This window comes from Carettochelys insculpta, chromosome 29, assembly GCF_033958435.1.
Source record: "Carettochelys insculpta isolate YL-2023 chromosome 29, ASM3395843v1, whole genome shotgun sequence".
NCBI lineage: Eukaryota > Metazoa > Chordata > Testudines > Carettochelyidae > Carettochelys > Carettochelys insculpta.
In genome coordinates this window covers 4123850-4233465 of record NC_134165.1, presented here as the reverse complement: position 1 = coordinate 4233465, position 109616 = coordinate 4123850, and the positions used below count along the sequence as shown (strand labels likewise).

The 109616-nt window shown below is 55.3% G+C and overlaps 2 protein-coding genes across 5 annotated transcripts; one reads left to right on the top strand and one right to left on the bottom strand.

Annotated features, from left to right (window-relative positions):
* Positions 1–1486: 1486 nt before the first annotated feature.
* On the top strand, positions 1487–82788 carry TRIP10 (thyroid hormone receptor interactor 10). The gene is made up of 15 exons (XM_074979502.1): positions 1487–1680; positions 44230–44345; positions 53333–53389; positions 57681–57828; positions 59620–59682; positions 60989–61093; positions 61695–61823; positions 63332–63478; positions 64154–64357; positions 72007–72180; positions 74820–74929; positions 75974–76106; positions 79870–79991; positions 80259–80389; positions 81321–82788. Exons 1-15 carry the CDS (start codon positions 1657–1659, stop codon positions 81467–81469), a joined length of 1812 nt encoding a protein of 603 aa, XP_074835603.1. The 5' UTR covers positions 1487–1656; the 3' UTR covers positions 81470–82788.
* A 3237-nt stretch (positions 82789–86025) lies between these two features.
* Positions 86026–106426, bottom strand: SH2D3A (SH2 domain containing 3A). 4 transcript variants are annotated; one of them, XM_074980448.1, is made up of 12 exons: positions 106292–106426; positions 104211–104366; positions 95360–95582; positions 95008–95135; positions 94098–94534; positions 93337–93434; positions 92137–92729; positions 91200–91315; positions 89696–89867; positions 89075–89186; positions 87766–87951; positions 86026–86849 (listed from the first exon to the last, which is right to left on the bottom strand). In XM_074980448.1, the coding sequence occupies exons 3-12, from the start codon at positions 95400–95402 to the stop codon at positions 86677–86679; spliced, it is 2058 nt and encodes a 685-aa protein (XP_074836549.1). In that variant the 5' UTR covers positions 95403–95582; positions 104211–104366; positions 106292–106426; the 3' UTR covers positions 86026–86676. The 4 variants fall into 4 exon arrangements, with proteins under 4 accessions (XP_074836549.1, XP_074836551.1, XP_074836550.1 ...); XM_074980450.1 differs by lacking the exon at positions 95360–95582; XM_074980449.1 differs by lacking the exons at positions 104211–104366; positions 106292–106426 and adding an exon at positions 96217–99787.
* Between the last annotated feature and the right edge of the window lie 3190 nt (positions 106427–109616).

Below are 109616 nucleotides of genomic sequence, written 5' to 3'. Positions count from 1 at the left end.
TTCTTGTATCCCTCTTTGGGGTACTTGAAAACCACTATCATGTCCACTCTAAGCCTTCTCTTTTCTAAACTAAACCCGCTCACTTCTTTCAGTCATCCCTCTTCGCCCATGTTCTCTAGCCCTTTAATCGTTCTTGTTGCTCTTCTCTGGATCTTCTCCAATTTCTCCGCCTCTTTCTTGAAATGTGGTGCCCAGAACTGGCTGCAGTACTCCAAGTGAGGCGTCTATCTGTGCGCCCTCAGCCAAGAGCAGAACCTGGACCCAGCACCTTTACTGAAAACAGGTGATCCCAGAGCAATGGAACTGAACACCAGAGCAGACTCACACCAGCTGGCCACAGGAGGGCGCCATAGACCCACACTGCAGGTAACATTATGCAGCCCATATCATGCTGGTCATTATAGTGTAGTTGGATCACAATGCAAATTCTTGTCTAATTGGCCACCTGTAGGTCGTTTTACCCTTTGGCAGTAGTGGAACCAGCAGGCATGGGCTGAAGATCTAGTCACCGGTCAGAATACCTGTCCCAAGGAGGCGCCATAACAGATGAACCCCTGGTCTGCCTGTTACACATTGGCTGTTATTTTCATAGTGACTAGCAGCCCTACTAATGAACCAGGGCCCTGCAGTGCTGGGTTCTGTAGGGACAGAGGCTAAAAAGACAGCCCCCGGCCTAATGGGCTCTTGGGCCAAAGCCCCACGCTCGCTCTAATGGAGTGGAGACACAGAGTGCAGCAAGGGAAGGCGTTTTCCTGCTGGGACCCCGCACCCCTGGGCGACCATTACAAGGGCGACGGACGCATCCTTCCATCAGCCCTCCGCGTCTGCCCAGCCGCGGTGCGCAGGGCTGAGGATTTTATAGCCCCCTTAGTGCTGGAGCTGGGCAGGGCAGAGCAGGCCCCAGTCCCAGCAGCGATAACAGCTGGAGGCCAACTCACAGGGCAAGGAAGGGCTGAGGCAAACCTGGGCAGCAGGATGGTGTCCTATGGCCAGAACCAGGGGTGTCAGAGGAAGTTGCTTGTCTCTATAGGGGGCAGTGTGGGGGGGGTCTCTTTCCCTCTATAGGGAACAGTGAGAGAATGCCCTTCCCTACAGGGGGGAAATGTGGAGGGTTCCCATCTCTCTGCAGGAGATAATGGGGGGACACCCTTCTCTATAAGGGGCAGGGGGCGTGTGGAATCCCATATCTCTTTAGGGACCAAGAGAGGATATTCCCTTCCTTAGGGCACAGGGTGTAGAGTTTCCGGCTCTCTATAGGGGCAGGGGCCCCTTCCCTAGGGAGCGGGGTTCCCTGTTCTCTATAGTGGCGGGGAGGGCCCTTCCCTAGGTGCAGGGGGCGGGGCTCCCGTCTCTCTATAGGGGCGGGGGGCCCTTCCCTAGGGGGCGGGGGGTGGGGTTCCCGGCTCCCTATAGGGGCGGGGGGGCTTTTCCCGCACCGGCAGCGGGGGTGCCCCAGGCGCGGGCTGGGCGGGCCTGTCCCTTTAAGGAGCAGGGCGGGGGCGGGGGCTGCCCGGCCCGCCGCTGGGGCAGCGCCGCGCTGGGATGTTGTGAGCCCGGAGCGGGCGGCGGCGCAGGCGGATCCGGAGTCGGAGTCGGAGTCGGGGTCGGGCCCGGCCGCGCTCTAAGCGCTGGGGGTGGGGAGCGGCCGCCGCCAGCATGGACTGGGGCACCGAGCTGTGGGTGAGTGGGGCCGGTTCCCCCTCCCCCCCTCCCCCCGCTTCCGTAGGGCTGGGCCCCCCGCCCCCCACATCTCCCCACCCCGGCCCCCTTCCTCTGCCCGAGCCCCCGCCTCTACCCCTGGGCTGGGCTGGGCTGGGCTCGGCTCCCTTCCCCCCGTACTGGGCTAGCGCCCCCCATCTCTCTCCCGCCTGTTCTGCCCCCCCCACAGCCCCCACCCCCCGGTTTCTGCCCCCCCCATCTAATCCTCATTTCCTTTAACTCGTGATCACCCCACCCCAAATACCCCTGGCTTTTCCCTGCCCCTCTTCGTACCCCCCTTCCCCGCCATCCCTGGGGTGCGTCTCCTCCCCTTGGGCAGCCCCCGGGGCTGGAGGTATGGGGGAGGAGGAAGGGGCCCTTCTGTCCATTCGGCACGCAGGGTGGGGTGTCCCCCCCACGTGGACACACTTCCTGGGTAGGGAATTCCCCAGCCTTGTCAATGGGGTGTACAGGTTGGAGGGTTGAAGTCATGTGACTATCCCCCTCCAGGTCCTCTGCTGGAGAGCCATGGGGGTCTGATGGGGTGCACTTCACTGCCCCATGCGTCCTTTGTGACCCCTCTGTGCTCCCCACAGCTCAGACATGGACACTCATCCCGACTTCAAAGCAACACACTCTAGGTCTGTCAAAACAAAAAGCAGTCAAGTAGCACTTTAAAGACTAGCACAATAGTTTATTAGGTGAGCTTTCGTGGGACGCTCTAGGTCTGGAGTGTGCTCGCTGATTCATGGTTGCAAGCATTGTACTGGTGGGGCAGGGCCTGTGGCTTCAGGACTCTGGGGTTGGCATCCGTTTTTGCATGGGGTGAAGTGGGCGGGCTGGGTTCGTAATGGGACTTTTGGGGAGAAGTGGCTTTGAAGCAAATCTAAGGCAGAGTCCTCCGCCCCCCCCCGCACCAATTTCTTCTGTGTGGCCCTTTGGGTTAAGAGTTTGCCTGTGTAACCAACCTGTGCAGCTTTCTCCCAGGGCTTGTTTGTTAAGCTCCAGAAGCTTCTCTGCTGTTTTGGCATCATGACTTTCCTGGGGAGGGGCAAGGGTGCTGGAACTAGGAGCCCCGGGGGTGCAGTAGCATCCTCAATGGCTTTCAGGGCTTTCTACTCCTGGGACTATGGTTCCAACACCCACCCCCCGGGGCTGGCTGGGTAGGAGGCACTTGAAAAAACTGCCCTTGGTCTCTGAGAGGAGTGAGTCCTCTGCCTCTAGTCTGGTTATATTTTTCTCTTCTCAGCAGCTCTAGTTTGTGAAGGGTCACTTCAGTAATCCGCCGTGTTGCTTTTTTTGCAGGGGTGGCGGGAGCAGCGTTCTCGGGGTCCACCCCGCCTGGGCCAGGGAAGAGGGATGTGGTCATTCTCAGATATTTATTCCTCTACTAGTAAAGTTCCAAAAAGAACTAGATAAATTTATGGGGGTAGGTCTATCAATGGCTATTAGCCAGGATGGGCATGGACGGTGTCCCTAGCCTCTGTTGGCAAGAGCCTGGAAAAGGGCGACAGGGAATTGATCGCTAGCCGGTTACCTGTTCTGTTAATTCCTTCTGGGATGCCTGGCATTGGCCACCGTCGGAAGACTGGATACTGGGCTTGATGGGCCTTTGGTCTGACCCAGTATGGCTGTTCTTATGTTCTTATTTCTTATGTTCTTACTCTGCCACACAGATCTCCCCACGCTCTTGCTTATGTGAAATGGGGACTCCTTTTATAATGCACGCCTGAGCAGTGCAGGAGTGCTTCGAGCAGGACTCCTGGGTTCTATTCCTCAGCTCTGGGATGTGACCTGCTTAGTGGTGATCGCATGGGAGGGTGTAGCTATGACTTCTGCTGGAAGCTCTAGGAGGAATTGTGGCTAGTGCAGGGGACTGGCTGCCAGGACTCCTCCTGGCTTTGCTCCCCAGCATGGGAGGGTGTGGACCTCTAGTGGCTAGCCTGCTAGGGCTGGTCGCCAGGACTTTCCTGACACTGCCATGTGATTCGGGGAAGGCAAATCCTTTAACTTTTTCGTGCCTCAATTTCCTTGTCTGTAATGTGGGGGTAATGCCCGGGGGAGGAGGCGGGGGATTGTGAGGCTGAACTCCTAAAACTACTTTGATCTCTTTTTGAAAGCCGTGACGGAGTCTAGTTATAATTGCTTTGTATCTGCAAAGCACTATTAAGTCATTGCTTAAGTCTATCAAGCGTTTATGTAGGTCCTACTGTATTTTTGTTTGGCGGTCTTAGCTGTGGCTCTGTGTGCTGTGGGTCAGGGAGGAGGGGAAGGGAAGCCATTGATTGCAACTGAGGCACTGGGCTGGGATCAAGTGTGTTCCATGTTTACAGCCTGGCCAGAGCTTCTTGTGGAAGAATGTGAAATAAGCGAAGCTCTGCTGCCCCTTGCCTCCTACACACAAATGTGTTCAAGGCTCTTGTCTTGTCCCATAGGAAGCAGTGTGGGATGCTTTCCCGCCTGAGATGCTGCTTGCAAACAATGCATCTGCAGCATTGCCAAGTCCGAGCGTTAACCGAAAAAAGAGACTCTCTCAACAATATCTACTTGGATTGTGTTGTTTGTCTGCCAGTTTAGGGTGCGCATGCTTCACATTTCCCAGCTTTTAGCTGCACTTGGGGAACAAGAACCCTTTTTTATTTTAATGGGAACAAATGCTTCTCGGGCAGTTTCTGGATCCCAGAAATCGGTATGTGAGGAGAAGCCCCAGAGAGCGTGACAGTCTTGAGAACACTCTGCAAGTTGGCAGTGCTGCATCTGGGTTCACACGCGTGTTACGTTTCTCTCCTTGTACAGCTGGGCCCGAAGTGTTCTCATGTGTCTGTCCATTTTAGTGTTATGGGATCTTTGGTCCAAGTTCGCACCCTGGAAGCATAAGATGGAGGAGTTCACAAAAGTATTATCATCCCAGATCTGTGTAGGGATCCGTTCTGATGGTGGTTAGCACCAAATCCTTCAGAAAAAGCTTGAAGACGCTCCATTCATCAGCTCTGCATGGAACAGGTGACTTCATCCTCAGAGTTAGCGTGTTTCAAGCAGGTGTGGTTACCTTGACTCACACACCTCCTGGAAATGCTGCAGATACTGTGGCATCATATCCCTCCACCTCCAGTTCTCTGCTGACGGAATCCCCCCTTTGCTTTTCTTATTTGTGGCTTTTGTGACTTCATTTGGGAGGTGTGGGGGAAATTCCATGCCCAAGTGGGTAAGTGGGACCTTTTTGAGGAAGGTTTGTGGGGGTGGGAGATGGAATGACCCTGAGCCATCAACTTCGTAGAGTTTATGGAGTTTGATTAAAAATGGCATAACCTCAAGAGACCTGCTGCTGGATGCAGGGGTGGTTGCTAGGGTGGAGGGCGGGCACCTCTGCCCAGTGCAGCTGTAACGAAACTAACAAGACTGGTAAATTTCGCAGCTGCAGCTGGGGAGTCCCCATCTCTGAAAGGCAGCAGGGTGAAGTAGGGTTCTAAGATGCTGCAGCAGGAATTGGGACTCCTGGAGGAGTCTCGCCCCATCCCAAACGGAGTGGAAAGGAGAGGAATAGCCTAATGCCTTGTAATCGCTGTGTGTGAGGGTCATGAAAGAGCTCCCCAGTTTCCAGCAGGTGGGGAAGGGTCGGTGTCATGGAGTGTGGGACTCACCAGGCTCTGCACCCATCCCATGTCAGATGTGACTGTCATTCACCAGGGAGAACAGAAGGTTTTATTCTTCGATAGGGACGCAGCGTCAAACAGATTTGTCAGCACAGAAACCAGAATCTCTCAGTGCAATCCATTTTGAGGAGGGGGGTCCTCCAGCCAGGGCCATGACCCTCCTTCCTCCACTCCTTGAACCATCCTGGCCCCTCTTCCCGCCTTTGTCCTGTTTCAGGGGGAAGAAAGATGTCATCTGGTGGCCTAGGTTGCAAAGCGCAGGGAGGGCCTGGCCTGCCACACCGAAACTCCCCTCACCCCATGCACTGGTGCTGTGCCTGTGGAAACTGAGGCACCACAAGGGTATAAAATCCTTGCACTCCCCACTTGGTCAGAGGTCATCTGGGTGGCTTCCTGTTAAGGAGGTGCATCTGCAGAGCTGCTTTTCAAAGCTGACCTGAGATGCTGGGCCCAGTTTAAAAGAACTCCAGAGGAATCCCAGAAGTGTGTGTGTGTGTGTGTGTGTGTGTGTGTGTGTGTGTCTTTGCAAGAGGCTGGACTGAGACCTTCCATGGCAGCGCTGGGGCTTGTCTTCTGCTTGCTGGTTTGGCGTAGCTGGGAAATTTTTGGCAAGTCACATGGTTACCTGGTGTGTCTGCAATAGCCTCGGAGTTGATCTGCCCTCCTCCCCTGCTCCCTTCCCCATTGAATCTGGCCTGTGCCGGGAGAGGCTGTTACCATGGAGACTGACTCATACTGTGTGTGCTCAACAGAGGGTGGGGATCAGCCGCTGTGACTGGGGGCAGGAAAGCAACGTAGGCAGAGAGGAGGTGTGTGAGGAGTGAAGGGTTTCGAGGCTGCCCTGGCGTAGTCATTTGCGAAGAGGATGCGGGGAAAGCTACAGTTGTGGTTGGTAACCAGAGCATGTCCGTACTGCCGTGGAGCAGATCTGTGGCTCAGTCTGTGGTTTCACTTTGCAGAGAATCCCGCTAGCCCTGCAGGAGGCCATAAAGGGGTGGGTCTCCCCTAGCTGGGCTACAGCCTTTTCCATCAGCTAGCCTCTGAGCAGCCTACAGGACTAGTGTTGTCTGGGTGGGGGAAACTGAGGCACGGGGTGGAGGCTCACCCAGTGGGCCTGTCTGAGGGCTGACTGGAGTACCTAGGTTTTCTGAAACCTTTTCCAGTGCTCTGCCCATTAGGCATCATTGCTGTGTGGGGATTCTACAAATTGCGTTCTGGGGGGCACCCAGCTGAATGATTGCAAGTGTCCGCTTCATGCGGTCCTTACCACCGTTGTCGTATTGAACCCCACCTCTCATTGCCTGTCTCGGGAGAGAGGCCATGGGCGGAATGGGCCTCGGAGGACTGACCCCATGCTTATGAAGCTGGCGTATGGGCTGTATCTGGTATTCCTGCTGCTGTGTCTGTTCTGACAAGCGCTGGGCTGCTGCATCCTGACTTCCTTTGTTTATTGTGCAACATCACCGATGGATAACATTGCTGGCTTCCTGTTCTCTGACTAAGCCTCTGCTGTTGGGTGGCCTATTGGTTGCTTTGAACGCAACCTAGTAACCAGCCCTGCTGAGTGAGATTAGTGTCAGAAGAGGGTTGAGATGAAGGTTGGCCTGGTGGTTGTCATTGGGCTGGGCTGAGACCAGGGTTCAGTTCCTGCCTCTCCCATCTCCTGTGTGACCTTGGGAAAGTCACTTAATTGTTCTGTGCCTCAGTTTCCCATCTGTAAAATGAGTGTTCTGCCTTTGTGTCCTTTGAGCAGCTGTTTGGGGCAAGACTTTCTCACTAAGTGCGTGTGTCCGGAAGAGCCTGGCTACTGTAGTGTACTGCCAAAGGCTTGTCTATGTGATGAAATTATCCAGATTCGCCAGTCTGGTCAGACTTCCCAGGTGGACACTCTTAAGGGCTTGTCTACACTTACCAGTAGATCAATGCTCTCGAGAGCTATTTCCCAGGTCTAGTAGGGGCAAACTAAATCAATCGCTGATCGCACTCCTAGCGTCCCCCCACAGTGAGAATGCTGTGGAAAGTCGAGCTAAGCCACGTCGACTCCAGCTACGTTGCTGTGTAACTGGGTTTGATGTTGCCCCCTGTGTTGACCAGCTAGAAGGCTGAAAAGCCACCCCTACCTCTGTCTGGACTTCCCTTCCTGTGTAGCCAAGTGCTACTAGCAGCATGTGGGTTTGTCCTAGAGGCTGTGGCTGTCCAGTGGAGTGTGTTGGTGCCAGCCAGGTCAGGTTACAAAGCGTGAGTGGGGCTAGGCCTCCACCTCTCTCCCACAGTATTCCACAAAGTCAGCCAGACAGGCCACTTGTGAAGCTGCTGCTGACCACCAGAAGCCACCAATGCAGCTGCGGCCAGTGCAGAGCCTCAGGACAGGCTTGTGCTATGCTTGGTATCAAGCTTTTGCCCGGACGCCACAGGAAGAGCTGGCGTTGGAGTTAAATGCCTGATGTGGTCAAAGCCTGGATCTGAAAGCAGAAGAGCGATACGGATGTGATTCTTACTCCGAGTTCTTTCAAGGGCTTCTTTAGACAGCCTCGGGGCATAAGACGGGCATTAGTATGAATGAGGCTCTTGCTTTTCAGTTCTATCCAAGCCCATGGGAACAGGGGAATTAGGTGGGTTTCTTTCCCCAAATGAAGAGGGCATGAGAGGAGACAGTCAGGTCACTTCAGGTTGTTGCCGTCTGAACAACCAATGAGAGCAACTAGTGCAGGTTTTACGCTTCCAGTTTCTAGCCAAGCAGGGTCGGTTTTCAGGCAACATTTTATTTTTAGTTTTATGCCGTGTTGCTTTTGCCTGGGCTTCTCCAAATCTCGGTGGACCCATTTGTGCCTAGCATTTCAAACCTCTCTCTGAACATTAGCACCACGATCCCCTGGGAAACTTTTTTTGAAGTTAGAAATGTGTTGCAATGCGGCTCTTTCTTCTTCCCCTTGCCCCTTGGCCTCTTGCTTTGGGTTCTTAAATCTTCTGTACACAAGATCAGTGGAGTTCTGAAGTCTGGTTGTCTTATCTCTGATCCAAAATCTTGAAAGTAATTTGGAGGGAGTGGTCAAGGAACCTTCTGAAATAGATAAAGCTGAAGGCAAGCAGAAAGCTGTAACCATCGGAGGAGGGGAGAGCCTGGGAGTGGGGGCTATGAATGTGGTTCTGTGTTCCAAGTCAGACTCCTTGGTTCTGTCCTAAGCTGTGCCATAGTGTTGGTGCATGACCTTGGGCAAGTCGTTTAATCTTTCTATTGCCTGTAAAGTGAAGCGTGCTTAGAGACGCCGTAGGTAACTAAACCTGAATCTCTTCATTAAAATCTAGTTTCCTAACAGCTCTAGTTTACATTCACTCAGCCTGGAAATTGAAGCTGGATCAGTCAATTTCGCTGCTGTTACTAGTGTGTTTTACTTCCTGGTTAACAGGGCCTGTTGGAATAGGTTGATTGCAGAGAGTGCATGGGAAGAGTTCTCTTTTTATCCTTGAAAATACTCATAAACGATCACAAACAATGTTTCTGCTAATCTTTTCCTTCCACACGTAGATTTTGTCCATTCATGTGCAGAATAATTTTTTCATGCACCAAGGCATGTGCAAATGTGCACCACAAGTAGAAATAAACAGCCTAGCTGTGGGCGCTCTGCTAGTCGGTTGGGCAGCATTAGAATCTCTCCTGAGTGGCTGCACAAGCTTACAGGGAACACTGGTCACAAAACCTTTTTTTTTTTTTTTTCTGCTAAATTTCTGTGAAACTTTTAAGAGGTACTTATAAATATTGGATCTCAATTACTCTAGAACAGTGGTTTCCAACTTCTTCCACTAGTGTACACCCCCAAACTGTTTGTGGACCCCCAACCCCCCCCCCAATCTTTCGCAGTATCCCCATCAAAACCAATTTTAGCTGCTGTGTGCACTTCATTAAATGAAAAAGGAAACCACAGCGTAGATTTGGGGACAGCAATTCAAAACATTATTGGAAAATGCTTAATTTTATAAATAATGATGGATTGTAACTTTTCAATTTGTTTAAAAGTTATTTTCTATGATCATTTTATTTCTCTCTTATTTTTTCATGGACCCCCTGCAATACCCTTGTGGACCTGTTCTTGAAGTGTCCCTTTCCGAGGGATGCCTTGAAAGGTGCCAGATTTCAAGCCAATAAAAGGAAGGGTGCCATCCCACATGATACCCAGTTGACATGTGGAACTCATTGCCACAAGAGACTGCTAGCTAGTACCTGAACAGGAGTTTTGAAAAAGTTATTTATGGGGATGAAAGCAGCCTGGCTAATAATAGTAATTAAAAAAAAAAAAAAGACCTTTTCCCCCCCCCACTCCCCAAATGTGCAAGTAGTGTCGTGAATACTCCTGCCCTTGGATGGCTGATCTCTCTTCAGAGAACAGGGCAGTTGGGGTTTTACTTGGGTATTACTCGCCACCCACTTCTTATCTGCACACATTCTCTCACTCTAGTGTGTGGGTGCTTTCTCCCTATGCTTGCTGGATGATGTCCTGTTTCACTGGGGCTGGAACCTGTGGAGTGGGACACAGGCTAAAAATCACACCTGTGCTGCTGGTCTTGTGGTGCCCTCTAGTGTTCTCTCTAAGCTGGGCGCATGGGTGGCCACCCAGGTGAGAGTCAGCAGCTGCCCAGCTGATTAGCACCATGTGTTTCTATGAGTGGTGCACATAAACAAAATTTATTCTGCCCCGGATGGAAAAAATAGTGGGAACACAGGTGCCGTCCACCATTTCCTTTCTGTGCCCAGGAGGGCAGATCTGTTCTCCCTCCACTGGGAGAGGGAAGAATCGTGGAGTGTGCTGCTGCACAGGGAGAGTGGGACATTCCCCCAGGTCAAGGTAGCAGTGGTGATGCAGTCGCTGCTCTAAGGTCTTTTGCAGTGTGGCTGCCTACCCCAGCTGAACACACCTGCATTGAATACACACCCTCACCCCAGGGCCAGGCTCTTCCTGACCTGTTAATAGGCTCCCTAGTCACTATGGGGTTTCTTGTGCTTTTTTGTAAAGCCAGGATGCACAAAGTGGGGAACAGGCCCCCTTGGGTGTCTGAAATTTCAATCAGCTGCTGGGTCACAGGCTCATCCATCTCATTAAAATGTTGAACTATGTGACTGTTTTTATGTCTGTGCATTCACGTTTCTATACTGATTAATAGTTTTTACATCTGACGCTTATTTTTTACACATGCTGAAAGGTTTTGTTTTTTTTTTATGAGCATAACTGAATTTTCCATCTGCTTGGATGCTATTAGACAGGTTTTTTGCTAATTTCAGGGACAAAGTGAGGCCCAACATAAAAAATGTGCTCACTTCTGGCACTGCTGGAGGGGCAGGGTACTGGGCAAGGAGGATTGTTCCTTTTATGCAGCCGGGCGATTGCAAGCTTCAGTTCCAAATAGCACGCATTAGCCGTAGTTTAACCCCTGCCAGGTGCTTGCAAGCTCCTCCCTCTACTTTGCTGCTGTTTTGCAATCAGGTGGCTGGGTTTTTTAAAATCAATCTCTTCTCCTCATTGCTCTGTAAAAGACACCTGCAGGCAAAAGCTGGTGAAACTAACCAGATTCAGGTGCTTCAAGTAGATTGGGCGGGAGATGGTTTTCTCCTTTTAAAATGTAATAACCTTTGGGTGTTGCTTGAGGGTGGAATTCTGGTGGGAATGACTCTGCTTTTGGATGGGTGGCAACCCTTTAACCAAACATCTTGTCACCTGGTTTGCATCTGAGAACCTGATTTTATTACCATTGATTTGTGTTGCGATAGCTCTTGGGGATCAGAGCCCCGAGTGAGGGTTTGCCTAACTACAGGCTTCTCTCGGCAAAACTGCAACGGCGAGGGTTGGGAAGAGGTGTGATCCATGACCAACCACTAGGCTGGCAGCAACCCACAGGGTGGACGCAGCTGTGTTGGGAAAGCTGGCGTAGCTGGTTTCACTCGGTGTCATTGGTCGAGTGGTACCAGGTGCAGCTTTGTGGCTGTTGTTGCGTCAGTGTTAGCAGGGCTTTGCTAAGGATAGAATCAGAGAATCCCAGGGCTGGAAGGGAGCTCAGGAGGTCATCGAGTCCAGCCCCTGCATAAAGCAGGACCAACCCCAACTAAATCATCCCAGCCAGGACTTTGTCAAGCCGGGACCTAAAAACCTCCAGGGATGGCAATTCCGCCACCCCTCTAGGCAACGCATTCCAGTGCTTCACCACCCTCCTGAGGAAATAGTTTTTCCTAATATCCAACCTACACCTCCCCCTCTATAACAGACCATTGCTCCTTGTTCTGTCATCCCTCACTGCTGAGAACAGCCTCTCTCCATCCTCTTTAGAGCCCCACTTCAGGAAGTTGAAGGCTGCTATCAAATCGTCTCTCACTCTTCTCTTCTGCAAACTAAATAAGCCCAAATCTCTCAGCCTCTCATTCCAGTGCTTCACCCCCTCCTCCTGGTGGTAGTAGTGTGCTGATTTCCTAGTGTAGACACAGCCTAAGATACAGACTTGCAATCTAACTAGTTGAGTCAAAAGGGCGACCGAGGCAGGTGATGGGATGCTTCTTGCCCAAGGTCTGTGGAACCCAGGAGTCCTGACTCCTGTCAGATCTTATCTACTTGATCATGTCGCCTTGGAACCAAACAGCTCATTCAGCTGTCCTCCTCACAGGGCAGAACCACGCTCTTCTCCTTCCCTTCCCCTCCCGCAGTCCAAGGTAGTGTCGTGAATACCCCTGCCGTTGCATGGGTGATCCCTCTTCAGAGAATGGGGTAATTGGGGGTTTTACTTGGGTGTTACTTCCCACCTGCTTCTTATCTGCACATATCCTCTCACTCTAGTGTGCGGGTGCTTTCTTCCTGTGCCGGCTGGCCTGTTTTGATGATGTCCCATTTCACTGGGGCTAGAACCTGTGGAGTGGGACGCAGGCTAAAAATCCACACCATCCATCCGTCAACCTTGGAACCTTACTCCATCTTCCGCGTGGGCTTTTCACTGCCGTGAGTGGCACATGCTGTGCCAGGGAGGGGCGCAGGTTCCTGCATCAGAGTGGAGGGTTTTAATAAAACAGTTTGAACCTCACTAATCCAGAACTCTTGTGTGGCAACATCTGTAATCCAGCATGATTTGAGTTAGCTGGATGACCACTTATCATGGGTGTGGCCAACTGTCCTCTGGTTTTGTTTCCAGCCACCAGTCCTGACTCTGTGTTCTGCGCTGTTGTTTAGCTGTAATTTTCCCCTAAATGTCGTCTTAGAGCCCAGTCACCAGTGGCAGTGTTGGTGATGCTGCTATCCCCTGGTCCATCAAATTCTCTTGCTAGGCACCACTCGGGTCTGGAGAGAGCTGGACAAGAGAGGCTCAACCTATAGCAGAAGGGTTTCACTGGCTGTAACAGCTCTGGAGCACTGAAATCAGTGGGAAATGAATTGTCACCAGTCCAAGCCACCAAAACGCTGGAGGCGTGAGAAGCAGATCTATTCCCCTTCCTTTGCTAGGGTGTTCAAATACCTTTCCACCCGATGACTGGAGCCTCTGATGGAACCTCCCATGGGCTTCTGCTATGGTAAGTCACATCTGTTGTTGTGAGGAAGGGGCAATGGGGAAATTCCCCCTCTAAGAGCAGAGCCCTGGAGGCCTTATCTGTAATGGGGATTTCCTCCACTTTCACAGCCCTCAGTGTCCAAGTCCCTTACGTAGCTGCACTAAGCAAAGGGTTGGGATTTAGAGCCCCAACTCTTTGGGGAAAGGTCTGTCTCTCTCTGTGTTCGTGCGGTGCCCGGCACCTGGGGACCCTGGTCTCAGCTGGGGCAGGGACTGGCTCTCGCTGTCTGTGCCTGCATATCAGTTGCAAGAACATGATTAGTAATAGAATTATAATCACTCAGCTCCCAGTTGAAATCCGGGTCCCATCCTACTAGATGATGCAGATATATTCCCTGCTTCCAAGGAGCCCACAATCACATAGAGGGCAGGAGGGAAGACTGAGGCACAGGGAAGGGAAGTAAATTGCTCATGGGCACAACAGCAAGAGCAGTTGTGGAGTTCGAACAGAATCTGTCTCCTGACTCCCAGTCCAGGGACATAACCACTAGGCCCTGCTGCTGGTAGACAGGGAAAGCTGTTCTACCCCAGGCCTAGCAGCACTGCCTCTGCCTCAGTTGCCAGCAGGTCAGGAATCTGCTTTGCCTGTTGCACAAGTGAGGTGTGTGTCTGTCTCACAGTGGGAGGGGGGAAAGACCTTTGGGGGTAAAACTCCTAAAAGCTTTAGCGCCTGCTGTAGGGCCTGTAGCTCTCTGCACAGCCGCACGCTGGAAATGAGACCGCCTGTTTAATTTGAGATGGGGAAAAAAAATTTTGGCTTGGCGCTGCCTTGCACTGGCAAAGGCAGCCCTGTCCCTTTAAATGGCACTTTTGGTACAGTAATAGGATGTGTGTTTTCAATGTCCCTAATCTCATTATTGGTGGTTTAATCCTTTTTTAACCTTGGGATGTGGGATTTTTTAATGGCAGCCTTAAGGTGCTGCTTGGCCGTCCGCCTTCTTGGTAATGGCCATTAAAAGGGCTGTGGAAGACTGTGATTTGGGGAGATGATGGGAGCTGTCTGAAGCCGCATCCGCCTCAGTTTCTCTGCATCATTCTCAAGTGACTCCCCCTCAGTCCCTGTTCTTGATGACAGTGGGGACAGAAAACGGTAGCGAAAACAGTCAGGAGGAAGAATCCCCTGTCCAGATAATTGAAACTCTGAGTCTGTGTTCCTGTTGCTGCAGAGATGCTGGGGGAGTTCCCTGGTTGCTTTAAAATCCCCTGTGTGATGTGTTTGTGCTGTTTGTGTGATTACTGTTAGCCCTTTCCTGGGAGACTGGGACATCCAGATGCAGGGCTGCAACCGCCCCTTTAAATCTCACCCTGATGGATTTGGTCTAGGGCTCCATAGGGAGGTATGTAGCTCAGTGTTCCTGCTACTATTTTCCATCTATGGGTGGAATAAATTTTATGTGTACCAAGGCCTGTGTGGATGCGCACCACCCACAGAAACACACCCCACCCCATCTGGGTGGCTGTGGGGGCTCTGCTAATCAGCTGTGTGGCACCTGAATCTCTCCTGGGTGGCCACCCAAGAGCTCCGCTCTAGTGTAGGACTGGCGGTATGTTGATCCATTCTGCGTGGGGGCAAAAGGAAGCCATAATTCCACCGCCACACGAACAGTTGTAAAACCAACCCTTTCAAATGAGCGGGTCTCACAGGTCACTTAACGTGTAATGATCCAGCTTGTCACAGTTAAACTGGTGCTAATTTATACACAACCCTCCCCCTGCCAGTCTTCTCTTTTTCCCTGCTCTAGCTTTCCCTTGGTTCCCTTATTGCCCTGGGAGAGGAAACCGCTTTCTTCCCCGTCCGACTGGCCTGTGGAACTCATGGCCACATGATTTCACTGAAGCCAGATGCATGAGAAATAGGAGAGAGCTTTAGAAGGCCCAGGAAGCTTGTTGCAGAGCGTAGCTCTGTTGGGTTGATGGGTAAACTCTCTGTAGGGGCATGTTGTCTCCTCGCTCGGGGGCGGAGAGGGGGTGTTGGGCTGCGTTGCTGTCAGAGGTCTGGTTGCAGTGTGTGTGGAGGCATCGGAGCGAGCTTTAATCCAGGATCCGGTGCAAACTCTGACAGCACGTACTTAGCTGCTTAACTGAAAACTTGTTAGGGATGTGTGTCAAATAATAGGCCCTGAGCAAGCTTTGAGGCTCGGATCCTTCCCAAAAGTCCATATTCAGTGAGGGGAGTTGGTCATAATGTTCCTGCTTTGGGCTTAGAGTCATCTAGTGGGACCTCCCGGAGAATGCAGGCTATTTTCCTTCCCCGGAATCCTTCCTCAAGCAGATCAGTTAGCAAAATACCCAACGTTATTCAAAAACGGCCAGTTATGGAGACTTCCCCAAGGCCCTCGGTAAATTGTTCCAAGGGGTAATCAGCCACACTGTTCAAAACTGTACGCCTGAATTCCAGTCCGAACGTGTCAAGCTTATGTTTACAGCAATTGGGTTGTGTCACGTCTTTCTCTGCTAAATCGTAGAGCCCCTTACTAAATATTTGTGCCCTGTGCACATCCGTATAGATCAGGGCTGTCCAACCTTTTTTTGTCAGGGCCACATGGCAATTTTTTTTTTTTTTTACATGGTCTGGGGGCCGAATGCAAAATAGCCCCAAACCACCACCTGTACGGGAGCCAGAGGAGGGAGTGGTGGTGGGAGCCACAAGGGGCTCTTTAAAGAGCCACATACGGCTCGGAGCAGCCCAGACGCCTTTTAAAAATGGCGTCACTGCCAGCTCAGCAGGCCGGATGAAAAATCTGGATTCTGGCCCACGGGCCAAGTGTTGGGCCCCCCGGTATAGACTGTGTCAAGTCATCCCTTAGATGTCTTTGTTAAGCTAAATGTTACAGGGAGGAGAATTGTTCTTCTTAACCTCTGAGGACAGAACAAGGAGCAGTGGGCTTAAACTGCAGCCCGGGAGGTTTAGGGTGGACGTAAGGAAAATGTTCCTAACTGTCAGGGTGGTCAAACAGTGGAGTAAATTGCTTAGAGTGGGGTGGGATGACTTAGTTGGGGTTGATCCTGGTTGGGGCAGGGGGCTGGACTCGATGACCTCTTGAGGTCCCTCCCAATTGTGTGATTCTAGAGAGGTTATAGAAGATACGAGATTTTGAAGAGCACGTGGGATAGGCACCTGTCAGGGATGGTCTAGATGGTTCTTGGCCCTGCCATGAGGGCAGAGGACTGAACTAGATGACCTCTTGAGGTCCCTTCCAGCTCTGTCGAGTCTGTCCCTGGAGGGTGTGTTTTCCAGTCCTTTAAACCTTCTCCTGGCCTTTTTCTAAACCCTCTCCAATTTGTCAACAACCTTCTTGAACTTCTGTGAGATGGTTCCTTTGATCTGCAGGTTTACGCCGTAGGAGCTGAAAAAGCCAGACCAAAGCTCCAACCTTGATTTACGAAAGTCCCCTCAGGGAGAATTCCCCAGGTGACTTTGATTGTAGTGGTGTCTATCCCGGGAGAGGCGCAAGAGGCAATCGATCTGTTACTGGAGTGCATTCTGCTGGCGGAAGTGGGACTCAGACCTCACAGAGCTCTTCTTCCAGTCTTGTGAAACACAACTTTGCGAAGGGGTTTACACCGGTGTCAGTTGTTAGTATCTAAAATCCCAGTCTGGGCAGTTGTTAATCTCAGGGTTTTAGTTTAATCTGGCCGGTCCTTGTCGTTGTGATTCTTTTTGATAACTAATTCCCTGTTGATAACTAACTCCCAACACAATGGTCCCTGATCTTTGGTGTGTAAGAGGCTTTGTCTGGGAAGATAAAAACGCCTGTTAAGAATCTCTGGTCTGGCCTGGTGCAGAAGTCATTGGTCTGTGGTGTTTGTGAGGGTATTCGGCAGGGGAGCGGCTCAAGAAGAGTGCAAGTCACTTATTCAGCTGGACAGGGTCCCCAGTTTGCCGGTCATGAGCCTCAGACCCAGCGAGGAGTGGGGAGATTTATTATGTGTTGCTCCGAGGGCTCCACTGGAGAAGCTGAGGCACAAAACAGGGAGTCAAGTATCGGAGGGGTAGCTGTGTTAGTCTGGATCTGTAACAGCAACGAAGGGTCCTGTGGCACCTTATAGACTAACAGAAAAGTTTGAAACAAAAAGCAGTCAAGTAGCACTTTAAAGACTAGCAAAATAGTTTATTAGGTGAGCTTTCGTGGAACAGACCCACTTCTTCAGACCAAAGCCAGACCAGAACAGACTCAATATTTAAGGCACAGAGAACCAAAAACAGGAAGCAAGGAGGACAAATCAGAAAAGGATAATCAAGGTGAGCAAATCAGAGAGTGGAGGGGTGGGGGGGCAGGTCAAGAATTAGATTGAGCCAGGTATGCATACGAGCCCCTATAGTGACTCAGAAAGTTTCCATCCCGATTTAAACCATGTGTTAATGTGCTGAATTTGAATATAAAAGCCAGCTCGGCCGTTTCCCTTTCCAGAACGGTGCGATAATTCCTTTTCAGTAACACACATACCTTTAGGTCATTGACAGAATGTCCCATTCCATTAAAATGTTGACTAAGTGGTTTGTGGATCTGGAGTGTTTTGATGTCTGTTTTGTGCCCATTGACCCTTTGTCTAAGGGAGTTAGTCTGTCCAATGTACAAAGCATCTGGGCATTGTTGGCACATGATGGCATATATGATGTTAGTAGAGGAACATGAGAAAGTGCCCGTGATTCTGTGAGTAACCTGGTTAGGTCCAGTGATGGTATTTCCAGAGAAGATATGTGGACAAAGCTGGCAGCGGGCTTTGTTGCAGGGAAAGGTTCCAGGACTGGTATTCCTGGGGTGTAGACTGTGTCTGTTAGTGAGGGTCCTCATGAGGTTGGGACGTTGTCTGTAGGAGAGAACAGGCATGTCACCCAGGGCCTTCTGGAGTGTGGCTTCCTGATTAAGGATAGGTTGTAGGTCTTTAATAATTCGTTGCAGTGGTCTGAGTTGGGGGCTGTAGGTGATGACTAGTGGTGTTCTGTTCTTGGCTTTTTTGGGCCAATCTTGGAGTAGCTGGTCTCTGGGTATTCGTCTGGCCCTGTCGATTTGTTTTTTTACTTCTCCTGGTGGGTAATTCAGGTTTATGAATGTTTGGTAAAGTTCTTGTAGTTTTTGGTCTCTGTCAGTTGGATCAGAGCAAATGCGATTGTACCTAAGAGCTTGACTGTAAACAATGGATCTAGTCACGTGTGCAGGATGGAAACTAGAAGGGTGTAGATAAGTATAGCGATCAATAGGTTTTCGGTACAGTGTGCTACTGATCAGGCCATCCTTGATTAGTACTGTAGTGTCCAGGAAATGTATCTCTTGCATGTTGTAATCGAGGCATAGCTGAGGAATCGTTGTTCCAGGTCAGCTATAAATATATTAGCATATTGTGGGGCCATGCGGGTGCCCATAGCAGTTCCACTAATCTGGAGGTATAAATTGTCCCCAAAACAGAAATGATTGTGTGTGAGAACAAAGTAACAGAGGTCAGACACCAGATTGGCTGTAATGGCATCAGGGATGGTATTCCTGATTGCTTGTAATCCGTCTTTATGTGGAATATTAGTGTACAGAGCCTCTACGTACATTGTGGCAAGGAAGGCGTTATCAGGAACTTTTCCAACGTTTTGTAATTTCTTCAGGAAGTTGGTGGTATCTTAGATATAGCTGGGAGTGTTGGTGGCACAGGGTTTGAGGAGGGAGTCCACGTACCTGGATAGTCCGGTGGTAAGTGTGCCAATACCTGCAATGATAGGGCGTCCAGGGTTTCCAGGTTTGTGGATTTTGGGAAGTAAATAGAATAATCCAGGCTGCGGCTCAGATGGTGTGTCTGAGTGAATGAGGTCCCGAGTAGCAGCAGGGAGTTCCTTCAGTAGTTGTTGTAATTTCCTTTGGAATTCCAAAGTGGGATCAGCGGAGAGAGGTCTGTAAAATGTGGTGTTGGAGAGTTGTCTGGCTGCCTCCTGTTCATAGTCTGACTTATTCAGGATGACAACAGCACCCCCTTTGTCAGCTGGTTTGATTATGGTGTCTGGGTTATTTCTGAGACTCTGGACAGCCTGGCGTTCAGCGTAGTTGAGATTGTGTCTCCTTTGGCATTGTTTGTGTATAATGTCAGCCTGAGCACGGTTGCGGAAGCACTGTACGTAGAAGTCCAGACTTTCACTACAACCCTCAGGGGGAGTCCACAGAGAGTTCTTCTTCTGTTGTTGGTGGGGCGGGGGTCAAGAGAGTCAGACTGTTGTTCATAGGTGTACTGGAAAAATTCCTTTAGACGGAGGAGACCAGCATCTGATGAAGTGAGTCTGTGCTCACGAAAGCTCATGCTCAAAACTTTTCTGTTAGTCCGTAAGGTGCCACAGGACTCTTCATTGCTAAAACAGGGAGGTGACTTATCTAATGTTCCCAGACTTACCTGTGTAATATAGAACCCAGATGCTTGCTGCCTAGTGGTTAGAGCATCACAGCAGGGAGTCAGGACTCCTCGGTTCTGTTTCCATCTTTGTGGTGCAGTTGACTTACCTTGCTGCCAGATCTGCTCGTGTCCCTGACCTGGGAATAGGACCCAGGAGTTCTGACTCCCAGCCTCCTGCTCTGACGGCTAGACCCCTGGTGCTAAGAGCACAAGTCAGGAGTTCTGTCTGGTCCTTCCACACACATGGTTTCTAACCCTCCAGACTACAGTTTCCTGAACTGGGGGGCATGAAGAAGTTCCGGGGGGTTGTGAGGCGACCCAGCCCACCCCATCACTCCCCCAATCTGAAGAAAGAGCCATCCTTAGCTTCCGGCTCTCAGCCCCTGCCATTTTATGTGGGTGACCTGGTGTCACTGCTATAAAAAGCTGGCAGCCATCAAAGACCCACGTGGAGCTAGCTGCCTTCTGCAAATGAGAATGAGTGTGGGTTGTGGGGGAGGAGGAGGATGGAGTTAGATGGAGGCTGGGGGTGCCTGGCTTTGTAGGAGGGCAGGGGAGGGCTCAGGAGGGCGGCTTGCAGGGCTCGAGCGGCCGGCCAGCTTGTGGGACTCGTGGGGCTCAGGTGGCTGGCCCCAGCAGAACAGGGCTTGGGCAGCTGGCCCCAGCAGTGTGGGGCTCAGGCGGCTCGGGATGGCGGGTGCACGGCTGATCCTGGCAGCATGGGGCTTGGGTGTACGGCTCGGGCCGCTGGCCAACGACTGGGATGGGTGGCTGGTCCCATCAGCGCGGGGCTCAGGTGGACGGCTGGCCCTGGTGGCTGGTGGGCGAGCAGGTGGCTGGCCCCAGCAGTATGAGGCGTGGGCGGGCAGCTCTGGCAGTTCAGGTCTCAGGCAGGTCGATGGCTGGCAGGGGCAGCTCTGGCGCCTGGCATGGGGCTCAGGAAGCTGGCCAGCTGGGGCTGCACCAGGCAACTACAAGGGGCCTAGAAAAATAATTTGTGTGTATTTTTAGTTTTAATTAACATTTTTATATCAAGTTTTTGTGTTTTATTTTAAATTACAAATTGAATTTTTTGTGAAAGGGGGGTTGGGTGATGGTGAAGAGGAGGTGGGAGGGGCACGAGGGTTTCTCAGAAATCAAAAGGGGCCTGATGCCACAAAATTTGGGAACCCCTGCTCTAGACTACCTACAATTTTCCCTGCCCTGCTCCACAACAAAACAGCTGGGATGAGAACCCAGGAGTCCTGCCTTCTGGGCCGAAGCGTAAATCACAAAGCTGTCCTTATTAACTCCAAGGGAGTCTGATCTTGCCGGAATCTGCTGTGCGTGCGGAGGAGTGGGCGGACGGAACTGGGCCCCAACCATGGGAATAAATTGTCCTGAATCGTTTGTGCCTCTGCTAGCGAGTGACTCTGCACTGGGGTTGTGGTTTGCAGCTGGGGCAGGTGGGAGGAGGTGTTAGGAAATCGGAGGAGTGGGATCAGAGACCTACATTTCCTTTTCCTGTGAAGAGCCCTGAAGCCGCGTTTCTGTCCTTGAAAGATTGTCAGGGAAGACCGAAGCATTTTCTGCCCTCCTTGTTCCACCCGCCTCCCCGTGTGCGCTAACAGGGGGCTGTTTGTTAGTGCCCTCTGAACCAGGTGGTTGGTCGGCAGAGCCCTGGAGATGCCGCCTCTGTCATCAGTTATTTTTTAGCACTCAAACAGGGCCGGCCACTGAGAGGAATTTGCCAAGAGACCTTTCTGCTGCAAGAGCAGAGTTGTTATGGAAGGCAAGAACTTTCCTGCATGTGCCTCCCCCTTGGTGTTGCATTACCCAACACTCCTGGAAGGTAGGAGTGCTGAAGGGGAAACTGTGGCACCAAGTGAGTGGTCTGCCTTAGTGGGAGAGCTAGGAATTGAACCTACATCTCCCAGGGCCCAGCCTGATGCCATAGGCACAGCTCCACAGACCCCAGTTGACACAAATAGATTTTTGGGTTACAAGCAACCATTACAATCATCTACTCACACTCCTGGATAATTTCACCCCAGTGTGCTCAGCGCTGTACAGTAGACTGCACCCCCCGCCCCCCAAGTCATGCGAAGGTTGTGTTCCTGGGCACCCTCCTGTAAATCAAACTTTGCACAGGTCAGGAGGAGCTGGGACCCAGGCTGCTGCCCGGCTCACAGCTGCCCACCACTCCTTGGGACCAGGAAACTGACCAGCAGGGCTGGGTCTAGAGCCCTGGGTCTAGAGCTGGGTCTAGAGCCCTGACCAGCAGGGCTGGGTCTAGAGCCCTGGGTCTAGAGCCAGCCTAGAGCCTGGCTCTGGGCTATCAGCTGCTCACAGGAGAGGGGAAACTGACCAGCCCAGCAGCACTGGTCAGTTTCCCTTCTCCTGTCAGTGGTGCCAGCCAAGAGTCAGGCTGCCACCCCCACAGGAGCCCAGAAACTGACAAGTGTGGCAGCTGGTCAGTTTCCCCACTCCTCTGCTGGCATGGAGTAGGCGGTTACCTGGCAACCTGGAGATACGCGCAAATCAAGAGCGCATGTCTCGGGGGTTTACTGTGCATACATTTAGCAAGGGACAGCCCCTGTTCCAGAGAGCAGGAAGGATTACCACCCTTAATAGTGGAAGAAACTGAGGCACAGAGTGAGCCAGTGGCTTGCCCGTGGCTCGGAGCCAAGAGCTGAACCCAGCTCTCCTGTGGCTTAGCCCACTGCTGTAACCACTGGGCCGCCCTTCCTGGCCTCTGCTCAGAGGGAGACTGTTTGTTTGTATTTTGGTTTTGTTTGGAGACTGAGCATGTGCCTGTCCTCATCCCCTTCAGACCAGGACTTCCCTGGACAAATTGTGATTAGCAAGTGCCCTAATCTCCCTGGAGAGGAAGATCGTCATCTCATCCTACAGCAGGGGGAGGGGTGGGAAACCGAGGCATGGAGCGGTGCGGGACTTGTACAAAGTCCAGCTGACTGGGGGGTGCAAGACCTAATGCTCCTAGCCCCTCCAATACTGCCCCTCCCACCACTTCAGCCCCCACACCTGGCCCCTCCTCATCTGAACCAACCAGGATCTGTTTCAGGGGCATGTCCTCAGTACCAGCTGACTTCCCCTCTCTCTCTCCTTGTCCATCCGCCCACGCAGAACTATAAATCCTGTGTCTAACCAGCATGGCCCTGGGGTAAATATCCTCTCCAGGCATCATGGCCGATCTGTCACCTCTCTCTGTCACCCCTCCTGCTGAGGTGCTAACCCCAACGTGCCTCTGTGCCCTTCGGGTGGGGGTTCTTAAAGAGACCAGCCCTGTGCTGCAGCTGGCATTTCTGGGGGTCCCACATCTGGACTCTCGTTCCACTGCTGGCCTGTGTTAATTCCTGCCCTGCTAGGGCAGAGGCTGCAGGAAGTTGAGACTGGCCCCTGGGCCCCACCCTGTCGTGTGGGCGGGGGGGGGAGCGTGGGAGGGGGCTCTTTTAACCAAGCAGAGTGAGGGGGAGAGGGGAAGCCCAACATCTGGCACAGAACCTGCTGTTTAGGCTCAGAAGCTGGGCGGAGATAGCAGAAGGGTGCTACAAGCAGCCGAATTGGAGGTCGTCCTGTGTTTGGGAGTTCGGGTGCCTGCCTTCTGCCCCCACCTCTGGAAGGGAAGTGAGGTCTAGTGGTTGGAGTCGGGGGTAGTGGTTGTCAGGATGCCTGGGTCCTATACCTTACACTGGGAAGGTAGGGAGCAGTGTTCCTGCTAATCCATGGGCGGAATAAATTTTGTGCCGGCTGTGGGTCTCTGCTCATCAGCTGGGCGGCGCCTGAATCTCTCCTGGGCAGCCACCCAAGCGCTTTGCTTACAGGGTAGTGAGGTTTAGTGAGTGAGGCTGGGGCCAGGGCTGGACTTAAGGACTCCTGGGTTCTGTTTGTGGTTCTGCAGCTGACCTGCTGTCAGGCAAGTCGTTTTGCTTCTGTGTCGTCCCCCCGCCCCCTATTCTGCACCGTTCACCCTCCCGGCTCTGAATTGGTTTGTGTCGTTGGATGGAAGGAGCTTAACCTGAACACCTACAGGGCTGTGTCCCTGTTGTGAGCTCTGAAATGCACCAGCAGCAGAGGGCAACCACTCATCCCTTCACTTTACCCTCTCACAGATGAGGATCTGTGCAAGTCACGCCACCTGGGAATAGACATGGGGCTTCCATCTCTCTGCCTCCTTCCTCCCCGCTGCCCCACCCCACACCTCCTTGCTCAACATCACTAGCCTCCCAGCACTGGGAATGGAACTCGGGAGTCCTGACTGCCGGGAGAGCTAGGGGTTCAGCCAACAGGCCCTGCTCTGCTGGGCTGATCCTCCAATTCCCAGCTCTGCTCGATTTGTCTCCCCACCCTGTGCGGACGCTGTTTGCCACAATGCGAGCTTGTGGCTGTGGGGTCGGAGGCGGGAGGGAGGGAGTTGTGGCTCTGGGCTGGGGCAGCCGGGCCAGAAACCGGTCCTGGGGTTTCTGAGCTGATTAGCACAAACAATGCCGAGCTCTGGCTCTGAACCCGAGTGACTCAGTCCTTGTGGCCTGGTTCGAATTCCAGCTGTTTATCCTGCCTGGAGCTCCCCCAGGCTCTCGGCAGCAAGAGGGGAGATGGCTGGGGCGATTCAGCCCCTCGCTGGGCTCTTTGGCAGGTGTGCTTTAAGGTGCACATGGCCCTCCGTGGCTCCAGGGCTTGGGTCTGGCTACTGGTTTCTGCTGGGGAGGAGGTGTCGGGGCTCTTCAGAAAGCTGGCTGCCACTGGATGGCTTGCATAAGCCCTGGGAGCGACTCTTGGGATGGGAAGAGCTGCAGAGGGGAGGGTCTGGCTGGTTTGGAAACTGGCAGTGGGACAGAGCCGGTGACGGGAACTTGGCTGTGATTCTAGGGAGGCTGGAGCTCGCTGGTTTGGGGGCGGAGGGTTGGCATGAGCCAGGAAGCCCATTGGTTTTTTACTCCTAGCTTGGATCCAGCTGGGCTGATTGTCCGAGACTTGCTGGGCGTTAGCAAGTGTGCTGAGAGTAAACAACTTATCCCATGTGTAGGGTGCCCCCAATCCCAGATCTCAACCAGTCAGAATTCCCCTTCCACTACACCGCTGGGAGGAGACTCGCTGGAGGGAGGAGGGGCCGTTCCTGGTCAGTTAACAGGGCAACTCCAGACTCCATGTGGTACAGGCCAGCAATAAATCAGCTTGAAGAGAGTCCACAGCCTCTTCCTGAAGGTCATGGGGAAAAGGTGATCAGCTGCTGTGAACGTTGTTGGGGTTGCTAGAAGTGATTTTTTGCAGAGCTTCTGGTCAGCAGGCCAGTGGTGTAACCTCATCCAGGGAGGGGAAAAAAGGGAGCCTTGTGGTTCATGCACAGGGCTTAGGAGTGTGTGTGGTTCCTAACTCTGCCACTGACTCCTGGGTGGCCTTGGTCCTGTCACATCGTCGCTGGGAGCCAACTTTCTCCAGGGTGATGGAGCCGGGTGCTGGGTGTGTGGCAGCACCTCCTGGCTCCAACTGGCTTTTATTGTATCTAGCGTTTACAATTTGGGTCAGTGGCTCTGAGCTGCCCCTGTATACAGATTGTTCTACTGCTCCCATCCAGGGGACACACCTTGGGGTTTGTCTGTATGAGAAAGTTGCACCAGGTTGAGGCAGGTTGGGTCTGTCTGGGCTGGCTATGGTCTGAAGAAGTGGGTCTGTCCCATGAAAGCTCACCTAATAAATATTTTGCTAGTCTGTAAAGGGCTGCTTGACTGCTTTTTGTTTTGACAGGTTAAGGAAGGAGAGACTCTGAACCAGGTTAGTTAGAACTGTTGCCAGCTCCTGTGTTGGAGGTGTTTTGATATCTGTTTAATTTACTCCTGTTGCCAGACAGGCCTGTTGATTGGGGGAGACAAAGGAGGTCTGCTTAAGAACTGAATTAAGTTGAACTTGTGCCACTTCCCCATGTAGACAAGGCCTCAGCTGGTGGCTTTTAGGTGCTGCTGTAATGTACCTAATCACTTGCAGCCTGCTGAGGTGGGACCTTCTGAGCCATGGTGCACGGGCCCATGAGGAATTGGCGGTGAAGCCCACATATTTGCTGATGAGCGAGGTATTTGAAAGCCGCAAGGGATCCCTATGGCCTGACATCTGCATAGGGTAGGGATTGTCTCTCCTTGATGTACAAGCTTCAGTGGTGGAGAATCCACTCTGGCCCGAGGCAGGCGGTTTTGATAGCTCGTTGCCTTGCTAGCAAAACAGCTTGGCTCTTGTTGCTAAAACCTTGGCTTGTGCTTTCTGGTCCCTGGGATTGAGCGGAGGAGACTGCAGCACCTTTGTCTCGGATCGCTGCTGACCCCTCGTGAATTGCTAGCTGATTTGGGGATTGTGGGTCCAAACAGCCGAGTATCACCGTGGGGATCCCTGCACGGGGGTTGGTGGGGGAGGCTAGGCTGGCTCTGAGCAGGAATCTTGGCTGGCAGGCAGCATTCCCTGTAAGCTGAGTGCTTGGGCAGCTGCTCAGGAGAGATTCAAGTGCTCCCAAGCTGATTAGCAAAGCACCCACCATGTCTCCACCAGTGGTGCACATCCTCAATGTCTTGGTGCCCATAAGAAAATTTATTCTGCCCTTGGATGTCAAAAAATATAGCGGGAGCACTGGTGGCAGGCTGTGCCCTGGCTGGAGCTGGGTAGGAACTGGATCGCTGGGTAATAATGCCTGCCTCTTGCCTTTGAGTGCACTAGCCTGACTGGCATGTGCCAGCTAAAAACAGACGCCTGCTCAGGAGACTCTTGTTGTACCTAGGGGAAGGCGTCAGGCGGCAGAATGAATCACCTGAGATGGAATGTCTGACATTTCTGTTTCTCTGAAATAGCCACTCCATCTGCAGGAGCTGCCAAAAGAGCAGACGGAATGCTAGGAATCATTAGAGGAGGGTTAGAGAATATCTTTTATAAATCCATGGTACGCCCACATCTAGAATGCTGGTTACAGAGGTGGTCGCCTCCTCTCAAAAGAGATCTCTTGGCACTGGAGTTCAGAAAAGGGCAAGAAAAATGATGAGGGGTTTGGACCGGCTGTTGTATGAGGAGAGATTTAAAAGACTGGGACTTTCCAGCTTAGAAGAAAGGAGCCAAAGTGGGGATGTGGTAGAGGTCTATGAAATCGTGCCTGGGTTGGAGAAAGTAAACAAGGAAAAGTTATTGACTTGTTCCCATAACACGAGAACTAGGCATCAAATGAAATCAACAGGCAGCAGGATGAAAAGGAAGAAAAGAAAGTATTCCTTCACACAGGGCACAGTCAACCTGTGGAACTTCCTGCCAGAGGAGGCTGGAAAGACCAGGACTTTTTAACAGGGGGTTCAACAAAGAGCTGGATAAATTCATGAAGGATGGAGGTCCATCAATGGCTGTTAGCCAGCATGGACAGGCCTTGGGCTCCTTGCCTCTGTTTGGTGGGAGCTGGGGATGGGTGACAGGGGATGGATCACTTGATGATTGTTCTGTTCATTCCCCCTGGGGCAGCTGGTGTTGGCTGCCGTCGGCAGACAGGATCATGGCCTAGATGGACCTTTGGTCTGACCCACTGTGGCTGTTTTTATGTCATTTGGCCTGAATTATCTGTCCCCCAGTACTGTTTAAACACCCCTGGGGCTGCAGTGAGCACAGTAAACGCCTGCTGTACGCGAGTTCGACATACGCACTAATTGTATGAACGCAGATGTCAAAATCCTGGGCTCCAGACGCTCACTTTGCCCAGCGGGGGGATGCTGTTGCTGACAGAAGGGGCGGGGGAGCCCCAGGGAGCAGGAGCCAGGTCAGTTTCCTGGCTCAGGCAAGCTGGGAAAGCTGGGAAACTGACCAAGTGCTACTGCGCCTGGCTCCCTGCTCCCCAGGGCTGAGGGGCTCCTGCCTCCTCCTCTGAGCCCCTGGGAGCCTGCAGCAAGGTGCAGCAGCGCCTGGCTCCTGGGGGCTTGGAGGAGGAGGGAGGGGCTGGAAACCCCTCAGCCCCAGGGAACTGCGAGCCTGGAAAGTGACCAGGCACAGTTGCACTGGCTCCAAGCTCCCAGGGGCTCAGAGGCGGAGGAAGGGGTACCCCTGCCCAGACTTTAAGCAGAATTTGAGGAGCAGAGCCCCTGCGTAACTCGGGGTTTGACTGTACCACTCATCGCCTTCCAGGCATCAGGAGTCCATCCAAGCCTGGACCTGCCTGGCTGTCTTCAGCTTTTGCGATCAGCTGGTGGCTGCAGCTTGCAGGCTGCCTGCCTCCTCTAGTCAGCTCCCCTGCTGCCTGCTGTGCGGTGTGGCCTGAGCATGGTCCCCACTGGCACCCTTCACAGGCTACCAGCAGCACTCGTGTGATGTGTTTCCGGCACTGTATACAAAATTTGCATCTTGTACACCTGGTCAGACGAGTCAGGGAATTGTTCCCTCTAAGGGAAGAGCCTCTCTGCAGTGCTCCGGCCTGGCTAGAGGGCTGTGCCGCCTAGTAGCTAGACCCTGGTGGACCTAGAGTCAACCCTTTAAGTTAGGGAGGAGAATGGGGGGGAGGACTCCTGGGCTCTGCTCTTGGGGAGGGGAAGGGAACGTGAACAAGGGGCTCCCTGGTGACTCCTCTGCCTTTTGGGGCAAAGAACGACAGAAGGAGCGGGAGGGGAGAAGTGCTGAGTGAGAGTGGCTTTCGTTCTGCAGGAGCCTGTGAAAACTGGGAGCTCGGGAGCTCATCTGGTCAGTTTCCCCAGGGGATCAGTCTGAGATGGGCAGAGAGAACCCTGAGAGGCAGCCCCTCTATTTGTCTTGTTTAGGACAGAGTGTGAAGGGTGTGGCTGTCACCCCCAGAGGCCTAGCTGTGGCTCAGTGTTCCATGGAGCAGCACCTGGACCACTGACACAGAAAGAATGAGTCACTGAGAGCCAGCAGGCTTTTAGCTCAAACTGTAGAAGCTTCTTGCACTGAGCTCCAGAGGTCCCACGTTCGAGTTCTCCTGTGGGCGGTTGCGTGTAGGTGGTGGGGGGGTGGGAGCGTAGCCAGATGCCGATCTACGCATTGTTCGAGGACTCTGGTCTCGTTCTGCTCATGAAGAGCAGACCTTGGGGCGGAAAGTTTAAGTCCTGCCGGTGGCAGATCCAAATCAACACCGAACAAGCTCCCGTGGCTGGATGGCGAAGCTAGACAGACAGGGGCTAAAGTGTACCTGTTTGACAGCCACAGGCATTTACCAGTGAAAAATCAAGACTGGCTTGTTTTGTGAGATCTGCTCTCGTTCAAACAGGGATTGTTTGGGGGCAGGTCTCCAGCCAGTTTTCCAAGCATCTGTTCCCTCTCTGTGGCCCTGTAACTATTTCTCGCTCAACACACACAACCGTTGCCCTTTTAACAGCGTGTGCGCGGCAGGGCTGGCCGGACCAGTCTTTCCGCCTGAGCTCCTGCTTCATGCCAAAGGAATTGCCCAGGAATGGCGTGGCAGCCGCCTTTGAATAGGCAAAGGCTGATGTGGGGTCGGCTAGTTTGAACAGTCAAATGATCGTCATGTGGCGGGCGGACGGGCTGTGCTGGGTTGCCTGGGGGTTTGGGTTATTGCGGGCGGGTGAGCAGTTATTAAAACTTTGTCACGCTAATGAGCGTCTTGGCCAATGCGTTTGCCTGCTCTGCTGTGTCTCATGGGAAGATCTCAAAGCACTAACCCTGCCCCCACCCCGGGTGAGGTGTTGTCCCCAGGGTGCTGGAATAATTTTTATAGTGCGGGCACAGAAAGCAAGTGATGGGTTATTGCTGCTTCAAGCCAGGGTGGGCTGGTGCAGCCCTATTCCAGGGCCCCTGGTTACCCCGCTTTAGAGAGGGACACTGAGCTAGTTCCCTGTGCCCGCCACCCAGATCCCACAGAGTCCGCAGGAGAAGAACCAGAGTTCTAACAAGCAGCCCCGACTTTAACCACTAGACTCCACTGCTCTCCCAGAGTTGGGGGTCCTGCCACACACACCTCCCCCCATCCCCCTGCCACTCTAACTCACTTGACCCCTCTCCTTTCCCAGGGCTGGGAGTGAAACCCAGGAGGCCCCCTGCTCTAACCACTAGACCCCAGGAAAAGAACCCACAAGTTCCAGCCTCACCGCTCTAACCACAAGGCAACATCCTGGCTTCAGTGCTCAGTGATGGGCAGGAGAAGAGCCTGGAGCTGGGTGTGGACAGATCAAATTCTCTTCCTAGCTGTGGAGAGTGCAGTCCAGTGTGTAGAGCTGCAACGTTGTGTTCGGGGGTGGTGGGGTCTGTTATAGGCCCTCTGCTCTAACCGCTAGACTAAACTGCTTCACTCTCTTTGCTCTTGCCTGGGCAGATGGGAAGGGAAATCTCCTTTCCACACCTCCCTTGCTGATAACCCTCAACCCCAAATCTCCCAACAGGCTCCTGCAGAATGCAGCAGGGAGACGTTTGCTGGCCGCAGCGTTCTGCCCTAATGTGAACTCTGTCTTGCTCGCTGTGGGCTTCGGAGGCATTAACTCTCCGTGAGCCGGCAGTCACGATCCTGGGTGCAGCCACTCAGAGACTTGCTTCTGCCCCATCCTGCTGTAGGGAGCTGATAGCTAGGTGATCCCCAGAGCATCTGTTGGAATACCCCCTTCACCTGTTCCATCTGCTGGAAAATGGCTGCAGAGGTCTGGATCTGTGTGGAGAACTTTGCCCCATCCAGTTAGCAAAAGGGGAGTTCCCATCTAAGGGTGCTGCCTCCTCGAGGGTGGTCAGTGGGGTGCCGCTAGCTACCTGTCTTTGAATGGTGCTGGTGTTGCTCTGCAGCTGTGCCACACCCCAGAGTCAGCTGCATCTCTGCACCAATTGTTACGGATCTGCTTAAGAGGCAAGTAAAAAGGGAATCCCAGAGGCAGGAGTTGCTCTGTGCCTGCATGCGGCAGGTTGTTGGCAGGAACAAACATTTGTGTCAGATGTAACATGGTCCAGGGGCTGGGAGTTTAAGGCAGAGAACGTCAGACTGGAAAAAGGGCGTGTGGTTGTAACGGTGAAAGTAATTAACCCCTGGAACAATTGACCAGGGCGATGATGGATTCTCCGCTGCTGGTCATCTTTAAATCAAGCTGGGATGTTTCTGTAAAAGATCTGCCGTAGGAGTATTTTCGGGGACCAGTGCAAAACTGGAAGTCAGATTAGATAATCCCACCAGGCTCTTCTAATCTGGGGATCCTGCAGGGTAGCAGAGTACTTCAGTCTAACGGACGCCGCCTCTGAGATGCAGCCACCTCTAGGGTGGGCGCTGGGGACTGTGTATACACAGGTACCTTGCCTGGCACCAAAGTGCAGCAAGTTCTGAGGTGGTGCACAGGCTATTCTATATCTAATACACTCATCTTCTGTGCCAGTCTCCATTTTCTGTCCCAAATGGTGCTGGTGTTAAAACAGCTGCTGTGCCCCACTCTGGAGCCAGCTACACCTCTGTGCTGTGTGAACCATCCTGCTACAAACAGCTGCCACGCTCCACCCCAGAAACAGCTGCATCCCAGTGCTAGGAACAAGAAGATGGTCCTGCAGGTCAGGCGTTAATCTGCAACTCGGGAGCTCTGTCACAGATTTCTTGAGTGATCTTGGGTGCACATTGGGGTTAGCCTGAACTGGGAGAGGAAAGCTCCCCTAGGGAGCCCCACCCTGCTCTCTCCCCTGAGGTCAGCACTGAGGAACGGGGAGCGCCCCCTACTGTGCCCTCGCGCTTCTCCCTGCCACACAGCACCCCCTAGCGCTGCCTTGAGGGAAGACCTGATGTGAGAGCGCCCCCGACTGAGCCCCTCCCACCCTGCTCCCTGCTGCACAGCGCCCCCTAGTGCTGCGCCGAGGTAAGCACTGACGGGGGAGTGCTCCCTGCTGCACAGCGCCCCCTAGTGCTGCGCCGAGGTAAGCACTGACGGGGGAGTGCTGCCTGCTGCACAGCGCCCCCTAGTGCTGCGCCGAGGTAAGCACTGACGGGGGAGTGCTGCCTGCTGCACAGCGCCCCCTAGTGCTGCCCCGAGGGAAGCACTGAGGGACAGCAGGGCACCTTCACTGAGCCCTCCCACCCCTCTCCCTGCCCAGCAGCACTGCTTTAACCCAAGGAATCCCTGCCAGGAGCATCTTCAGTGGTTCTCTGGATCTTAACCTCTGTATGTCCACTGCAAGGCAAGTGGACCTTGCGTGGGGTCCGTCTCTCTCGACCTGCTGCCCTTCTCCGCCCAGCTCCAACGCTGTTCTCTTTCTTGGAGCTTTTCGTTCAGACCCCGGAAGCTCCTGCAATGAGCCTCCTCCCCTCCAGTCCCTGCCCCGACTCCCTCAAGGACATCAAAGGCAACCGGTGGATCGGCATTCCCTCCCATGACAGCCCTCCAGGGGCCTGGCTCCGGGAAGTTTGCGGCCGGAGAGGGAGTCTCAGTGTGCGAGGATCAGAGGAGGAGCCGAGTTAGTCTGGGTCTTCAAAACAACAAGCAGTCCTGGGGCACCTTATAGACTGACACGTTTTGGAGCATAAGCTCTCGTGGGCAAAGACGCGCTTCGTCAGATGCGTTGGGGGGGGGGTGGATTCAGTGGAGGGTTTTAAGAGGGAATCTGTCAAGGGGAGGGCCGCAGTTGACAAGGTCTTTTCAGTCAGGGAGGTGACCCATTAGCACCCGCATCCTCCCTGACTGAACTGACTTGATTTCTCCTCTCTTGATGTTCACATCTCCCCATGAACTGCCGATAATGGGCCACATCCTCCGTGACTGAACAGACCTCATCAACTCCGGCCCTCCTCATGCCTGGGGCTCCCTCGTTTTAAACCCTCCTCTGAAACCCCCCACTCATGTCTGACGAAGCAGGTCTTTGCCCAGGAGAGCTTATGCTCTGAGTTATCTGTTAGTCTATAAGATGCCCCAGGACTTCTTGTGGTCAGTGTACTATGGGCCAGCTTCTGCTTCCCTGTCCCAGCTCCCCGCCTAGAGCCTACCTTGTCCTCAAAGGCCTTTCTCGCCTTGGAGCCTCTTTCAGGCCTGATGGGGGCTGGTTTGTAGTGTCTCACTCTAGCAGCTGATTACTGATCTCCTTGGGGCTGGAAGGGCAGGAGCAGTGTTCCTTCTAATTTTTTTCCATCCATGGGTGGAATAAATTTTCCATGCACCTAGCCATGTGGGGATGTGCACCACCAATAGAAGCACACACTGCTGGCTGTGGGTGCCTGTGGGCACTCTGCTTGTTAGCCGGGTGGCTCCTGAATCGCTCCTCGTCGGCTGCCCGAGTGCTCAGTGTAGAGGGAACACTGGCCAGGACTCTCCTGTGGACTTTCCTGCAGAGCAGTCGGATCGGAGTAGGTGACAGGGACCACGTAAGACTCAGCCACTTGGTTTCTCTGTAGTCCGCAGTGGTGAGTGTCTCTTGGGCAGCCTTTCGCATTGTGTACATCCCCTTCCGAAACCTGACTCCGACCCACACCACCAGGCGGGAGAAGGTTGCAAAACCCATCCTGGCCCAGTACCTACTGGGGCTGGGCCTCGGTAGCTATCGGCGCACCACAGATGGGAGCATTTGAGCTCCCAGCTCCACCCTTTGAGAGGGTGTCTTGGCCATCGTTCAGGGAGTTCCCAGGAAATGGGAATCTGTTCTTCCTGTCCTACAGGTTTGGTACTTAATGCTAAACACCTGTTTCCTCTGCCCCCATCGAAGAGCTGCAGAGCAGGGCTGCTCTGCCTGCCCCCCAGCACTGCCCTGACTGCAGGCCCAGCATTGTTCTGTTGGCAGTGGGAGATCAGAGGGTGAAGGGACTCGCCAGCCTGGCTAAGCAAGCAGCAGTAGGTCACCACCTGCAGGTACCTGGAGGCAGTGTGACCTAGTGGATAGAGCACGAATCTGGGACTTGGGAGATGTGGGGTTCTATTCCTGTTCTTCCACTTGGTGCTGGGTGCCACTGGGCAACTCAGCCCTGAATCGGTGCCACAGTTTCCCTGTCATAAAATGGCAATGATCCTGGCCCCACCTGCTTTGAGAAGTACAGATGAACAGTGCTGTATGTAAGAGCTGCGCACTATTAACACACCCACTCCTGTCCCCCTTTAGTGGCAGGATAACAGCCTACTGCTGCTGCCTGCAAATGGAGCTACTCCTTTAGCTCAGCATCTGTGTAGAGTTATTTTCCTTCCACAGTGCTTAGGGTAGCGTAGGAGTAGGGCATTGCACTGGTGAACAGGAGACCTCCGGCTGCCCTCTGGTGTGGCCTGGAGCAAGTTATCCACCTCCTAGGACTTGTCTCCCTGTTCCGGGGCGGATGCTGTTGATACAGCACAGTGGCATCCCAGTCTCTCTCTGTGGCTGTTGATAGTACTGGCCTGCCCTTAGCTTGTATTCTGGAGGTGACTCTGGTTACATACCAAGGCCATGAGGCCTGTGAGATCACCCAGTCACTTGGGAAACGCATGATAGAAATGTCCTTTACTCTGCCCCTCAGTGTGAGGTGGAAGCTCGTTTTCGGTGCTCAGGTGTCACGTGTTGGGTGGGGATTCTGGCTTCAGGGAGCTCGTGCTCTTTTGCCACACGTTGCCACCTCGCTCACGATTTCCTGGCTCCTTTTTGCTTAAAGCCCGAGGCTCTGGGAGTCAGGTGAATGTGGCAATCTCCGCTGAGTTTTTACCCTTCAGGGCTGCTGGGGAAGCCTTCAGAAAGTGACTGCAAAGGCTTGGAAGTAGAGGAGAAGGATTTCCAAACGTCCAAAGCTGGCTCAGGAGTTTTATTGGAAAGCCTCGTGAATACGCTGTAGGGGCCGGCTGTCTTAACAGTAGCAAGACAGTTCTCATCTACTAGTGTCTGTCATCTCAGCTCCCAGCAGGGCTGCTCTGTTACGCACCCAGGCCCCTGTCTGAGCTGGATTTCCCGATATACTTTCTGCTGCTCTCTTTTTGGGGCACTTTTGGCTGAAAGCTCCCACCCAATCTGCTGTCTGCTGCTTCTCCTCAGCTAATGGGGAGCAGGAACCTCAGTGATCTCCGGGAATGCACAATGGGTGTGCCTGGGTCGGTTACGGTGGCTGCGGCTCTGGAACTCAAGGAGTTAACTCTGCCTGGGGGTGGTTGTTGCCTGGGGGCGGGGCGCAGACTTCGCTAGAGTGGGCACCCCTAGGAGAAACACTTGGCAGCTTAGCTCCTTATCCTCCTGGCTGGGGAAAAGCTCCCCATGCACCATAGGGCCAGGCATCCGTGTGCCATAGGGTCAGGTGTCCGGAACAGCTGCAGCAGGTCACCGGAGCTCCCCTGCGCTGGAAGGAGGCTCCAGTCCAGGACCTAGGTGCAGGCGGCACTGTGATCTCTGCTGCGTAGTACAGGTCTGGAGTGGCTCCTCTGCACTGCAGTCATGTTTTAACACGGCGCAAGTCCAAGCAGAATCTATCACATGGTTCACGCTGCAGCATCTGTCCCAGGCGGTGCTGATCTTAGGGCATATCGGGGCTGCTATTAAAAACCTGTGCTGGCTCGCGCCGCCTGTCGGGCTCAGACTAAGGGGCTGTTTAATTACAGGGTAGACGTCTGAGCTCAAGCCACCGTGCTGGGATCTATCCTGCTTGCAGGGTCCTGCAGCACGTGCTGCAGCTGGAGAAGATGGCCCAGTGAAAACTCTGACCTCCCCTGTCTCGTCTCTCTGTCGCTGAAGGGTTTCTCGAAGGGCGGGGGTAGGGAGTCCTGGGGCTGGAACACTTTTCTCCCCTCTGCCAGCCCCAGTGCTGCTCCCCAGAACTGGATGCAGCGATGGGCTTGCAGGTGCAGTAGTATAGTTGGTACAGGTTGAACTTTTCTAATCCAGAACGCTCTTATCTTGCAACCTCTGTAATCTGGCGTGATTTGAGTTAGCCGGATGACCACTTATCATGGGAGAGGCCCAGTTTCCCACGGTCCCATGAAGTTTGTTTCCAGCCACCAGTCCTGGCTCTCTGTGTTCTGTGCTGCTGTTAGCTGTAATTTACCCCAAATGTCATCCAAGAGCCCACTAAGCAGTGGAAGTGTTGGTAATGCTGCTAGACAATACTGACCTCCTGTGGTCCAGCAAATTCTCCTGCCTGGGACCAGTCAGGTCCTGAGGGTGCCAGATGAGAGAGGTTCACCCGGTAGGAGTATGCCAGCAGAGCTGGTATTGGGCCATGAGTTACGTGGAATGCTGTGTCTTTTCTTCAGATCTGACACCAGCCTGAGAGGCAAGGGACCTGGGCTCTCTTTCCAGCTCTGCTCTCTGAGCAGCTCTTTGGGCTTGTGTCTCTGGGCTCCCTGTCTGTGAAATGGGAGTGGGGGACAGAGGATGACATGCCACCTATTACAGAATACTAGAACTAGAAGGGACCTCGAGTCCCCTGACCTCGTAGATCATCCCCAACAGATGTCTAACCTGCTCTTAAATATCTTCAGTGATTGGAGATTCCACAACCTCCCTCAGCAGTTTATCCCAGTGTTTAACTTCCCAGATAGGAAATTTTTTTTAATGTCCAATCAATACCTCCCTTGTTGCAGTTTAATTTGATAAAGTGCTGGGAGGTTATGCATGGAAGGTGCCATGGAACAGCTCCAGGTACAGTAGCGCTAGGTGCTCCAGGTATAGACCAGATCCTTAATGCACTAGATGCAATGTAAAAAAGTCAAGCTTCCTTGAGTATTTTTTGCACCCAAGAATTATAAAAGAGCTGGCGTAGGATCTCTGGACTTTCTTTTTTTTTTTTTTGAACATTGCGCAAGATCAACAAGACTGGAAGAAAGGATTTATTGTAAGACAAGCTTACCCTTTTTAAAAAAGGATGGCCTAGATAAAACATGTCTGTCAGCCTTAAGTTGCTCCCAGTCAAAAAATGGAATAGCTGATATGAGACTGTTAGCATCAGTTACTCTTAATACTTTATTAATCAACGTGAATTTGTGGAAAGACTAATGTGATGTGAAAGTACCTAGGAACAAAGGCTGTACAAATAGGGTGGGGGGGGCCTCTTCTGCCAGTGATTGAAAAAGATTTGGCAGGTAGGGTGGATAAATCAGCTGAGTCTGAGCTATCTGTGTGGTGCTGTGACCAAAGGGGCTAATGGGATCCTGAGAAGTGTGAACGGGGGATCTGGAGCAGAGCGGAGAGGTTAAACTACCTCTGAATTTGACACTGGTGCAATCACTGCTGAAATCCCATGTCCAGTTCTGGTGCCCACAGTTCAAATCGAATGTCTGGAAATTGGAATGGGACCAGTGGAGAGGTTTGCTGCAAGCCACATCTGCCAGAGCGCGGAGGAGCTCGGTGTGCTTAGATTAGCAAGAGGGATGCTGACGGGTGGCTTGGTCCATCTATAAAGTTCCTACATGAGGAACAGAAACTTGATGACAGGGGTCTCCTCCATCGAGCAGTGAAAGGTCTCATGTGATTGGCTTTCGTTCAAGGCAGAAGGAATCCAGGGACATAGTGTGGCCTGTTCTGTATTGGGAGTTAAGGGGAGGAGCGTGGCCTTTGCATTTGGGATGTTTGGACTCCTCCATGACCCTGTGGAACACGGGAGTTGCGTCCGAGCTGGTCTGCTAGCCCCAGCCTGGTGTGCGATTGCCGGTGTGGATGTCGGGAGACGAGCCGAAGCTGGGGGGAAAAAGCAGGTTGGAGTGTGGGAGGGGGCAGAATTCCTGTAGGCTGAGCGCTTGGCCGGCCACTCAGGAGAGATTCAGGTGCCGCCCAGCTGTTGGCAGAGTGCCCCTCGCTCCCCACAACCGGCAGCCTGGTTTTCTGTCGGTGGTGCACATCTGTGCCTTTCGGTGCACGTAAAATTTCTTCCACCCGGGGATGGAAAACGTTGGAACGTTAGTGGGAGGTGACAGGCACCTATGTAAGACAGTGCCCTGAGAATTGGGCTTGCGCCTATACAGTTGGGACATCTGACCCCGATGTGGTTGAGGCCCTGGCCAGCGGAGCAGCAGAGAACGGGCAATGTGTGTGGTCGTCAGTGCGCTGTCTGAAGCTCCCAGAGGCCAGCTCCGTGCTGCTGACAAAGCCACCTTCACCAAGGTTCATCGAGGTCAATGTAACTGAGCACTGAGCGTGCCGGGTGACACAGCAGCAGTCGGGTAATGCAACCCCCAGCGGATCTAACCTGGCACGTAGCTCTTTGGCGTCTAATTACAATCCACGGCGCAGCCCGGCAGGAATGCGGGGGGGGGGGCCGAGTCACGCTCGGCCCCGGCTGGGGGAGCTTGTGAGCAGTGCAGGGAGTTTTCCAGGGCCCTGGCAGGAGGGAGGGGACAGGGTGGTGGTGGGGGGGGGGTGTCTGTCATGGAAGCCCCGGAATCCTGCCCCCCCCTTTGTTAAGCAAAGGCCCCAGTTCGATGGCAAACAGGCCAATGCGCGTCAAAGTGGGTTTGCTGCCATAACTGGGAAAGGGTCGCAGTGCCTGGCTGATATGCTTTGTTACCTTCTTGAGGACAGCCTAACCATGGGGGTGGGCTGAGGGTCTGGGGGTCTGGGCTCCTGTTCACAGCTTTGGGAGGTCAAAAGGTGCTCTGATGGGTAGCGCCAGGAAGGGTGAGTGGAGGGGGGGATGGGGGGTGTTTTGATACCTGGACTGTATTCAGGAAGTGGAGAGTGAGATTCAGTGGCTCTGAGCAAGGAGAGGCTGGGAGCCAGGACTCCTGGGTTCTTCACCTGGATCTGGGAGAGGGGGTAAGTCTAGTGGTTACAGCAGGGGAGGGGGCCAGGAGCCAGGACTCCTGGGTTCTATAAAGCAACGAAGGGTCCTGTGGCACCTTATAGACTAACAGAAAAGTTTAGAGCATGAGCTTTCGTGAGTTAAGAAGTGAGTTAACTCACGAAAGCTCATGCTCTAAACTTTTCTGTTAGTCTATAAGGTGCCACAGGACCCTTCGTTGCTCTACAGATCCAGACTAACACGGCTACCCCTCTGATACTGGGTTCTATAACTGACTCTTGGAGGGGAGCAGTGTCAAGTGCAGGGGTTCCCAAACTTTTCAGCATCACGCCCCCCACTTTGATTTTTGAGAAACCCTCACGCCCCGCCCCACCTCTTTACCACCACCCAACCCCCCCCAACAAAAATTCAGTTTGTAATTTGAAATAAACACAAAAGCTTGATATAAAAGTGTTATTTAAAATTAAAAATAAGCACAAATCATTTTTCTTGGCCCTTTGTGGTTGCCTGGTGCAGCCCCAGCTGGCCGGCTGCCTGAGCCCCATGCCAGCCTCCAGAGCTGCACACGCCAGCCGCCCGCCCACCTGAGATCTGCACTGTCAGAGCTGCCACCGGGGTCATCCAGCTGCTCGCCTGCCAGCCGCTGGGGCCAACTGTCCACCTGCCTGTCAGCCATCCAAGCCCCGCGCTGCTGGGATCAGCCACCCACCCTGTTGTGAGCCAGGCCTGAGCCGCCCCGCAAAGCCCCACGTTGCCAGGCCTGCCCGCCAGCCCAAGCCCTGCTCTGCTGGGGCCAGCCACCTGAGCCCCACGAGTCCTGTAAGCTGGTTGGCCACCCGAGCCCTGCAAGACCTGCGAGCAACCTCCTGAGCCCCTCTCTTGCCCTCCCACAAAGCCAGACACCCCCAGTACCTCATTTAATCCCATCCTCCTCCTCCTCCCCCGCAACCCACACTCATGCTCATTTGCAGAAGGCAGCTAGCTCCATGTCGGTCTTTGCCAGCTGCCTGCTTTTTATAACAGCTGCAGCGGGTCAGCCACGTAAAATGGCAGGGGCTGAGAGATGGAGGCAAAGGCCGGCTCTTTCTTCAGGTGCGGGGGGGGAGTGATGGGGAGGGGCTGGGTTGCCTCGTGGCCCCCCCCACTGGAATTTCTTCACGCCATCTGCAGTGGGGGCACACCCCCAGTTTGGGAAACCATGATCTAGTCGTTACAGAGGGGAGGGGCCAGGACTCATGAGTTCTATACCTAGGTCTGGGAGAGGGGTAGTGTCTAGAGCAGGGGAGGGGTCAGGAGCCAGGACTCCTGGGTTCTGTAACTGACTCTTGGAGGGGAGCTGTGTCTAGTGGTTAGAGCAGGGGAGGGGCTGGGAACCAGGACTCCTGGGTTCTGACGGTCCCATGCCAAATGCTGTTCAAAATGTGCTCACTGCAGAAGCAACTCAGAGTGACTTTATCTTGGGTGAATCTACCTCCACTTCCTCCAAACTGTGATTGTGAACCCTTTCTCTTAGCTACCCATAACAGAGCATGTCCCTTCAGGTTGCTGCAGTGCGCTTTCCACCAGAGGTGGCGTGAGATTGCAGGGTTAATGCACAGCGGTCTGGAAGCTCTGGGGTGCAGGAGGGGAGTGGTGCCTAGGCGTTAGAGCAGGAAGCCGGGGCAGAGAGTTTCTGAACATAGTTCTTTCCCCCCTCTGGGATGGGATTGGGCTTAATGGTTAGAACCAGATCTTGGGTGCCTGGACTCCTGGATTTGGTCCTCAGCTCTAGTCCTGATTGGAACATGGAGCAGAGCCTAAGAAAACCAGTAACTCATGATACGATCATGTGGTGGCCCTTCCGTGCCTCAGTTTCCCCACTTCTAAAAATCAATTTTGCATGCCTCCCAGGCAGGCTGCTGAGTGTTTCTCAGGTGATCGGCATTGGAGAGGCTGGGTTGGCTCTCTGAATGCCCGAGATCCTAGCTGAACGGCCCCTCTCCCCAGCTGCTCTGAGCTGTACAAGACAAGATCCATAAATCCACACCCGCGTCTGCCCCAGACGATCTTCCCTTCCCACTCTGTTCTCCAAATGCAAGAAGCAGCAGGGTGTGGGGTGGAGGTGGTGAGATCCTGCAGTTGCTGTATTCTGGGGCCTCATGTTGTTTAAGCATAGGAATGGCCACACTGGGTCAGACCAAAACCCATTCAGCCCAGTGTCCTGTCTTCCGACAGAGGCCGATGACAGATACCCCAGAGGGAGTGAACAGAACAGGGAACTGCCAAAGCGATCCCTCTCCTGACATCCATTTCCAACCTCTGACAAACAGGCTAAGGACTCCGTTCCTACCTATCCTGGCTAGTAGCCATTGATGGGCTGAACTGCCATGGATTTATCTAGCTCTTTTTTGAACCCTGTTAAAGTCCTGGTCTTCAAAGCGTCCTCTGGTGAGGAGTTCCGCAGGCCGACCCTGCACTGTGTGAAGAAAAACTTCCTTTCCTTCGTTTTAAGCCACCACCTCTTCCTCATCAACAACCATGTGCCCTGCGCTTAGTTTCATTTGGTGACCCCCCCCAGTTTTTCAGTTATGGGAATGAGTTAGTAGCTTTTCTTTGATTCATTTTTTTCCACACCAGTCATGATTTTATAGACCCCTATCACATCCCCCCACCCCACTTACTCAGCTCTTTTCTGAGCTGAAAAGACCCAGTCTTCTAAATCTTTCACGTGTCGGTCCTTCCAAACCCGTTGTCATTTTTGTCACCCTTTCCTCAACCTTTTCCAATGCCAAGAGATCTTTTTTGAGATGAGACAACCACACTTCTGGACGCGGTATTCAGGATGTGGGCGTACAGAGGCAATAAGAGTCTCTGTCTCTTTTGTGATGGTTGCTAGCATTCTGTTTTCCTTTTTGACTCCTGCTTCACATTGAGTGGATGTTTTCAGAGAACTACCCACAGTGACTTCTCTTGCGTGGTTGTAGCTAGATTCGTCCCCATCATTTTTTATGTGTAGTTGGGATTATTTTTTCCGCTGTGCATTACTGAACATCTATCAGCATTAAAATTCATTTGCTGTTTTGTTGCCCAATCATTTAGCAGCGTGAGTCACCTTTCCCCTTGCTCTGAATGGTGGTGATGCGCCCTGGGCTCACCAGGCTGTACTGGAAGGAACTTCATGCAAGCTTTCCCCTTGGCAACTGAGCTGGGGAGAGTGGTCCATTACTGAAGCTTCAGAAGAGACAGGCACAAAAGCTTGTCTCCCCTCATTTGATGGTGGGGGGGGAGTAGAAGATTTCGGGGTGAATGTGCAGGACTCCTGGGTTCTTTTTCTCCTCAGTTTTGGCCCTATGGGCCCTCACCAGCCGTAGATTCATAGACCCGCAAGGTCAGAAGAGACCACTGTGGTGGTGTAGCCTGATCTCCCATATCACAGCAACGGAACCCCAGAGCTTCCTCCTCAGGCAAAGTTACTTCCTTCCTCTGGGTCGCCCACCTCCCCTCAGGCTCACAAACGGGCACCCCCCGCTCTCCAGAGCGCTGCATCGCTTACTGCAGTTTCCGGGGGGGCTCAAGAGCCCTTAATGGGCTTCCTTCTAAGCGCCTGGCAAAGTATTTCACCTACCTCTCTGTGTTGCCCTTCCTTCCCCCTTCATGCGAGGGGGGTTGGATTCTGTCTGCCAGAGACGGCAGCCAGATGGAGGATGTGGCTTTAAGATGTGGCTTTGCTCTTTCCCTAAATACCCACCCCCTTAGCACCTATTGATCTAGCTGCACCAGAGCAAAATGTTCTTGAAGGACAGCTGGGCCTATCCTGAGTCACTTTCGCTTTATTGTCAGTCAGTGTCATGACTTTCCCCTCCCTGGTGCTGGGCACTCTTTGCTGGGCCGGGTTTTAAACCTCTCTCTCTTCTGCCTTTATTGTCACTTGGAAATGGACCTCTAATAACTGGAACAAATCTTTGTGTGTTATTTGATAGTCACACCAAGAGATCTGGGCGCTGCACAGACAGAGAGAGAGCCTGAATGTGGCCACTCAGACTGATCTGCAGTACCTGTTTCCTTGTGCTAGGGAAATACAAGTCTGTCTGTCTGTCTGTCTATTCAGCTGTCACTTCTTCCTTCTCTGTGGACTGTAAGCTGCTTGAGGCAGGAGCCCCCTTTTTATTGTTTGTGCAGTGCCTTGTGTGGGAGCTGGGGGAGGGGGGCCTGGTGTGTGACACGGAGCCCTGAGCCACGAGGGTAATGCAAATAGACAGGTTCTGGGGCTCTCCTGGAGTGTGAGAAGGAGCTGGGATTGAGCTAAGGTTTGCTGATTCCTGGTCCGGTCTCTTTATTTGTATTATAGTGGCAGCAGGGAGAGAGACCCTGCAGCCACAGTCCCTGGCAGGACCTGTATGTTGTTCCCCGAGGCACGGTGTAGGGCCTCTGCTTTTCTCTTTGGAGGAGAAAAATGAATGCCTGTGCCCTGCCAAACTCCCAGTGCTGGCTCCTCTGTGGGTTGAGCCTTGTGGGGTGGCTTTGGCGGCTCAAAAGCGCAATGCATTGTGAGCTCTGCCTCCGAGGCTGGTGTTCTGCCAAGGATCCAATGGTGAATCTTTGCTGTGAAAATATCTGACACTGAATAAAGGATTACCAGGCAGAAAGGACTGAGAAATGCTGGCTGAATGTGACTTCCTTTAGAACCCAGAAAAATCCTGCCTCCAGCCCATATCTGGTAGTTGAGCTGGAGCACCCCTTAAAATCAAGCCCAGATTTCTCCTGCTGATATGTTTGCAGAAGTCACCACATGTCATTTGGGTGCGTGCCTTAAAGGAACATGGGTGAAAATTCTGAGGGACTGCCCTCTGATGATCGGCTCTCTTGCACCCCAGCCCATGCGGGCTTAAGGGGGACCTGTAATCTCTAATTGGGTCTATAAATTGTGCCCCAGACTGTGAAACAAGAAAGACAGGGTTATCGGCAGAATGCTCCCGATGTGGCAGACTTCTGCTGAGGGCCTGCAGTCTCCCTGCAGAAGCCTGCAGTTTAAACATAGCCTGAGAGACAGTCTTGGAGAGAGAAATGAAGGCCAGAGGAGGTCTGTGCATGAATTACCGCATGGGATCAGAGCAGGTTCCCGGTTAACTTGTCTGGCGGGGGCTGGTGTCCAAGGCCTTTGTGGGAGGCAGTGAGGGGCAGGTTCCCATGTGGAGACATTTTCCTCCTGACCCCTGTCAGATGCTGGCCCTGGAGCATGAAGGTTTGTCCACTCCGTACAACGGGGTGTCTGGGTTGTGTTCACGGCAACACCTAATGGATCTCTGGGGGTTTCCTTCTCAGGACAAAACCAGGTCCTTGCCTGAGCCAGGCTGTGAAACCAGGGCTAAGGGCAGTGCAGCCGGTGGTCCCAGGCTGGCGTTCAGTGGAGGGGGATGCACCCGTACACACTGGGGCACCGCGGGCTCAGATCCCTGAGGGGCTGTGCCAACGGGCAGGAGCTGCAGGGGGTGAGGGCTAGTGCCGCAATGGCCTGGCCGTGGGGCTGGGTGACTGGGGCCTGGCATCAGGACCAGGTCTGGGAGGCAGGAGTGGGGGGCGGCTACACTTTGATTGGGCTGTGGCACAGGTTCAGGTCCGTGAATTCCCCCTTGCCTGGAAAAACCTTTGGCCAGGGGAATCTGGACTCCGTGTGAAACCTACTGGGGCCCTGGCACACGCCGCTTTCGCAGACAAGGCCCCATTGTGCTGCTGTGTTTATAAACACCCCCCCCGGCCCCCACACCCCCAACCCCCGTGTCTCCTCCGAGCTCTGAAGGAGGCGCCGGTGGAGGGCCTGGCTGGGCCTCGCTACTGGTCACACGAGCCCCTGGGGGTGGCAGGAGAGCCCAGGAGCTGCCTGCAGACGGCGAGCTGCTGCTCTGGGGCTCTGGGTGAGGGGTGGGTGCTGGGGATGGGAGGCTCTGGAAGGGGAGGTATGGGAAGCAGCAGGGGGCTGAAGTTGGGGGCGGCAAAGTGGGGAGCGGTGGGATGTGGTGGTGGGGGGCGCAGTCTTACCCTTGTGCTTTCCTGGTGCCTCACCAGCAGGGGGATTGGCTGGGGGATGGAGATGCCTGGGGGGAGGCGAGTGACTGGCCGGGGGGGTGGAATGATGTTCGTGGATGTGGTGCTGGGGGGGCAGAGCATTTGTGTGATAACAGGAGGCTGACCCATATGGAGGTTGGGGGTGGCGAGAACACAGGTTGGGACAGCCGGGGTTAAATCCTGGGTTGGGGGGTAATGGCAGGCCAGGGGGCGGGGGCGTCAGCAGAGTGGGTGGCGGCATTGTTCCCAGCTGCGCCAGTGACACCTCCCATCCCCCCCTCCCAGGACCAGTTTGACATCATAGAGCGTCACACCCAGTGGGGGCTGGACCTGATGGAGAAGTACGTCAAGTTCGTGAAGGAGCGGACGGAGATCGAGCAGGCCTATGCCAAGCAGCTCAGGTAGGTGGGCCGGGGGTGAAGGCACGAGGGCCTAGTGGTCAGGGCGCTCCCCCCGCACCGCCCAGAGCTAGGGCCAGGCAGGATCCCTGGCTCTTATTCCCCACCTTTGGCAGGCCTGTGGTCTAGTGGTGGGAGCTGGGTGCCGGGGCTCCTGGGTTCTCTTCCCAGCCGTGGAAGAGGAGTGGAGCCTACTGGTTAGAGGCGGGAGCCGATTTCCAGGACTCCTGGGTTCTTTCTCTTCCGTTTCACCCTCGGTACCTTTTGGAGCAAACCGTTCCTCTCTCCAGGTACCGTGCGCGCTGACCCTGCCTGGAAACACAAGGTGCTTTCTTAACGTGGCTGCCTGGCAACGTTTCCTTCGGCAGCGCCCATCCCTCCCCACATCCCAAAATGCAGCTGCTTCTGGGGTCGAAGAGAGCAAATTACAGCCACACCGCACAGTGCACAGCAGGGACTCTAAGCAGGCGGGGTGAGCTGTTGGCGTTAGTGGCTCTGCGCTGCGGTGGGGTGTCTGCTGACTCGAGCAGCAGGCTGAGGATTTCCAGCAACAATGCTCAGCTGCAGCCTGAGTCCAGAGTCCAGCCCGAGCCTGAACGTACGGGGAGCTTTGATGCTGGCCCTGAGTTGGGGAGGGAGGCAGGGCTGCAGTGACGCTAGTCCCAGCCTCGTAAGGGGGCCAGGCAGGACTTGTGCAAGCAGTGGCACCAGCCCCGTGGGGGATTGGAAGCCCTCGGGCGAGGAGCTTGGACCAAGCCTGTGCCGTTGGGTGTGGAGGTGGGGGTGACTTGGGCTAGCCCCGTGCCGTGTTCCATTGTCAGCCTAGACTGGTCTGAAGTCGTGCAGGGCACTGGCTGGCAGGAAGGCCGAACCACGCGCTCCCGCAGCTCTGTCTTTCCCCTGTCCGCGCCTTCTGAACACTGCGCCTCCCTGCCACTAGCGGGGACAGACTGAGAGCCTCTGGCTTAGTCAGCATTACTGAGCATGCTCCGTCCACGTGAGCGTGTGTAGGGCAAGCTAAGGAGCCAGTCTGGTCTTGGCTCGGCCCGGCCCCGCCCTCCCATGTTTCCTCTAATTTTTCCATCCATGTGCGGAATAAATGTGGTGCACCAAGTCAGGTGCGGATGTGCACCACAATAGAAACATGCTGCCGGCTCTGGGCGCTCTGCTGAATGGAGGGTCGGCGTTTGAATTTCTCCTGGGTGGCCACCCCAGTGCTCGCCGGACGAGACCCAGCTTGCCCGTCACCCCCACCATGTGCCACCTCTGCCTTATGCTCCAAGGTCTGTACGTGGGATGGCCTAGCGGGAAGCCCAGGGCGAACTAGGTGTCCCCCACTGTTTCCTGGTTCCAGCCCGGCCCCTGCGTAGGGTGCTTCTGGGCAGGTCTCCCAGCCAGGCAGCCGGTTCCTCCACGCTTCCAGCTGGAAATAAATGAGCTAAGGGCCGGAGGGGGCGGGGGCAGTTTTGGGAGTTGCCAGCTGAGTGTTTTTGACTCTTCTAGCTTGGCTGGATTTTCCCAGTGACGCCTCTGCCTGGGCTGCCGGGAGTGGTTTGTGAATCGGCTCTGGCCTGCTCTGGAAGCAGATGTCTGCCTGGCTGCAGATTGTAAGATGGATAGAAAACTGGCTTGACAGACAGGCCCACCGGATAGTGGTCAATGCCTTAATGTCTGGTTAATGACCTGGATGAGGGGATGGGTTGCACCCTCAGCAAATTTGCAGAGAACACTAAGCTAGGGGGTCAGGTAGATACATTGGAGGGTAGGGAAAGGGTCCAGAGTGACCTAGACAAATTGGGAGACTGGGTCAGAAGAAATTTGATGAGGTTCAACAAGGACAAGTAGAGTCCTGCACTTGGGACGGAAGAATCCCAAGCACTGTTACGGGCTGGGGACCAACTGGCTAAGGAGCAGTGCAGCGGAAAAGGACCTGGGGGTTACAGTGGGATGAGAGGCTGGATATGAATCAACTGTGTACTGGTAGCCAAAAAGGCTACCGGCAAGTTGGGGTGCATGAGGAGGAGCATTTGCAGCAGATATAGAGAAGTTCTTTTTCCCCTCTGCTTGGCTCTGGTGAGGCCACATCTGGAGTGCTGCATCCAATTCTGGTCGACCAGTATGGAAAGGGTGTGGACGCATTGGAGCAAGTTCAGCGGAGGGCAACTAAGATGATGAGGGGCTGGAGCACGTGACCTATCAGGAGAGGCTGAGGGCTTTGGGCTTATTTAGTTTGCAGAAGAGAAGAGTTGGGGGGGGCGTGATTTGATAGCAGCCTTCAACTTCCTGAAGTGGGGCTCTGAAGAGGATGGAGAGAGGCTGCTCTCAGCAGTGAGGGATGGCAGAACAAGGAGCAATGGTCTGACATTACAGAGGGGGAGGTGTAGGTTGGATATTAGGAAAAACTATTTCCCCAGGAGGGTGGTGAAGCACTGGGATGTGTTACCGACAGAGGTGGTAGAATCTCCATCCCTAGAGGTTTTTAAGTCCCTTCTTGACAAAGTCCTGGCTGGGATGATTTAGTTGGGGTTGGTCCTGCTTTAGGCAGGGGGCTGGACTTGCTGACAACCTGAGTTCCCTTCCAGCCTTAGGTTCTATGATGGGAACAGCTAAGCCAGGAGTCACAGGCTGGGAGGGGAATGCTCCCAAGCTGTCGAGCGAGTGTGGATGCTCCCTTTCCATGAGAATTTATGGCCAACGGGGTGTTCCAATCCTGGGAGAGCAGGGCTGGCGAGATCAGTCGGGGAACCTAGCAACCTCCAAGGGAGGGAACTGAAAGCTGAGTGAGGATCCCATCCGCAGCGGGACAGACCTTTGCTGGAAAGCACCTAACTCTCCCCTGCAGGGACCTGGCCAGCAGGTGAGTGGCGAAACTCAGAACAGACTTCAGATCTCTGAGACCCGGTCTGCCCCGGTCCTCTCTCCCCTGCTCGAGGATTTCTCCCCATGCCTCTGAGCTGCCCTGGCGTGCAGACGCAAGGTGTCTTCTTGGCTGCAGGGTAACATGCTTCTCTTTAGCATGTGGGGAGGGTTGGGCGCTGGGTAAATGCAGCTGTTTCTAGGGTGGAAGAGAGCAATGCACAGTGGCGTGGGGGCAGGATGGGGGACCCCTAAGCATACAGCGTAAGTCTCTTGCCATTAGGGGCTCATGAGAACAGCCATTGCTGGGTGAGACCAAAGGTCCAACTACCCCAGTGTCCTGTCTCCTAACCGTGGCCAGTGCCAGGTGCCTGAGAGGAAATGAACAGAACAGGGCATCGTCACGTGATCCCACCCATCACCATTCCCATCTTCTGACAGAGGCCAGGGACACCTCTCTGCCCATCCTGGGGAATAGCTGCCAATGGACCAATCCTCCTTGTACATCTGCGTGTTCTTCGATAGCCACATACGTGGCCTGACTGCCCTTGGGTTGCACCACCCAGCTTCCGGGCCCTTCGCCCAAGGGAGCAGGACGGTGCGGTGGCTGGGACTCTGCTCCCCTGTGGGTCGGTGGGCAGGGGGCAACTGGCTGTTCAGGATTAAGCGATGTGGGCTCTGCCCCAGCCCCTTGAGGGTGCCCAGATAACTTAGGGTCAGGTTTTTCACGATCGTTAGGATGTCGAACACCTGTTGGAGTGAATGGAAATTAGGTGCCTGAATACCTTGACCCACCTGCACGGGGTAGCTCATAGTGCGGTGAAGGAGCAGGAGCTGCAACTAAGTTCCTTCATAAGAAGCTCGCAGCCACCAGCCTGGACCTCAGGTATCCCTGAACACCCAGCTCCTTTTGTCCCTCTGGAAGAATCGCTGTCAGCAGTACAGGGTCTATGACACAGAACGAGTCCTTCTGGTTCCAGCTACGAGCGAGTGGCAGACAGGGACAAAGTCCCCCTCCCCCATCCTTCCAACCCACATCACCTCCTCTTGCTGCAGGGATACTGCAAGACAATACGTTCCTATAGCGTTAAAAATAATAGTGCCACCCGTCCTTCCCGTCTCCTTCATAGCTCTGCTGCAGGAAGATGCCTCGTGATCCAAACCGCAAGGGCTGCTCCCTGGCCTGTTTCCTGTGTGGGCTTCCTGCCCCAGAGAGCCTTAGCCAGGTCACTTTCCCTCTGATGGGTCATGTTGACCTTTGGGGCCTGCCGCCCGGCGCTTGTTCTAGGGGGCTGGTAGGGGCTCCCTCCCCCCAGGCCGGGGGAGCAGTGCTTTGAAGTGGTCACTGGCCCTTTAAAGGTTTCCTCATCCCACAGGTTATCACAAAGGCCCTCCAAAAGATCTAGGAGGAGGAGTGTAACAGCAAGTGTCTTACACCAGCACAGGTGGAGGCAGGCCTCTCCTCTCCTGCCCTGGAGGGGTCTGTCTCGGTCAGCGGTTCCTAGCCTTTCCACTAGAGCAGCCCCCCAGTCGCCCCCCAAACCATTCACAGACCCTCACTCACCCCCCAAACCGTTCTCGATCTCCATCAAAGCCAATTCGAGCTGATTTGTACACTTCGTTAAATGAAAAAGGAAACCACAACTTTAGATTTTCAGACCACGGTTCATAACATTACTGGAAGATACTTAATTTAATAATAACAATAATAATATGCTTGCAGAGCCCCAGGGACCCCAGGTTGGGAATCCCTGGTCCAGATGTCTTTCTCCAGCCTGGCTTGGTCCTTGATTTCTTCCTAACAAGAGAGCTAACCTTTTGCAGGCAAAACCCATCTAGGCACTGAGCCTGTCTAAATGGGACCAAGCGGCAACAGCTGGAATAAAAAGTGCCCTAGTGCAGTGGTTCTCAGCCAGGGGTACACGTACCCCCGAGGGTACACAGAAATCTTCCACGGGGTACACCATCTCATCTAAATCTTTGCAGCCTGTTGTAAAGCTAGGCATATAAAAAGCACTAGCCACAAGTCTAGAGTAAATGCATGCATCTTAAAGAGCAGCCTGCTTTGTCTCTCTCTGGTTTGGCTTACCTGTGTTATTGTTCTGAAATTCCATACCAACCCTGACTTGTGTGTACTGCTCTATTTAAACAGATGTGTTGCAACGATGGGGGAAAAAATTGTCTGAAAATTGTAGGTAAGGGGCTACGTATAACTTAAGCTTTTTTGGAAAAGGCTACTTTATTTAAAAAAAAAGAAGTTGAAAAAACTGATCTGTTGGATGAAGTGTTTGTGTGGGTGGCGAGTGGGATAAGTAAAAGGGCTTTAACGTACATCCATGCAGGGCTTGGTGGTGCTAAACCATTCTGCCACCAGGGTGTAGGGTTGTGCGTGTGTGGACACAGGCACAAGGGGTAATTCAGGTAGAGGGTAGTCAGCTGGTGGGACCCCACCCCAGTAGTGTTCCTTCTGATTTTTTTGACCATCTGTGGGTGGAATAAATTTTATTATGTACACTGAGGAACGTGTGGCTGTGCACCACCAATAGAAACACACGCTGACGGCCGTGGATGGCACCTGACTCTCTCCTGGGCAGCCACCCAAGTGCTTAGCTTACAGGGAATGCTGCTCGTGTCGCTTGTTTGTGGCGCTTGCACCTTGCAGGGTGTTTTCTGAAGTGTTCAGCTCCTAGCAGCCGGTGCGCGCACAGCTGGTTTTAAAACATTCGATTCTAGCCCTCAAGGCTGCCGGTAAAAACTCGATGCGGAGCCGAGACGCGCGCTTCAGCTGGTGAATTTTAAAAGACCCCAACCCTTATGGGAAAGGTTTCTCTTTAAATGCCGTGATCAGAAACCCCAGGCTTGTCTCTGGGCGAGGGGTTGACATTTTGCAGTCTGCCTCCAGATCATGACTAATTAGTGGCAGCTGAACCCAGGAGAGGCAGTGTCTGGCTGTATCGTGGGAACCTGGCCAAGCCTGCGGGGTTTTGTCTGTTGGTGAATGGAGCGAATAGCACCCCGGATCGTGCCAGCTGAGTGGCAGGGAATTTGCTGGCAAGGTGCTTTCCGGATGTCAAGTGATTTTTGTTGTTTCATCTCACAGGCTCTGTCTCTTTCCTAGCCGGGAAAGAAACTCCCAACTCTCGGGAGGCACTGCCTGAACTTGCAGGTGAAACCATGGGCTGCCTGGCTCTCCCTATGGCTGTGTGTTGCTCGGGTTTCCAGGAGGGCCCCATCATGTGAGGGAGGCAGGGGATTCCCTGCCAGGGCTGGAAAATTCTCCTTTCGAGGCAGTGCCATTTAAGTCTAGCCCGAACCAACCAGCTGGCACAACCGATATTGCCTAGTGGTTAGAGCACCGGATTCTGTACTGAGCTCTGCCACTCCCCCATTCTCTGACCTTCGTCTCTGCTTCCTGCCTCAGTTTAGCCCTCTGACACACGGGCTTGTCTAGCCTCTTTGAGGCAGGGCAGCACAAGGTAGGGCCTTGTAGCTGGAATTCATTATAGCTGGTTCCACGGTAGCAAGGTGGGGTGGGTGTTCCCGGGAATGAGTGTGCCGGGACTTGGACCACAGTTTCTCTCTGCAGCCACAGCCGGGTGTCCTTGGTCAAATCCATTTGGCCTTGTGTGCCTCAGTTTCCCCACCTCTAAAAGGAGGGCAGTCATGGTTTTGTCACGTGCTTTGAAGGCTTGTCGGTGAGCGAGCCGCACGGAGCCCACGGGTGAGGGGGCAGGGTTCCCTCTAATTTTTTCCACCCATGGACGGAATAAATTTTATGAGCACTGAGGCATGTGGGGATGTGCACCACCAACTGAAACACACGCTGCCAGCTGTGGGCGCTTTGCTAATCAGCTGGGCAGCCCCTGAGTCTCTCCCGGGCGGCCACCCCAGTGCTCGGCTCACCGGGAACGCTGGTGAGTGGGACAGGTACCCTGTTGCTTTAAACCCACCCCCACTCCCCACCTCCAGCCAGAGTGCCCTGCGGCTGCGAATGTCGCTGTCCGGCCAACAGCACAGGTAGGTGCTGCCGTTTGGCTGTACCCACAGGCTCCAGCTGAGATCCCAATCCTGTCAGACTGGGTGCTGCAGTGTCGTTGCCCGGAAGAGCTCCCCAGACTGAGAATCAAAGGGAAACTGAGGCACAGAGCCGGGGGCTCGGACCAAGGTCACAGAACACCGGGGTTCTAGTCCCAGCTGTGCTGTCTCCCAGCTCCATGCTTCACCTCCTTAGGCTGTGCCACCCTCTCCGTGCCCGCTCAGGGAGGCCCTTCCCAAGGCGCCAGGCATCGCGGCGCTCCTCTGGCAGGAGCGTGGCAGGTGGGGAAGGAAACAGGCCTTCTGAGCTGAACCCCCCCGCGGGGCGTCGAGCAGTTCTCCCTGCTCCATGACTCCAGCTAGCGCCAGCGCCGCTGTGGGGGCTGGATCAGTGGACCCTGGCCACTGTCTCGGCTGCGTGTGGCTCTCGGGGCGGAGCACGCAACTGGCCCTTGAGTCCTTTGGCTTTGCTGGGGGTGGGGCGAATCTTGGCCGTGGCACACTCGTAGCAGCTGGCCCCTGGCCTTGCCACCCTGATGTGGGGACGATGAGGCTTTCCAAGGCCGCGGTGGCAGCCATACATCCCAGCATCCCCTCTGCCGTGCTCCAGCCTTGGGAACTCCCTTTTCCTGTGGGGCAGGATGGGGCATCCTCCACAGCAGAGCAGAAGCTAGCGTGGGGGTCAAGGTAGCTGGTGCAGCCTGTCCCCTTTAAGGAGCAGCCGTCTCTGGCCACGCTGCCCGCCAGTGCCAAGGCCCGCCTGGCCTTTCTGCAAAGCAGATCTCTGCCACGAGCCAATCAGAAGTCCCTGGCCTATATATAGTGGGAGGAAGGAAGAGCCCCCTCCAGGCTGGCAATGCAGCTGTAGCCCGAGACGGCTGACAGGAAAAGCAGGCCTGCGGCAGCAGAGTCTGAGCCCAGCATTTTTCTTGCAAACCACGGGGCAGGAGTTTCCCTCTCTAGATCCAGGCTTGCCTGCCTGGCCCTCCGGCCCCGGGGCTCTCCAAGGAAGTGGTGTTGGGTTTCTCTTCTCTTTTCTGCCCAGCTGTTTCACAGGGCCGGCTCGCAGCGTTGTGCTGCAAAATTCCACCAAAAAGCACTGTCCCGTCAGGGTTGCGTGCAGTAAGGGGTTGGTTATTTTGGTCCTTTGATGGCCCCTTTCTCCCACTGTCCGTGGGGAGACGTAGCTTTTCTCTGGCTCTGGGGAGTGGGGTCTGATCAGGCTGCAGCAGTGAGAAATTGGGTGTTAAGACACTCTGGTTTTCACCCTGGTTTCATGGCTGCAGCAGGGGCAGAATTGGAAGTCCCAGAATCTTCCAAGCTGGGAGTAGTACCCAGGTGTCGTGCCTCCCTGTCCCACCTGTTGAAACCACTAGCCGCCACTCCTTCCAGAGCTGAGAATGGAACGCAGGAGTCCTGGCTCTGTGTGCCCTGTTATTGCTAGTCCTACACTCCCGGGCTCTGTCCCAAGCTATGGGAGTGAGGTACAGTTAGGCAGAGAGAACCTGGGAATCAGGACTCCTGGATTCTTCCAAGCTTTGCTATGGGTTCACTATACGGTAATGATCCTGGCTTTGTTTTCTGGCTCGTTGCCTCGGTTTTTCCATCTTTGAAATGGGGATAATATCGCTATCGGGCAGGCTGTGTGAAGTAGATTGCGGGGCACTCGGCCATTAAGGAATCAGATAAGTACAGCAGACAGCCATGGATTCCAAGGACTTTCTGCAGAATCCAGTGGGTCAGTCCGTGGACTGGGGCTTGGCAGAGCTGACTCTGTTCCCAGCTTTGCTGATGACCCTGGGCAAGTCAGGTTCTCTTTCCCTGCCTCACTTGTCCCTCGCGCTGCTGGCCTGGATAGCTGATGAATGCTTGGGGGCAGGAGCTCGCTTTTCTAAGCGTGCACCTTTTGCCATCCTCCTCAGGAGGCAGCTGGTAGATTTTGGGTGCGGGAACTAGGATTTGCTGACTTTTGGCAATGGTGTTGATCTACACAGGGAAGCAGAGGGAGGGCCCTTTCTGTGGCTGGTAACCTCTTGCTGCCTTCTCTGCCAGGAAACCTTCTTCACTCTCCCGTGTGTTTTGTTTCCTTCTCATTGCAGGAATTTGGTGAAGAAGTATCTTCCGAAACGAAACACAAGAGACGATCCAGAATCCAAGTAAGTGGCTCAACTTTCACACTAGTGCAGAAAGACAGAATAAGAAACAAAGACTGGTGGGTTAGCAGGACATGCTAGACCAGGGCAGAGGTGGGGAGAAGTACGTGGGAGAGCGGGGTGTCCTGAAGTACAAGTAAGTACACACATCACACATCTTGCTTGTACTCAGGTATCCAGAAATGAAAACTGCTGCACTTGGGTAACTTTAGGGTGTGTTCCCCACCTCTGGCCCAGGAATCGGCAACCCCTGGCACAGGTGTCAAAAGTGGCACGCAAGATCGGAGCTCAGCCCCACCCCTTCTCCCCCATGCAGCCGGGAGCTTGCAAAAGACCAGCTAATGCTACCCACCACCACCTAAACCGGAAAGTGCTGCATCTGAATTTATTCATTAATGAAACTATTATAAATAGGACTAGTAGTGACTTTAAAAAGTATCATCATCACCCTGTACATAGAGGTCAAAGTGTCAAATTCCAGCGCTTTGTCTAACGCGGGGTCAGCGACCGTTCCAAGGCAAACACACGTACAGCAGAACAATGGAGCAGTCATGTAGCACTTTAAAGGGTAACAAAATAATTTATTGGGTGATGAGCTTTCGTGGGAGAGACCCACTTCTTCAGATCATAGCCTTACCAGAACAGACTCAGAAGTGGGGCTGTCCCATGAGAGCTCATCACCTACTAAATGATTTTGTTAGTCTTTAAAGTGCTACAGGACTGCTTTTTGTTCTGCTAGAATACAGACTAACGTGGCTATCTCTGTCACGTGTAGCAGTAAATTGTGCGGCAAACGATGGATGTTAGGAGGTCTCTGTCAGGCCTCCAGATCTCTGATTCTACATTAAAGCCAGACAGCTTCAAGTTAAGAACCAAGGCTTGGCCCTTTCGTGATAGGATGAGAAACCCCTTGACCAAACTCCATAAGGAAGTGGTGGGTTCTCCATCCCTTGATCCCCAAATCCAGGCTGGCTGCCTTTCTGCAAGGTGTGTGAGTTAAACACAAATACAGGCTATGAGGCTCAGCTCAGGAGTAATTTACACGAAATTCCCTGGCCTCGGCTCTCCGGGAGTTAACAGAATAGCCCCACCTGGCCTTAAACTCTGTGAATTGCAATAGGCTGAGTTTTCTTTACTAGCTTTAAAGCCAGAAGAGGGTGTTGTACCCCTGGCTGACCTACCTAAAAGGCCAGGGAATGTCACTCTGGGGAACTCCTCGCCACAGGGAGTGCTAGAAATTAAGAGCCTAGTACATTTCAAAAGGGGATTGGACCAGCATTCCCTGTAAGTGGAGTGCTTCGGCAGCTACCCAGGAGAGGTTAAGGTGCCACTCAGCTGATTAGCAGAGCACCTACAGCAGGTGCATCACGGGGCACAGAGCAAAATTTATTCTGCCCATGGATATTAAAAATTAGAGGGAGCCCTGAAAGGGACACTTTTATGGGGGGGTGGGGTGGCGCAGGGTCTCCAGAGCGATTGTCGTTACAGCACAGAGGGGGGAGCTGTGTGAATCTGCAGCTTTAAAAACAAGCAGCTGTTCTGTGACACCTTAGAGGCACATCTGGCTTAATTTGTTTCCCTCACTGGTCTTATTAATGACAGGTAACTTTTGTATTTTGCTGCTATAGGTACCTGGGTTCTGGAACTTCCACTCCAACCCAGCTGGGGAAGTGGATTTTACCCACAAAAGCTAATAAAATAATTTTGTAATAATAATACAGAATAAATAATAAAATAAACTGATGTGTGTGAGCCTCTGAGGTGGCACAGAACTGCTTGTGTTTAATTACCACTGATGCCTATTTTGGAAGAGCCATTAAATTGCAGGTGCTGGGATTTAAATCACTTGCTTTTCGAGGCTAGGAGGGGATTTAATGAGGGGGGGGCATCCACTTTGCATATGGCAGGGTTCTTACACCTGCCGCTGAACCTAGTGCTGGTCCCCTGGGGTCGCGGACTAGACTCCCCATCTGATGCCATCTGGCCAATTCTTGCACCAGCCCCATGACTTCAGACGGGAGTGGAGCACTGGAAAGGGACCCTTGTGGGACAGGGACAGGCTGGACCCGAAATGGCCGCAGAGTTGGGCCATTGGATTTGATCTCACACTCCCAACCCCCCACCCTTTTGTGATTCTGATCCGAGTTATCAGGAAGCCCCTGGTGGGGCAGGGGGCGGTTGCCTCCGTTTTGGGGTTGAGCTCGACCCTAGCACCATGGGGGAAATCCCCTGAGAACAGCTGATCTGCCAGGAGGGGCTTAGCTTCCGGTCAGCGTCTGACTCCAGCCCATCAGAAAACACCCACCTCTAACCCTCTTCTCCGCTGTCCGCACCAGAGCCAGCCGCTGCCTGCAGAGTGGGCCCAGAGACGGTAGGTACAGAACCTAAAGGGGCTGGCTGTTCCCTGTTTTGTCTGGGGCTTTTCCTCTGTGTCCTTGCCCTCACCATATAGCGTTCCCGCAACCCTGCTGGGGTGGACCCGGCTCTGTCCTGCAGGTGCCCCCAGTTGGAGCACTAGCTCGCAGCCAGCTGGGTCAGAGCTGAACCTCCCTGGAAACCTGTACGCTATGTTGCAAGGCTGGGTGAATGCAGGTGGGGTGGGGAGGGGAGGGGGATTGCTTCCCAGACCACACCCCAGTCTTGTCTCTGCATTGAGGTCCTGGGTGCCCAGTGGGTGCGAACAGAGCTGCCAGCTGATCTGTCAATGGTAGGGTGCCCCCTTCTGGCCAGTTAGAGAACTGCATGGGAGCGCTGAAAAAGCGGGTCATCAGAAGTGGGTCTTTGCCCACAAAAACTTGTGCTCCAAAATATCTGTTAGTCTGTAAGGTGCCCCAGGGCTTCTTGTTGTTCTCGAAGATACAGACTAACTCGGCTACCTCTGTGATACGACTCTTGAGGATGAAATAAGCCCCGGTTTTGGTGGCTGGGGGTCAAGGTTCTATTTCATCCAGCTGCGGAGTGGTCAAAATCCAGAGAAACACGGTAACGGGGACGGTAGAACGTCAACATGCTGATTTTTGTGATCCGTTCAAAAGCGCCTGGCAATTTGGACTTGGCGCATTACCCCGATCTAACCCCGGCCCAAAGCTTGGATAAGGCTGTGGGCAGGGTGAAGGGGATTTCTTTTCCCCTGGCCTTGTGACCCAGGAACAAGGGGGTGTTTGTTCAACGAAACCTCGAGGCAGCGCATTTAAAAACGTGCAGCAGAAAAACTTGTTTGTTTATGCTGCGGGACTCATTGCCACCAGCTTACACGGGACCAGGGAATTCAGTGGGCTTAAAAGGAGAAGTGGGAACTTCAGGAGAAATCCAGAATTAGAATTAAGTATTTAAAAAAATAAAACAAAAAAAAAAAAACCACCCAAATGTTTAGAAGGGAGAAACCTGCCTGCCCCAAGGCGTAAGCCCCAGCCGCTAGCTGCTGGGGGTCAGGACTCCACCTCCCCTGGCAGCGGGTTATCCTGTCATGTGCTCATTGAGTTCCTCACACGATCCAGCTCAGCCTGATTCTCAGATTAAAGGCAGAAGGAACCATGAGGACGATTTCATAGCCCTGAGGCCAGGAGGTAGCCAGGTCCCTTCAGTCGAACCAAGAAAGTCCGAGGTCTGGTGGCTGAAGCTAGGGAGACTCTGCTGAAGGTTAACGGTGGGATGTGGCAGATCCTGCATCGTTTGCGTCCGACCTTGAATCAGAGACCTACGTTCTGCAGGCTGGGGGATTCCCCCCCGGAGGTGGTTGCGCTGAGCCGGGCCTGCGAGGGAGCTGCCCTGTGGCAGACCCACCAACAGTGGGGGGTAAAGGGGGTGGTTGCCCCAGAGCCTGGCATTTCAAAGGGGCCCGGAGCTCTATCCGTCACTGCTGCCATAAGTGGGGTCAGAGCCCAGTGCTGCAGGCTCCTTTGTGGAGACAGGCAGGACCTGAAATGGCAGCAAAGCTGGGCCATTGGATTTAATTTCATGCTCCCGACGGGGCTCCGCATGCAGCTGATGGAGTGTGCCCCCCGGCCAAGGCTGACCCCACAAGCCCCGCCCCTTCTGTCGTTGGCCTCGCCCCTTCTTGGTGGGGTGGAACCAGCCCTTTGGCTGTCTGCCCTGCTGCTGTCAGAGACTGTCCTGGATTAGAGGGACGTCTGTTCTGCTCCTGCATGCTCAGTGCAGCTTTGACGGCTCATGCGTGGGCAGGCTGAGTTCGGAGGTGCCTGGGGCTAAGGGCCACAGAGGTATATGCACTGAGTCTCCGCGGCCATAACGTGACCTTGTCACTTCCCTCCCCTTAACTCTGCCCCTGCTGCAGGTTCTGCCAGTACCAGGCCTTCCTGCAGGTGGTGAAGGAGCTCAATGACTTTGCTGGCCAGAGGGAGGTGGTGGCCGAGAACCTGATGATGCAGATCTGCGTGGAGCTCTCCAAGCAGGCCCAGGAGCTCAAGCAGGAGAGGAAATTGGTAACAATTCCCCCTTCCTTCTCTTCCAGTACAGCTGTCCAGGGCTCGGTCAGGTCTGGGGTGGGGGCGAGTTGTGCATCCAGCTGAGCCCCGACCATCCTTTGTGCTTGGGTGAGGTCCCCACTGGGCCTTCTTGGGAATGCACCAGCCGAGCATGTCCCTTCGCAGGGCCAAGCCACTCCAGGGAGACAGCTGGCTACTGCCTCGAGGGGAACGCGCCAGGGCCCTTAGCTGGGGACTGACTGGCTAAGCAGCAGTGTAGCAGAAAGGGATCTAGGGATTATAGTGGATGAAACACTGGATATGAGTCGACACTGTGCCCTGGTAGCCAAGAAGGGTGACGGCATACTAGATAGGGTGCATTAGGAGGAGCATCTCAAGCAGATCTAGACAAGTGGTTGTTTCCCTCTCTTCAGCACTGGTGAGGCCACATCTAGAATATTGTGTCAAGTTTTGGGGCGCCCTGTATAAAAAGGAGGTGGATGTGCTGGAGCAGGTTCAGCGGAGGGCAACAAAAATGATGAAGGGGCTGGAGCACATGACCTGTCAGGAGAGGCTGAGGGACTTGGGCTTAGTCAGTTTGCAGAAGAGAAGACTGAGGGGTGATTTAGTAGCAGCCTTCAGCTCCCTGAAGGGAAGCTCTAAAGAGGGTGGAGAGAGGCTGTTCTCAGTGGTGTCAGATGGCGGAACGAGGAGCAATGGTTTGAAGTTACAGAGGGAGAGGAATAGGTTGGATATTAGGAAAAACGATTTCCCCAGGCGGGTGGTGAAGCACTGGAATGCGTTGCCTAGAGGGGTGGTGGATTCTCCATCCCTAGGGGTTTTTAAGGCCCAGCTTGACAAGGTCCTGGCTGGGATGACTTAGTGGGGATTGATCCTGCTCGAAGCAGGGGGCTGGACTAGATGACCACCTGAGGTCCCTTCCAGCTCTGGGATTCTGTGACTGATTCTGTGATTAGTTCGAGTGGGAGAGGAAGGCGTTTTGGGATGCTGGTGAGAATCAGGGCCAGGTCTCAGGACTGACAGACCCTCGTTCCCTCTGGGGGTTGGGACCATGGCTTCCTGCTTAGTGAATCACCAGGCTGCTGTCCCCGGGGCGGGGCTGATTTGGCCCTGCGTCAGCTGAAGCCTCTGCAGCCGGTCAGTGGATACCGAAGCATTGGAGGCTTCGTGTCTGGCCGGATGTGGGAATCCGTGGGAGCTGCTGCAGTGTCGCACGGCAATGGCCATGCTGCCTCGGGGGAGCTTCTTTAGGACACGGGGAAGTAACCGAAACTGCAGCTCACTGGAGGGAAGAGACGAGCTCCTGCTCGGAGGTGGTGGTGCTGCTCTGCTACAGCTTGTTAGGGTTCAAGGGTATCCCCGGAGCGGGGCTGCCTCAGCGTTACCGTAATGCACCTAATAAGTAGCCAGCAGCAGAATGTTCTTCCTTACAGCCTGAATTTTCAGAAGGGCTCCAAGCTGCTAGGCGTTTGGGACTTCTTAAAGGGGCCTCAACATTTTCACAGGGGCCGGGCACTGGGTGCAGCCTGAAAACGAGGGTCACTTTAAGGAGTCTTGTGCATCCCAAATCGCTCAACCCGGTGAAAAATTCAGGCTGTAGCGAAGAACGTTCTCCTGTGGGCTGATTTATTCGTGAGGCGCTTTACGGCAGCGGCCATGGTGCTAGCGGCCGTATGTTACTCATTGGCTCTGTTGTGGTGATGCCTCTCTGCGCTAGGTGCCTGCAAGCGCTGAACGGCTAGGCGGCTGACAGTCGGGAGGTTCTGCTGACGTTTCTCCTCTTTGCAGCACTTCCAGGAGGGCCGGCGAGCTCAGCAGCAGCTGGAAAACTCCTTCAAGCAACTTGAAAATGTGAGTCCCAGGGACCGGTGCCAGCTGTTTACGTCCCGGTCCTGCTGGGCCTGATCCAAGCTCTTTGGAGCCACCGGGAACCTTTTCCATTGAGCCCGAGGGAGCTTTGGACGGCCTCGCCAAGGCCCAGCTGCTTGGGTCAGCGTGCACGCTGCAGAGGGTTTCCCGAGCAGATGGTGGAAGGAAATGGCTTCAGGAGAAAGGAAGAGGTTTTATTCCACCCGACTCCAGACCATGCAGCAAACATCTTGTGTGGTTCTAGTGGTTAGGGTTGGGGGCTGGGAGTTAGGACTCCTGGGTTCTGTTGCTAGCCCTGAGGAGGGTTGGGGTGCAGGGGAGGTTTTGCACTCCAGTGGGTGTGTGTATGTGGACTTGTCTACACTTTTGTGTGGTTGATTGGTTTGTTGGTTTTTTGTGGAAAAACCTTTTTTCAAGGGGAAGAAAAACCCAAACCTTTGCATCCACGTGGCAATGCTGGTTATTCTGGAATAACAGGGCGTTTAACCCGAAACAGAGACTCCACCAAAATGAGCGACTTTCGTCAATTTCTCACGCCCCCGCCTTTCCAATTTTGATATTGACCGAGGGCGTACAGAGCAAATTACGACTGACATGACCTCCACGGAGGCCTCCCATTATCGCTCTGCTACCGAAACTGGGCTCTGTAATGGGAAGGCTCAATTTCGAAGTGCTCCTGCCGTGTGAAGGCTCTTTTCAGAAATGACTTATTTCGACATTAGACCAGGGGTCAGCAACTCCAGCACAGGTGTCAAGAGCAGCACATGAGCCGATGTTCATGAGCACGGCCCTGCTTCTCCTCCGCCACGCAGCCAGGAGCTTGCTCAAAACCATGGCACCTGTGGGTTAACAAAAGACGAGCTAATGCTGCCAACCACCACCTCAACGGGAAAGCCCTGCATCTGAACGCATTTATGAATGGAGCTGCTGTAAGTAGGCTTATGAGTGACTTTAAAAAGTATCACTGGCGCTCAAAGGTCAAATTTTGGCCCTTGGCCTTGGAAAGGTTGCTGACCCCTGCATTCAAACTTTGAAATAAGTTATTTCTGAAGAACCCTGCAGTGTGGACGTAGCCTTTGGAGCTGGAAGCCAGGACTCCTGGCTTCTGTTTCCTGTCACCTGCCCATTCTATGCAATAGAACAGGTCACTTAACCTCTCACCTTAGCTTCCTTCTCTGTAGAGTGGGAGAGAACCCTTGAACCCCCTCCCTTGGGGGTCCCCAAAATGCTGTAGGTGGGAAGAGGCTGCAACAAAGTAACTCTGGCTTCCCCCTCTCCCCCGCCCCAGAGCAAGCGCAAGTTCGAGCGGGACTGCAGGGAGGCGGAGAAAGCGATGCTGACTGCTGAGAGACTTGACCAAGACCTCAATGCCACCAAGGCCGATGTGGAGAAGGTCAGAACACCACTGTCGCCTGGGCCTGACCCCTCTTGCGTGGGCCCACTGGGGAGGGAGACCCATTGGGTGGCATGGGAGGGGGTCCAGCAGGATGGAAGGGGGTGAGGCGGTGGAGGGTGGGGGGGGTGTCCCACTGGGTGAGGTGGAGTTGCTGGCAGCTTGCAAGACTGGGGCTCTGCCTCCGAAGAGATAACTATCCATAACATACCATATTTGGAGAGGCTGCAGTAGAGGAAGGTGCTGGGGCTGAGGCTTTGAACCAGGATTAGGGTGGTCTGTTTTCAGCTCCTGGCTCTGTCATGGACCCCACCCATGTGCCTCAGTTTCCCTGTCTTTGCAGTTTAGATGAGCCTTCCCCAAGGCTGTTCAGAGTGAGCTCTCCGGGGCAGGGAGTGCCTCTTGCTGGGTGTCTGCAGCCCTGACACAATGCAGAAGGGGTTGGTTGTGTGGTGCCAGGGAGAAGAGCAGGCAGGGGGGCAAGACCTTCCTGGAAACTTGCTATTGCATATGAGGAGCTGGCTTCCAATGCGGGGCTTTGAATAGATGGAATTTCCCAGGGCTGGGGCTCCTGGTGTGATGATGCCTCTCACCCCTGCAGGCAAAGCAGCAGGCCAATCTGCGCAGTCACATGGCAGAGGAGAGCAAGAACGAGTATGCCTCCTTCCTGCAGAAATTCAACCGTGACCAGAGCCAGTTCTACTTCCTGGAGATGCCACAGATTTTCAACGTAAGCTCCGCCCCTCAAACTAAGCTCTTCCCATTTAATTTTAGCCCCACTCGTCCTTTCCTTTTCTTACCCTCTCCACGTCCCTTGGACTCCAGTAATTCCTTGATGAAAGAATTCCTTGTCAAAGGACTGACTAGTCGGTATCGCATGGCTGTTTCCTTCTCTCTCGCCTCCTGCGCCCTTTCTGTGGGGCTCCTTCTGGTGTCTAACAGTTAAGAAACTGGCTCCAGCCTGGGAGCAGGAGGTTAAATTGCAAATTTCCAAACATTTGTTCATACTGTGGATATTATTGTATCCTGACTTTTCTATGTACATGGTATTTTTTTTAATTGAAGTCATTACACCAGTGTAACCTTTACTAGTTGTACAGCCCATAACACAAGTGTCATTGTGTGACTGTAATAATAGTACCTAAAGCCTATCTGATTTTCATCCGTGGAGTTTAAAGCCCTTTTCCCCTTACAGATGGGGAAAGTGAGTCACAAGGAGGGGAGGAAGTGATTTTCCCACGGTCACCCAGCAAGCCAGTGGCAGAGCAAAGAACAGAACTCGGGTCTCCAAGGAGCTATGCTGAGTTCTAACTACTAGGCTGTATTGGCATGGTGGAACCTAAACCCTGGGCCAGGGCCAGAGGAGGAAGTAGTACCCTAAAAGTGCAGCTGCTTTTACTCAAGCAGTTTTGCAGAGGGACAATGGAGTTTAGTATGTAAGCGTCAACCCCTCCAGCCACTGCACTTTTACTCAAGTAACTTTCTGGGTACTTCTTCCCACCTCTGGCCAGGACCTTGTTGTGCTTGATGCTGTCTAAATGCAGAACCACTGTCGCTGGCCCCAAATGTTTGCAGCCTCAGTAAGGGATTAGCTCGATGGGAGCTTAACAGCACACACGCTAGGGGGAGTTCTGCGGCTTTCTCTACACAGCTTTGGCGTGTGGATTTTGGGGAGGAGCTGGTCTTGTAGCCTGTGGAACTTGCTGCTGCAGGATGGCACATGCCTGAGGAAAAGCATTGCCTCCTCCTCGGTTTTTGGGAAGTGTCGCCTTTCAGTTCTAGTAAACAACCCCTTGTTTTTGTGTGGTGGGAACGGACGTGCCTGATCTCCCTGCTCAGTCCCATCCATTGCTCTGCAGGTTTGTGTGGGGTCTTGTCCACCAAGTCAACGCACCCACCTGTTTCCGTCAAGCTCACGTGGCCAGGCCAGAAGGAAGGCCACCCCGGGTTCAACACCAGTTGTCCTGTTCAGGGTCCCTGCTCTGTGCCTCAGTTTTCCCCTATGTAAAATGGGAGTAGTGCTACTGACTTTCTTTGTAAAGCACCATGAGATTTATGGCTAAAGCACCATGTAAGAGCTGGCAATCACTAATGATGATATTCCTAGTATTTTCCAGGCCTTCAGACATTCTCACCGCCTGTCTCTGACCCCTTTCTGCAGCAGCATTAGGGGTGATCTACCTCCCTGAGCTGCCCCCCCTGCAATAGCTAACGTTCTTTCTGCTCTCCGCCCTCCAGAAACTGCAGGAGATGGATGAAAGGCGGACGGTGCGGCTCAAGGAAGGCTACGGCGTCTTCTCTGAAACCGAGCGGCAGGTCATGCCCATCATCAGCAAGTGCCTGGACGGCATGAAGGCGGCGGCCGACTCGGTGAACGAGAAGAACGTGGGTGTTGCTGTCTCTTTAAGCAGAGGGCCTCCGCGAAGAGGGATGCCCATTGGCGTTGCCGTGGTGCTGCCCTGAAAAAGTGGGAGGAGCTAACTGGGGAGGGACCCATCTCTTAGAACCTCCCACCTCCAATAGGGAGCCAGGAGGTTACTCCGCCCTCAAAACTAGGTGGGGCTAAACGGGGAGGGATCCAGCTGTCATAGCATCCCCCCTCCACTAGGGGGGCCAGATCAACATGGAAAGGTTTTGCTTTTGCTTCACCTGGGGCAGTCAGTCGGGTCCCAGATTCCAAACCCAGGCACAGGTGTGGGTATTTTGGTGCCCTGCTGTGTGGGAGTAAGACCCAGGATCCTGACTCCGGCTCTAAGCTCTGCACCCACCTCTGAGGACCCCCAGCATCAGGACCCTGGGAGGGGAGTGGGTTCTTGTGCGGGGGAAGAGAGCCAGGACACCGGGGTTCTAGTTGGACTTGGCCCCTGGGCAGAGCAGGAATTGGTTTCCTGTCCGCTGAGACTGGCCGGGGGTGCCCATTTCAAGGAGCTTGGAGCCTGGCCCTGCTGCTGACCCGTGGCTTGTGCATGCCTGTGTCTCTGGGGGGATGAGTAGGAGCTGGGGGAGGCAGGAGCAGCTCTGGTTCACCTGGCGTTGATGGCCTCGCCCCACCGCCGGCAGGACTCCCAGGTGCTGATCGAGTTGCACAAGTCCGGCTTCGAGCGGCCGGGAGATGTGGACTTTGAGGATTTCAGCCAGCCTATCAACCGCACCTCTTCGGACAGCAGCCTGGGGACGCCCCGGGGCACCCTGGACAGCCGCCTGGACCCCCGCCTGCTGGGCAAGAACAAAGGGAAGCGTTGGCCCTTCGGCAAGAAGAATAAGGTGAGAACCATCAGAAGGACCCGAGCCCCTGGCAGTTCTGCATGGCTGGGGCTTGGAGTGGGACCTTGCATACAGAATTGAGCGTCAGGACTCCTGGGTTCTATTCCCATCTCAGTGGGGGATGGTGGTTAGGACTCCTGCGTCCAGCGGGGTGGGGGCAGGGGGTGAGGGGGCTAGAGAAGGGGAGCCCAGTGTCAGGACTTCTTGGTTCTCTTCACAGCCCCAGGGAGTCCTGACTCAGCCCCCTGCTCTGAGTACAAGGTCCCACTCCCCTCCCAGCGCTGGGAATAGCACCCTTAAGTCCTGACTCCTGCTCTAACCACTAGACTCCACTGCAGTGGTACCATACCCTTTTCTCTCCTTTGCCTAACCAGCTGGCTGGCTTCCCTCTGCGGTGCGGCCTGTTGCTCCACTGCCATCTGACCTGGCCTGCCATCATCTCCCCACCAGTGCTCCCTCTAATGTTTTACATCCATGGGTGGAATAAATTTTGTTGTGCAGAGGTGCATCACCCATAGAAATCCCGTGGATCAGCCAGGTGGCCGCCCAAGCGCTCAGCTTACAGGGAACGCTGCTTCCCACCTGTGCATGATGCCATCAAAGAGCATTGAGCCCCCCCTATGTCTCAAACGCTGGACTGACAAGAGCCTAAGCCCCCCGGCCTGCAACCGGCAGAGGCGCTAATAATTAACCCCTTCTGGAGCGTGCACAGCCTATCAGTCAGCATGAGTCTCTCTCTCTCTCTCTGCTGCTGGCCCTGCCGGTTCCTCTCCTCCTCCTCCTCCTCCTCCTCCTCCTCCATGAGTCACATCTGGTGCCCCTCCCTCCCACTCCTCGGCCCCGGAGAGCTGCCTTGGGAACAAGCTGTTCCGACAAGGAATCTTGACCCAGCTTCCGCGCCAGGTTAGAGCTCTGGGGGCAGGACCAGGCTGGGCGTGTTATGCATCTGAGTTCTGGGATCCTTGAGTGACTCTGAGGCTGTTTGTCAGCGTGTGCAGGGCAGGGTTAAGGGGGGGAGCTCCGCTCAGATTTCTCTCCTTTGTGGGAGCTCGAGTTGTATTTTGAAGACGATCCCAACACCTGCCAGTTAGCAAGAGCCTGTTTGGCGAAAGCAGCTCTCCGCCCTCTGAAACCTCCCCCGGGTCCCAGCTGAGCTGTAGGATTTCTTTCACCCTCCGCCCCCCTGTGTTACCTGTGTCCTGCCCTCCGTGTCCTGTCTGTACTGCTCAGAGCAGAGCTTGCAGTGGTCTGAGTGGCAGTGGCCTTGGTGTGGCTTTTGTCGCTTTTTCCCTTCGCGGCATAGGGCGCATGGGCAGATGAGAGCATTTAACCTCTTAATTTCTTGCTCATGCAGGGCTCCAGGCCTGGGTCCCTCCTTTTTTCTGCCTGTGGCACATGTCCAGTTGTTGATGGGCTGTAATAGATGCGTTGATTTGGGCTGTCGAGTTCGCTCTGAGGGTGACTGGGGCTACCCTGGAGGGCAGATGAGGATCGGGGATCTCTTACCACCGACACAGCAGCACTCTAGCTCTGCTTGCTTTCCCGTCTCCCCCCGCGTAACATCGGTCTGCTGCCTGCTCCATCCTTTGCCAGCATTCGCGTTCTAGCTGCATTCCCCTATTACCTTCGTATGTCCCTGCCCACCTGTGAGGTGTGACCCGGGGTGCAGCCCTCGCTGGGGACACCAGTGGCAGGGCAGAGTGCAGGAGAGACAGCAGGTGCTCCCCAGGCTTGGGACTAACACGGACGCTAAACTCCCTGACTAGTCGCAAACTGTGCTTCTGACCCTCCACGCGGGTTATCACAAAGCTGAGAAAGAAATCACACAGGCCCCTTACTGCATGTCAGTTCTCTGGTTCCCAGTCTGCACCCAGGGCCAGTACCGTGAGAAGTGACTTCAAACCTCTGCTCACATGTACAAGATAGTCTGTATCTTTGCAGAAAAAACAAGCAGTCCTGTAGCACCTTAGAGACTAACCATTTTATTTATTAGGCAATGAGCGTTTGTGGGTAAGACCCACCTGTATGAAATGTTCTGATTCCCCAAGGGTCAGCCACGTTACCAGGGCAATACTAGGTTGGATCTTACCAATGTTCGCTTTCATCTTTTCCATCCCGGTGTGGATTAATTTTATGTGCACCACCAATGGTAGCTGTGGGCCCTCTTCTAATCAGCTGGGTGCCATTGGAATTTTTCCTGAGCGGCCGTACAAGGGCACAGCTTACGGGGAAGGTTGGATCTTACAGGACAGAAACTGTGTGTCTGGCCAATTACAAAAGCAGTTTCTCCGCTCTTGATGTTCACACTTCCACATTAGCTACTGATAATGGGCCACATTCTCCCTGACTGAACTCACCTGGTCAGCTCTGGCCCTCCTCTTGACTGGGACTCCCTCCTTTTCATGAGCCCATATATTTAAACCCTCCTCTGGAACCCCCAACTCGTGTATCTGATGAAGCGGGTCTTTGCCCACGAAAGTTTATGTTCCAAAATATCAGAGGGGTAGCTGTGTTAGTCTGGATCTGTAACAGCAACGAAGGGTCCTGTGGCACCTTATAGACTAACAGAAAAGTTTTGAGCATGAGCTTTCGTGAGCACAGACTCGCTTCATCAGATGCTGGTTGGATTTCCAAGACCAGCATCTGATGAAGCGAGTCTGTGCTCACGAAAGCTCATGCTCAAAACTTTTCTGTTAGTCTATAAGGTGCCACAGGCCCCTTAGTTGCTGTTCCAAAATATGTTAGTCTATGAGGTGCCCCAGAACTTCTTGTTGGTTTTGAATCTTACCCAAAATCCCACGCTGCCAGCCAGTCCTTACATCTAAAACTAAGGGTTTATTACAAAACCGGAACAAGAAGAGTTGTTCTGTAGACTTCGAAGTGCTTTGTTATGAGATATTTAAGAACAGGTTAGATAAATGTCTGTCAGGGATGGTCTAGACAGTATTTGGTCCTGTCATGAGGGCAGGCGGCTGGCTGTAGTCTCTGGTCTTTCAATGGATTTATGATATAGTTGTTATCCCTTGATGGGCCAGGCAATGCTGATGTATGCTGAGTTCCCCCGATGCCCAGCACAGTTTGAAATACAGGTTGAACCCCTCTAATCCAGAACCCTTTTGTTTGGCAGCATCTGTAACCCAGCATGACTGTAGTTAGCTGGATGACCACTTATCATTTACAGCCACCAGTCCTGGCTCTCAGTGTTCTGTGTTGTTATTTAGCTGTAATTTACCATTAAATGTCTTCGAAGAGCCCAATAAGCAGTGGAAATGTTGGTAATGTGCTAGACCAGGGGCCTGCAACCAAAATAGCAAAAGACCCATTTTTTTTCAGATAGTTACAAAATCTGTATTTCAGGAGCTGCGGTGAATGCGAGTACGAGATCATCCTTTGTAAATAACGTCAAACCATGCTTTTTGTCACCCCATTTTAAGAACCGCGCTCACGCAACGATTTGTACCAGTTAGAAAATTTTTGTTACTTTCACCCCTGGATTGGAGAGCAAATGAGGACATGAAAAACACTGTGCCTGGGGACAGGCTCTTAAGCAGGAAGGAGCAATGTTCCCATCAACTTTCCATGCTCTACCCCCCCCTTGGCCCCCAAACCTGCCATCCCCAGAATTAACCCGCCTCAGCCCCAAACCCTGCCCCAGAACTAACCCCTCCGTGGCGCTGGCTGGGGAGCCTACGCCGGGCAGCCACATGCACCCAGCGGAAGGAAGGCTGGAGCGCGGGTGTTCCGCTGGCGGGGTGAGTTGAGCCCTGCCCACTGGAGGGGTGTGGCCTCTCAGGTAGTCAGGGTGAGGGAGGGGCTCTCTGCGGCTCCCTGCCCTGCTGCCAATGAAATAATGGAATTTAATTTCAGTTGGTTTAATGGCTGGATCCCTCCCTGTGTCTTTGCCGCTGTTTAAACCAATTCAGTGAGGTTCTACTGTTTCAGTGGCGGCACACCTGGAGCCACAAATGACTCCTGAGAGCCGCATGCAGCTCTGGAGCTGCAGGTTGCCGACCCCTGTGCTAGACAATATTGACCTTCTGTGGCGTGGCAAATTCTCTCATCCGGCACCCGTCCAGTCCCAAGGATGCTGGACGAGAGAGGTTCAACCTGTTTGCCCAGCCCCTCTCAAACTCCCAATGCAAAGGTGACCTGTATCAGAGAGGTAGCCATGTTAGTCTGTATCGTGGAGAACAACAAGGTGAAGCGGGTCTTTGGCCACGAAAGCTTATGCCCCAAAATATCTGTTCGTCTATAAGGTGCCACAGGACTTCTTGTTCCCAATGCAACGGGGAAACTGACATAGAAACTGTAACAGATTTAAAAGTCCTAAAACAAAGAAATTTAAAAAATCAAATGGAGGGAGAAATCTCTGAGCTGCAATTTATTTGCAAATTTGACTCCATCAACCAAGGATTAAACAGAGACTGGGAGTGGCTGGCCCCTTACAAAAGCAGCTTCTCTGCCCTGGGTGTTTAGTATCTGCCCATTAGACTCTGACAATGGGCTACATCCCCCATCTGATCTGGCTTGTTTTTTCCTCTTTTGGTACATACTACAGACAATGGGCCATTTCCACCTTGCTGAATAGACCTTGTCAGCTCTGGCCCTCCGTCTTACTGGGATCCCACTCTTTAAATACCCCTTTGAAACCTCCCTCTCCCTCACTCATGCATCTGATGAAGTGGGTCTTTGCCCACGAAAGCTCATGCTCCAAAATATCTGTTAGTCTATAAGGTGCCACAGGACTTCTTGTTGTTCTCAAAGATACAGACTAACCCAGCTCCCTCTCTGATACTTGACATAGAAACTGTCCTCAGACCCAGCAAATTATAACTTTCACACACACACCTCCCCAGGCGTCTCTGCTCAGATTGTTTGCAACATTTTATGATATCTGTCTGGATAATGTTGTGTCTCCCACCTTCTGTACAGTGTTGCGGGAGGCTGCCCTGGGTGGGGACATACCTCCTCGAGGAAAAATCCTGGTGGTGGGACAATGGGGTGGTCAGCTCCCTTCAGCTTTTCTGGGTCGCCTTTAGCTCCCACCGAGGCTGCTCCCGAGATTGGGTGGCTCAGCTCTCGGCTCCTGGCTTTTGACTTTGCAGCCAGCCCTGCATCTCTCAACCCCATTGGGTAATAGGTCCAGTCCTCCCACCTGCCCCGCCACCTCCCACCCTGGCAGACCATTCAGTGCAGTGAGGCTGTAGAAAAGATGGGCTCTAGCATGTGGCCCAGGTCCACCAGGTCTTCATCCCACGGCTGCCAGCACAGCTGGGGGGACTCGGTGCTCTCCGCTGGGGATGCTGTGTCCATTTCACAGGCACTTCTGGATGGAGCAGGTGTCCCATCCCTCACCCACCCCGTGGCAATTTCTTACATGAATTGTCTTGCACCGGTTTGAAATCCATGCTGCTTGTCGCTTCGCTTTGTGCATGTGCTACAACTCCCGCCACACGTGGGCACCGGCGCCCCACGTCCTGCCTTTGCCCAGCAGCGGGGTGAGCTGGGGAGAACCCCAGGGACCTCCCCTGGAGCGGGTGGCCTAGCAGTGGCATTCAGGCGTAAGTGGGTTGTGGGTCTGGGACCTCTGAGTTGAGGCCTTATTTCTTCTGTCAGCCAAGCATAAAAATAGCCTCACTCCTCTTCTCCTCCCACCCCGGGAACTGGAGCAGCCTCAAGAGGGTGCCGCTGTCATGCGGGGATGGGTAAGGAGGGTGATGGGGTCGCATCCTTTGTTTAAAGGCCTGGGGAACATCTGTCCATGGCAGGGGCTTTTAGGGCATCACCCGCATCCGATTAGCCTTGTGTTCCCAAAGAATGCTGCCTGCAGACCCTCACCCTGTATCCTGCCTTCAGATTCCCTCCCCCCTGCCCCCCCCAGCTGAGGTGGGTGACCTGTTTACATCCCCCCTGCCGAGAGTTGTTGGGTGTGTCATGGGAGTGGGGCACTCAAGAAGAGAGGGAAGTGATTGGATGGAAGGAGCCCTATGGAGAGGCTGACAGCTCACTGTAAACCCAGCCCTTGTTGCAGTGGTTTGCTAAAGAGGATGAGGCAAACAGGTAGGAATTTGGGCCCTGATCCAGCAAAACACTTCAAGCACCCGCTTTACTTCTAAGCCTGGAAGCCGAGCCCGGGCTATCGGGGGCCGTCTCTTCGCCCTGGGGCTGTACGACATCTAGAACACTAGGGTCCTGACCCTGGACTGGGGCTGTCATAACACACCTGATACTGAAGCCGGTGGCCTTTACTCTCCGGCCTGAAGTGCTTTGCTAGATTGGGGCAGTGGCTGGGCCAGGGAAGGGGTAGAGGGGAAAGCTGGCAACCAGTGGAAACCGGCATGCACAGGAGCTCAGAATGAGGCCCAGCGATGGGATGGGCTTGTCCAGGGGATCGTTCAAGATGGGAAAGGGAAGTGGAGGAAGTGTCTAAAAATCACAATATTATGGCCAGGAGGTGAAATGTTTAAATTGGAGATGCCTCCCGCGGTGCCTTATGGGAGTTGTAGTTCAGGGCCCACGTGAGCCTGTTGTTATGTATGGACTAGTCTTCCTGGTTGGACTACCTCTCCCATGAAGCACTGCGACCTTGGTGAAGGGAGGCTGTGCATCATGGGCAATGTAGTCTGCTAGGGAGCCAGCCTCCTAGGAGTAGTTGACGCTTCCGACGCAGCGAAATGACAACTCCCATGATGCACCGTGATGGCGCTTCAGAATGGAAACATTTTGGTTTTCAACGAAAAAGCAAAACTTTCCTCAAGAAGCACCAAAAAGCAATTACAAAAAATACAGATTTAATCCAAATTCCAGTTTCCCACCTGCCCTCGCCGGGCAAGGCTGGTTTTGGGGGGCAGGGTGAGATAGTGAAAGAGAGGTTGGGGGCTATGCATAGGCCTGTGGGGAACAAGGGAGCCCCTTGTCCAGCAGTCGAGGGGTGTTCATGTTGCTCCCTTTCTGCTGTAACACCTCCTGCCCACTCCCTGGCTCCTTACCACCTCCCATGATGCATTATGGTCTCCCCTCTGGGAGGGCAGCTGGGGCACCACCTGTGCATCCCCTTTTAAAGGGCCCATTAACCCTTTCCCCACCAGAGTGGCCCACTTCTCTGCGTCAGGCTCTCCAGTCACACAGGTGCTGGGAAGGGCCAGTGGTCCCTTGCGGGGTCCAGTCTGACCAGCCAGGGGCACATTCCATGGCACCACTCACACCTGTGTTGCAGAGTGGGACCATATTTCCAAGGGCCTGAAGTGAATTAGGTGCCCAAATCCCCTTGACTACTTATGGGACTGGAGTGTCTTTAGGATCATGGGATCAGTCTTGGCCTTTGAAGGGTTTTCAGCCCCTCTCCTTGGCTGCTGGCCTTTCCTGTGCTTTGGAGGGGGAGAAAATGGGTGGTGGCCTTTCCCCTGCTGGCTGCTGGCTGCTGGCTGCTGGCTGCAGGCTGCTGGCTGCTGGCTGCTGGCAGATTGTGATGGTGCAGTTTGTCCTGACTCTTCTCCCCTGTATTCCCTGTGCTGTGTTGTGGGGTTTGTTTTGTGCTGTTTGGCTTGTGGGTTTTTTTTCTTTTTTTGTGCGTGTGCCGTTTATTTTCTTACAGAGTTCTCTCCGTTTGTGTGTGCCCGTGTGTTCTGTTCCCCTTTGTCTGTCCCTAGCTCCCACCCCCTCCCCTCTCCCCAGCGATCTCTGCCCCTCCGCCTTCCTCCTCGTCTGCCACCAATGGACCTCCGTCCCCCAAATTCACCCGGGACCCTCTGTCTTACTGTCTGAATGAAATCAATAAGACAGTCAAACCCCGCATCACCTCCTTCCGCAGCCTCAGACGGGGGGTAAGTTCACGTCGTCGTCTTTGTGATTTGTCTTGTACTCCGCCAGGGCAAGGTGCGGCTGTTTTCAGGGACCCCTTCAGCGAGAGCAACGCATCGGGGCTGTGCGGGAAGGAGGCGTAGAGGACATGTATTTTCAAGGCTTTTTTTTACCATGGACTTGGAATTTTGGCAGCCTCCCCTCCCTGTCGAGCTACTCAGATATACTGGCACAAGGCCTCCTGGGAGTTGTAGTTCAGGGCCCTGTTGAGCCTGTCGCACTCTATGGACCAGGCTCCCTGGTTGGACTGCATCTCCCATGATGCACCATGGGAGCTGTAGTCCCATAAGGAGCCTGGCCCACAGCAGAGAGCAGGGACGTGTATGTCAGTTACTTCATGTCCCCATTGTGCATTGTGGAGCCTGGTCGATAAAGGACAACGAGGATTTGAAGTAACAGAACTACGTATCTCCGTTCTCTTTGGGCTAGCCTCGTGATGGGACCACATCTCCCCTGGTGCATTATGGGAGAGGTAGTCCAGCCACCCCATAGTGGGCAATGGGTTCATGAGGCACCTGAACTACGTCTTCCATGATGCCCCACGGTGCGCCCTCTTAGTGAGGGAACATGGTACGTCATAGAAAACGTAGTTCAGATGCCTCGGAGTCTGTTGTCCTCTATGGTCCAGGCTCTCTGGCTGGACTACCTCTTCCATGATGTACCACCTTCCCTTCCAAAGAGGGACCAGACCATGGTGCGTTACGGGAGATGTATCCTGCTGCAGGAGCGCGATGCGTGGCTGCTAACTGGTCTTGAGCTAGTCGGAATAAACCATCCAGTGAGCACGAGGGCAGGCCAGGCACATCTGAAAGCGATGGGTTTCGGCTCTGCGCTCGGTTCAGCAAAAACCTCACCCCTTTCCGCCCGAAGCAGCTGCATTTCCCCAAAATCCCCACCTCCCAGTGTCTCGTGAAACAGCTGTTTCCATGGAGATTTGCTCCCAGTCTCAGCACACACCCACTTATATCTTCTCCTGCCCCTCCCCTCTTAAACGCCTCCCACTTCCCCCATCTCGCCCTCTCTTCCGCGGAGCTCCAGCATGCCTTGTGTGGTGCAGGGGTCAGTGCTTCAGCCCATTTTAAACGCCTCCTCTTCCCGTATGTGCACCTGCCCCCCATAACTCCACATTCCATCTCATCCTGCTCGTTCCTGGCATCCTGTACAAACCAGGAACCTCCCCTCTTGCATCCTCTGCATGGGAGCAGTGGCAGCCTCTGCTCCTGCTCTTATAAGCCCCGAGCTGTCTTGCTGTTCAGGCTTCCCTTCGGTTGGCTTCTCCTTGGCAGAAGCAGCCATGCCGTGTTCACTGTGAGCGGCGCCGAGCCCCAGCTGCCATCAAACCACCTGCCAGGGGGCCAGTGACCCAATGCAGCAGCCAGTTTCTGATCTCTCCCTGCTCCTCCGATGCCCCCTCCAGAAACCAGGCCGTACCCACGCTGCTTTCGCTCCCGGTGGGCCCTGACTGGCAGGCCCAGGGCACGTGGTGATTGGGCCAGGATCATGGGCGTGCTGGCTGCCTTTGCACCATGGTGGAAATCAGCTGCCGGCCAGCCGAGTGGCTTGATCCTGAGTTGCACTGCCAGACCCACGTCCTGGTGGTTGCATCTCAGGCAGCACCTGATGCTTGTCAGGACCCAGCATCGGTGGGGTGATCTCTGCTCTGCCCAGGCGTGGGTAGGTGGGCATGTGTCATATTCCACCTCACTCTGAGGCTGCCCATCTGCAGTCAGCTGCCAGGGGACCGGCCTGAGGTGTGATGGGTCTCCTGAGTCCCAGTTCAGTGCTGGTTCCCCCTCCGCTGCTGCAGCTGTGTGAGCTGCAGACGATGCCATGAGAACCAGCATCTCGACCCTCCACGCTGCTGGAGGAGGCTGAGATCCAGCCCGTGTTGGTTGTTTAAAGCTGTGGGGCTGTGGCTGGTCTCACCCTGACAGCTTGTTACCTCCTTGCTGCATGACCAGGGATCTCCGGATCCCAGCAGAGAGGCATTGGGCAGCATATTACCCTGGGACGGGGTCCCGCAAGGTGCCGAGCTCTCCCAGTGATCAGTGGAGGGTGTGGACATTTGGTGAGATCAGCCCTTCGGCCGCGTCCGTCCTCGCCTGGAAGGTCGACGGCTGATACTCAACTTTAGCTAGGCCAGTTGCAGACCTAAAATCAACTTTTCAGCCGTCGACTCCCGTGCCTGTCTTCACGGCAGAGCGGCGACGGGAGCACGCCTCCCGTCAACCTTCCTTAATCCTCAGCAGCTCGCGAGGAGTTGCCAGGGGAGACGTCGACCCCGGAACATGCCGTTTTGCGTATGCATGAAGCAGTGCCCTGGAAGATCGAACCTGAGTGGTCAGTCTTCCGTGGTCCTTGTAGATGTGGCCTATGCGAGGGACACAGGTTCCCTAGTGCCGGCCAGCATCTTGCAATGGGGGGCAGGGGCTGTCCGGCAGCCCAGCTACAGGCCCAGTGGAGTGTTGAGCCCCTGCAGCTTTGCCCTGCAGCCCATAGTGGGAAGGAGCTGGCGGGTTGGTGGGGGGAGGGTTCAGTTTACAGCAGGGCTGGAACTGATGTACTTCTTTCTTCTCCCCCTCCGCCTTCTTCCTGCCGCCAGCCTGTGGTCATGGAAGATTTCAGCCATTTGCCACCAGAGCAGAGGAGGAAAAAGCTGCAGCAGAAGATTGAGGAGAGGAACCGGGAGCTGCAGAAGGAAATCGACCAGAGGTAGGAGCTCTGGGGGCCCTTTGTGTGCCTCCCATCCGTGTTCTCCCCTGCCAGGTGCTCACCTTCTGAACTACATCTCCCATGATGCTCCTGGGGCAGGGACTCCCACTATGCACCACATCACCCCTCTCCAGGCTTTTAAACCCTGAGGGTTTATGCATCGTCTGGAACTCTGGCCTCTTCTTGCAGTGAGTTCTGCAGACTGCGCATCCCAGAGAAACGCTGTTTCCATAATGTGTACGCTTGGAGTGGAACTGCAATACAAGGAGCCTGTCTGAGGCTGGGTCCCACTGTGCAGGATGTGCATAGGGAGAGGCAGTCCCTGCCCCAGCTTGTCTACGATCTAAATAGACCAGGGTGGGAATGAAAAACAGGAGACCTGATTTTCCCCCAGGTCAGAGGCAGAGCCAGTAACGGCAATGAGATGTGCCGTGCGGGGGGGTGCATGAAAGGTCTGTAAAGCTGTGATTGATTTGGAGAAAACAACCATCTCTCGTGCCTATCCCTTCACATATTGCAAAAACACCAGGGGTCGCCCTGGTTTAAAACGAACGAAAGGAAGTGTTTCTTCATCCAACATGCAGGCCACCTGTGGAACTCCCTGCCAGGGGACGTCGTGCAGGCCAAGCTTATGCCCAGGTTCAAAAAAGAGCCAGAGAAGTTCTTTGGAGGACAGGGCCATCAGGGTGATGAGCCAGAATGGCCAGGGTGGCCACCCTGTGCTCTGGGTCTCCCGAGCGGCTGGTGGCTAGAAGCTGGGAGTGGATCACTCTATGGTTGCCCGTTTTGTTGATTCCCTCTGGGGCATCCGGCTCGGGACACTGGGCTAAATGGATTGTTGGACTGACTGAATGTGGCCGCTCTTACGTTGCCCAGGTCACCTGGCCTCTCTTCCCCCTCTTCTCTCCATGCAGAACAGGATGTGAAATGGGGGGGAGCCAGTCGGCTTCTGTCCCACGATTTGCATTCAAATCCCTCCTCCTTTTTGCTGAAAGGCAAAACTTCTTGTGCTGACCGTATAAATTCCTCCCCAATTCCCGACAGAGATGCCTTAAACAAGATGAAGGACGTGTACCAGAAGACGCCGCAGATGGGCGACCCTGCCAGCCTGGAGCCGAAAATCTCGGAGACCCTCAGCAACATCGAGCGGCTGCGTCTGGAAATCCAGAAATACGAGGTAAGGGGGGTGTTACAAGATGGGGCGACCTCCGGCTCTGCTCTTCAGCGGGCTGTGGGGCCAACCTCCTCCCTCCTTGTTACTGGAGTTGAGCTCCAAAGGGAGGTCTTTGTCTCCCTCTGGTGGCTGCACCAGTAAGAACGCCTCGTCCCTTGCACTGCAGGGGTGGGGAGCCGATGGCCTACGGGCTGGGCTTGTCTGGATCTGGCCCGTGAGGCTCCGGGCCTGCTCCCTGCAACCCCCGGCCCTGGTGGGGGTGCCATGGCTGGAGCACCAGCGCTGGCCTGCTCGTGCCATTGCAGGGTTGGGAGCAGCCCTGAGCCTCGCAGGCCCAATTCAGGCAAACTATGGCCAGCTCTGGCCTGCAGGCTGCGTCGAGCAGCTCCTGAGCTACAGGGAAGTGCTTCAGGCAGGATTGCCTTCCCCCACCTCGGTCACTCCCATTGGCCGAATTGCAGCCAATGGGAGAGGCAGGAGCGTACTGGTGCGGAGCACTTTTCTGAAGCATGTAGCACCACACGCTTCCGCCTGTCCCCCTCAGAATTGTGCCAGATCAGGTCTCCCAGCCCCTGAACCCCTCCTTTCCAGACCTCGCCCCTGCCCTCTGTACCCCTCTTCCAGACCTCGCCCCTGCCCTCTGTACCCCCAGATCCATTCTGTACCCCTCTTCCAGACCCCGTACCCCAGATCTGTTCTGTACCCCTCTTCCAGACCTCACCCCTGCCCTCTGTACCCCCAGATCTGTTCTGCACCCCTCTTCCAGACCCCGTACTCCAGATCCGTTCTGTACCTCTCTTCCAGGCTCTGTACCCTAGATCCGTTCTGTACCCCCTTCCAGAACTCGCCCCTGCCCTCTGTAGCCCCAGATCTGTTCTGCACCCCTCTTCCAGACCCTGTACCCCAGATCTGTTTTGCACCCCTCTTCCAGACCCTGTACCCCAGATCTGTTCCATACCCCATTTCCAGGCCTCCTCCCTGCCCTCTGCGGCCCCTCCCTTCCAGACCTGGCACCCAAGACCTGTTCTGCACCTCTTAAAGACCCCCAGCCCTGCATCCTACCTCCTGTCCAGACCCCACGTCCACACCCCAGCCAGCTCTCTGCAGCTCCCTCCCGCACACTGAACCCTGTCATTTTTGTCCCCACTCAGAGCCTACCCCGCCTGCCCGCCCCCCCCACCCCAAAAAAAAAACCATGGGGAAACATGCCCCCTGCTGAGGGGAGATGGGTGGAATGGGCACCATGCCCCCTTGCGGACACATGGGTTATTGCACCCACCGAGGAAAAGGCATTGACCGCCGATGTGGTGTGGAGGAGGTGGATTGCACCCTCAGTCACAGGGCTGGGAGGGGAGGGGATGCAATAGTGTCACGACCGCATTGGTTCTCACGTTTGGTGTCCTCATTCAAAGGCAGCTGATTCATGTCTAAATTATTCTGTCAAAACAAAAGAGCAGTCCAGGAGCACTTTTAAGACTAACAAAATAATTTACTAGGTGATGAGCTTTCGTGGGACAGACCCACTTCTTCAGACCATAGCCAGACCAGAACAGACTCAATAATTAAGGCCCAGAGAACCAAAAATAGTAATCAAGGTTGACAAATCAGAAAAAAATGATCAAGGTGAGGAAATCAGAGAGCAGAAGGGGATGTTGCGGTGGAGTCAAGTATTAGATAAAGCCAAGTATACAAAAGAGCCCCTATAATGAGCCAGAAGATTCCCGTCCCGGTTCAAACCACGTGTTAATGTGTCGAATTGGAATATAAGAGAGTTCAGCAGCCTCTCTTTCCAAAGTGTTGTGAAAATTCCTCTTCAGTAAGATGCAAATTTTTAAGTCATTAATAGAATGGCCCACTCCATTAAAATGCCAGCTGACAGGTTTGTGGATCTGGAGTTTTTTTATGTCTGTTTTGTGCCCATTAACTCTTTGTCTAAGAGTTTGAAGTCTGTCCAATATACAAAGCATCTGGTCATTGTTGGCACATGATGGCATACATCATGTTAGTTGAGGAACATGAAAATGTGCCCGTGAATCTGTGAATAACCTGGTTAGGTCCAAAGTATCAGAGAGGTATCCGTGTTAGTCTGTAGCTTTGAGAACAACAAGAAGTCCTGTGGCACCTTGTAGACCAACAGATATTTTTTACTGGGACCCCACTCTTTAAATACCTCTCTGAAACCACCCCACCACTCATGCATCTGACGAAGCGGGTCTTTGCCCACGAAAGCTTATGCTCCAAAATATGTTAGTCTATAAGGTGCCACAGGACTTCTTGTTTTTCTGGTTAGCTCCAGTGATGGTATCTCCAGAATAGATATGTGGACAAAGCTGGCAGTGGGCTTTGTTGCAAGGAAAAGTTCCAGGACTGGTGTTCCTGCAGTATAGACTGTGGTTGTGGGTGAGAATCCTCATAAGGTTGGGAGGTTGTCTGTGGGAGAGAACAGGCCTGTCACCCAGGGCCTTCTGGAGTGTGGCATCCTGATTAAGGATAGGTTGTAGGTCTTTAAGAATGTGTTGCGGTGGTTTGAGTTGGGGGGCGGTAGGCAGTGACCAGTGGTGTTTTGTTTTCGGCTTTTTTGGGCCTATCTGGGAGTAGCTGGTCTCTGGGTATTCGTCTGGCCCTGTCGATTTTGTTTTTTTATTTCTCCTGGTGAGTAATTCAAGTTTATGAATGTTTGGTAAAGATCTGGTAGTTTTCGGTCTCTGGCAGTAGGATCAGAGCAAATGCAATTGCGCCTAAGGGCTTGACTGTAAACGGTGGATCTAGTTACGTGCAGCATGGAAGCTAGAAGCGTGTCGGTAAGTATAGTGATCAGTGGGTTTCTGGTGGAGTGTGGTACCGATCAGGCCATCCTTGATTTGTACTGTAGTGTCCTGATCGGTGCTACACTCTACCGGAAACCCACTGACGGCTATACTTACCGACACGCTTCTAGCTTCCGTCCTGCACGCATAGCTAGAACCCAAAGGCAGTGTGAGGCCCAGAGTGCGAGGATGGGGGAAGAACTGGGGTCCTTCCATCTGCTCTACAAACACACCTGGATGCCTGGCAGAGGGCTGGGTCTGAGGGTGGGGAGGGGAGAGGGCTAAGGCAGACCGGAGGGGCACTAATTTTGCAGGGGGCCACCCCAGGAATTGGTAAATGGCCAAGGGCTGCACTCTTCCGTGGTGTTAATGGAGCAGGGGGGAGTCTGGGTGCAGGAGAAGATTGTGACCTGGAGAGGGGGCACAGGAGTGCAGAGGGTTCGGGTTGGGGTCCCAGAGGGAAACTCTGGCTGGGAGTTACTTACCTAGGGGGCTGCCAGCCCACAGGTCCCTCAGGCAGGCTCCCTGCCTGCCCCGCCCCTGCACGGTGCTCAGAGCAGCTGGTGGTTGGGGCCCTGTGTGGATACAAGATTTATAACCATGTCCATAACAAGAGCAGCCAATACCCACATTTGCATGGGTGGATTTGGAGGGCTCTGGCTGGCTGCTGTTCTGAGCTCTGCTGCAGGCATGTGGGGTGGGAGGGAGCCTTTGCAATCTGCCCCTGCCCCACAGGCCAGTGGGAGCTGCAAGATTGCCCCTGCCCCACAGCTGGCCGCTTCCAGCAGCGTGCAGGCAGGGAGCCTGTCTGAGGCTCTTGTGGGCCATATTTTGCCTGCCCCCGTGCAAAGGGCATTAGGCCAAAGAGCAGAGGAGCCCTGCCCCACATCATGTGTGCTGTCTCTGCTGTGGGGAGGCAGGAATGGCCGCCTCAAACTCTCCTCTCCTGCACTTCCCAGTCATGGCTGACTGAAGCCGAGGGCAGAATGCTGAGTAACCGGCCAGACAACAGCCTGCGGTACAGCCGTCACCTGGACTACACCCCCAGTCTGAACAACAACAGCTCCCAGGAGAAGGACAGGTGAGGAGGTGACGTGTCCGTCCCCGGGAGCGATAACAGCCGGGTGTGAATGCTGGTGGAGCTTGGGGGTCACTGGGTACGACCATTTGCCTTGCCAGGGAAAGACTTTTCATTGAAGGGTCTGAATAGAACCCAGCAGTCCTGGCTCCCAGCCCCACCCTAATTGCTAGACCACCCTCCTGCTTCTCAGCCACCATGCGGGACTCCCTGTGGCTGGAGCTACCCCCAGAAGCTGCCACCCATCCTGTCTCCTTGTTCCTCCCCCAGCCCCGACGCCCCCCGCTCTGATGACAGCCAGGACGCCCTGAACCAGCCTATCTACACAGAGTTCGATGAGGACTTTGAAGAGGAGCTGGCCTCGCCCATCGGCACCTGCATGGCCATGTACCAGTTTGAAGGTATCCAGCCAAGGTGCCGCCTGTAGCCCCATTCCCTTCTGAGCCAGGTTCCCTGGTTGGACCACATCTCCCAGGATTCACCAGGGTCTCTCTGGGGCAGGGGAGGTGGTACAGAGAGGGAGTCTTTGGCTGTGGTGCATCATGGGAGTCTGAGGCATTTAAACCACAACTCTCGCAGTACACTAGTTTCCCCTCTTTCATGCGGGAAGCAGGGCATTATGGGAGTCTTACACCAGGGGGCATTATGGGAGAAGAGTCCAGCTTGAGAGCTGGGCCCAGAGAGGAGAATGAGAGTCTGAGGCACCTGAACCACGACTTGCATGAGGCATCGTGGGAGCGTTTCCTAGTCCGAATCGTCTGGGTTTTCGGGGAGGCTCTTAACAGAAAACTGACGTTTCTGTGGGAAGCAAATACTTCCCCGGAAAAATTTCTGTTAGTCAGCAACAGTTTTCTGCTGGACTGAGCCTCTTCCACGCCCTCCACATCCCTGCGCTGGGCAGCCACCGGCCCCATATGGGCTGCTAGCTTTGCTCGGGCAGCCGCAGCCTCTTCTAATGCTAAAGGTCTTGAGTTCAAATGCTGCTCAGGGGTTGGAGGTTTCACCGCTAAGCCGGCTGCGTCTCCAACCCCCTGTTCAGTCCATGCGCCCTGGCCGGGCGTTGATCCGGGTTCCCTCTTACTAGCTGCCTGCTGGGATGGCTCCTAGCGAGTGGGGGACAAGGAAGGGCTGGTGGGGCCTCCGCCATTCACCCACAGCTCGCGGAGGAATCGTCCAGTCTTGGGACGGCCTATTGCCGCCGCCGGGGGCAAAGGCGTCCTGGGATGTTTGGACACATGGGCCGTCCCATCTCACCAGAGGGCTGCGAAAGTTGAGCCCTGAGAGGGGGATGATTCTTCTGACCCCCGTGCCTTGATTTCCCCCTCCCCCCAGGCTCCAGCGAAGGCACCATCTCCATGACGGAGGGGGAGGAGCTGAGCCTCATGGAGGAGGACAAAGGAGACGGCTGGACCCGGGTGCGAAGGAGCAAGGGCGGCGAGGGCTATGTGCCGACGTCCTACCTGCGGGTCACCCTGAACTGAGCTCAGGACACCCCGCCCGGGTGGCGGGCAGTCGGGGGTGGCAGTGGGAGCTTGCCTGGGCAGGAAGGAGGGAGCCCTGCCCCCCCAGCCATGTCCACAGAGGAGGGGAGCGGTTGCATTGGGGGCTGGGCTCTGGCTCTGCCCCTGGGCCCCACACTGGATGTGGCTTCATCACCTGTATGACTTTGCATCCCTTCCCCTCCCAGCGCTGTGAGGGAGGGCATAATCCACTTCCTCCACGCCCCGATCTGCTGCTGCCCCCGGGCTGTCAATGCCTTTTCCTCAGTGGATACAATAACCCCTGTGTCCACAAGGGAGCGTGGGGTCCGTTCCAGCCCTCTCCCCTCCATGGGGGCACAGGTCCCACGCCACCCCCAGTGCTGGGCTCCCAGGGGCGAGGGGGGTGCACAAGGTCTCTGGGGTGAAGGGAGCTGCACGGCGCCTCCTAGCGTAGGGATGCAAGATGTTGGGGGTGGCTGGGGGGTGATGGGTAGCGCCCATGGGAGGGGGGGTCAGTCTCCTGGAACAGACAGGTACGCCCTCTCCATAGACCCCTCCACGCTCATCACCCTGGCGCCTGGGGGCCTCCCAGTGGTGTATTACATGCCACAGTGAGCCTTAGCCTTGGGTTGGCTATTTCCCCCCTGGGATTTGAACCCAGGCCCTGTAGCTGGATATTCCCAGCACCGAAGCTGGCGCCAGCCAGGGGGCGTGACAGCTTGAACCTCCGCGAGCTCTCAGCCAGCGCCATCGGCTCTGAATCCGCCTGCCTGTCGGATCCAGTCCCTCCCGCTCAATCACTGGCCGATGTCCAGCTGCTCCCCCTGTGCCGCTGGGCCCACACCATGCACTTTATCCCCCCGACTCCAAAACGCGCCCAGCCTGGGGGTGGAAAAAAAGTGCCTGCTGCATACTCGAATCTGTCCCCTCCCGGGGGCGGGGGAGGCCAGCTCGCTGCCCACAGCCCAGGTATCTGAGCTGCTGCCACCCCCTTCCGTGGAAGAATTCCTTTCTTAGAGGACTCTAATATATTAGCCTTTTTCTACAGTGACGAATTACTGCTCCTTTCCGCCTCGGCCTCTGTTAACCTGTTACAAGCGTACACGTCCCAGTGGGCTTCTCTTCTCCTGGGCGGGGGGCAGACCCTGTCTCCCCTCCGGTTCTGAGCCGTGGTTCTGGAGGTCGCTGGGCCGCCATAGAATGTATTTCCACTGCAGCCGGGTGCCTTTTACACTTCATGTAAATAGTCGATTTTCTTCCCCCTGCCCCCCCGCCTCCTGTGAAGTTTTTAAGAAGTTTATAAAACAATACAGACTCTCGGGCGCTGAGGCCTCGCTTTGTTTCAGATGTGGGAGCGGAGCAGAACGGCTCATCTGTATGCAGGGCCGCTGACCGGGGAGGGGGCAGCTATCGGAGAATCCCAGGGCTGGAAGGGAGCTCAGGAGGTCGAGTCCAGCCCCCTGCCCAAAGCAGGATCAACCCCAACTAAATCATCCCAGCCAAGACCTTGTCAAGCCAGGACTTAAAAACCTCTAGGGATGGAGATTCCACCATCTCTCTAGGCAACACATTCCAGTGCTTCACCACCCTCCTGGGGAAACAGCTTTTCCTAATTTCCAACCTACTCCTCCTGCTCTGTAACTTCAGACCATTGCTCCTTGTCCTGCCATCTGTCACCGCTGAGAACAGCCTCTCTCCATCCTCTTTAGAGCTCCCCTTCAGGAAGTTGAAGGCTGCTCTCAAATCGCCCCCCTTTTCTCTTCTGCAAACTAAATAAGCCCAAATCCCTCAGCCGCTCCTGATAGGTCATGTGCTTCAGCCCCCTAATCATTTTTGTTGCCCTCTGCTGGTCCCACTCTAGTGTAGCCACATCCTTTCTATACTAGGAGCCCCAGAACTGGACGCAATACTCCAGCCATGGTCTCTCCAGGGCCAAATAGAAGGGAATAACTTCTCTAGATCTGCTGGAAGTGCTTCTCCTAATGCACCCCAATATGCCATTAGCCGCCTTGGCTACAAGGGCACAGTGACTCATATCCAGCTGCTCGTCCATTGTAACCCGCAGGTCCTTTTCTGCTGCCCTGCTACTTAGCCAGTCAGTCCCCAGCCTGTCACAAAGCCTGGGATTCTGCCGTCCCACATGCAGGACTCTGTATTTGTCCTTCTTGAACCACATCAAATTTCCTTTGGTCCAAGCCTCAAATTTGTCTTGGTCACTCTGGGCCTGTCCCTACCCTCCAGTGGATCTACCCAGCCCCCTAGCTTACTGTCATCTGCACATTTGCTGAGGCCCAGCAATTTAAAAGGGCCTGGGGCTGCTAGCTGCCATGAGGGTGGCAGCTGGAGCTCCAGGCCCTTTAAATCACCAGATGTGGGCAGTGCTGGGGCATGTGGGGAAGCACAGGGTGTTCTAGGCTGTGCTCAGAACTGGCTGCCCTCACCTCACTCCTTTCAGGGGCCCTGGAGCCGAGCCCCTGCTTGCCCAAGGTGTGGTGAAGTCTATCCCAGCTCTGCCTCAATTGCGGTGACACCTTGAGCATCCTGCCCTTCCTGAAAGGGGGCAGTTGTCTGAATTACTGTCCTTAATAGCTCCCCAGCAGAGGGCAGGGCCCCATGATGGACATAGGGACCAGACATCCAATCCTTGTCTTCGCTAAAGCTGGACCTACACCCCAGCCCTCTTATCACTCCGCTTACATTGCTGCAGAGTCTGATTCATTGCCCCCCTCGAGCAGCACAGTCACATCAGCTACAGCCCTGGCCTACGCAGCGCTCAGGTGGGGGAGAGCTCCCCCTCGGCATGCCGACCCCCTCTCTGCCCTTGGGAGACGCTGTCCTGGTGGAATGGTCCCCTTGCTGAAGCACGCCCGGAGAGCAGCTGTACTGTGAAGCTGCTCTAGCGGGGAGGAGGCAGGGGGGTAGTTTTCATGGGCACGAACAGGTCTGGCTACAGCCTCCAGCAGAGAGAAAAGCTTCCGAGGAGCTGCTCACACCTGGTGAGGCTACACCCTGCCACAACATTGTCTTGAGTCCGTGTTGGCCAACACGAGTAAAAGGCACCCTCTTCTTATGAAGACGGGGCAGCTTATGGCTTGGCTCACGCTGCGACCGCATGCAGGGAAAGCCGCTGTGTCCCCTGCCCACATTTTGCTTGGGGGAGAACAGGTAACTTGCTGGGGAGCCGTGAAGTGCAGGGGAGCCATGTAGGCCCCGGTTCGGAGAGGGTGGTGTCGAGCTGGTTTAAACTACCTCCTTCAAGGTAAACGGTGTCTCTGCTAAGGTGCTGTAAACCCCTCCTGGGGAGGTCAGCCAGCAAGAAGTCAAGAGCAGAGCCCTGGTTTTCGTATGGGGGAAACTGAGGCATGGGGGGGGGCAGGGCAGACCTGCAGCTAGAACACAGGAGGCTGCCCAGGCTGCTAGGGAATTTGGAGGAGGGGGGATTGGCTGCCAGGACTCCTGGGTTCCATTAGCAGTGCTAGGACTGCGGTTGGGCGCCTGTGATGATTGCTTCTCAGAGGTGGAAGGGGCGGGTTGATTCTGCTGTGTGACCATGGGCCTAGCCCTAGTGTGCCTCAGTTTCCCTGTAAGGTCCCTGGTGCTTTTGACATCCGCTCTGAAGTAAGCTGTGGTGTTTAGCTTTCTGCTGCTGGAGTCAGGGGTTGGGGGGAAGTGGGCTGTCACCTATCCCCTCCCCCCCCCCACACACACTTATGCTGTGGTGGGGGTGGGGAAGAGGGAGGGACCCTGGGAATGGAGTAGCAGTAACAGGAGCCCGTGGTGCCAGGAGAAGGCTCAGCCGCCGTTTGCAGAGGTTTATTCGGAGCAGGCTGGGGCTGCGATTTCACACATTACCCGACAGGGTGTTGCTCCCCTGGGCCCCGAAAAAGTTCAAAGCATCTACTGCGGGCTCAGCCCCAGCCTGACTGTCCTGGATCCGGTTCCCACCTGCAGCAGGCCGGGCCAGCTGCGCTCCTGGGACTCGAACGTGGCTTGCTGGGTGCTGCTCCCCTCACCCAGGCCTAGAATCAGGAGCCGGGGGCGCTCATAAGAGGCTGGGTTTGGACAGTTCCCCTCGGCGGTGCCTCGTCTGGCTTCACTTCCCCACGCGGTTGCCTGAGCATCGCCGGGGCTGAGATCTGGGGCCCCAGGGTGCTTTAGCTAAAGAGCAGCTGGTGGCAGAAACCAAGTGGCCCTGTGTAACGCTGGGCTGGCATCCCAGCCTTCAGCACACCGCCTGCCAGAGTGGGCTGCAGCCCCCAGGCCTCTCCAGCTGTAACCATTAGACTATTCTCCCCCCTCACTCCCAGGGGCTATGCGGGGGTAGCAAGAACAAACTTGGGTTTGCCCCTGTGAAAAAACAGCTCCCCTACCATCCCGGCTCAGGGGAGCTCCTCTGAGGGCAACAGAAACCCTGTTCATTTCTGGGTAGAAGACAGAGGTGGGATTAGCACCTAAGCAGCCGCTTGAGTAGAAGTACAGCTGCTGTGGGAGGTGGGGAATGTACTTAAGTACAAGTCACCAGTGCCCCCCTGAAGAACTATTTACGTAAAAGTACACACGTGCACATCCCATCTTTATTGTACTCAAGTACACAAAGCTGCCACACTTTTACTCAAGTAACTTTGGGGTCCTTTTCTCCACCTCTGGTAGGAGGAGACAAGGGCAGAGACATTTTTAATTTCCTCCATCTCCCAGGGTCCTAAGGCAGTAGGGCCGGCACTCCCTGGTGGGCTACAGCCCCCTGGAAGGGGGGGTTATTGTTGCAGCCCTCCAACTCAGCAGGGAGGGGGGACTCCTCCCCTCCAGCCTCTTGCACCGCCCCCTGGCCTCGATCATGTGGGCAAAGAGGCAGGGGGTGTTTGTGCTCCAGCGGTGTTTTGAATTAGTCAGATGCTGGTGGGTGCATTCAAGCCACAGGTCTCTCTCCTTCCACCAAACTCACGTGAACAGAGCCCCGACTCCCGCCGCAAGGAGCATGGGACTGCTAGACTCTTGCATTGGTGCAAACGCCTGACGCTGCTGTATGCACGGCCCAGGAGCCATTGGTTTCAGCTACAAGTTCCCCAGGCTGTCCGAGCACACGCAGCCAATTTCACAGCGACATCTGCAAGCACCAGCCTGCTGTAGTTCCTCCATCAGCTGCTGCTGCTGCTGCTGCCTCGGCTCTGTGAGCTATTGTGCATCGTCCGTGCCGCAACAGAGGGGACTCAGGGCTCCAGTTTCCCCGTTGGTTCCAGTTTCTGGGACAACACCGTCAGGATGGCGTTGAATTTCTGGTAGCGCTCGGCCCGCTCCGTAGCAGCTCCTTTGCTGCCCCAGAACAAGCGAAGCGCGAACTCAGTTTGGAAAGCTTCGAGGAGCTCGGGCGTGGCGTGGAATCCTGCGAGGAGGCCGGGAGAGACAAGGGCTGGGCTGAGAGATGCAGGAGGGCTGGGCTTTCCGTCCCATGCTGGTGGTGTGACATCAGGCTGGGCTCCTATGAACTGGCTTGACTGGCAGCCAAGCAAGCCAAGCCTAGGGCTGCTCAAGCCATTTCCATGGGGGAGTGGGTGGGAAGCGGGATTTGAAAATAGCGGGCGCTGCCTTGGTCATGGCTGATGGGAGCTGTAGTGGAGTGGCCCCCTCTGCCACACCCCCTCTCTGGGCAGGCTCCCTAGTTAAACTACTGTGATGGAGTAGGGGGAGTGCATGTGTGAGACTCCAGCTGGATGTGTGAGACAGGCAGGGCAGCTCTCAGCGGCTAAGGATGACCCTGGGGCTATAACGTAGGCTGGCAGGTAACACCTCTGCCCTGAACAAAGAGGAGGGAGGCGCTGAGCTGGGTTTGAATTGGGGGCAGCAGTTAGAAGCTGGAGGGGAGAGGGAGCTGGAAGGCAGCCAGCCGGGCGAGGGGGAAGCTACACCCCAGAGGGGCACCCCTCAGGCTCCTCTTCCCAGGGTGGGTTGGAATGACTCTCTGACTGCTGCGCTGACTCTTCTGTGAGAAACTGGGCCTCTGTTGCCTAATAAACTTCCTGTTCTACCTGCTGAGTGAGAGTCACTCCTGCCTGTGGCCGGGGTGCAGTGCATGGGGACCCCTGAACCCCATCACAACTACATCTCCCATGATGCACCGTGGCTTCACATCATGATGAAGTGCGACAATGGCATCATGGGAATGCCTGGCCAGGGGGCATCATGGGAGATGTAGTCCAGCTGGAGGCATCTACCCCAGAGAAAAATGCTGAGCAGGGAGCCAGTGAACTACATAGTCCCCCAGAAGGGCCTGAGAAACACGCAGGTTGGTGCACCCCTACCTTGCAGCTTAGCCTCAGCGGTGGCTTTGTAGGCCGCGGCGCTGGTGGCGATGGAGCGGGCGGCCACCAGCGTGCGTAGGAGGAGGTCGCAGCTCTCCTCGTGGTCGTCCCAGAGCTGCTCCCCTTCCAGGAGGCTGATGAGAGGCAGGAGGTGAGGGACGGCGACCTCTCCCGGGGTGGCGTTCTCTGCAGCCCAGGGACAAGAGGCAGACCAGTGCCGTCAAACAGCGGCTGCTACCAGCAGCGTCTCCCCCCTGTGCCTTGAGGCCAAGCACTGCTCCCAGCCGCATCCCTCCGACACCGGCGGCAGCGGGACAGACAGCCCCGTGCTGTGGAGCAGCCCATGAGCAAATCAGGGCTGGTAGAGCTACAAGGAAACTCCAGGGCTGGGTCTTTTCGCCCAGGCTGCAGTCTGTGCCTACAGTCACTAGGGAGCGGTCGAACGAAACCAGCCCCGGGCAGCTGTGTCCCCTAATCCCCTCCCTGAACTGCAGCACCAGCCGCTCGGCTCAAAGGGCAGCAGTGGGGGGTGCTTCCAGCCAGCACGTTACTGCTGGTGCAATAGGGCACCCCGAGGGTTGGAATGCCTGAGGGAGGGGACGGCCGGGGAGGTCGAACTGCCTGAATGGTGCTCCAGTCCAAAATTAGGGCTGGCCAGGGGGTGGGTGAAATGCAGCCCTGGTGCAAAGGGGCAAAGCTGCCCCAGGGTGCATCTACAGCCAGTGCTGGGAGAAGAGGCAGCCCGGACCCCATTGGAGGCAGGAACCACTTCCCCTGCATGGCAAACTTCGTCCCCTCTCTCTCAGGTGCTTCTCCCGTACCCATCTCCAGAGCAGCTGGATGCCTCAATGCATTGCTCCCCCCCCGGCCCCCGAGAGGCAGGGCTGGCCTCTCCTTGGCACTGTTCAGATGGGGAAACTGAGGCAGAGGAGCTGTGTGATTTGTTGACAGGGATTCTTGAGCTGAGCAGGGAAGCGGGAGGAGTTTCAGGCCAGAGCTCGAATCACTGGGCCAGCGCTCAACTATAGAGACGTTAAAAGGGGACCTGTACCATTTGGGGATGGCGGCGGGAGCCTGGCTGTGCTCCAGCCCAGGCTGGCGGCACACAAGCCCAGGGGAGGTCATCCATCCATACCCCCCACATCGCCACCTAACTCCCACCTCCCCGTGTCAGCGACCCCCTGCACCTCTCTCTTCCTGGAGCAATATTCACCCCCCACCCCGTGCCCCCTCCTCCCAGCCAGAGGTCCTGCCCCAGCCTGTGACATCCCCTCCCTAAGGCCAGGGCACCCGGCCGGCCCCGTCTCACCTTCCCCCTGGTTGAGGCGTTTCACAAAGGGCTTGAGGTCCTTCTCGAAGGCGATGGCGCTCTCGGTGTGGCTCTGCCGCAGCTTCCGCCACGTCTGATCCAGCCGTGCGATCTGGTGGGGGGGATGGACCAGGGGCCAGGCTTGACAGGGGCTGCTACTGCGGGTGCCATACTGCAGCGACCACCCCCTGGCAACGCCAGGATACGGCCCTGATCCGGTCTCCGGAGACAGCGAAAGCCCCAGGGAGCTCCCCGGTTGGCTGGCAGTTGTGTTTCCCAAGGCCACCAGCCTTCAGGGATGGCGCAAAGGCCTATTGGAGCCCATGGTGCTGTGGCAACTCAACCCTGCCACGCTGCACTGACCACCTGGCCACGCCTGGGGGCTTCTGTGCCAGGGGAGACAGGCCCAGCCCGGGGAAGGGACTTGTCCAAGGTCCCGAAATCCACGTCTCCTAACCCACGAGCTCTACCGAACCTCCCTCCAATGGGGACCAAGGCAGTTCTGCTCCCTGCAGTGTCCCACCTCCCGGGTAGGTCTCATCAGGGCTGGGGCCAAGGCCAGCCTCCATTGGAACAAGAGCTGTTCAACCCCCGCCTCCACCCCACCAGCCGGCTGCTCACCTGGGGCAGCTGCAGGCCCTTCATCACAGCTGACAGAGCAAACAGATCCCCGGCTGAGCCCTTCAGCTCCACGGCCAGCTGGATGATCTTGTGCAGGGTGGCGGCTCGCTCGGCCACGGGCCCCGTGCAGCCCAGGATGTCCACCGCGATGCCCAGGGCAATGAGATGGTGCCTGGAGGAGACAGAGGGACCACAGGGGCTCAGCCCACCACGAGCCAGTAGCCTTGATGGGATGTGGGTCATTGCTGCAGGAGGACCTGCTCAAGGGCAGATGGCAGTTCACGGGGTTGGGGGGAGGGGAGACCTGCCAGGTGAGTAACACAGAGCCTAGGGAGGGGCTTGCAAAGATGAAGCCTGGGCTCCACTTAACGGGTGACTTCTTCAGTGCCCTAGAGCCTCTGGAGCAGGGGGCTTTACTGCAGCTCTAGGGGGCGGCTGTAGCGTAGCCAGGCCCTGAGCATGGCACGCTGGAGGGGGGGGGTGTGTGTGTGTGTGTGTGCGTGCATGCGTGCGTGCGTGCGTGCGCTCTGCTCCCTTTCAGTGAGTCTGAGCTTGTCTACACAGAGGTTTGCTTCTCAGTGAACGAGGGATGGACCCAGCCTCACGGCCAGGTCTACGCCACCCACCTATATTGGTATCACTGGGGCGGGGAACGCTCCCGCCCCCAAGCGCAGCCGCCCTAACCCCTGCTGCAGCTCGCGATACGGCGGCAGGACTGGCTCCTGCTCACAAGGCTGTTGCCTCTGGCGGAGGTGGATTAACTGGGCCACAAGGAGGAGTTCTGCTCTCGGTGCAGTGTGACCCACAGGCTCCTTGTTGCTGCCGTTAGAATGGATCAGCAACCGCCCTGGCACGGCACTCAAGGCTGGAGCTCGGCTGCTTCCCCATGCAGCCTGGCGCTTGCTCAAAGCCAAGCGGCCTGGGGATTAACAAAAGTCCAGCCAATGCTCCCACCCACCACCTGTGTGGGCAGGCTCGGCAGCTTGGTGTGTCTCCTGATGGCGCTGGCGTGAGTAGGACTATTAGCAACTTTAAAAAGTGTCACTGGCCCTCGGCTGGTCCACCGAGGTCACAAGCGGGCGCCCTGCCGTGGAGAGGTTGCTGACGCCTGCGTTAGAAGTTCGCTACCGTGTGTTGTCAGCCCGGTTTCAAAGCGCACCAGAGCAAAGTGCGGTCACAAAGGGGTGCCCAGGGACGGGGCACAGCAGGCTAACGGGAGGGTGGGGGGGTCCATTTACACCCCACCCCAGCTTGGCTCTCACTAAATGGTCATGTAGCTACAAGTCCCAGTTTATCCCGAGGTGAGTCGAGGGTTTTACCTGCCCATGCCCTGGGCATGTTCTATTCTGACATCCCTCTGTGGCCTCACGTAGATATCTCCTTCCAAGCCAAACCCTGCTGTGCAGTGCTTGGGCAACCCTTGTGCTCTCACCCAGAAGCAGCCGCATTTCAGCATCGCTGTCCCTCATCCCACAGACTCCAGCAGCACCACCCAGGCTGGTACCTTTCCAAGAGGTCCAGGCGCAGCTGGTGCCCATGAGGCAGCGTGATCAGCTCCAGACCCGAGCTCACCCCCATCGCCCGCTGCTGTTCCCCGGATACGCCGGTGATCCTGCCCACCTGGTGCAAGCAACAAACAAGCGCAGGGGTGAAGGCCGGAGACTGGCCAGGCCATAGGGCTGACCCAGGACGGCGCACTGCCCCCGCCCCTGCCCTGATAGGGGGCTTTCTTAGTACACTGTGGAGCCCCCATGGACATCCCAGGCACCCCACTCCACAGCCACTGGGGCGTGACCAGCACCCACCCCCCCCCGACCCATTGGCTGAGTGGGTCACTGCTGGTCCCAAAGTCCATCTCAGGGATCGCTGGGCTGCAGGCAGTGGGGACCAGTAGGGGGGCCCTCTCCCTACACAGTTGGTTCCAACCCCAATGCTCCCATGTACCCCACCCACCTCACAGTCCTATGTTGTGGCACTGCAACCACGGACACAGCACAAGGCTGAAGCTCCTCGACAGCCTTAGCTGACAGCCACCGTAGCAGAACCAGCTTGCCTCCCCTCTCCCCATGTGGCACTGTCATGTCTCTTCCCCATGGTACACACTGGGGAAACTGAGGCACAGGGTGAGGAAGTGACTGGCCTGTAGCTGGATGGTGAGCTGGCAACAGAGCTGGGACTGGAACCCAGGAGTCCTGGCAGCCCCACCCCCCGACCCCCTTTAGACTTCACTCCCCTGCCAGAGCTGGGGCTAGACCCGCCCCCTGCACGCTGTTCTCACTCCCAGAGCCTGCCCTTCTCTAACCACTAGCCCCCACTTCCCTCCCCAAGCTGATACAGGCCCCCAGAGTCCTGGCTCCCAGACCCATTTCTGACCACTAGACCCCACTCCCTTCCCAGAGCTGGGAACAGGCCCCAGGAGTCCTGCCTGCCAGCCCCCTCACCAGGCAGTCCACGGAGAGGATGTGCAGGGCCATGGTCCGGCAGTCCTGCTGGGTGAAGATCTCCTTGAGCCGTTTGAGGGCACCGGGCTCCAGGGGCCTGTTGTCCGGGGCCAGGAGGAGCGAGGGGAAGCTGTGGGGTTGGAAGGAGGAGGCTGTCTCCAGCACGGGGTGCACGAAGCCCCCCGTCTCCTCCTCCTGGTAGCAGCCGCGCGGCCGGGGGAGGGGCACTGTCTCGTCCTCAAGGAAGCCAAAGGCCGTGTCCGTGGCCCGGGCCCGGCCACACCACCTCTCCTTGGCCTGCAGCCGAGCCACGTGGCTCCGCAGGCCGGCTGGAGCTTTCGGCACCAGCTCGCAGTAGGTGCTGAGCTGCTCCTGGAAGGGGTCGCCCAGCAGCACAGAGGGGGCCCTCAGAGGCTTGGGGGGAGCCTTGGAGTGCAGCTGCCCCTCCGAGCCGCTCAGGGCTGCTCCCCCCTCCGGGTCCAGGCTCTGGGGGGCAGTGGGACGCAGCACAGGATCGCTGCCGGTGCGGAAGACGGGCGAGGGGGGTGGGAGCTCGCCTCGCTCCTGGGGGCCGGCCAGAGCTTCCGGGCTGCCTGTGGGGGGGAGATGGGAGAGCGTCAGAGGTGGGAGCGGAGCAGCTGGGCACATGGACCACCCAGAGACGGGTTCTGATCCAAGCTGGGAGGGGCACAAATCCGACTTCGCGCCCCTAGGGATGGGGGACTTACACTGGCATGCAAGCCATGGGATCTGCAGCAGGGCCAGATCCTCCGCCGGCGTAAACGGGCTCTAGCTTCAACGGAGTGACACAAATTTACACCAGCTCAAGGATCTGGCTTGCGAAGTGTCCATTGTTTTGGTGTATTACGGTAACACCTGGAAGCCCCCAGCATGGCCCAGAAATTTACTGGGCTAGGAGCTGTATGTTACCTATTACGGTAGCACCCAGGCAGAGCCCCAGTCATGGACCAGGAGCATGCTAGGCGCTGTGCATTGTCTATTAGGGGTACTATGGCACCATTTGGGCCCACTGCACTCAAGGGCTGCACTAGTGCACGGTGTAAATCCGGAAGAACTGCTCCGGAAGTGGCAGCCGAGCCAACCCCTGCCCTGCACCCGCCAGGTGGTGCAAGGGGTTAATACCCCCCCCAGGCAGCCTTTGCTCCCCCCCGGCCGACAGCCCAGCTCCCACACACTCACCAGTCAGCAGGTTACTGTCTGACTGCGCCGTGTAGAGCGAGGGGCGGCAGCCCAGCTGATCCAGCCCAGCAGGGTGGCTCCCGCTCCTGTCTTTGGCCCTGCAGGGAGAAGCAACGTCACCAGGAGGCCCGGCCCCGGCTGCTGCAAAGGGCCCATGCCCAGAAGGAAGGGGATGCCAGAGTAACGCGCCTGGCTGGCAGGTCTGCGATCCTGTCCTAGGGCTGGGCTGCCCCATGGAGAGTGGAGAAGCCACTTCCAAGCCTGAGCCACAGTACCAGGGACCAGCCTCCCAAACCCCACCCCTGTGCGGGGGCAGTTTGGCAGACACAGGGTTAATAATCAGGACAGACCCTGTCCCGCCCAGCCCCTGATCCCCTGGGGTTCGGAAAGTGCTTAGTCAGGAACTGAGCATCACAACCCATCCCAGAGGGTGGGGAGAAAGACCCACTTCACTGATGGGGAAACTGAGGCAAGGAAATGGGAATGGGTGCCCCCCACCCCGGCATCCTCCCAGCTGACACTGTGAATCTACGGTACAGCAGGAACAGAACTGTGGAGTACTGACTCCGTCGCCTCCCTGGTGAAAGCGAGATCCCCAGCTCCAGCCCCCACACGGACAGGAATGGAATCCAGGCATCCTGACTCCCAGCCCCCACTCCCCCTAACCACTAGGCATCACTTCCCTCCCAGAACTTGGCGTCGAACCCAGGCATCCAGACTGCCTGGCCCTACCCAGCGCCCTTTCCCTTCCCGGCACTCACCGGAGCTGGGGCCCCTCCGTCGACACCTCCCCAGCGGTGAGTCCACGGAGGCTGAGACGGCGGGCGGGAGCCGCATCCTCCTTGGCCGGGTCCTGCACTTCCTGACGGGGCAGGCCGGGGGCCCCGTAACGCTCCTGCAGCCAGCGCAGGGGCACGGCCCGGTTGACAGGCCGGGAGATCACGGCACCCGAGGTCTCTGAGACGGGCTTGCGGTTGCCCACGTAGAAACGCACCAGGGCCGGCACGTTGTCGAACTGGTCCTGCTCAAACTGGAAGAGGGTGCGGGAGTAGCCCTGGCGGGGGCGCAGCACTGTCCGGATGATCTTGAAGTGCAGGGTCTTGCCCTGCCACCGGCAGGACAGCACGTAGTCCCCCTGGCTGGAGCCCGAGTCCCGGATCAGGAAATCCCCATCCTCCTCCAGCTGGGACTCAGCCTCCTGGGGAGACAAGGGGTGGTCACTGGTGGGATGTTGGACAATGGGGTCTAGTGGTTAGAGCACTGGGGGGACTGGGAGTCAGGACTCCGGGATCCATTTGCAGTTGTGGGAGGGGAGCAGTGGCTAGTGGTTAGACCAGGCTGAGAGGAGAGGGGATCTAGGAGTCAGGACGGTGGGAAGGGGAGTGGGGTCTAGTGGTTAGAGCAGCAGGGCTGGGAGTGAGGATTCCCATCCTGGGTTCCACCCCCAGCTCTGTCACTGGCTCCCTGTATGACCTCAGGAAGTCCCTGCACCTCCCTGCACCTCTGGTCCCCCCCTCCATCCCACGGGGATATGCAGCCTCCCGGGCTGGCTGGACTGGGCCCCACAGGCTGGGCCCCTCTGGCTCTCTCTGTACACACTGCAAGGGGGCCTGAGCTCAGCCGAGCCGCGGGGCATTACCGTAATACACCTAGGACAGGCACTGTGGGTACCTCTCGTGGCAGGCAGCCGTGGTACCACGCGTGGCTCCGCAGCTCATTTGTGCTGAGTTTCAGCTCCTCCTCCAGCTCCTTCCTGAGCGTCTCCTTGGCCGACTCCATGGTCACTCTGCTCCCGCCTCCTGGGTGGCATAAGGTCAAAGGTCAGCAACAGCGTTTCCCACCCCCCCCCCCACCGACTCTGCCCTCCTGGTCCCATCCCCTCGCCTGCCCAGCCCCATTTGGCCAGAGCTCTCCCAGCCCCTCACGTCCGGACCTGGCAGACAGCAGACAGGGATCCCACCCCCAGAGCCACCCCTCCCAGTCCACTGCCTGGAGGACTTTGCCCCTCACTCCTGCCGGCCACCTCTTAACTCCTTCTGCGCTTGATCCTCCGGTCTCGTAACCATCCCACAGGGCTGAGCCTGTGCTGGTGCCAGGCAGCAGCTTCACTCTCACGTCCCCACTGTGCATTGCAAGAGCATCTAGAGCTTCAACCCAGGTCCAGTGCTGCCCTGCCAGCTGCTGCACCCACACACCCAGAGCCAATCCCTTCCCCAGTGCAGATCACGGCCCCCTCGTGCCGGGCGCTGCAGACGGAGAGAAACAGACACAATGCTAAAATGCAGGATAACAATCTCTCCTTGTGCTATGTCTCCTAGATTGTGAGCTCTTCAGGGCATAGACACGCTCCCACTGCCTCAGCAGCACCTGGCAAAACACTGAGCGGGGGAGAGGGCAGGGAGAGGCGATCCCAGTCGGGGGTCTCCAGCTCAGGGGTTCTCAACCTTTTTCTTTTTCAGCCCCTTCTCCCCTCCCTGCAACGTGCTATATGAACACCCCGCCCAGCTGTGCCGCAACCACCATTTTTCTGCATGCAAAAGCCAGGGCCAGCATTAGGGGCTGGCAAAGGGGCCCCACGCCACAAGGGGCCCCAGGGAGCTACGTTGATCGGGCTTTGGCTTCAGCCCCAGATAGCTGGGCTCAGGGCTGCAGTCCTGGGCTTTGGCTTTCTGCTCTGGGCCCTGGCGAGTCTAACAACCGACACGCTTGGCAGCTCCCCGATCGCGGCCCAGGCCCCTGGCCGGAGCCACTCCTCCAGACCTGCTGCAATAGAGTGGGGACGTTCAACCCGACTGCTTTGCAGGTCGCACCCGGGGGGGCTGTGCCGCTGAGAGGCAGAGGGAGAGGCGATAAGAAAGGGGAGCGGAAAGAGGAACCTGCCGGAAGCAGCCGCGGCGTATAACCCTCTGCGCGCCCTTCACCCCTGCAGGAGCCCGCCTGTGCTCCCAGAGCTGGAGGAGTCCAGCCCTCGGGGCGAGATCCCACGGGCCCAACCGTGGATCTTCTGCTGCCTGCTCAGCCTGGCTCCTTCCGGTCCGTGCAGCACCTTGCCTAGACAGGTCACCCGCCTCCGAGCACACCTTGGGATGCCTGCGCGCTGAGTCAGCGGCGCTGGGAGCCCGCCAGCAGCCTGTGACCCTTGCAGGCCGGAAGGGATCCAGCCCAGTGAGCAGCCCCAGAGCGGATCCAACCAGCCGGCACGTGAGAGCCCTCAGCCCGGGGGGACGGGCTGTTCCATACCAGTCTGCACCTCTGTGTCCACTGGAGAGAGGAGCTGGCGGGGGGTGGGGTGGGGCGGGGGTGGGAGGGTGACCCTGCTGCCAGGGGCTGCCCCATGAGGTCACTGCAACCTGTTTGTGTGCGTGCCTCAATTTCCCCTTCTCCTGCGCCCTGGTGGCACTCAGAGGCCACGCAACGGGGAGCAGAATGCAGGGCTCCTGCTCCCAAGCCTGCCGGGGGGCTAACCCAGCCTCCCACTCCACTGCCAACCACCAGGCCCCACTTCCCTCCCAGCGGCTCCTTCATTCAGCTGACTGAACACAAAGGTTCACCCTCCTCCCTTGGATCCAGGATCCTCACGTCCTTCTGGTCCTCACCCAGGTCACCGTCAGACCAGGACCCGCTGCTAAGCTTTGGGCTCCTCCCCTGACTCCCTGCCGTCCCCAAAATCAGCCACCCTGTGCCGAGAGCCCCTCCTACACTTGCACTGGACTGCCCCGGCCCCTGGCCAGCCAACACGCACTGCAAGCTCTCACCGACGGAGACGCCCCAGTAAGCGACATGGCTCTTCACTGCCCTTGTCCCTCCAGTCAGGGGCTACACCTGGGGCTCCTGATCACACGCTCCCTCCAGCATCTTCCCCCACTGCCGGGGCTCCTGCCCTGCTCCCACAGTGCCCCCTGCTGGGAGAGGCAGGGACTGGCAAAAATGAGCACTGTCCCCCTCGGAGCCAGGGCTCTGGCCCCACTCCCACAGCGCCCCCTGCTGGGAGACACAGGCCCTGGAGAAGCTGAATGCTCCCCCCATAGCCAGGGCTTCTGCCCCACTCCCACAGCGCCCCCTGCTGGGAGACACAGGCCCTGGAGAAGCTGAATGCTCCCCCCATAGCCAGGGCTTCTGCCCCACTCCCACAGCGCCCCCTGCTGGGAGACACAGGCCCTGGAGAAGCTGAATGCTCCCCCCATAGCCAGGGCTCTCTTCCCCGCTCCCACAGCGCCCCCTGCTGGAAGAGGTGGGACTGGCAAAAATGATCACTCCCCCTTCGGAGCCAGGATTCCAGCCCCGCTCCCACAGCGCCCCCTGCTGGGAGACACAAGCCCTGGAGAAGCTGAATGCTCCCCCCATAGCCAGAGCTTCTGCCCCGCTCCCACAGTGCCCCCTGCTGGGAAAGGCAGGGACCGAAGTAGCCCACATTTCCCCCAGCACAACTTCTATACCAGAGGCAGCAAAGGGATGGCACGCTCAGGGGTGGGAGGGTCACAAAGTGAGACTCTGAGCTCCTAGTGTCGCTGCCACCGAGCTCACACCAGCTCTCTGCGCACCCAGCCCCTGTGGCTCTAAACACCATATTTCCCTGTGGCCTGCGTGTCGCCAACAATGCCACTGCTGTGCCCTGGCACTCTTAGAGCAGTGGTTCTCCCAGCGCCCACCGTGGAGGGGATGTGAACAGGTTCAGGGCACCCACCAAAATAAAACAGAGAGGGGTCAGTGTTAGACTCGCTGGGGCCCAGGGCAGAAAGCCAACAGCAGAGCTCCACCTGCAGCGTGGGGCCCTGGACAACTGCCTGCTCACTGCCCCCTAATGCCACCCCTGGCTATTAATCTACCAGGTAGGTAGCAGAACCGTTGTTGTGACCCTTGTTCTCTCGAATATTTTCCTTCCATGTGCAGAATAAATTTTGTAATGTGCACCACCAATTGAAACACATGCTGCCCCCATGGGTGGCTGTGGACACTTTGCTAATCAGCTGGTGGCCGCCCAAGCACGCAGTGTACAGAGAACTCTGGCTGTGACAAATTCACAGTCCATTTTGGTGAATTTCACAGTGGTAGGATTTTAAAAACGATAAATGGCACGATTTCAGCAACGCAAAAATAAAATTTCACAGTGTTGTCATCGTAGGGGTCCTGACCCAAAAAGGAGTTGTGGGGGTGAGGGAGGTCACAAGGTGATGGTAGGGGGATTGTGATGCTGCTCCTGTTACTTCTGCGCTGCTGCTGGCCGACAGCCCAGCTCTGAAGGCAGCACGGCCGCCAGCAGCAGTTCAGAAGAAAGGATGGCAAGGTTTGGTATTGAGGCTCATACTTCTGCTTTGCTGCTGGCGGAGTGCTGCCTTCAGAGCTGGGCGCTTGGCCAACAGCCGCCTCTCTCCAGCCATTCAGCTCTGAAGGCAGCTCAGAGGGAAGGCGGTGATACTGTAATTCCCCCGACAATAACTTCCAGTGTTCCCTATAAGCTGAGCGCTTGAGCAGCTGCTCAGGAGAGATTCAGATGCTGCCCAGCTGATTGGCACAGTGCCCACAGTTAGGTTTTATTTCTACTGGTGGTGCACATTCACACAAGCCTAGGGGCACATAAAATTTATTCCACATGTGGATGGAAAAAAACTACAGAGAACATTGGTGAGGACCTGAAATTTGAGAAATGCTGAGTTCTCCCCCTCCTCCCTTTGAAAATGGTATATTATAGGCTAAAAGCACACAAAAGATGAGATGTTTTTCAAGGCCATGAATTTGGTAGGGCCCTAATTACAGCATGTTGGTGGGGAAGGAAACTCGGACCCAGAAAGGTTGGGAACCTCTGCCCTGCCTCTGAGCATCAATGTAGGTACCACGCCTACAGTCAGTAGGGCCGACAGCTACCCCAGGCCCCAGGGCAAAGTGGGAGAAAGGCCCAGCTCTGTGGCCCCAGAAGGGGTGGGACCAAGGGCCGAAGGGTCGGGGCCTAGGGCTAGGATTGTAGCACTGGGCACCGCCTCAAGCTGCACAGAAGCTCCACTGCAGCAAAGAAGAGGGCAACTGTGGCGGCCCTAGGATGGTCAGTACATTCAGGAAGAGAGCTCAGCCCCCGGCCACTGTTAGAATATTCTCTCTGCAGCCATATGGCCTGGAACCGGGTGGTTTTGTTTTTTTTTTAACTAATGTTTCAGTGGAGTTTTAAAGCCCTGATTAAATACGATACAGACAACCAGCAAACCAGGGCAGCCCCTCAAAGCCAAGCAAGGAATACAATTTGCAGCCACTTGTTTCTAACCCAGAAGGTCGTACCAAGCCACTGGCTTTCCCACTCCCCCAGAGCTCTCATGTTCACATTTAAAAAAAAAAAAAAAAAAAAAGAGAAACTTGAGGTTTTCTTTTTCCAAATCAAAGCAGCAGAAATGTAGCACTTTAAAGACCGACAAAATGATGTATTTGGTGATGAAGTGGGTCTGTCCCACGAAAGCTCATCACCCTATAAATCATTTTGTCAGTCTTTAAAGTGCTACATTTCTATTGCTTTGTTTTGTTGGAGCACAGACTAACGCGGCGACCTCGCCCGTTACTTTTTCCAGATCAGAACATTTTCAGAAGTTTCCCGCATTTCTTCACATCCTCAGCTGGGGAGGAGAGAACAGAGGTTTCAGCCTCTCCTCATCACATTCCTTGTCTTTAGGATGAAGATGACTGCCCCATACTGGGAGGAGAAACACACTAGCAAACCGACAAGTGCTTGGAGATCTGTTGGTAAGAAACGCTGTGTGAGAGCAATTTTCAGATTGTGTCTCAGTCACACCTCTCGTTCCCCTAATTCAGCTCAGGATCCTACTGTTCTGGGGACTGCATAAATACATGGTAAGAGACAGCCCTTCCCCTAGCTAGCAAACAGTCTAACTAATACACCCTTTCAGCAGCAGAGTGCTGAAATTTGACCTCTGTGTATGGTCTGAGGGCTGGTGATACTTTTTAACGTCACTACTAGTCCTACTTACAACAGCTTCATTAACAAATAAATAGAGGTGCAGCAATTTCCCAGTTAGGCGGTGGTAAGTAGCATTAGCTGGTCTTTTGTTAATCCACAGGCAGCATGGCTCTGAGCAAGCTCCCAGCCGCAAGGGGGTGAAGGGGCGGGGCTGACCTCCCACCTGGACTGCTGACGAAAAGCAGCTCGCGTGCCGTTCTTGGCAAGTGTGCCCAGGATTCCTGACCCCTGGTCTAAGAGATAAGACAAAGAAAGCTCATGACTCTAATTTTAGGAATGGAGCACTGAGGGGCAGAGAGATGAAATGACTCACCCAAGGAGCTTATGAGACCCCCGGATTCCCAATCCAGTGCCTAGCCTACAAGACCCTCCCACCCCTGCTGTTTCCTCCCAGTCCTTCTGCCTCTGGTTTCCAATGCATCTCGTGCTGCAGCATGTCTATCCCCTGGCCCGCAGTGGCCTCGTCTCTGCTTGTTCTGTGTGTCTATTGCTGTGGAAAAACAACGACCCTCACCCCCACCCTGGCCTGGGCTACCTGCAACAGCATGTTCTAACACAGCCAGAGCACTGCAGTAAAATCATACCACCCAGTAACGTGATACTGTGGTAATCAGATAATAGATCTAAGCCGCGGTGTCTGACACGTGGTCCATGGGCCAGAATCCAGCACACGGAGCCTTTTTATTCGGCTGGCGCCATTTTTAAAAGGCTTGCTGCTGCATGGCCAGCTGCCATGGGGCATTGGCTGACCCAGAGCCCCAGTGGTTGGGGCACGGGTCCCATGGCACAGCCCGAGTGGCTGGACTGCGGAGCTGGCTAGCACACAGCTCTCCTGGGTAAATTAATCCTGGGTTTGGGGGGGCAGTTTGGGGTGTGATGGGGGTTAAGCCTGGGGGTGGGTGGGGGATGGTTTGGGGCTGTGGGGGGGTGGTTTGGGGCTGAGAGGGGTTTAAGCCTGGGGGAGGGTTGGGGCTATTTTGTGTTTGGTCCCTGGACCATGTAAAAAAATTGCCATGTGGTTGGACACCCCGATCTAAGCAGTTCTTATGCACAGAAGTACAGATTGGCAAACTGAGGCACAGAATGGCAGTGACTCACAGCAGATCACAATGACAAACCTGGGAACAGAATCCAGACAGCTGGGGTCCAGCGCTAAAACTGAACCCTTGGGGAGCCGGGGTCAGCTTACAAACCCCCCACTTGGGACGCACCCCACCACACACACACTGCATAGCTTCCTGTGAGGAGGTGGAGGGGGGTGAAGCCTTTATTCCCCTGGTTCGGTTGCATGTGTTTCCCACTGTCCTGCATAACTCGAGGTGTGTGCCTCAGTTTCTCTAGGCACAGCATCAGCGCACAGCGGGGAGGGGAGTTTCAGTGTGATGACTTCTCACCTGTAGGCCAAGCCCTCCCAGCTCTTCATAAGCTAGGCAACCAGGTGACCCCTTTCTTCCCCCACCCCCAGAGACAGGACAAAGGAGGGAGGAGGGTCTGGATGGTCTGAAATGGAACCGAGCTGTTGAGTGGGACAGTCTCGTCCGGCTGGAGAGGGAGGAAGGGGGGCCAGGGCCCAGCCTGGGGATCCCCCCAGGCCTCCCCTCCCCTAGACACTTCTGGTTATTGTGCTTATAAGTCTGTTCCACACTGTGGCTGTTGACTAGTAAACCTGTTCTCCCTGCTGAACAAGAGCCACGTCTGCCTGGAGACCCCCCCACCCCCACAAACGCTCTGTGGCACTTTCACCCAGACATCCCTGTGTCCGGAGCCCAAAGCACAATGGTCCACAGGAAACAACGTTGGGAGCCACAGGCAGAGCACGCAGGCCCTGCCAGTGTGACCCCAGCAGTGACCCACATGGCATGCAGCTGATGGTGGCAAATCCCATCACTTCCAAGGACCCTGTTGATCTGGGCTGGGGGGAAATTCCTGCCTGACCCTGTTTCTGGCCACCAGTTTGAGCCTGAGCAGCTGAGGAAAGCCCACCAGGCCGACATCCAGGGAAAGTATTCTATGCACCACTTCAGAGTGGTCCCGGTGGTGTCCTGTCTCCAGCTGTGGGATGCTGCAGGAGGGCCCATCCACCCAGCTCTGGCACCAGTGACGATCCAGCCCCGATGCCACTCAGCGAGCACTTTGCAGCTGGGGTCAGCGGATGCCAGAGCAGGCCCTGAACATGGGCAGCTGGCACCATTCTTGGCTCCCAGCCCCAGGGGTTAACCACCAAATGGCCCAAACTGCTCAGATGTGGGACTAGCAGGGAACCTTGGCTTGTACGGGCACAAACACATGGCACAGTGGGATGCAATTTAGGGACCCCCCACCCCCCAACCTCAATTTTGACCTCAGGCTGTCCCTGGAGATCTAAAAGCACAGTGGCCTCATCCTGCCGACCCTAGGGCGCTCTGCCTTCCTGAATCATGGTGCTGGGTTCCTGCAGGAGGGATCCAAGTCCATACGGAACAGGGAGCAGACCCAGCCACTCATTCGACACATGGACTGCTGAGCTGCCAAGGATGGGACACAACTCCCACTGAATCATGGGACTCAGGGAGGAAACGTCTCCAAGAGGAATGATGTTCTAATCATTTGGACCCTATGCCAGGACTTGGGAGACCCAGGTTACAGTCCCTGCTCCGCCACAGGCTCTTAGGATGACCGTGGTAAGTCACATCGCTTCTCCAAGCCTCAGTTTCCCCATATGCACAACCATAGAACACTAGAACTGGAAGGGACCTCAAGAGGTCATTGAGTCCAGTTCTCTGCCCTCACAGCAGGACGAAGTACTGACTAGACCCATCTCTGATAGATGTCTATTTAGATGTCTGCTCTTCAATATCTCCAGAGATGGAGATTCCACAACCTCCCCAGATAACTTATTCCAGTGTTTAATCACCCTGACAGTTAGAAGTTTTTCCTAATGTCCAACCTAAGCCTCCCTTGCTGCAGTTTAAGCCCATTGCTCCTTGTCCTGTCCTCAGAGGCCAAGGAGAACAATTTTTCTCCCTCTTCCTTGTAACGCTCTTTGAGGTACTTGAAAACTGCTGTCATGTCCCCTCTGTCTTCTCTTTTCTAAACTAAACAAGCCCAGTTCTTTCAGTCGTCTCTCAGAGCTCATGTTCTTTAGACCTTTCATCATTCTTATTGCCCTTCTCTGGACCTTCTCCAGTTTCTCTGCCTCTTTCTTGAAATGTGGTGCCCAGAACCGGACACAACACTCCAACCAAGGCCTAACCAGCGCAGACTAGCGTGTCTTGCTCACAACACCCCTGTTAATGCATCCCTGAATCACATTTCCCTTTCTTGCAACAGCATCACACTCTTGACTCTTACTTAGCTGGTGGTCCACTGTGTTCCCTAGATCCCTCTCTGCAGTGCTCCTTCCTAGACCGTCCTTTCCCATTCTGTATGTGTGAATGTGGATACCTGTGCTGCCCTGCCTCACATGGGTGCTGTTAGCTCAGGAAAAGCATCGGGTGAGAGCTATGATTATATTCGCTGCTCAACCAGCCCTCTGCTTCCTTTGATCTTGAGATAGCAAAACAACATTCCTGCCAAGGTCAGGGACAGGCCCCCATCTACAGACGGGCCGAGCTTCCTGCACAGCCCGAGCAGCTGCCCAGACCTGACCTGGCCTCCTCCATGGCCAGTTCCCCTCACTGTGAAAAGGGGGAGACATGCAACATGAATTTGCCTGGCCTCAGAGCCCCACCTCCACCCCTTCTCTCGACTGCCTCAGCCAAGTGAAAGCGCTGCCTGGGATTGGAAATTTCCTCCCCAGGGAAGGGCTTCCAGGCTACAGCCAAGTCCCCTCTTCACCTTCCCTGGGGTACACTGAGCAAACCAGGCTGCTGATTTCTCTCCACGTTAGGCCGGTGGGAATCGCTCAGATCAAGAGATACAAGGGTCTACGACTTACAGGCAACTCCGGGGCATCACACGGGGGGAAGCCTGGTCTGACGGGGCATCCAAGCCTCTGTGACCATTCACAGCTAGGTTTGACAGGCCTCTGGGTGCGGCCCCCTTCACCGGACTCTGACGCCCTGCAGAACTCTGGTGCAGAGGTGCTTCCCCCCTAAAAGGAGATAAGGTTCAGCTCCCAACCCCCCAGGAGGAACTGACTGGGGAGAAAAGGGAGATGAAAGCGGGGTGGCTCCCAAGCGGGGGAGGGGAAAGGAGCCCCCATGTCTTCATCAGCACAGAATTAGAGATGAAAAGTTGTAGGGAGACCTACAAGCTGGGCCCTGATTGCTAGCAGTGGGGCAGACCCCAAAAGCAGAGTTGAGGAGCGGTCACAGCCCCATGTCCTTGGGGGCGTGGGCCCAGCACAGACCAGGCTGGCAGGCCAGCGTGTTCCGCAGCAGGAGGTTGCGTCAGTGTGCCGCCATCGCTATCCCTCCACAGGTGTAACCCTCCCTCTTCCAGATAAACTCTGCCCAGGAAACCCGATCTCTCGGCTTACAGCCACTGGTGCGCACCAATGCCCACCTGAGCTCGGCGGCGTGAATCCGGAGTCACACCGGGCATACGGATGGACTGACACCGGCATCCAGCTCTAATGGAACAGAGACGCAGGGAGGGAAGGGAAAAAGCAGGCTGGCTCTGAACTAATCCAGGGCAGGGGAGGTGGGACACCAGGTTAGATGGGCCCGTTGCTCTGATATGACACTATAGGGAGGTGAGAGCTGACGGGGGTCGGGTGGATGAGACGGGATACCAGGTTAGATGGGCCCATTGCCCTGATATGAGCCTGAGATGATATGAGGCTGCAAAATGGTTGCTGTGTCCCTAGCCCTGAACTGGGTGGAGCAGCAAGGCAGGGGCCTGGCGATGCAGTAGCCGGCCTGGCTCCCCTGTCCTTCTAACCCTCCATCACAGCCCCTCTGCACAGGAGCCGCACGCCCAGTCCAGGGCATGGACAGCCCAGCCCAGCAAAGACAAAGGGCTGGCCCTGGCGCACAATGGACAGGAAATCCTCTGCCCGGGTGTGTTTTCCCCCAGCCCTGGCGGCCTGGCTTTCTGGAACAGCCCAGACCAACTGAGCCAGTGCAACCGCAGGAGAAGGAAGCCGGTCACCCAGAGTAAATGAGATCACACGTATTCAGTCTGATCCACCACAGCCTCCATCACACCCACGTGATTCACCCTGCCCGGGGCAGGGTGGGCACCGTCTTCTGCCCGACCACACCACACAGGCTGGCATAGTTCTAATCTCACCCCCCTGCCCATCAATCAGCCGATGCCCCACTTCCCAGGGCCACACAAGGGCTTTGAACCAGTGGGGTGGGTGGGTGTGTTACAGAGTAACAAGCAAACACGGGGAGGCGGGAGGAGGAAGGGGCTTTTGGGAGAACTCCACTCTCTGGTGAAACGCTGGAAAATGGTGAACACCCACAGAGAGGCAGTCGTGTTAGTCAGTATCTTCACAGACCAAACCAGCAGTCCTGGAGCACTTTGAAGACCAACAAAACAAGGTATTTGATTATGAGCTTTCATGGGGCAGAGCTGGAAATCTATTGGATAGATTAAATCGATTTCCAGCTGCAAAGAAGCAGCTCTGCCCCAGGAGGGCTCATCAGCCAGTACATTAGTGTGTTAGTTTTTAAAGTGGTCCAGGACTGCTGGTTCGGTTTTTGGAAAGGGGTGGTGAGGAGAGCCCCCTCTGGGGAGGGGAGGGCAGGAGTCACGCACCCCTGGCTCACCCTAGGTTCCCTACCCAGGGGGCTGGTCACCTCTTGCGGGATCCATCAAGACTACCCCACCCCGGGCAGGGAACTCCCCTCCCCCCTCTCAGGCAGGCTCACACCTGGATCTCCTCCTAAGAGCAGCACCCCTCACCTAGTGCCCCCCCATCTCCTCCTAAGGGCAGCGCCCCCCAGATCCCACCTTCATGTGCCCACCCTGACTTTCCTCCTATGGGCAGTATCCCCCATCTCACCCCACAGAGGGGTAAGGGGTCCCCTACAGCGCCCCCGCAGGCAGCCCGACCCAGGGCCCTACCTGAGCAGCTGGGGTGCGGCGCTGCGGCTCCTGCTCCCACCAAGTCCCGGCCGGCCCCGGGCTCGAACCCGCCCCGCTCCCCATTCCGCACATTCCAGCGCCCGGCGGCGGCTCCGCCCTGCGACCCACCCCCGGGAGCAGCCAAGCCGGGACCAGGCGGGGCACCGGAGGCAGCCGGAGCGGGGAGGGCGGGGGCCCGAGGTGAGCTGAAGGCTTGTGAGGCTGGGTGTGAGTAGGAGGGTGACTGTGTGTTGCTGCGTGTGGGTGTGTTAGTGGGAGTGAGTTTGTGGTTCAGATTGTGTGAGTTGGAGTGTCTGTGAGTTTGTGCTGTTGCTGGGTCGGGTTGTGTGTTCTGGGTGTGAATCTGTATCTACAAAACCGCTGAGTCACGTGGCGCCTTGCAGACTAACAGATTTACGTGTCGGTGAGTCAGGTTGTGTGTTTCTTGGGTGTGAGTTGGAGTGTCTGTGACTGAGTTTGTGTGCTGAGGATCTGGGGTGTGTATTTGGGGTGTGTTAGTGGGTGTGAACTTGTAGGCATCTGTGTGACTGTGAGTTGCTGAGTCAGGTTGTGTATTCTGGCTGAGTGTGAGTTTGAAGTGTGTGAGTGTGAGCGTGCATGCTTGTGCGCCTGATGGATTTTGGGGTGTAAATTGGTATAAATGGCCAGGCCGTATCCTCAGGCAGGCTTGCGGGCATCAGCAGGATTGTCTTAGTGGGTCTGGGTGTGTTCTGAGTGCGCTTGGTGGCGTTAGTGGGTCTGTGCAGTGCAGAGTTGTGTCTGGGAGGCGTTGTTGTGAGTCTGATTGTGGAGAGGCAGCTGGCACGGGTGTGTGGAAGGGTGTGTGAGATGGTGGGGCGGTGAGCCCAGCCACAGTTGTTTGTGCAGCAGGTGTAACCGTTCCTGTGCAATTGCTGGTGTGCGTGTGACTGTGGGTTGGTGTTGGTGGGAGTGTGAAGGTGTGTGCTGGTGTACAACGCCCTTGTGCACAGCCCCACTGGGCTCTGTCCCACACGGCCTGTGCTGTTGTGAGCTGGCCCATGGGCCAGCCACACTGGCCTCCCTGGATCCCCGCCCCCCATTCAGGGTGTGCAGCTGACTGGCGCCCCCTGGCACCACACTGCATCAGCGTGTTGAGAGCGCCCCCTGCTGGGTCATCTCCCTGCAGCACAGCGCCCCCCCCCAGTGCCACCCCAGGGTAAGGAGGGCAGTATTGATTCAGAAGAGAGAGCCCACCCCAGGTGCAAAGTTCCCAATCTCATGTCCAACCCACCCTGACCTTGCTGGGGGGGATCAGATCCCAGCTTTAAGAGAGGCTTTACGGCACCTGGAAATCAGAGCCCAGCAGGGATCGAAGCAGGATCAGGTGGCGGCTGGGGACGGAAGGAGTGGGATTACTTTTCTTGGCCAGGTGGGGGGTGTTTGCTAACTGCCTTCCCTGCAGTTAACCAGGACTGTCTCCACTTGGAACAAAGCTGAGGCTCGGAGGAGCTGGGTGAATCAGTGCTCAGCCCAGCAGCACCATGCCTGGGGCCATGAGTAAGTCTGAGGCGGGAAGGCCAATGCCATTGCTATTAGATCACCCAGGGCTGCAATCACCAGCCTTTAGCAGGGAACCAACCCCCTAGCTGGTGTCAATCAGCTGAACTCCAGGGAATTCCCACCCCCACACACACACGAGCTCCCCTATCAAATAGACAAAGAGAGGGGAAACTGAGGCACGGGGCATGACTTGCTCAAGATTGCCTATGAGGGCAGCAGGAGAGGCAGGATTAGAACTAGGGGTTCTCGGGGCCCCAGACCAGTGGTAGGCAACCTGCTGCCTGTTGGGGTTCTATGCGTGGCCTACGAGATGCTTTGTTTCCTGTTGTCCGATTCTGCTGGTTTCCTGTCTGCGTTGGTTTTTTCCTATTGGTGACGCACACGGGGCACATGAAGTGAGGTGTGTGCTGATTGCACACAGCATTAACTGTGACAGCCAATCACAGCGCTGCTATGGTTCATTCGGCTCACCCCGCAAATTCGAGGTGCCCCTGCGCAGTTAGCAACGCGCCCCTATCCCGGGAGACTATCTTGGCTATAAGTAGCAGAGGGGGAGCAGTGCTCGTCTGTATCTTCAAAAGCAACAAGAAGTCCTGTGGCACCTTATGCTCCAAAATATCTGTTGGTCTATAAGGTGCCACAGGACTTCTTGTTGTTTTATCTTGGCTACGACACTCCAGTGGCCCAGTGAGATAAAGGAGGGCCATGGGTGCGGACCACTCACTAGCCTGGGTTGCCCCAGAGTATGCCTTCGCCACTGCACCCCATAGCCTCTGACAAGTCAGAGGCCTGAGACTGTGGTTGCTATTTGTTAAGTATTTAACAGTAGCTCAAGCAGCCCAGCCAGATCAGGCCCCAGTTGTGTTAGGTGCTGTACAAACCCAAAAGCCAACATGTCTGCTCTGAAGGGCTTCTGATCAGAAAAAGGGGAAGAGTTGCCCAGTGGTTAGCACACGAGCCTGTCTTCAATTGCCTGCTCTGTCACTGGCTCTGTCTGCAGCCTGTACAAATTTGCTTCCTCCCTCCCCTTTTTCTCTAGGGTATGTGAATGTGTTTGTGCAACTGGGCCTCGGTTTCCCCAACTGGGCTACAAGCCCTTTCCAGCCTTACTGATGGCGAGGTCTTTGGTAAGGGTGGGGAAGAGGGAAATGAGAAGCCAGGGCAGGGCAGATAACTGGATGGCCCCGATCCTTGGCCAGTCAGGAACAGCCGGTGCAGCGTGCCCAGCTTGCTAGCAGGTGTCAGCAAGGCAGATGTGTGCTTGGAGGAAAGTCGGGGGGGAGTTTTTTGAGCTGAAGCTTTGGCCCTGCTGCTGTTGATTTTACAGGGGAAGTGTCCAGATGCTGTGTGGTGGGAGAACAAGATAAACTCTCAGCTATTGTGTTCCCCACTCCTATGAGCACTGTGATTGTGAAAGAAGCAGAAACAGAGGATTGTTTCCTTCCCCCCCTGCATGGGATTGTCCAGTCACCAATGAATCAGTGGTTCAAAATGTATTTTCCCCTCTTCCTTTCAGCCACTGATTGACCATCTGACCCCATCCGGATTGGGGCATTCTCAAAAAGTGACTCATAAACCTACCTAGCTCACAGGTGCTTTGGTGGGGAATTCAGAGCTAGGCGACCAGGCAGGAAATGAGATGGCATTGAGATTTCTTTAACCTCACCTCCAAACCCATGACCATAGACAGAATGACTGGCTCATGCTGGGTAAGTACCCTGCCAGGCAGCACAGGAAGTGATGGTTGGATGGTCAGGCTGGACTTGTTCCAGGTGAAAATTAG

What these genes read in the sequence shown, in the direction of transcription:
- TRIP10 (XM_074979502.1), top strand. Translation starts at nt 1,657, where the DNA reads ATGGACTGGGGCACCGAGCTGTGG. An exon ending in TCAAGCAGGAGAGGAAATTG is followed by an intron (nt 57,829 to 59,619) that starts GTAACAATTCCC and finishes TCCTCTTTGCAG; the next exon opens with CACTTCCAGGAGGGCCGGCG. An exon ending in AGCTCCCAGGAGAAGGACAG is followed by an intron (nt 79,992 to 80,258) that starts GTGAGGAGGTGA and finishes TTCCTCCCCCAG; the next exon opens with CCCCGACGCCCCCCGCTCTG.
- SH2D3A (XM_074980448.1), bottom strand. Translation starts at nt 95,402, where the DNA reads ATGGTTACGAGACCGGAGGATCAAGCGCAGAAGGAGTTAAGAG. An exon ending in AGACAGTAACCTGCTGACTG is followed by an intron (nt 92,730 to 93,336) that starts GTGAGTGTGTGG and finishes TCCCCCCCACAG; the next exon opens with GCAGCCCGGAAGCTCTGGCC. An exon ending in ACGCCTCAACCAGGGGGAAG is followed by an intron (nt 87,952 to 89,074) that starts GTGAGACGGGGC and finishes CCTGGGCTGCAG; the next exon opens with AGAACGCCACCCCGGGAGAG.